General features: G+C 46.9%; 5 protein-coding genes across 7 annotated transcripts; 2 read left to right on the top strand and 3 right to left on the bottom strand.

Annotated features, from left to right (window-relative positions):
• Positions 1-16,342: 16,342 nt before the first annotated feature.
• AGMAT (agmatinase (putative)) lies at positions 16,343-25,058 on the top strand. Its single transcript, XM_079900644.1, has 7 exons — positions 16,343-16,693; positions 17,681-17,883; positions 20,347-20,395; positions 21,447-21,642; positions 22,080-22,259; positions 23,405-23,489; positions 24,783-25,058. The coding sequence occupies exons 1-7, from the start codon at positions 16,395-16,397 to the stop codon at positions 24,854-24,856; spliced, it is 1,086 nt and encodes a 361-aa protein (XP_079756770.1). The 5' UTR covers positions 16,343-16,394; the 3' UTR covers positions 24,857-25,058.
• Positions 25,059-25,617: 559 nt separating this feature from the next.
• DNAJC16 (DnaJ heat shock protein family (Hsp40) member C16) lies at positions 25,618-62,834 on the bottom strand. Of its 2 annotated transcripts, XM_079946436.1 has the most exons (15): positions 62,721-62,834; positions 60,700-60,884; positions 56,030-56,096; positions 54,677-55,010; positions 45,445-45,629; positions 43,545-43,649; positions 42,686-42,844; positions 35,092-35,222; positions 33,221-33,404; positions 32,070-32,252; positions 31,852-31,928; positions 30,632-30,712; positions 30,442-30,540; positions 29,699-29,869; positions 25,618-29,199 (listed from the first exon to the last, which is right to left on the bottom strand). In XM_079946436.1, the coding sequence occupies exons 2-15, from the start codon at positions 60,864-60,866 to the stop codon at positions 28,803-28,805; spliced, it is 2,340 nt and encodes a 779-aa protein (XP_079802562.1). In that variant the 5' UTR covers positions 60,867-60,884; positions 62,721-62,834; the 3' UTR covers positions 25,618-28,802. The 2 variants fall into 2 exon arrangements, with proteins under 2 accessions (XP_079802562.1, XP_079802563.1); XM_079946437.1 differs by lacking the exons at positions 54,677-55,010; positions 56,030-56,096; positions 60,700-60,884 and having other exon boundaries at positions 62,721-62,761.
• Positions 62,835-65,034: 2,200 nt separating this feature from the next.
• CASP9 (caspase 9) lies at positions 65,035-95,353 on the top strand. Of its 2 annotated transcripts, none has more exons than XM_079918639.1 (9): positions 65,035-65,210; positions 68,913-69,309; positions 79,246-79,280; positions 80,204-80,380; positions 80,809-80,898; positions 82,086-82,233; positions 90,621-90,800; positions 91,433-91,542; positions 93,095-95,353. In XM_079918639.1, the coding sequence occupies exons 1-9, from the start codon at positions 65,079-65,081 to the stop codon at positions 93,182-93,184; spliced, it is 1,359 nt and encodes a 452-aa protein (XP_079774765.1). In that variant the 5' UTR covers positions 65,035-65,078; the 3' UTR covers positions 93,185-95,353. The 2 variants fall into 2 exon arrangements, with proteins under 2 accessions (XP_079774765.1, XP_079774766.1); XM_079918640.1 differs by lacking the exon at positions 65,035-65,210 and adding an exon at positions 65,918-66,147.
• Positions 95,354-97,486: 2,133 nt separating this feature from the next.
• On the bottom strand, positions 97,487-113,912 carry LOC307198774 (chymotrypsin-like elastase family member 2A; the record flags this gene model as incomplete). The annotated part of the gene is given in 9 exon segments (XM_079945971.1): positions 97,487-97,594; positions 97,596-97,700; positions 98,681-98,826; positions 103,471-103,531; positions 103,533-103,611; positions 106,929-107,057; positions 108,194-108,291; positions 113,495-113,583; positions 113,849-113,912. Coding segments are annotated over 9 exon segments (879 nt in total).
• Positions 113,913-124,375: 10,463 nt separating this feature from the next.
• On the bottom strand, positions 124,376-130,527 carry CTRC (chymotrypsin C; the record flags this gene model as incomplete). Its single annotated transcript, XM_079945958.1, has 8 exons — positions 130,480-130,527; positions 129,126-129,217; positions 128,932-129,029; positions 127,914-128,039; positions 126,889-127,025; positions 125,936-126,081; positions 124,928-125,080; positions 124,376-124,390 (listed from the first exon to the last, which is right to left on the bottom strand). Exons 1-8 carry the CDS (start codon positions 130,517-130,519, stop codon positions 124,376-124,378), a joined length of 807 nt encoding a protein of 268 aa, XP_079802084.1. The 5' UTR covers positions 130,520-130,527.
• Positions 130,528-131,657: the final 1,130 nt, after the last annotated feature.

Below are 131,657 nucleotides of genomic sequence, written 5' to 3'. Positions count from 1 at the left end.
CCCTCCAAGTGTAACCAGTATCCTGACATTTAATAGCATAGATACATTTTGTTTTTCTACCACATATAAGTGGACTCACACAGCATGTAGTCTTGTGTCTGCCTTCTTTCACTCGACATTAAGTGGGTTTTGTCCATATCGATGTATGTAATTATAACTTGTACATTCTCGTTGTATTTTGTTTGGGAAATACACCATAATTCAACCATTCTGTGGCTGATGGGCATTTGAGTGGATACATTTTTCCTTGAACCATTTTGACTTATGGTTTTCAAAATTTGCAACCAAAAGAATCCTAACTAATATAAGCCCGCAGCTTTCTACCAATCAGACCCTTTCCTCTTGGGCCTCACGCCTTTTGGACTCTGATCAGTTGCCTCCTGTGATCTGGCTCACAGTAGCTCCTCCCACTTCTCTCTCACCACTCTATGAGATGGACTTTGCACCTCTATTACTTGTGACCACAAATAGCTTCAGACATCTCTGGTCCTTAATTCGAAGTCAGGATGGGGTGGGTTGGACAAGGCCTGGACAAGCAGGGCTACCAAGAAGTTCCATGATCATTGCTGTTTGTCAAGAACCTTGCAAATGATCGCTAACTTTGCAATGCTCACTTCTTGCCAGGCACTCCTCCATGAATGTCATGCGTGTTGAGTCATTTAATCCTCACAACAATCCTGTGAGGTATTATCTCCATTTTACCGATGAAGAAACTGAAGCATAGAGAGGGGTCAGTCACTTGCCCAAGGACACACAAATGGAAGCTCGAATTCCAGTCAGGCAATCTGACTTGAGTCTAGGGATTTCCCTGGCAGTCCAGTGGTTAGGACTCCATGTTTCTACTGCTGGGGTGTGTGTGGGGGGTGGGCGGACAGGGGGGCGGGGGGGGCGGGTTCGACCCCTGGTCGGGGAACTAAGATCTCGCAAGTGGCAGGGCATGGCCAATAAATAAATAAATAAAACTCACGTCCACAGTCTTAACCATTATTTTACACTGCTGAATGTGAGACCTCATTTTATCCTTCTAAAAGCCCTCAGAGATAGGAACGTTTAGTATTCATTCCCATTTCATGGATAAGGAAACAGGTGTGGGGATTTTAATTAACTTACCCAAGTTCGCTCAGCTAGTGAGTGGCAGATTCTCCAAACTGGAAGAAACTCGAAGAGTGAAAACATCAATTTGCCTAGAACACAAATGCTCTGCCTGCACTTTAAATGTGGGGAAATCTTGCTGTGCTCCAAAACCCTGACTTTCCTCACCATTTGGTCGCCACCAGCAAAGTTGCTGTCTACTTTGAGATTCTTGCCTAATTCTTCTGTATATTAAAAAGAGCAGGGCTTCCCTGGTGGCGCAGTGGTTGAGAGTCCGCCTGCTGATGCAGGGGACACGGGTTCGTGCCCCGGTCCGGGAAGTCCCACATGCCGCGGAGCGGCTGGGCCCGTGAGCCATGGCCGCTGAGCCTGCGCGTCCGGAGCCTGTGCTCCGCAACGGGAGAGGCCCCAACAGTGAGAGGCCCACATACCACACACACAAAAAAAAGAGCAAATCAGTAAAGATATCTACCCTAGTTGATTTAAAAAATTCCACACAATAGGAATTAAATCTCCCAAATACTGTAAGTATTTGTTTGATATTTGTGCCTGCTTTTTCTTTGTGGGGGGTGGGGTCAGCACTTAACAGTAAACCATTTAATTCTCATAGCTCTGAAGGTTGGGAAGTCCAAGATCAAGGTGCTGACAAATTTGGTGTCTGGTGAGGTTGCCTTTCTTTTTTTTTAAAGCAGGTATTGATATATATTGCTCTTTAAAACTTTACTTCCTCATCAGCTCCTGGTTGCTCAAAGAGGCCTATCTCTCCTCATTTTTCCTGGCACGTCAACTGATAGCAGATGATGCTCCATTTTTCTCATTTTACCTTAACACAAAAACTCTTTGGGTTTCCTATTTCTTAGGCTGGGATCATGTGCATATGTATAATGCAATGCCTCCTTCCTTTCCTGCTTATCTTTCCTAAAATCTGATAGCGTTTCAGTCCCACTAAATTCTAGGTCAACGCTTCCTCATTTCAGATGCACCTTGTACTCATTGGGCTATCAAAACATTTCAGGTAAATATGGCTGTAATTTCAAGCGCCATAATCTCCTACTCAGAAGTTTGGAGCTAGAGATCAATATATACTTTGATTATTAGAGTCAGCCCTGGGCAAAACTACAAAATAAGCCAAAGTTTGTCCTTGGCAAGCTCCTTCCTTGGCTTCTGAACTTTCTCTCCACCTGTTTCTCTTACTTCTCATGCGCTCCTACTTTCTTCACTTGCCTTTTCAAAACTTGCTCTCAAGAAAGGATTTGGACTAATTCACACTAAGGTACTAGTGACAGCGGAAACTCAATATGATCTCTCTTAGGGTATTTGCATTTTAACAGGGTATAAGTCATCAGCTGGGCTTCCCTGGTGGCTCAGTGGTTGAGAGTCCACCTGCCGATGCAGGGGACACGGGTTCGTGCCCTGGTCTGGGAAGATCCCACATGCCGCAGAGCGGCTGGGCCCGTGAGCCATGGCCGCTGAGCCTGCGCGTCCGGAGCCTGTGCTCCGCAACGGGAGAGGCCACAACAGTGAGAGGCCCGCATAGCACAAAAGAGAAAAAAAAAAAAAGATACAAAGTGGATACAAAGCATTCTGAGAGTGGGCACTGCCAATGTCAGAGTCATTACAATACTGTGGATATGTTCAAAGTCCTTTAGCCACATGGAGCAACCTTGGTCCACTCACCATAATCAGCAGTAGAACTGTATGGGGCATAGACCATTTATTTATTTCTTCAACAAACCATTATTAACACCTACTGCATGCCAGACATTGTTCTAGGTACTAATGGTACAGCAGGAAACAAGGCAAAGTGCCTATCCCCATGGAGTTTATGTTCTAGGAGGGGGTGGCAGACAAAGAACATATAAAATGTGTTAGGTGGTGATAAGTGTTATATAGAAAAAAAAAACAAACAAGCAGCAAGCAAGTGTTCGGGAGGAGTGGGGAATTAGGGCACACAGTGGTTGCTACTTTACACATGGTGGTCAGAGAAAGCCTATATTACAAGGTGACACCTGAGCAAATGAATGACGTGAAGGCATGAATCATGTGGACATCTGGGGAGAATACTCAGCACAGGTAACAGCAAGTGTGAAGAACTAAATATGGAAGGATACTGGCCCTGTTGAAGAAACACCATGAAGAACAGAACTGGAGATTAATGAATGAGGAGAAGTGGATAGGAGCCCATCGGACCAGATTATGTGATAAGTAATTGAAAGGACCTTGGCTTTTACTGACTGAAATAAGAAGCTACTGGAGCATGTTGTGCAGAGAAGTAACATGAAAAAAATCACTTTGACTGACTTGTGGAGGAAGGCAAAAGTGGACTAGTTAGAAGGCTATTACAAAAACTCAGGTGAAAGATCATGGGGGAATCTAACCAGTGTGGTAGATGTGCAGGTAGAGAAAAGTGGAGATAGTCAGATTGTGAACTCATTTTGAAGGTATAGCCAATAGGACTCGTTGATGCATTGGATATGGGGTGTGAAAGAAGACCCAAGGATAGCTGCAAGGCATATGCCAGTAGTACTTTATTTTTTTGTCATACAGAACTTCCCCGACTAGGGATCGAACCCTGCAGTGGAAGCACGGAGTCTTAACCATTGGACCACCAAGAAGTCCTGCCAATAGTACTTCAAACCCCTCTGCTTGCTAGAGGGAAATTTGTTAGAATGAAAGGATTGCCAACAACCTCCTGGGCAGTTTGTAAAAAGAAGAGCTGGGCCATCCCAAGTTCTCTCTTCAAATTCCTTTCAAATTAGATTTTTGTTTTTTCTTTTTGGCCAGGCCTCACAGGCCTGTTGCAGGGTGCCCACACATCCTGGTCTGCACGCTGGGACCTAGACTTCATGAACTGACGTGTGGATAACTAGGCTCCGCCCCCTCACTCACGAGAAGCTGAATTAGTTCTCTAAATTCACAATGTAAGTTCTACCTTTTCAACAACTACTTCAGCAAGACAGTCCCTCTACCCGCCTCCGCCCCAAAAAAACTCCTCTCGTCCTAGATGCAGTATCTCTCTTTTAGCCAGCGCTGAATATACTGCCCAATTCAGTATCCTTTATATCCCTAATTTTCACCCCTTATTTGTCACGAAACTTCTTGGCATCCTAACATTTGCTCGTGTTAAACCGGTTGGTCAGAACTGTCTCTGTTTCGGAAGGCAAATTTCAGCATCTGACGAGTCTTATTCTCAGGAAATGCTCCTGCACGACCAAACTAGACTCTTGAGCCCAATTCAGCACCGTTTCGTCGCTTCGCTATAGCCGGCGCAGAAATGCCTCAACTGCCGGCTGCGTTTCTCTTCGGTCAAGCCAGCCAAAGCCAGGACTTCTTATGACTCCAGGGCGGAAACCCCAAGAAACGCCCCTCCAGCCCCATCACCACGCCCGCCGTCCCAGAGCCTTGCAGAAACTCGCCTGAGCCGCATCACGTGCCTGCTTTGTAATCTCCCAGTGGGCAGTGGCGTCTGATCACCTGACGCGCGTGACCAATGCCTTGCGTCCGCGCTGTGGGCTCCTGGTTGCTAAGTGACCCCAGCTCCCGCTAGTTTGCGCTGCTTGGCTTTATCCCGGGAGGTAGTGGTGGAAGCTTCAGACCCGGCCCAGGCTCTTGGCCAGTGGAGGGTCTTTTGCGGCTGCTGCCTTCTCTCTGGCGGAATCCCCGATGGTGGCCCCCACACCCTTGCGCCTTCAAGGCTTGAACCTGGGCTTCCGGGCATCCGCGATCAGGCGGGCTCCGGCTCCTCTGGGACTAACCCGGCGGCTGGGGTGCCGCAGGGCCGCACTGGGCGGACCCGGTCCACACTGCCTTGGCCACCTCAGCCTAGAGAACCGGCTCAGACTCTAGTTCCGGCAAGGATGTGACTGAGGCAGTGGCTGGCTGAGAGACAAGTGCCTGTTAGTAGTCCCTGGCGTGGCTTCCTGTAGTTTCCTTCCTTGTGGCTTATGTGAAGACTTGGGCTTGATTGCTTTGGCCAGAAAAGAGACATAGGAACTCTGTGTGCTGTGCTTTCCTGAAACGACTGTGTCTTGAGTACTTGTAGACTGAAGGATAACAGATTTCGATTAAAAAAAAAAAAAAAAGATACTCCCAGAAGTCAAAAGAGTCAAATACTTAAAATTTTTTTTTTATATATTTAGCAATTTTTTAAAAAAAGCCTTGTCTTTGGGATATCTAGTAACATTGGCAGTTTTTTTGCTGTTCAGCATTTTTGTTTGTTTTTGTTTGTTTTTTGCGGTACGCGGGCCTCTCACTGTTGTGGCCTCTCCCGCTGCGGAGCACAGGCTCCGGATGTGCAGGCTCAGCGGCTATGGCTCACGGGCCCAGCCGCTCTGCGGCTTGTGGGATCTTCCCAGACCGGGGCACGAACCCGTGTCCCCTGCATCGGCAGGCGGACTCTCAACCACTGCGCCACTAGGGAAGCCCACTGTTCAACATTTTTAATCCAGAAATACCGTGTTGTGCCTGGGACTTGTGTGCACTGCTTGTTAGAAAGTTTGGTATTTCATGTGTTCCTAACTTATACTTGGATTGGGTTTCACTTATTTCATTCTGATCATCAACTTGTGAAATAAGGTGGGCAGGTTTCGCTTTTTTTTTTTTCATGCATAAGGAAACATGATCAGAGAAACTATTTGCCAGACACCAGTGCTTCTCGAAGTTGAATGTGTATAGCAACCACTTGCGGATCCTGTTAAAATGCATATTATGAGTCTTCAGGTCTGGAGCAGGGCCTGAGAGTTTCTGTGTGTCCAGGAAGCTCCCAAGTGCAGAAGAAGCTGTTGGCCTGATGCATTGCTCAAATAGCAGTCGTCCTAGGTAATTGCTATTCCTAGTTAATGGCACAAATGCCTCCTTTCTGTATCTGATTTTATGCCCAAACAACAATTTCTTAACATCTGTGAACTTTCTGTACATATGAAGGGAAAATCATAGGATGGAAATGACAAACAGCAGATAGTCTACATAGAATTTGTATCCAGTACTCATTTCAGTTATTCTGTTAGTTTGATCTTCTGAGGATTTAAAATATTTGAGAGAAAGGGCTTAAAACTATCAGCCTTTTTGTTGTTAAAAAGGCTTTTAAATAGAGAAGGTGAAATTTCCCCTGGCATTGAAGGACATATTTAACTAGGAGGACCCATATTCGGAGTTGAATCCCACTGAATCCCCGCGCATTCCCAGTCCTTTGTTTCTTTAAAAGCTTCATCAAGTTAGAACACATGTGCAGTTCTGAACACAGAGACTAAGCAGTGAAGACTAGCCAATTTATCCTCTGGTTAAAAGAGAAGAAATTTTAAATGGAATAAGAAAAATTAGATATCCAGGAACCTAGCACAATGATTTTTAAAATTAATTAATTAATCTATTTATTTATGGCTGTGTTGGGTCTTCGTTGCTGCGTGCGGACTTTCTCTAGTTGTGGCGAGCGGTGGCTACTCTTCGTGGCAGTGCGCAGGCTTCTCATTGCAGTGGCTTCTCGTTGCGGAGCATGGGCTCTAGGCTCACAGGCTTCAGTAGTTGTGGCACGCAGGCTTAGCTGCTCCATGGCATGTGGGATCTTCCTGGACCAGGGCTCAAACCCATGTCCCCTGCATTGGCAGGCAGATTCTTAACCACTGTGCCACCAGGGAAGTCCCCACAATGATTTATAGAATTGATGGTGCTTCATATATATAAAAATTAATGAAAATCATTATGTTGTCATTAATGAAAGATTTGAATGTCCCAAGTAGGCTCTTTGACTCAGGTATGGTGCTGTAGTTTTCTTAATGTTTCTTGTGCTTGGGGTTCATTGAGCTGCTTAGATCTACGGTTTTCATTAAATTTGGAAATTTAAAAAAATATTTATTTATCTATTTGGGATTTAACTAGATCCCTCATGCTGCAATCCACTAGTTGCGGCATGAGGGATCTAGTTCCCTGACCAGGGATCAAACCTTGGCCCCCTGCACTGGGAGCTCGGAGTCCTAACCACTGGACCGCCAAGGAATTCCCAGTGCTGTATATGTTTGTATTCCTATAAAACTTGAGGTTTGTTCTGGGGTGTTGTTAAATTACTTTGGAATTAGTTTGATTTTTTTGCGTCTTGCTTTTTTAAAGATTTGTTAGATAGGATGAGAGCAGTGCTGACTCTAGGACTGATTATTCCCCCTCAGGCAAGACCTCTATGAGTACTCTTCCCAATGCTCCATAAATTATGAATTTTTCTTTTTTTCTTTTGGCCGTGCCACGCAGCTTGTGGGATCTTAATTCCCCGACCAGGGATTGAACCCGGGACCCTGCAGTGAAAGCGCCAAGTCCTAACCACTGGACTGCCGGGGAATTCCCAAACTATGAATTTTTCTAATCTGGCTAGTGGGAATAGGCACTATTCCCAGCCGGGTATAAGAGTCAAGAACCTTTCCCTCCAATCCTTTCAAGTGGTTCTTTCCCCAGCCTGGGGAAGTTTTCTTGTGCACAGGTGCTAAGCAGTACCTTGGTGAATACTAGAAGAAATCTCTGGGGTTTTTTCTTTCTCTGAACTGCTCCCCCATCTCTGTCACTCCGTCCTATGAACTCTAGCTGCTTTGGTCTCCTTGGACTCAGCTCTGTATGCCGGACTCAGGGACTCCACTGAGCTCTGCCTCAGTTTTCCATCCTTGCACTGTAGCCTGGAAACTCAGGTAGTTCTGGGACAGTAACAGGGCTCGTCTCATTTGCTTCTTTCTCAAGGATTACCATCCTTTGTGGTCTGATGTCCAATGTATAAAGACCATTGTTTCATAATTTTTTGTTCCTCCTTTGGTTGTTGTAGGTGGAACAGTAAGTCTGGTCCCTGTTTCTCTATCGTGACTTCTGGAAATGGAAGTCCAAATATCACACCAATTTTACCACTTTTATCACTCAAACCCATTGAATATTGAAACTCTTAAGTTAGGTTGCATACTGTTGAACTCACATCCAGTTGATTCCAGGAGAAGACAGCTATTCTCGTTTTTATATTCCTACAGACTTAACCAATAGCCCGGCACTTGGCTGACACTCAGTAAAAGTTGGAGTGGATGAATAAACTATTTTGAGCAAACAGCTGTCGATCAGCTTGTGGTGTTTTCTTCCAACATTCGTTGATGGGCTTTTGCAATTTTCTTCTTGCCTGCCAGCAGCAAATGAAAGCTAGGCAAAGTGGAAATTTCTGGGACTTGTTATTCATGATTGTAATTATCCACAAAAATGTACCCTTTAAAAAAGTTTATCAACAGGCATGAGGGAAGTTTTTGGGGGTGATGGACGTGTTCTAGAACTGAGTTGTGGTGGAATGGTTGCACAGGTTTAGAGAAGAAATCATTGAATTGTACACTTAAAAAGAGTTGATTTTTGTGGCATATAAGTTACACCTAAATAAAGCAGTTAAAAAAAAACAAAAACGCTTATCTTGAAGATTCCCAAGGCATCTTAAGGTGAAAAAAGGAAGTTGCCAACCATTTTGTATAGGCTAAACCCAGTTTTGATATTATCTTTTAAAAAAATATTTATTTATTTATTTGGCTGCACCGGGTCTTAGTTGTGGCACTTGGGATCTTCATTGCGGCGCGTGGGATCTTTAGTTGTGGCATGCGGGATCTAGTTCCCTGACCAAGGATGGAACCCACGCCCCCTGCATTGGGAGCTCAGAGTCTTAACTGCTGGACTACCAGGGAACTCCCAGTTTTGATATTTTCAAAAATCTCATATGCATTGAAATGTAACCTTGAGCAGGTAGGGATAGACTATGGTGGACTTTCACTTTGTACCCTACACATGTATTAGTTTTGTAATCAGAAAAAAAATAAAGATTTTAAAAGGAAGATTGTATTTTTTCATTAAAGGAGAGAGAAAATCAAGTAAAAGGCAAGAAAAAAAAATGTGTATTTGACCCACCCACAAGGCAGTAGACAGATTAGAAATCAGAAAGCCTGATGATGATTCTTGTTCTGTTTTTGAACTCCAAGCTAGGACAGATTACTTAGCTGCTGGCTATTGTTCCAGAAACCAGGTTTAAGTAATGAAGTGAATATTTGTTTTTGTTTTTTTTTGTGGTACGCGGGCCTCTCACTGTTGTGGCCTCTCCCGTTGCGGAGCACAGGCTCCGGACGCGCAGGCTCAGCAGCCATGGCTCACGGGCCCAGCCACTCCGCGGCATGTGGGATCTTCCCGGACCGGGGCACGAACCCGTGTCCCCTGCATCGGCAGGCGGACTCTCAACCACTGCGCCACCAGGGAAGCCCTGAAGTGCATATTTGGAGTCTGAATCTTAAGTGTCAAAAGTGGAGCTCTGAAATGAGTTTGAAAGTAGCTATGGGAATAATGTCAATGCAGGGGAATCCTTTTATCCTCTTAGCTATCCAATAAATTATGAGATTCCCTCCCTCCCAACCACTCTGACCAGAGCCTTTGACAGGTAAAATAATCTCCAATTAGGGATTCTAGGGAGGAAGTTGCTTTGTAATATGCAGTAACATCACTGGCTTAGCACTTCAGTTTCCTTGTTAAATATAAATAATATGTCATATTTATTTTATAGGATAATTGGAAGGACAAATGAGATAAAATATAGCAAGTGTTGAATTCAGAAGGAAATTGGAATGTAAAAACAAGTCATCATGAAACAGAACAAATACTGATTTTATTATACTACAGGAAATAATGTATCACACATGCTGTATTTGTATGAGATCTCTATCTGTACTTCAAGCATTGATCTTTATCCTCCAAACACGTATATGAAGATGTTCTGGGTCTTCCCTGGTGGTCCAGTGGGTAAGACTCCGCACTCCCAATGCAGGGGGCCCGGGTTCCATCCCGGGTCGGAGAACTAGATCCCACATGCATGCCGCAACTAAGAGTTCGCATGCGGCAACTAAGAGTCCGGGTGACACAACGAAGATCCCATGTGCCTCAGTGAAGACCCCGGGCAGCCTAAATAAATAAATATTTAAAAAAAGAGAAGAAAAGGAATGCATCGGAGACTGACTGGGGCTTTGAAAAATCTAAACCTTTTCCTCAAGAAAAACTCAAATGGTGCAAAGATTACATTAAGATAGCCTATTGTATTATCAAATTGTTGAGGTGTCAGGATGAAATCTGATTGACTAAACCATCTAAACTGTATGTCACCTGATTGAGCGATTGAATGAGAGCTCTGTCCATTTTCTGAATTCTCCTTTCTTTGTTAGATGATCAAGCAGAAGTTTTCTGTGCCCTCTCCTGGTTTGACTTTGAAACTGCATAACAGTGATCTTTAAACTTCATTGGGTGGGGCTTTTCTTCAGTAAATTCATGCTCTCCCTCCCCTTCCTCTTGCCTTCGAAGGCTCATTTTGAACTACAGAGAGACAGGGGGCCGCAAGAACTGTTCATCATTCACTCACCTACTAAACATTTATTATATTCGTTTTTTTTAAACAAAGCACTGCCCTTGGAGGTCAGCCAAAAGGAAGAAGGAGATATTGGAACTTAAAATTTACTAGAACAGAGCTTCGGAACCTTTTTCCCGTCACGGCACACATAGAAAATTACACAATTTTAAGAACGTAAATGGGAAAAGAATTTGAAAAAGGATAGATACATGTATATATATAACTGAAGCATTTTGCTGTACACCTGAAACTAACACAACATTGTTAATCAACTATATTCCAATATAAAATAAAAATTAAAAAAAAATTACACAATTTGTATGTCCCACTGAGGTAAAGGGGAAGAAGGCGGAGGAGGGATTTAGGGGCATCTATATGGGATTTGGTAAAAAAAAAAAATTCCATTTTCTACATATTGTATCATTATGATTTGAAAAATAAAATGAAAGTATTAGAGACAGCATTAAATATTGAGCTTATATAAAGTTTCCAAATAAAATATTTTCCAAATTTTCACTTTCTTCTGTGAATGTAACTATTTTTTCTCTTTTTTAATTTTATTTAAAAATTTTCTTTTGAATGTAACTTTTAAATATCAGGTTATGCTTAAAATGGTTACATGCAATAATGACCAGAACTTTTCAAGAAGGATCTCTTCAAGTTCTTTTTTTTTGTTTTTGTTTTTTATTTTATTTATTTGGCTGCGTCAGGTCTTAGTTGTGGAACTCAGGATCTTCGTTAAGGTGTGGGGTCTCTTCCTTGTTGTGCTTGGGCTTCTCTCTAGCTGTGGCGTGCAGGTTTTCTCTCTCTAGTTGTGGCACGTGGGCTCCTGGGAACATGGGCTCTGTAGTTTTGTGGCACGCGGGCTCTCTCATTGAGGCGCAAGAGCTCAGTACTTGTGGCCCGTGGGCTTAGTTGCCCCGCAGCATGTGGGATCTTAGTTCCCTGACCAGGGATCGAACCCACGTTCCCTGCATTGGCAGGTGAATTCTTTACCACTGGACCACCAGGGAAGTCTCTCTCTTCAAGTTCTTGATAGCCATGAACAATTAGAAACTCAAATAGATAATACAAATTTAAAATTTTAACATTAAAAAACATAAAAGTTAAAATATTTAAAGAGGGCTTCCCTGGTGGCTCAGTGGTTGAGAGTCCGCCTGCCAATGCAGGGGACACGGGTTTGTGCCCCGGTCCGGGAGGATCCCACATGCCGCAGAGTGGCTAAGCCCGTGAGCCATGGCCGCTGGACCTGCGTGTCCGGAGCCTGTGCTCCGCAACGGGAGAGGCCACAACAGTGAGAAGCCCGCGTACCGAAAAAAAAAAAAATTAAAGAAATGTCTATTTTCTTTCATTAACAATTGTACAATTGAAATTTCTTGTGATAACATTAATGGATCTTGAATCCAATCAAACTCTTTTGTGTCAAGCATTTAAAAATAATGACACGGGACTTCCCTGTTGGCGCAGTGGTTATGAGTCCGCCTACCAATGCAGGGGACATGGGTTCGAGCCCCGGTGCGGGAAGATCCCACATGCCGCGGAGCAACTAAGCCCGGAGCAACTAACCACAACTACTGAGCCCGCGCGCCTAGAGCCCGTGCTCCGCAACAAGAGAAGCCATCGCAGTGAGAAGTCCACGCACCACAATGAAGAGTAGCCCCCGCTCGCCACAACTAGAGGAAGCCCACGCACAGCAACGAAGACCCAACACAGCCATAAATAAATAAATAACAACAACAACAAAAATAATGACAGCTCTGACTTAAAGCACATTCCTTCAGGGGTGATATCCACCTGGTATTCACTGTTAATGGCCAGCTGGCATATGTTCTTTTTTTTTTTGGCTGCATTGGGTCTTCGTTGCTGCACACGGGCTTTCTCTAGTTGTGGTGAGTAGAGGCTACTCTTCGTTGTGGTGCGCGGGCTTCTCATCGCGGTGGCTTCTCTTGTTGCAGAGCACGGGCTCTAGGCGCGCGGGCTTTAGTAGTTGTGGCATGCAGGCTCAGTAGTTGTGGCTCGCGGGCTCTAGAGCGCAGGCTCAGCAGTTGCGGTGCACGGGCTTAGTTGCTCTGCGGCATGTGGCATCTTCCCGGACCAGGGCTCGAACCTGTGTCCCCTGCGCTGGCAGGCAGATTCTTAACAACCGTGCCACCAGGAGAGCCCCTGGCATCTGTTCTGATTGGTCAATATCTGTTCCATCTCAGATGTTAAATGTTTTTAATGTCACCCTGCCCATAAGCATTGTTAAAGCAGTCACACCCTGAAGTTAGCTTGGACACCAGCCAAAAATGGACAGAAATATCTGATACTATGTGAAGACAGATTTGGGTCAGCCATCTGGGGCTGCTCTGGCCAGAGCCCTCCAACCAGTGTCCTCGCCCCTCCAGCCCTGACCAGCTGCATCTCGGGTTGCTGCTGCTCCCCCTTGGCCCCTGGAACTCACTTCCTCTAGCAGGGCCCTGGACGCTTGTCTGTAACGTGCAGCGGTGCACTCTGCAGCTGGCCTCTGAAGTTGATGGCCAGGTGGTAACACATGGCAAGCAGCAAATGCTGCTGATCCTTCTGCCTACTTGTAGAGATTGAGAGGCAGGATGACAGACTCTGTTCTGCTTGGATCATATCCGCAGGAGCTCCCCATGGGCTGCATGCACCCAGAGGTGTTTAGTCTAGCTGGCAGCCCCAAGGGCCATGGGATCTTTATGTTGTATCCAACCTGTAACCCAGTTGCAATATACCAGTGTACTATGACCATGGTGAGGAAACTCTGCAGTAGAGGAAATAAAACATGCAATGATAACGCTACCTATTATTTATCAATGGATGGTTTACAGTGCTTTCACAGTGGACCTCATTTAACCCCCAGAAGAACCACCAGTAAAGATTATCATCCCATTTTACAGAGTAGGAAATAGGTTCAAAAGGGTGGGTTGCTCAGATTGACATGTTAGGTCCACCCTTCCCTGACTGGGGTGCCTTAAGGATGTACACATTGGTGGGCTAGGTTAAATGATGAGTTATTGGAGTGACAGATTTACTTGAAAGTTTTTGGGTAAGCTGTTTTTTTTTTTTTGGGCTGTGCCACACAGCTTACAGGATCTCAGTTCCCTGACTACTAAGCCACCAGGGAACTCCCTAGGGAAATTTTTTTTTTTTTTGCGGTACGCAGGCCTCTCGCTGCTGTGACCTCTCCCTTTGCGGAGCACAGGCTCCGGACGCACAGGCTCAGCGGCCATGGCTCACAGGCCCAGCCGCTCCGTGGCATGTGGGATCCTCCCGGACCGGGGCACGAACACGTGTCCCCTACATCGGCAGGCGGACTCTCAACCACTGCGCCACCAGAGAAACCCCCCTAGGGAAATTTTAACTGGTAAATTATATAGGTGTTTCTTTGTTTTTGTCTTGTTTTGTTTTGTTTTGGCCGGCGTTGCACGGGATGCGGGATCTCAGTTCCCCGACCAGGGATTGAACCCATACCCCCTGTAGTGGAAGCTCGGAGTCCTAACCACTGGACCGCCAGGGAATCCCTTAACTGGTAAATAATATAAAATATTTGGAAATTCTGCCAACAATGATTGAGATTCACTGATAGTGGACCCAAGATTTAAGTTGTTTCTTTAAAAAAAAAAAATTATTATTTATTTATTTTGGCTGCTCTGCGTCTTAGTTGCCACACACGGGATCTTTGTTGCAGCATGCAGACTTCTTAGTTGCGTCATGCATGCGGGATCTATCTCCCCGACCAGGGAACAAGCCCGGGCCTCCTGCACTGGGAGCGTGGAGTCTTACCCACTGGCCCACCAGGGAAGTCCCAAGATTTAAGTTGTTTCTGATTCCAGATCCCAATTTATCCCAGGTAGAAAAGTGTTAAGGTTTTATGAGAGTTACAGAGAGAGTCGTGTAAGCACGGGTTTCAGCTGAACATTGGGCATGTGGAGATGGGAGCTAGGGAGAGAGCATTCCAGCAAAGGAAAGGAGGCAAGAAAGTGGGGCTGTGTAAGGTGAACAATGGCTGGAGAGATAAGGGCGTGAAGATGCATAACTGGAAATACGATTAGAAAGTGGATTGGCTTCAGGAAGCTTTATCTGGCAGGAAAGTCTATGTGACACTAGCTGTGGTGAGACAAATTGGAAAGCTAGAGGTGGGAAGGCTTGAACCAGAGTAGCCGTGGAGAGCTTTCACATGGGAAACCATCACGACTTACCAAAGGATGGTGGGGGAGAGGGGCAGGATCAAAGAGAGGGACGTGGGAAGTTGCTGGCTGAACTTGTAGCCCACCTGAGGTGTTGTCAAAACATCCAGGTAGGGCTTCCCTGGTGGCGCAGTGGTTGAGAGTCTGCCTGCCGACGCAGGGGACACAGGTTCATGTCCCGGTCCGGGAGGATCCCACATGCCACGGAGCGGCTGGGCCCGTGGGCCATGGCCGCTGGGCCTGCGCGTCCGGAGCCTGTGCTCCGCAACGGGAGGGGCCGCGGCGGTGAGAGGCCCGTGTACCGCAAAAACAAAAAAAACATCCAGGTAGGGAGTTAGCAAATGGGTGACTGGAGCCCAGGGCTCGGATATGGGTTGTGAGTTATCTGCCTCTAGGTGAAAATAGTTACCTTGCTATTGGAAGAGAGAGACTGCCATCAGAGAAGGGGCCATCGGAGAGCAGGGGCACAGCTGGTCAAAGAAGCCACCTGCGGAAAATTGAAAGGAAGGGCGTGTTCGGCAGCAGCGAATGATGAAGAGGAAGGTTGGAGCTGCTGTCACATAGTGCCTGGCACATAATAGGCACGCAAATACCTGTGAGAAGAATGAAAGGAAAAAAAGACAGTAAGAAAATGATACATTCAGGACAAACCATATGAAAGAAGTAGTGGTAGAATCTGGGCATAAGGGTGTTAAACTAGTAAGGACCTACCGTATAACACAGAAAACTCTACTCACTCGTCTGTAATGATCTATATGGGAAAAGAAGATAAAAAAGAGTGGATAGATGTATAGGTATAACTGATTCACTTTGCTGTACACCTGAAACGAACACAACGTTGTACATTAACTAGACTCCAATAAAAATTAATTAAAAACTAAAAAGGTGTGAAGGGAATAACCAAGAGATTCTTGCATTTGCTCCAGAAAATGGCAGGGACCTGCTCGGCAGCCTGTGGCCACACTGAGTACCTGTTATTGATCTTTAGGAGACTTTGCCTCACCCTGCAGGGTGGTGTGAGTTCATGTGTGATTTTATATAAAGGGACAAATTTAATGCAAACTCGGGCCTTTCCCATTCAATCTCAAGTTCTAGAGATTAAAAAATATATAATACCACAAAATGGCTCCCATAACTGCATTACAGATCACTTCTCCCCCCCCCCCCGCCCCGCCCCTTAGGGATAAAGAGGACTGCACATGTGGGCTCGCTTCTAAGTCCTTTTTAAAAAAGGTTAGTTTAGAAAGACTCTGCTTCCTGAGACTCCCGCCCAGATATTTCTTGGTACATTATTTTTTAAAAAGTGCTCCAATTTCTCTCGCTTAGAGAAAGGTCTTTCCTCTTCAACTCTTTCAGGTTTTTGTGGGATCTCAGTTCCCCAACCAGGGATCGAACACGTGTCCCCTGCAGTGGAAGCCTAAAGTCTTAACCACTGGACGCCAGGGCAGTTGCATTAGGTGTTACTCTGGGAGAAGAAGCTACAAGGGCCTGATTTCGGTGCGGAGGGACCCACCTGGGCCAGTGCGGTGGACGTCGGTAGGGAGTCCCGGGCCTGGCTCTAGTTACGAAAGGAACTAGAGGCCGAAGTCCAGGAAGGTGTGCAGGGAGAGAGCGGCCCGATCCCTGGGCCCCTCCCCCGCCTGTGATCTCCAGGCGCCCCTGCCCTTTGAGCCCGGGGCGTCTCGGGCGCTGGCACACTTGCCCCGGCCGCTGCGGGGACCAGCGGGGCGGGCGGGATGCTGCGGCTGCTGGCGTCCGGCTGCGCCCGGGGCCCGGGGGGCGGCGGGAGCGCGCGGGGGCTGGTTCTCGGGGGTCGCGTGCGTCCTGCGGCGGGGCTCTGCGATCCCGGCAGCAGCCAGAGCCGCCAGGCCTCCGACGCCCCCCGGAACCAACCTCCCAGCTCCGAGTTCGTGGCTCGGTCGGTGGGCATCTGCTCCATGATGCGGCTGCCCGTGCAGGCCTCCCCCGAGGGGCTGGATGCCGCCTTCATCGGGGTGCCGCTGGACATTGGGACCTCCAACCGGCCCGGGGCGAGGTAAGCCCCGAAGGACTCGGGGACACGTGTTGGGACAGCTTGGCGGCCACTGCGCACACAAAACTCATGGAGAGGCGCTTTCCCTCAGCCAGGGTCGAGTTGGAAGCCAGTGCCTGGCTCCAAAGTGCCCCCAATCCTTTGAGAGACAGCTGGTTTCCCTTAAGCAACCCTGAGGGCTCAGCCGTGTCATCCATTGGTAAAGAAAGGGGGTTTAAGGACTGAGCCTTCTCCCTGCCCCGTTCCCTGGCCTAGCTGGATGGTGGCTGTGGGTACCCCAGTTTACAGAAGCAGGGGACATTAAGTTTGAGAACAGAAGCTGGTTGCCCTTCCCCAAACCTCTAGATGTCACGTGACTCAAGAATTTGCTCCAAATAAGGCAATTTTTTCTTCTTTTTTTGGTCGCGCAGCCTGCGGGGATCTTAGTTCCCCCACCAGGGATCACCGCATGCCCCCTGCAGTGGAGATGCGGAGTCTTAACCACTAAACCGCCAGGGAAGTCCCCAAAATAAGGCAGTTTTCCTAAGATCAAGTTAGAGGAAGTAAAATCGATTTTTCTAATTATTGAACATCAGCTATTTACGATTCCGCAGCAACAGTTTAGGAAATTGAGGCTCAGGGAGATTAAGAAATCATCTAATGCCATTTAGTAAATTGGTGATTGGTGGGCTTCTAAGTCTGTACCTTTAATCTCTACACTATATAGGCTAGATCAGTGGTCCTCAACGTGTGTGGGACATTGTCCCCCCAGGGGACATTTGGCAGAGTCTGGAGGCATTTTTGGTTATCACAACGTGGGGGAAGGGCTGCTACTGGCATCTAGTGGGGAAAGACCAGGGTTGCTGCTAAACGTCCTGCAATGTATAGGATGACCCCTACCCTCTGCAGCAAAGATTCAGCCAGCCCCAGCGCAGAGCCTGGGAAGCCCTGGCCTAGGCAGAGCCTCTAAACCTTTAGGGATGGCTCACAGGCTGATTCTTTCTCCTCCAGATTTGGACCCCGAAGGATCCGTGAAGAATCAGTGCTGCTTCGGACAGCCAACCCTAGCACAGGAGCCCTCCCCTTCCAGTCCCTCATGGTTGCAGACCTAGGCGATGTGAATGTCAATCTTTACAACCTTCAGGACAGCTGCCGCCTAATTCGAGAGGCCTATCAGAAGATTGTAGCAGCTGGCTGTATTCCTCTGACCTTGGGTAATGTCATCTGCAAGGGAGAGGGTAGTTCTCTGAGCTCAGGGTCTATTTATCATGAGCTGGAGTACGGTTACTTCTCCAGGGGGAGCCACTGGCAATATGGAGACAGTAGGAAAGGGAACATTTTTAGTTCATTTATTTTAACCCCTGGGGAGAGGATATTTACATTTTTGGACTAACGTGACTGACAGGGATGGACCAGGGTGAAGCAAGTGAGGCTCTCACCTTGGTGCAAAATTTAAGGGGTGCCAAAAAGTCAGCAATACATATTACTGATTTCCCTTTCTTTTTGCCTCAGGTTCCAGTATGGCTCAGAACAGCACAGTTGCTGATCCTTTCTTTATTTAGAGTTTATCATGGGGGACTTCCCTGGTAGCGCAGTGGTTAAGAATCCGCCTGCCAATGCAGGGGACGTGGGTTCAAGCCCTGGTCCTGGAAGATCCCACATGCTGTGGAGCAACTAAGCCCATGTGCCACAACTACTGAGCCCGCGTGCCTAGAGCCCATGCTCTGCAACAAGAGAAGCCACTGCAGTGAGAAGCCTGCGCGCTGCAAGGAAGAGTAGCCCCCGCTCACCGCAGCTAGAGAAAGCCCGTGCATAGCAATGAAGACCCAACGCAGCCAAAAATAAAAATAAAAAAAAGGGACTTCCCTGGTGGCGCAGTTCCCTGGGACTACCCAACGCAGCCAAAAATAAAATAAAATAAATTTATAAAAAAGAAAAATAAATAAATAAAATAAAGTAGCGTGGGCTTCTCATTGCGGTGGCTTCTCTTGTGGAGCACAGGCTCTAGGCACACGGGCTCAGTAGTTGCAGCATGCGGCCTCTGAGGCACACGGGCTTCAGTAGTTGTGGCTCTCGGGCCTAGTTGCTCTGTGGCATGTGGGATCTTCCCAGACCAGGGCTCGAACATGTGTCCCCTGCATTGGCAGGCGGATTCTTAACCACTGCACCACCAGGGAAGTTCCTATCATGGATCCTTTTTTTTTTTGCATTGATTTTGATTTTTTAAAATATTACATTAAAATAATATTGATCTTGATTACTTAGTTTTTTTGTTTGTTTGTTTTGGCCACACAGCTTGCAGGATCTTCGTTCGTCCCCTGGCCAGGGATGGGACCCAGGTCCCCTGCAGTGTAAGCGCAGAGTCCTAATCGCTGGACCGCCAGGGAATTCCCCAATCACTGAGTTTTTTTTTTTTTTTTTTTGGTGTCCCTTCAATTTTGCATCCGGCAAGTGCCTCTATCCACCTCACCTTGTCCCAGCCCTTGATGCCAGGCCCGAGGAGGCTGCCAGCAGGGGCTTAGTTGTGATGTCTTAAGTATTCAAGGACGTTGTTTCAATGACTTTATTTGAGAGAACTGCAAGGGGGTCTTTTCCTCTCGTCAGGGTCTATGTCAATCTATAGAGCAGCTTTCCTCTTACCCTCCCCCACCCTGCCCCACTCTCACTGTAGCAGTTCTTTCTCTTCCTGTTCAGCAATAGTCAAAATAGTACCTTTTTCTAAATATCCAAATTTATTTTTGCCAAGTGAGAGGGCCCAGCCTGCAGAGCATAGTGGTAAGGAGTGGGGTTTCTGGCTGACGTGGTTTGAAATCTCAGCTCCACCTCTCACTAGCTTTTTTTTTTTTTTTTTTTTTTTTTTTCGGTACGCGGGCCTCTCGCTGCTGTGGCCTCTCCCGTTGCGGAGCACAGGCTCCGGACGCACAGGCTCAGCGGCCACGGCTCACGGGCCCAGCTGCTCCGCGGCACGCGGGATCCTCCCGGACCGGGGCACGAACCCGCGTCCCCCGCATCGGCAGGCGGACTCTCAACCACTGCGCCACCAGGGAAGCCCTCTCACTAGCTCTTGAGGCTTCATTTCCTTATCTGTAATATGGGAATAAAAATACCACCACCTACCTTCTTATATTGTGTCAGGGGCATATAACAAAAGTGCATATAAAGTGCCCAACTTTGTGACTGGCATGTTTTAAGCTTCCATAAATATAGCTGTGGTTGTTATTAATAATTATCAATGGTAATACTTTTCTAGGCCTGTGCTGTCCATTATGGTAGCCCCTAGCCACATGTGGCTATTTAAATGAATTACAATTAAATAAAATAAAAAATGCAATTCTTCAGTTGCGTGAGCCACATTTCAATAGCCAATGGCTAGTGACCACCATGTTGGCCAGTGCAGATACAGAACATGCGTGTCACTGCAGGAAGTTCAACTGGACAGAGCATTTTCCCTATAAGCCTTAATTTAATTTCCTCTTTTAAATGACAATATAATGTCAAACATTTAGTGGCCATTTCTCCACCACTGAACAAGATCATATTTTAGCTGGGGTTATAGTTCTTCCAGTCTAATCGAAAGGGTGGCAGAATTGGGCAGATTAAAGATCGTTCTAGGTGATACATGGTCTTCGAATCTTATCCACGTTCCAGATGTTTTCTTCTTTTTTGTCTCCTTGAAGGTGGAGATCACACAATCACCTATCCTATATTGCAAGCGATGGCAGAAAAGTAAGTCCCAAAGGCCGGAGCTGGGGAATGAGTTGCTTTCTGCTAGATGGCGTCAGGTGACCTCTGCTGCCTCAGGTTATTGGGGACGATAGGAAATTCCCCACTGAGTTGCTTCTATGGATCAAAATTAAGGTCAAGCTCCAGGTGTGTCTGTCAGTCACCAGATGGGAGCCAAGACAATTTATTATTAACACCCTGGCCACCCGCCCTTGCCCTAGATCTGCCCTGGTATGCAGGCTCAGCATTTGCCTCTGTTTTTGGAAGATGAGCCCCTAGTGAAATACACAACCCCAGTTAACTTCAGTTTCTGTTTTGCTTCAGAGGCCAAATACAAATACTGACAGGCACAATGGTGTTGCTTGCTGAGGAGAGGCCCTGTTTTTTCCTGAAAGGGCCCCTTTCCCAGAGGATGAGAAGATGGATTTTTCCAGTAGTGAAAATCTAGCAGGGATTGACTAATTTTGGTTAGTTAGTCTGAGAAATAGACAGATGGGCCAAGGTGGTGAGCTCCAGAATTCATATAGAGGAAAGCTATGTGGGTGGCATTCTGGTTGGAGGTGGGTGGGTGGGTACAAGGCTTTTCTGGAAGCTCTGTTTGCCTGGCACTGATTTGGATTGTCTGTTTTTTTGGGGCGGCTGGCAGGGTTGATGGGGATTATAGAGAGAGAGCTGAGTAGAAGCTGCTTCTTGGTTACCGCAGTTGGAGGAAGGGTGGTGCTGATTAGTTGAGCCTTCAGACGAGCTCACCTGAGCCGCCACCCTTTACTTTCATCCTCCCAGCCCTCTCCATCTGTAAGTGAAGAAAATTCTGGGTGATAGGTAGGGAGTGTCAGCTGAAGCACGTGACTATCTTCTGCGTGACTTCTCTGAGCTTATTGTCCTTCTGAGAAGCGAAGTGGTTTGAAGACAGAAACCAGTTGCAAGGCTGGTAACTGATGCCAGGTCCCCCCTCCACGGCTATGAATCGTCATCAAGTTTTGGCGGCCTGGAGGGTGGTGGTGTTCAGGCCCCACCGGGAGGCCTGGCTTCTGAGCCGCCCTGTTGTCATCAGGCATGGGCCTATGGGGCTGGTGCACGTGGATGCACACATGGACGTGGCGGACAAGGCCCTGGGTGAGAAGCTCTATCACGGGACGCCCTTCCGCCGTTGTGTGGACGAGGGACTCCTGGACTGTAAGCGCGTGGTACAGATCGGCATCCGGGGCTCTTCCATGACCTTGGATACCTACAGATACAGCCGGAGCCAGGTGACAGGCCGAAAGCCCCTCCCTCTGTCCCCGGCCCCAAAGTGCCTTCCTCTCCATTGCCCACTCAGTGGAGGCTATGGATTCAAAGGGACTTTGCTAATCAAGCTCAAAGTGGGGACAGAAGGGTGAGTTTGCGTCATGTGGAGCAGATAGGAGCGGGGATGATAGTTCACGACGCAAAGGAGGCCTCTTATTGCTGGGGAGGGGGACAAGCAGAAACAAACCAGGCCCTTGGATGCTGCTGGCTTGGAAAAGAGTGGAGGAGGTCCAGACCCAAGGCGATGGGTCTGATATGGGGATGATAGTTCCCTCCTCGTGGATATTGGGGGTCAACTTTGAGGTGCAGATAAGCTGAGCACGGGGTAGGCCTATAGGAAATGCCCAGTAAATGCTGCCAGGCCCAAGTGTCAACTTTCTGCTCTTCAATTCTTTCTCAGGGCTTCAAGGTGGTCCTGGCTGAAGACTGCTGGATGAAGTCGCTGGTTCCTCTGATGGGAAAAGTGAGGCAGCAGATGGGAGTCAGACCCATTTATATAAGCTTTGATATTGACGGCTTGGACCCCGCCTATGCCCCAGGGACAGGGACACCCGAAATTGCTGGTCTCACCCCTAGTCAGGTAAGGAGGCTCCACCAGTGACACTTCCTGTGGGTGAGGACACTTAGCTCCCCACTTTCCTGGGACCTGAACTGAGTCTCTAGACATCAGGATGGGCTTTTAAAATCAGGGCACCTGGGCCTTTATTGTGCTCAGGGCCGATCACAGGTTTGGATTCTCCCTTATTGATGAGTGACTGATTTTGGCAAGGGCCCTCATTTCCTATCTGGGATATGAGTCCGTTATTTGGTCTTTCTGCCTCTGGTCCACCTGTTCATGGGGACAATACTGTAGTGCCCCCTGTTCAGACACCAAACTTACCTTTTTGGGGTTAAATTTTAAAGGTATGCACAGTGGGATTAACATCTCCTAGGGTAGTTCAAGAGTTTTAGAAACCCCCAAAGAAAGCTCCCATGGTATGCTGAGCATAGCACAGGGAGGCAGAACTGGAGGGTGGCTCTACCTAGAAGGAAAGCTCCAGGGGTGGACCTTTGTTCTGTTCACTACTCTCCGAGCCGAGGAGAGTGTCTGACATATAAGTAGGAGGTACTCACAGATACTGGAGTAAATGAATGAAGACTGCTTGAACTAATCAACTATCTTCTATCCTCTCAGAAAGGAGGATGGTCATAACAGCCTCTCTAAAGCCTTTCCCAGTTCCCGTCAGTTTTCTAGAACACGCTCCTCATTCCTCGGCTTCGCATCCTTCCTGCTTTTCACCTGCAGAACGGAAGCAAAGTGATGCTCTTCCTGCCACGCCCCTCACTCATCCTATCTCCGGCCACGTCTGACTACTAGTACTTCTTCCGTCTTGGCGCCTTGGCATGTGTCTTTCCCTCTCCCTGGGCTGCCCTCTCCCTACTCCTCTGCTTGGTCAGTTCCTTGAGCTAAGTGTTTCCACCTTGGAGGAGCCTTCCCCAGCCTCTTCAGGCTGCGACACGTGCTCAGACTATTCCTGAAGCCCTTCATGCTGGCATTGAAGCGATTGGTTTGTCTCTGTGATCCCACCAGGGTGCCTGGTGGTCAATGAATGTTTATTGAGGGAAAGCGACAGTTCCAAGTCGAAGGGCAGGACCGTGTTGGGAGAAATCCATGGAGGCCTCTACTGGTTGCTTTCTGTTGTCAATGGTTACCTCTCTGGACAACTCAAGCTTCATCTTGGACAGGCTCTGGAGATCATCCGGGGTTGTCAAGGACTGAACGTGGTGGGTTGTGATCTTGTGGAGGTTTCACCGCCGTACGATCCTTCTGGTGAGTAAGGGAGACAAATGTGATCCGTAGGCAGCGGCTAGTTTATTTATTTGTTTATTATATTTTTTATTTTTGGCTGCGTTGGGTCTTCGTTGCATGCGGGCTTTCTCTGGTTGCGGCGAGCGGGGGCTACTCTTCGTTGCGGTGCGCGGGCTTCTCACTGCAGTGGCTTCTCTTGTTGCGGAGCACTGGCTCTAGGCGCGTGGGCTTCAGTAGTTGCAGCACATGGGCTCAGTAGTTGTGGCTCACGGGCTTAGTTGCTCCGCGGCATGTGGGATCTTCCCGGACCAGGGCTTGAACCCGTGTCTCCTGCCTTGGCAGGCGGATTCTTTTTTTTTTTTTTTTTTTTTGCGGTACGCGGGCCTCTCACTGTCGCAGCCTCTCCCGTTGCGGAGCACAGGCTCCGGACACGCAGGCTCAGCGGCCATGGCTCACGGGCTCAGCCGCTCCGCGGCATGTGGGATCCTCCCGGACCGGGGCACGAACCCGTGTCCCCTGCATCGGCAGGCGGACTCCCAACCACTGCACCACCAGGGAAGCCCGGCAGGCGGATTCTTAACCACTGCGCCACCAGGGAAGTCCCAGCGGCTAGTTTAAATTGTATTAATCTAGTTAATAAGTAGATGGATGGGTCCCTTTATGTAACTCGGGAACCGGCTGAGTACGTCCTACAGTGAAGAAAATAAACCTATTACTGTACACCATACAGATGTGAGCTAATGAACCCTAACAAAACCCCTGGGAGGCGGCTAAGGATTGATAGCTGGCCCACCCGTCAGCAGAAGAGAGAGAAACCAGCGTGCAGTTCAGCGATAGGGCTGCCCAGTGCCATCTGCCTTGGATATTTCATTGAAAAGTGAATTCTCAAGGCATAAATGGTATTTATTAATATGGATAAAGTGGGGGAGTTAGCTGGTTTAGGAGAGAGATTCAAAGCCAATGCCATCCCAATAATTTTAATCTAGAAAAACTTACAGGGTTAGGCCCGTTAGCCTTAGAGGATAGATAGTAAATACGATACACACCAATATGATAGGTTTTCCTTTGGGGGAAATCTGTTCTCAGAGTAAACAGAGAGCCTTCTGAATTTTAAAATACCTTTTCTGAATGATGCTTGATAGAGAGAACGCCGGGGAAAGCATGTCCACGGGGCGGTGGGGAACCGCAGAGGAGCGCACAAGGCAGGACTCTGGGAAAGGAAGCACAAAGGGACAAAGGCTGAGGAGCCCGAGGGGCTCGCCTCAGGAGGCGGTCTGTGTGGTGTTCACGCTTGGGTTTTTCACTGCTTTGTAGGAAACACGGCCCTGGTGGCGGCTAACCTGCTGTTTGAGATGCTGTGTGTTCTCCCCAAAGCGACAGTCGCCTGAATGTTGTGCTACGATGTTCAAGATAAAACAAGAGCTTGCCTGGATGACAAATTCTCCAGAACTTATGTGCAAGCAATCTGAGTACTAAAGAGTTTATGCCAATAAAACGTTCTGCTAAAAGTGTCATTAGTGGCTCTACAATCGGGTCTTATGGTAGAACTCTAATCCAAACAGCTAATATTCCTAAGGTGTTTGAATTAACTTAAAAAAAAATGCACTTGTGCTTTTTTAATTTTTTCCTTTGATGAATGGTGATGGAGGATAAAGGGGAAAGGGATGGAGAATTTAGTTTATCTATAATCTGGAGGAATGAAATGAAAAAACCCTAGGAAATAATACTGTAGAAAAACATTCCATATTTCTATAGTATCTTCCTTTAAAATACAGCCCCTACGCTGAGGAGCATCTTGGTTTTAGGACCATCGTGAACATAGAAAAAGTTTGAAAGAAAAAATAACAGGCAGATCCTAATAAAGAAACTTCCCACTCAAAAGCCCAGGAAGATGCAGGAATGTCTTCAAAACCAGGTGACATCAGCTGGCTCTTAGTGGCCTTGCCTTAACCCCGCTCCCTCTGAGCCTGTTTTGCATTATCTTCTCTTCAAGCTGACCCACCCTCTATGACAGCAATTCCCCAAATCTGCAGTGGAGGCGTGATGACCTTAAGCATGTGTTGAGTTACATGCGAATTCAGTTTTGTTGATAATGTGTCCATGGTCAAATCATCATCTCGTGACATAAGAGCTACCCATAATCATCACACATTAAAATAGTTTATTTCTGTTTCCAGTCTGTAATATTCTTAAAACAAAATAACATCAGCTTCAGTGCCTGTTCACAATACAAAACAAAAACAACATAAAAAAGACACCATTTGCCAAATAAGTTATTTGTTCCTAAGAGTATCAAAAGTGCAAAATATTCACCTTCTTTTCAGGTCTGTCTCGAAAGCATCATCATCCTCCTTGACAAACTGAACAGATTCGGCAGCAGACACGCTGCGTTTGTTTCAAGGGACAATGTCAGGTATTTGGACATGACCAGCGTTTCAGCTGTAAAGAATGTTTTGCATCAGCTTTTCAAGAATTTTACTTAGAAAAAAATGTTTGAGTGTTTGCTCCTAATCCCTTTCCCCAAACAATGCAAATCACTTAAAACACATTCAGATCCCACTTCTTTGTATAGCAGGAAAACATTTACGTACTGAATAAGGAGGGAATCAACCTATTATTTGAAACCACAACCAAGTTTTCATGGTCAATAAGCGATGGCAGCAAGCCTGTGGTGCCCAGTGGGAGTTAGGGCAGGCCTGCTCGCTGACATGTTGCCTAGCTGGAGGTGATGAACTCGGTGGTAGACAGATTGTGCCACCGACACCTGGGCTGATAAAAAATTTTAAAAAAAACGGGTGCGTATATCTACAAAGGCTTGTTTTAGGCCAGTTGTTGTCCTCATCTGCTAAACATGATGCAGAGTCTGTATCAATCAGAAAAACCTACCTCTGAAAACATCAATGTTGTCAGTTTCAAGACACTCCAAGACTAGGAAGTTAACTTAGAGCCAAAATTGGGTCTGTGGGATTACATATGTAAGATAAATGGTAGCACTGGCTGACCAGGACAGTGGCTCATACATTTGACACAAAAGTAAACAAATTCATGGAAATGACATTCAGGAGGAAAGGCTTGGGTGGTCAAGGGTAAAGGTCAGTTTAAAAGCTTCCCAGTTTCCTCTTGGGGGGCATAGATAGCTACCAGCCCCCAAACGGATCTGTAGGTGATGTTTTTTGGATTCAAATATTTCCTAGGAACGTTTTCACTATTATCACTTTCCTTTCTTTATACAAATGAAAGGTGCAGCTGTCTGAAGGTGCTTTTTATTTTAATGATACAATTTTTTTTTTTTTTTTTTGCGGTACGCGGGCCTCTCACTGCTGTGGCCTCTCCCGTTGCGGAGCACAGGCTCCGGACGCGCAGGCTCAGCGGCTATGGCTCACGGGCCCAGCCGCTCCGCGGCATGTGGGATCTTCCCGGACCGGGGCACGAACCCGCGTCCCCTGCATCAGCAGGCGGACTCTCAACCACTGCACCACCAGGGAAGCCCACAATTTTTTAAAGTGAACGAATCTGGGGTGTTTTTGGTTTTCAGAAATTAAGGTCAGGAATCCCATTAGTACCAGAAATTAAAAAAAATAAAAACCTACCACTGAACCAAAACACGACTGTATAAGCAACTTGGCCACAAGAGATGCAGAAAATAATCTTGAGGACTTGGTGCATCACAGAGCCAAAAATGAATTCCTTGATCAGTTCTACCTGGGCCAGATGCCATGAGATATGGCAATAAGAATAAACACCCACTTTTAGAGGATCATGTGGAAAAATAAAGCCTGGCAGTGATTTATTTTTTTAAATAAAGCAATAGATTCCATGAAAACTAGGGATTTCTGGGCTCAAATAATTTGTTACTTGCCACTGTAGCTCAATCCAAATGGCTTAGTTTAAAGCAATTACGATTAAAGACAATATTAACCTATTTTGTCCCATCACTGATTTTGACCCTTCACTTTACAAAAAGGCAACTTGTTTTGACATTTGAACTCTTTGAGGTTGTCCAAACTCCACTGGTGGTGTGCTCTAAAAAGAAAAGGTAAGCTCTCTTAACTGGCTGGTAGGGCCCCGCCTGGGGTCCATCGTTCACTGGAGCTCAGCGAGCTGGGGTGCTGATGACAGGTCTGACCCTGTTACTGGTGAAGCAGTTGTAACTTAAGAGTGAAAACAATTAAGATGAGACATCAAAATATGGGCCAGAAGCTCAAAGTGAGCAAAACGGAAGCCTAGAACGTGTCTTGGCTCACTTGTCACCAAAGAGGACTTGAAGATACAGCACTTTTGGGGTAACAGTATTCAAAATACAATTGCTGAGAAATTTTAAGTTCCTTGATACAAAGATATGTCTGATAGTTTACTAAAGAGACATCACTGTAGGGAAGAGGTTCCTTGAGCCTGACTCACGGCAGGAATGACGTGTCGTCAGTTTAACATCTACTGGCTTATAGCAGCTTACCTCTACGTTCAGAGAGCAAGATTACAAGTTATGGCTCCTAATATCCACACCCTAAAACTGACAGAGGCAGAAAGGCATCTGAAAACATACAGGTAAATGGCTCAAGGTCATTACAGTACTTCTTGCCACGTGGATCCCTCCCCGGCTACTCTTAGTGTTTGGGAGGGGGCTGATGGGATGCTCAAGAAGGCATCGCTCAGGCACTGCCCAGCCCTCCCTTCTCTAGTCTCGGGAAGAAAACCAAACAGACGTGCAGAAACCCCCACGCAGTCCTAACCTTTTAAAACCGTGGCTGACAAGCTGTTGTAGGATACCCCCCAAATATACTTTTAGCCATTTACTACCAAAAAAACCACTAATGTAAGATCGCTTGGAACTAGGCCTCTTTTGAGACACAGGGCCCAGAAGCTGCGGTGGCTTGTCCCACCGTTACAGCATGCACCGCGGCAGAAGCACGGCCGAGGCGGGGCAGGGGACAGATGGCCCGACTGGCACACCAGGCTCGCGAGGTCCCCCCAGGCTCTGCTGCAGGGTCCAGCCCTGTGCTTGTCCCACAGCACAGAGACAGGACAGGGGAGGTGGGGGGCGAGCACGGGGCGGGGCGACAAAGGAAGAGGTAATGAGCAGTCTATTTTAAATAGTGTGGCATCCAAATGAGGAAAAAAGACCTAAAGGAAAGTATTCAGATCTGGGGAATTCAGCGTTTGGTGTTTTTCACTCCTAGGTTAGAACAGGACAAAGGAAAGATTCTTCTAGCCACTGTTCTGGAAGAATAATCTAAAATCTATACTCTGCCCATTGTGATAGTTTGAGTCCTGAAAATACCTGTTCACAGGGGCCTGTTAAAAAGTCTGAAGAGTTCGAGCCTCTTTTAGAAATTCTCAGTCTAGTTCAGGCCATGACGGGATATAAAACCTCTGTAAGGAGCCTTCCAGCAGCCGTTCCATCCATAAGGACAACTTGCTCAATTTTCCTTTGATGGGCCTGGATCCAAGGCCAGAAGATTTCCCTCGAGATTCACCCAGATGGAGGGAAGAGTCAAGGTCACTGCACGACCCCATGGCTTCCTCCTCTTCGACTGTTTTTTGGGGCTTGAAGAGGCAGAAGTATTTCTTGTGGCCATTCAGAGCCAGTACATAGCCCGTGTAGTCGCGTTCCATGAAATGCTTGTCGTATTGGTTTGGGATCGGGGCCACATCTTGAGCAAATTCTAGTAAGTATTCCAGCCATTCTCTGTGTTTATCTAGACTCAGGAAGGAAAAGTGCAGGCAGCTGCTCCTGTAGGAAGGACAGAAGGAGGATTTAGGGTGTTTCCCGACACATTTAGTCGCAGGGAACACAAGGACCTCAGTCAGATTTTAAATAATAGGAAAAGGCTTTGTGCTGGGTGGGGCCTGAATACAGAAGAAACGAAGGATTTCTGCGGGACCCGGAGGGCTTCTGCAATGGCGGCAAGAGCCCCTCATCCATTTCCTGCCCCTTGCTGGGCGTCACTCACATCACTCTCGGTGTCTGGCTTCAGGAAAAGGCACAAGAGCTGGAGAAGAGAGTTTCCTGAAAGGGCTCAGGGAAGACTGAGTTCAAGCTCTTCTGTTCAGAACCAACAGTCAAGCGGAAGAAAGGTCCCCACACGATGGCTTAGAGGTCTGGGTCGGAAAGGTCACAGCCAACATGCACGGAAAAAGCCCCTGCAGCTCCCTCCTTACCCAAGTGTGCAGGCTCTCCCCCTCCTGCTTCCACAGCCCCTGCCCTCTCTCACGTGCACCCAGGAGCTCACCCAGTGAACGTGTAGACCTCCAAAGCGAACTTCTGCAGCAGGCTGGTCTTGGTGGAATTTGACAGGATGAGGACCACGTTCATGTGGCCTGGCCTCAGGCGTACCAAGTTACTGGTGTACGTTACGTCTGTGAGCTCGGTCACCTCCACAAAGCCTTTTTTAGGAATCTTGCTGTGGAGAAAAACTGAGGAATTAAGATCTTGTAGGATAAGGGAATGCCACGACTTTTAAAAGGAACAAGTGGAAGAAAATGATATGTTCTAACCAGACTAGATATGTTATTTACTAGTCTCGAGCCTGGCGCATGGGCAGGGCGGGACTGACCCCCGTCTGGTTATCCCGGGACCGTAAGGAGCCTTGCCGGGGCCGCCGTGCAGCTGGTGCAGAAGCGGCTTTAGGACAGGATGAAGGCCGTCAACACAGTTACGGTGACGCGCCGTTCTCTGCTTCTGGCTCATCTAGCATCTCCCTGACACGCTTCTTTGCTTGCTTCCCGCCTTCATGATTAAATCTGGGATTGAGAAACTCAGGGTACTGAGGAGAAGATAACTAGTCCTGCGTCTGAACGCCTAGGCAGTCTCAGTCAGTGCTCGTCAGCTGCGACTCTTGCCTAAATCCACATCTCTCACAAGGGGGGGAGCCAGGGCTCTGAGCTGTACTAGCCCCTTGGACGCTGCTTATCAGACCCCGCGGCGCGCGGGGCTGCTGCTGAGGGCGAGGTGCTGGTGTTTGGTTAGGACGACCTGCTGGGCTCCTTGGTGAAGCTTGGCTCTGTCCTCCCGGTCTTCTCGTGGGCTTCCTCTTTGTCTGGAGGGCTTGACTCTCGCTCCTCATTTGAGTCACTGAAGTAAGAGAAAGGACTTTTCCAGAAGGTTTGTACGGTCCGGGGCTCACCCTTCAGACACGGCACTGAGCAGACACGGAGGCTCTTACCTGAAAGCCTGGATGATGACGGTGCCGAAGAGGATGAAGAGAGCAGAGAAGACCAGGGACAGAAGGGGCATCATTTCCCGCCTACAATGAAGTTCACAAGCTCTGGTCAGCTCTATGTGGGCTGCTGTGACATGCCAATGAATGGTTTTAGGTTTCTCCTCTCTGGCTTAAGAGAAAAACCCTAAACAGCCCCAAACCGAAAAGCTTTCACATCAACAAACACCTTTTTTTTTTTTTGGCTGCGCCGTGCAGCTTGTGGGATCTTAGTTACCCAATCAGGGATCGAACCCGTAACCCCTGCATTGGGAGTGCAGAGTCTTAACCACTGGACCGCCAGGGAAGTCTGACACTTTCTAATCTCATACAAACAGAGGTTTTTTTGGGAGGTGGTGGTGGTGAAAGCAGAGGTTTTTCCCTCACTGTTCTAATGCACAGATCACTTATTCAAAAAGTTTTTGTGTCTCAGGCTTGGTGACTAAATTCTGCAGAAGGAAACAATGAGATGGGTAACAAACGATTTAAGTTGTAAACATGGAGGAACATTCTAATGTCAAGGGTAGTATCAGGTGACTAAAAAGGTCTGTGGAATTATTTCCTTTATTTTGATTGATTTATTTATTTTTTCTGGCCAGAATAATTCAGATGTGGCCCAGAGGGGAGGAGAAGGGAGGCAAAGTTGACTTCTCAAGATCTCCACTAGGTGTTCTGAAATTTTATTCACCCACAAACACCCATCAAAGGCCTGCTGTTTTTCAGGAGCTGGGTTGGGGGCCAGGAAGCACGAACATGAGTGGGACATGGTCTGTCCTCAGGAGCTCATGGTCTCATTGGGGTGGGAATGGTATAGCCCTCCCTTCTCCAATTAATTCACTGATTCATTTGTGCATCTATTCACTGGACTCCATGTGTGTCAGGCCCTGTGCTGGACACCAGAGGTGCTCTGATGAAGAGGATGGTCCCAGGCTCTGCTAGCTGGAGGGGCAGCCAGGGGTGATCCTTTCTTTCCCCACCAGTGGGAAAGGGTCAATCAGCAAATATAAAAAAAGGGAAGTCACTGAAAGAAAGAAAAAGGGGAACAGTTGTTGAAAATATGTAAACACTCTTCCACCTGCCTATGGAGTCCACACTGAAATCAAAGAAGAGTGGACTCTTCTCAAAAAAAAACAGCGGTCCTGGTAGTTAACAGAGAGAAAGAAATTCAAACTTGGCAATACTCCTACCAGTTGCTGTGAAATATGCCGTCCCAAGAGTCTGAGATGTAGTCAGAAGCAGAATAGAGCCAACGAAGGAGAAAAATCTGTTGAGGGAGAAAATGGGTGACGGTCAGGCCCGGACCCCTGAGCCCTGGAGGGAGAAGACCCCTGCCTCCAACATGGCACTGTTGCTCTGGGGGCTCAGGAGCCCTGCCCGGTGCCCGTCCTCCTGGCTATGTGCTTACAGGGGCAAGTTCATCGGTCAAGTCGGGGAGCACAGCTTCCGAGGACAGAAGAGCTGGGTCTTTCCGCAGTTGGTCAAGATAACCCAAAAGGATGAATTTATCGCTCTCACTCCCGGTCCAGGGATCCTCCAGGGTTTTATACACCACCCTCCCTGCTGTGTTGCGCCTTTCTAAGATAGACACCTGGGAGAAAAAGAGAGCAAAAACCATGAGAATTCTCAAAAGAATGCGAAGTTACTCTTGCTTGGGTTTTTTCCAGGGAGGATGGAAAAAACGGGTCTAGCGAAGCTCAAACACAGGTATGGATGAGTGTACAATATCTGCAAGAGACTGACATTTTTCTAACAAAAGAAATTAGTTTTGTGGTGACTTTCCAGAGCTTTTGCTAAAGTTAAAGCTCCTTCTTCTCAATAGACTTTGTTCTATAACTTCTGACTTAATGTCATAAAGAAGGAAACCTTTGTTTTTTCGAGAGATTTTTTTTCCATAATTACCAAGATGATGAAAAAGACAGAGAAGAATTTCATGCTTCTGCAGAGAGTGATGATGAAGGACGGGAAAGGAAGGTGAAATCAATTAGGATGAAGTAAAAGAGGCAGAAGCACAGAAGGGAGACATTTGGAAAGCCTATTACTGGTAGCCTAAGGAAGATTCTACAAACTAGGTACTGTAAGACTAGACCTGCCAAGGGGAAAGGCTGGTGAAAGGGGCTGATGCTCTTTAATCTTTACCCAGAGGGAAGATGCTTTCTGTGAAGGTCCAAGGCTGAAAATCTAGGAGGTGAAATCAGCATAGTTTAGGAGTGCTTTCAAAACAGGCTTTGGACAGCACAGCGAACTATACTCAATATCCTGTGATAAACCGTAATGGAAGAGAATATAAAAAAGAATGTATATATAACTGAATCAATCTGCTGTACAGCGGAAATTAACACAACATTGTAAATCAACTATACTTTAATTAAAAAAAAAAAAGTCAAATGGCTTCCAAGCGCTCGGAAAACATAAGGCAAAACAAAACGGAACAAACAGGCTTCAGAGATTCCTGGACTTCCTGGAATCTATACTGAAAACTCCTGAGGAAGGAGGACACAGAACTAAGCGTCACGTGCTTGTGAAGAGCTCGAGACCAGGACAGCATCCACGACTCACCGCTGATTTTCCTTGAAAGGCGTCGCTGTCTGGCAGTAAGGTGTTGGCAAACTCCTGCTGCCGATTGCTGTAGACGTGCACGAACCTCACTGTGTCCTGCGTGTTTGCCAGAGCAAAGGACAGGAAAGCCTCGAAGGGTTTACTCAGCTTGGTAGCTTCCGCGGTCAGTAGAACCACACAGTACCTGCAGGTCAACAAAAGACAAGACTTTAATCCCTGAGGCCACGGCTAGAACCTGAATGGCACGTGAAGGTGAAAGAGAGGAGACGCTCATTTACAAAGTGAACGAGCATGTTTTAGGAATGAAAGCTTCATGGGGGAGCCTCTAATGAGAGAAAATGTCCAAGGCATTAAGGACCCGCTTCTTTCTAGACTGGTGATGCTCTCCCCAAACCAAACTTCACGACATTTAGAGATGCCTTTGAAGGCAATGGTCACTGAACCCTTGATGCAGAAGGGCCTTGCAGAAGGCACCTGTTCTAGTTCTCCCACCGCAGGCAGGGCTGGTTGAGCCTATCTGAGGCCAGGGCCACTGGGCCTCATTCTGAAGGGCTTCCTTTGTAGTGGTGCCAAGGGAAAGTTCATCTAATCATTCATTCATGCATTCATTCTCTCAAATACTACTGAGCACTCAATAGATGCCAGGTAAGACAGACAACGCTCTTGCCCTCATGGAGCTGATATTCCAGTGTGGAAGGCAGATAACAAATAGATAGATGGACAGATCGTGACAAGTAGTGACAAGGGTCATGAAAAAAAAAAAGAAGTGAAGGGGAGAGAGTCAAGGGTGGGCTGGGAGTCACGATCCATCAGGCTGGCTGCGCAGAGGTGTGAAGGAGATGCCATGAGGGGAAGTGGGGTCTGAGCACTCCAGGCAGAGAGCAGCGCAAGTGCAAAGACCCTGAGACTGGGGCACTCGAGCCAATTCACAGTGCTAGGAGGATCGCTGGCTGACATGAACTGGCTGAGGGTGGGAGAGTGGAGCGGAGGCAGAGGTTAGGAGGCTAACACGGCGGCCTCGATGAGAGGTGACAGTGACCTGGCGAGGGTGGCGGTGCTAACAAAGGGAGGAGTGCGTGGACCGGGGATACTTTCTGAAGGCGGTATAAATACCAATCCTTAAAGCCCAGGATCACCTGCCTTACGGTTAATTAAAGTCTTTCTTCTCTTAGTCTATAAAGGAAACTGAAAAGCCTGGAAACACAGGGAAGTTTTCCTATTTTAAACAATATTTTAGTTGTATTTTCACATAACGTGATCAAAATGTTTCCCTTTCATATCCAGACCGCTTTCACTCATATCCAGACAGCTTTCACAGATGAAACAGCCCTAAATTTAAAGGCACTGATGCATTAATCTGAAAGAGGTATAATAAGTATTTTCCTTGTATTTCCAGACTTTAGACACTCTGTATGAATAAGTATGCCTCAGCCTTACTATTCCCATTTAATTATTTTACCATTTCCTCAGTACTCTCACTTCTCTACTGTTTAGTCATTAACCTGGCTCCTCTCCAAGACCCCCAGAGGCTCACCCTGTGTGGAATACTCTGGTAGGAACAGTAACTCTCTCCTACTCCATGCTGCTCTACAGTGACCCAGGCTCTCCTTGACACCCGGCAAAATCTCCTCATCCTTCAGGGCTCAGCTAAAGTGTTACCTCTTAGGGGGATCTTCTCTGGCACACCCAATAATTTGGTCCTAAGGTGCCCTGGACTATTATACCCCTCGCTGTCATAGTTGTTCATCAATATCTGTTACATGAAGAATAAATTCTGATTGTCTCAGGGTCGACGTTTAACTGCCTTGTAGTAAAATGCAACATGCCCCTCTGCTGCACTGATGAGCAGGGGCAAAGCCTTCAGTCCTTACTTCCTCTGTCGGTGAGACCGTTTCACGGGGCAGAGTTCATGGAACAACTTCTGGCTGGTGAGCCTGGCTGCCAACAGATACTTGTTTTGGGTGATAAAGTCATCAATGACCTGTTTCTTCATACCTCGGGCCTGGAGAAAAACCAAGAGACAGTGGATTCCGATTCAGTTTTCTCACTGAAAATGGGCTTTACTTACAGCTTAATAAACATGTAGCTGAGGGAATTCCCTGGCGGTCCAGTGGTTAAGACTCCGTGTTCCCAATGTGGGGGGCACAGGTTCGATCTCTGGTCAGGGAACTGAGATCCCGCATGCCGTGCAGCGCGGCCAAAAAATAAAAAACCAAAAAAAACAAGTGCCTGATCCTGGCTAAAGTAATAAAACCACTTACGTCAGACTCATTTGAGCAGATAAACATGTGGTGATCTTTTTAAAAAACGCAGGGCTGGGACTTCCCTGGTGGCGCAGTGGTTAAGAATCCGTCTGCCAATGCAGGGGACCAGGTTCTAGCTCTGGTCCGGGAAGATCCCACATGCCGCAGAGCAACTAAGCCCGTGCGTCACAACTACTGAGCATGCACTCTAGAGCCCATGAGCCACAACTACTGAGCCTGCATGCCACAACTACTGAAGCCCACGTGCTTAGAGCCCATGCTCTGCAACAAGAGAAGCCACTGCAATGAGAAGTCCGCGCACCGCAACGAAGAGTAGGCCCCTCTCGCCACAACTACAGAAAGCCTGCAGGCGGCAACAAAGATCCAACGCAGACAAAAAAAAAGAAAAGAAAAGAAAAAAAAAAGCAGGGCTGAGAGCAATGACGTAGCTATCTCAGGTCAAAGGAAAAATCAAGTGCTCTTTTCACTGGACAACTTTTATATACTGTTGTACGGTAGCAGATTTAAAAAGTCAATAATTTGGAATTTTTAGGCAAATTTACTTCAAGATTTATAGGAAACTGAACAATTGAAAATAAACTCCCTGGGACTTCCTGGCAGTCTGATGGTTAAGACTCTGTGCTTCCACTGCAGGGGGCACGGGTTCAATCCCTGGGGAACCAAGGTCCCGCATGCCTTGCTGCATGTGGCCAAAAAAACAAAAAGAAAGAAACAAAACCCCCCACAAAACTCCAAAGTAACAATGTTACTGAGTATAAAAGGTGGACAACAAAACTGTAATATGACCACTTTGTTATTACTGACTTTCATATATTTCAAAGGACTGAAATTTTATATATAGTAGCTTCTCTGACCACAATTAAACAAGAAATCAATATAAGATAGAAACCAGAAAATCCCTTTTTGTTTAGAAATTAAGAAACTCTGAATAACTTATTGACCTAAGAAGAAAGCATATCAGATATAAGAAAATATTTTGAATTTGAAGTGATTAATGAAAATACTATTTATCAAAACTTTGGGACTCAGATAAAGTATCAGTAGTACTTGGAGAGTAATGTTAAAATGAATATAATAGAAAAGAAATGAATGAACTAGACATCCATATCAAGAAGTTACAGCAAAAATACAACCGTAGTGGGCTTCCCTGGTGGCGCAGTGGTTGAGAGTCCACCTGCCGGTGCAGGGGATGTGGGTTCGTGCCCCGGTCCGGGAAGATCCCACATGCTGCGGAGCGGCTGGGCCCGTGAGCCATGGCCGCTGAGGCTGCGCGTCCGGAGCCTGTGCTCCGCAACGGGAGGAGCCACGGCAGTGGGAGGCCAGCGTACCGCAAAAACAAACAAACAAACAAAAACAAACCGTAGAGAAAAGGAAATAGTAAAGATGAATATAGAAATCAATAAAACAAAATAAATATATAAGAAGAAGAATTAACAAAAACAAAATTGGTTCTTTGGAAGAGCTAATAAAATTGACAAACCTCTGGTAAAACCAATCATGAAAATAAGAGAGAAGGCACAAATGACCATTATCAAGGATGACGAGGGACTTCTCTGGTGGTCCAGTGGCTAAGGCTCTGCGCTCCCAATGCAGGGGGACCCAGTTTGATCCCTGGTCAGGGAACTAGATCCCACATGCCACAACTAAGAGCTTGCATGCCGCTACTAAAGATCCTGCATGCCACAAGGAAGATCCTGCACGTGGCAACGAAGATCCCAAGTGCCGCAACTAAGACCGGGCACAGCCAAATAAATAAATATTAAAAAAAGAAAAAAAGGGACCTGCTTGCTGGCACAGTGGATAAGACTCCATGCTCCCAATGAGGGTTCGATCCCTAGTCAGGGAACTAGATCCCACATGCGTGCCGAAACTAAGAGTTCACATGCCACAACTAAGGAGCCTGAGTGCTGCAACTAAGAAGCTGGGGAGCCACAACTAAGGAGCTCTGGAGCTGCAACTAAGGAGCCTGCTGCAACTAAGACCTGGAGCAACCAAAAAAATAAATATTAAAAAAAAAAAAGGATGACGAGGAGGAATCACTCCCTATGTTGTAGAAACTAAAAATATATACGTATACATACATATATATATATACACATATACATTTAAATTTGAAAATTTAGATGAAACAGAAAAATTTCTAGAAAAATAAAACAACATCTGAAAAAGAGAAGAGTTAACTAGTTCTATAACCATTAAAGAAGATGAGTCAGTAGTCAAAAATCTCTCCTTGAACACAAACTCAGGCTGAGATGGCTTTACGTAGGTGGTTTTGACCCAGTTTTCAAGGAGGACAATCTAATCTTATACAAAGTCTTCCCGAGAAGAGAAAAAGGGAGAACACACCCCATCTCGTTTCATGATTCAAATCCTCACATGGGCATCTTGAGAAAGAGAAGTTAGAAGTCAATCTCATTTCTGAACATAAATGTGAAAGTCCTAAACAAAATGTCAGCAAACTGAATACAGCAATATACTGAAAACAAAATATAAATAATGATCCTGTTGGATTTATCTCATGAATGCAAGTTAGGTTTAACACTAGAAAATGATTAATATGATTTAGCACATTACAGAACATGAAAGAAGAAAACTCTGGATAATCATAATGGATGTGTAAAAAGTATCTGATAAAAATCAACACCATTCATATCAGAAAAATTAAATTGGTCTAGTGTTGGCAAGGATATGGAGCAATGGAACACTCACACGTGATTGGTGGAAATGTACTTAGGAAAACACATTAGCTAGTAAAGTTAAAGATATATATATATATTTAATCATTAAAAAAAATAAAGCCATATATGTTAACATAAATAACTTTTTTTAAACATTAAAAAAAATAATTTCCAAAACCAAAAAATGTTTAGTGAGAAGATTAACACTGCTTTACATTTTTACAAATCTTTTTAATGTCTGGTTTCATAGGAGAGATAGGTGGATTCTCATATCTGCTTCTATATACAATCGGGGGTCACATATTGTTTTGGCTGAAAACCCAGCCTCACACAGATATATGGTTAGAAAAGGGAGGTTTATTTTAATAGCTTTTCAGATAACTGTGGATATCCTTCTTTGCCACTACACCGAAACTGGACAAATGGTAGTTTCTTAAAAGTTAGTTGCTATGTGGATTCAATGAACTTTTTTTGTTTTTTTTTGGCTGCACTGCATGGGGGATCTTAGTTCCCCAACCAGGGATCGAACCTGTGCCCCTGCAGTGGAAGCGCAGAGTCCTAACCACTGGACCGCGGGGGAATTCCCATCCATGAACTTTTAGTACTCTGTTAAATTAAAATTCACTGATCAAAAATAAAGAAGGTAAAATTCACTGATCGCTGTGCACTTAGAATGGATCTTTTGCTCATGCATGGTCATTCGAAAAATACTGGTTCACTGATCTCCCAGATGCTGACAAATTTTCTTATTCATATGAAAAATGCATCACATCGATGAACCAATCTCGTAAGCAAGTTTGAGAAGCTATCAAGGTCACGATGGCTGATACAAATTTTTCAAAATTAAAATTTCCTTGGAAGCCTGGATTCTATCGTCAGCAACAGATGCTGTGAGTTGTTTCCCTTAAAGTGCCAGGCTCACTTCATTCATTTTAAAGAAAATGTCTGCCCTAACTCTGAGTAACCATAGTTGTCCGTCAATTATTCTTTCAAGTAAAAAATGATGTTCCATCAAAAAAAAAAAAAAAAGAAAAGTTGCCAGTTCCAAACTCCTGAGTTAGGCAACCACACAGACATTTGTCCCCAGGACACCCTCTCAACTTGGCCTGCAGCAGAGCTTTCTGAACACTTCCTATTTTGTCACAGAGAACATTAAAGATACCAGAAAGACGTGGACTTGAGTGTCAATTTACCTATTAATAAAATTCATACTTCTTACTGCTTCATCAAGGCTATTCAGTGAAATGGGAGTTGACCCTCTGTGTTGTTACGGTGAGTGCTTAGGCGTGAAGAACACACGGCCACCGGCAGCCTGGTGCCCGGGCCTTGGTGTGTGCACTTGGTGGTTATGCACTGGAAAGTTTACCCACCATTGCTTTTGCACCATCGGTGCAAGCGTCAACACAGAGAAAAGACAAATTATGTCTTAGCGGTTCCTGTGAAGACAGCTTTGATCTCACAGACTCTCTTAAAGGGTCTTTTGGACCCCCGCCCCCCGCCCCCAGGGGTCTGTGAACCACATTTTTAAAACTGCCGTCCTGTAGTAACTTGTGATTGGGTACACCGGGATACATGGGATGTCCACAGCATCACTGGTCCTAAAGCCCCGAAATGTCCATCAACAGAAGAATGAATAAACCCATTATCATGTGGCCATAGCCACTGTACAGCAGATGAAAACAAGTTAACTAGAGCTAAGAGAAACCACTAGTGCTACTAGTGTTTGCTAAGCCCCTTGCCATTGGGAGGACTCAGTTTATGTTAAGAATGCAGTTTTACATTCATAAAGAGCAAACTGGTAAAGCATCCATTGTACCAGCAATTTTGTTAATGTATCTGATTAACGATTTTCCCCAGGGAATAAATAAATAACAATTCCCAAGAGTACAAGCTATCACTAAAAAGCAATTTAGGAAATCTTACAGATTAATCTTGGATTGAGATGACCTTTCCTCTCTTCCACAACTGGCATTTGTTTGCTTCCTGACCCTCTCTTGGCTCCTTCTTAGTCGCCATCAGGCATCCCTTCTTTTTTTTTTTTTTTTTTTTTTGCAGTCCGCGGGCCTCTCACTGTTGCAGCCTCGGCTCACGGGCCCAGCCGCCCCGTGGCATGTGGGATCTTCCCGGACTGGGGCACGAACCCGTGCCCCCTGCATCGGCAGGCGGACTCTCAACCCCTGCGCCATCAGGGAAGCCCTCCCCTCTTTTTATTTGCTGGTGATTGTCCAGAGTTTTGTCCTTGGCTGCCTTTTCTCCTTACTTTACATACGATGCCTGCGAGATCTCCCCACACTAAAGATTTCACCCTCTAACCAGTCACTGACGATTCACAAATCTCTATTCCAGCCCCTCCGCCCTTCCTTGGATCTAGAGCCCTGCCTGATGGGCATCTCCCCTTGGGTTTCCTGAAGGCAGTTCTAATTCTTATGTCCACAACTGAACTCATTACCTTCTTCTTAAACCTGCTCTCCCTTCCTTACTATCCACTTTCCCCATCTGGTTCTGTCACACACAACACCCTAGTCCCATAGTCTCAGGACCCCTTCTACATCCACAGGGCACCCCGGAGGAACCCTCCATCTTAGTGAGACACCTACTACAGTGGACGGTCTTTTTCCTCTCCTGACTGTGAGTCAAAGGAGGACGAAGACTAAACTGGATGTCGGAGCTGTTCTGTATTTAGTGTTCAGCAGGCAGGCAGTGAATGTACTGAATAAAGGATTTTAGAGAATTTCTCCTTCTTCTCGTTCTAGCCTCCTATAAGAGAAAGTATCAAAGGGTTCTTGACCATTTAAAAAAAAATAACATTAAAAATATTAAAAAATACATGTCCATTATAGGGATTTTTGAAAACCTAAATATTGAAATAATACCTAATTCCGCCATCAAAAGATAACCATTAATGTTTTGATGTATTTATTTCTAGTTTTTTCCTGTGTGTACACATGCACACATGCACTCACTTTACAAAATTGAGGTCAGTGAATAAACTGCATATACAATTCTGCATCCTGCTTTCTCTGTAACATCATGTTAGGAAAATTATACCCATCATTAAGTATTCTCGAGTTGCCATTTTAAATGGCTATATAATAGTCTCTGGGATGTACCAATAATTATCCTGCCGTTGGATGTTTATATTTCCACCTCATTTTTGGTATTATGAATGATACTTAACATCTCTGTATGTACTTCTTTGCCCGCGTTCCTATTCCTTTAGGATAGAGCCCTAAAAGGTAATCTCACCTCCCTCAGGTCTTTCCTCGTGTCACCTTAATGAGGCCCTTCCTGGCTGCTCCACCTTAAAAATGTGAACCCTCTCCCATAATACCCTCTTCCCTGTTTTATTTTTCTCCGTGGCACGTATCACTATATAAATACCACGACAGAGTATGTTATGCTGATTGTCTGTCGTCCCCACTAGAACACAGGACGGGGAATTCTGTCAATCTTGTCCAGGGCTACACCCTCAGCACAGAAAGCGGTGTTTGGCACACAGCAGGTACTCAGGAGTGCTCTTCTGCTAGGCAGTTGATGTTTCATCACCCAATCGCTTTTCGGAAAACTTTTGAGGCTTCTTCCAGCAAGGCAGGAAAGACAAGTCCCTGTTTCTCTGTAGTCTCAACTCTACTGAGGATTTTTCCTTCAAAAATCTTTAACAATTTGATGAGAGAAGAAAATGTTTATTTTGCTTTTCTCTGATAATTACTGAGATTTATTTTTTTAAAGGTGTTTATTAGTCACTTGAATCTCTTCTCAGGATTTTGTTCACTTCGTTTTGGGGGGAAGTTTTAAAAATTTTTTAAAAAATGGAGGTAAAATTCACATAACATGAAATTAACCATTTTAGTGTACAATTCAGTGGCACTTAGTACATTCAGTGTTGTGCAGCCCTCATCTCTATCTAGTTCCAAAACATTTTCATCACCCTAAAACTCTGTACTCATTAAGTGGTCATTCTGTACTCATTAAGTGGTCATTCTCAAGAAGTTTTGGGTTGATTTCCTTGATTAGAAGAAGCTCATTAGAAATTAAAGATAATGATCCCTTTTATATTGGTTGTAATTACTTCCCTTATTGTTTAATCAAAAATTCTTAAGCATTTATATAAAAATTTAAAACTTATAATCAAGTTATTAAGATTTTCCAACAAGATTTTCCCCAATGTTTTTAGCCCTTCCCTATCTTAAGATCAGATAAATATTCAGCGTATGTTCTTTAACTTAGTTTATGGGTTTTTTTCTTTTTTTCCAGTGATGTTATTTAGTTAATTAATTAATTAATTAATTTTTTGGCTGTGCAGCGAGGCATGTGGGATCTTAGTTCCTGACCAGGGATCAAATCCGCACCCCTGCAGTGGAAGTGCGGAGTCTTAACCACTGGACCGTCAGGGAAGTCCCTAAAGGAAGAGATTAAAACTAGTTTCTTCTCCTCTCCTGCTGTGCTCAATTTTGCTGTTTATTTATATGACACCTTGAGATAAAATGGGAGGGCCATCTTGAAACAAGGTGACACTCACATACCTGGATAACATCTGCAGGCTTGTGTATGTGTTCTTTAAAGATCAGGATGGTGGGGGTATAGACGTTGACGTTGTATTGCCTCGTCATCTCTTCCGCCCCTCTCAAACCGACGTACACGTATCCAAATGACAAATAATCTTTATACGCGAAAGCAGTCAGCTGTTAGGGCGTAACAGAGAGGAAGAAATGAAATTGATAGCACAGCATCTACATTAAGTGTGACTTGTTCTCATCAGTGGGTGCAGATGAACGCTAGCTTATACAGCCCCACTCAGGCTGCTACACCCTCGTTCCCTGGTAGGAATGCTATGGTGCTCCATGAACAAAAACTGTACCAACAAAGCTAAACAACAACTAATTCTTTTTTTCAGACAGAGCAAGATATTCATCTTACTGAGATCTGTACTGGGTGGGAGGTTTGAGGAGTTAACTGTACCCTAATTAGGTAAGATGGCAGTGACCATGCCAACGGTTTAGCACTTTCCTCTCCCATCTCATGTCACAGTGATAACCAGAGGTGTGCTAGACAGAAGTATAGTATATATTCAGAGGGCAGGTTCGGAATCAGACAGGCTACAAGGGAATCGATATTCAACATGGGAGACCTTGGGCAGGTTACACAACCACTCTAAGCTTCAGTAAAAGTAGGGATAATAATCTGTATCACTGGGTTCTTCTGAAGATTAAATGCTATTATGTGTGTGGAAAGTACTAGCACAGTAATAGCATCAGTAGGTCCTCAATGTATGGTGGTTAAAGCAAATTTCTGGTCTTCAAGCATTTCTCTTGGGATGAGCTATTACTCACAGAAAAGAAAATCACCAAAATAAGAGAAAACATTACCCAGCACCTAAAGTACCTTGTAGAGCAGTGGTACAACGGGCATTTGGTCAAACAGAAGGACATGCGGTTTATTCTCTTGCTGCCAGCCAGAGAGGAATCTGACATAATTTTTACTTGTAACCTTAAATTGAATAAAGGATGTTAGTTTCAACATTTAATTCTTAACAACTGCATTATAATCCAGTCAGGAGATAATTAAACAAAATCAAATATGTGCAAAAGATTGTTTTGTAAAAAATAAAAAATGCAGACAACTAATTTTTTGCCTTTATGTGACTAAAATTCATTAAAAGAACAGAGATATTGATTTCATATTTTCATGTGATCCAACCCTTACAGACTGAAATCATTATCTTTTCTGAAACAAGTACTGACCATACTATAAGAAAAATGAGCTTTCAAAGTTGGTTCTTGCTCAATTATAGACTGCACTTGTTAATCTATTAGAAGATAATGCAACAACTGTTCTTTTAAAACGGCTTGAATAAAAATAAGTGGGCCCACCCCACCTATACATTACATAAGTTCATTCACTGCCATCTGAATTGCTACTTTTGTGTTTCCCTGTTTATGCCTTAAAATAATCCCAAGAAAACAAATTAAAAACTTGAATAAATTAAATTTCTATCTAGAAAATGTTCATAGTAGTTCAAAAAAGTTTATCTTTCCACTTTGCTTCCAGAATGATCTATATAAAGCTACAATCTCATCATTTCACCCCACTGCTCAGCCCCTTTCAATGGCTCCATCACCTGCAGGCCAAGTCCAAGTTCCTTAAAGGAGACCCTCACAGTGAGATTCCCATTAACCCCTTTAATCCTGTCTTCTCCCACTCACTAATGACTACTTCATACAAAGCAGGCTACCTCTGTATGCCTGGAACTCATTCCCTTCTTCTCTCTCCTCACCTGGCAAACTCAGTACAGGGGTCATTTCTGCCAGGAAGCCTTTCTCAAATCTCTAGGATGGGCACTCTACATATAGGATGGAAACAATCACCTACTAGGACTGTGAGCTCCTTGGAAAGTGTCCTCAGCACTTATCATAATGTCTGACATACAACAGGCATTTTAAAAAGGTTTGAGGACCTGTCAGGACAACCTATCATCATTTTAGGAGGCTACAATGCTCTCTGACAATTTCAAGGTAACTCCAACAAATATTTCTTCTGTGGGTAATGATCCTGGTGGGACAGGCTGTGTAGAAATAGGATGGAAGTATCTGTATGTTCACTCTCCTTGGTATTATTAAAAGAATGAATCATTTTCATTTAAAGCAACATAAGAATCTTCTTCTAGTTCCTGTGATCTCTAACCTCAGATACTGAGGGAAAAATGCTTCTTAAATATAAAAATCATAGTTTATAGTTTGTGGGAATTTCTGTGCCTGGTTTCTCTAGCTCAATCTTTTGTTTGTGAAGTTTATTCACACTGTTGCATCGCTATATGTTTTGAAACTTCCAAAAATAATATGGTTTCATGGAATCTGGTGTTTTCAATAGATATGATCATTAAATATATAACCAAATATAACTTAATTTGAATACTCTCATAAGAAAAGTATCTTTAAACGAACACATGCATGAGTTGGAAAGACCTCCTTCATCCCATGTTGTGATCTAATTTTTTGTTGAGAAAAGAAGAGGCACTCTCATTTTAGGCTCAGATTCCTGTGACAGTGTAAGTCTTCCCAGCAGTTTTCACAAGGATGGTTCTTTCAGTCTCTCTACTTCATCTGTTTCAATTTTCAGTCTCTGGCAGACTTCATTTAAATGATTTAGTTAGAGTAATTAATTAATTAATATGTGTCTTGCCCTGCCCCAAATGAAACTCAGGTCTGAGGATGACCACAGGTAGAGTTCAGGGCAGCCAGCAGTCCCAGGAGCCTCTTGAACTACTTCTCAGCCAGGTACTTACTTTCTCCACCAAGTTCCCTGGAAGAAGACTCTCTACAAACTGTCGCAGGTTCTCACGGACAACTGCATTATGGAAGAAGGAGATTTTCCCATTTATGATTCCTAGGATAGCTGGTGTGCTGTGTGCTCCCAGGTGATGGGCCAGGCGTCTCTCGTAGCCAGCGTGGACCACGCCGATTCCTACACCTGAAAAATATGGAAGACCTCCATGAAGACTTTTTATGCCCTCATGGCAGGTGAAGAAATGCTGCTAAGTAATTTTCTGGTGTGAAAATGAAATCCCGACTTAGTAGGAGGGGATATCTTTCCTGATAGACTGTCTAGCATTCTATCACTGCTGGAATGCTAAATTGGTTCAGTTTTTCTGCATAGCCATCTAGCAATGTTTAAGAAGGGCCACAAATCTTTCTATCTTTCAGTCCATGGTTTCTAATTTTGGGAGTAGATCATGAAGAAATACTTCAAAAGAAAAGAACAATCTGTCCACAGTGTTCCTATTCATAAAGAACACCACCTGTAAGCAATTCAAGGGTTCATCAACTCTGCAATGGTTGAAAAAACCTAGAATCTAACGATGGGCTGGAATCATAATCTTCTCACTTTTCAGAGCATGTCTCCCTTTTACATAAACTATTTTATAGAGATTTTGTACAGATTCTCAGAAAGAGAAAGAGATTAGGTTAAAATTACTTGGTCATATCCCACATAACTATTGTTAACATTTTGGTATCTATCTGTGCCTTTTCTTACGCAAATATGTGTGTGTGTGTATGTATACACACAGGTATAAATAAAATAAAACGGGATCATCTGACACTTATTTCACTTAGTATTTGAATAACTTTTCTTGTCTTTCATTCAACCACTGTATTTGGAGGGCTAGCTCCTCTGCTAAACATTGGAGATACAGTAAATGTTAATAGACAGTAAATATGCTTTTTCTCTTGGGTGTCTAACAGACCTCTAAGTATAAAGTTTTCAAAAACAAACTCCTGATCTCCTCCTCAAACCTGTTCTACCCTGGCTTTCACCATTTCCATTGACGGCGGCTCCCTCCTTCCCGTTACTCAGGACGAAAGTCTTAAGGGTGATCTTTGACCCCTCTCGTCTCTCACACCCTCCATCCGATCCATCAGCAAGTCCTGTTGGTCCTGTCTTCAAAATACAGCAGGAATCCAACTGTTTTTCTCCACTTCCATTGTACCCCGTCTCTTATGCATCTTCATCTCTCTCCCCTGAGTTGCTGCAATAACCTCCTCAATGGTGTCGTGTTTCTCCTTGTCCCCCTACTGTCTGTCCTCAACACGGTAGCCAGACTGTTCCTTCTAAAACATAAATAACGGACCATGTCGCTCCTCCGCCCAAATCTGGCAAAGCCTCCCCTTTCAACTCAGAATAAAACCGCAATCTTCACAAAGGCCGACAAGACCTCTGGGATTTGGCCCCTGGCCCCCTTCCTCTCCCATTCCTCAGGCTCACTTGCTCTAGCCCCCAGCATCCCTGTTCTTTAAACACACTGGCACGTTCCTTCCTGTCTTTGGGCCTCGGTGCTGGCTGGTGCACCTCCTGACATCTGTGCAGCTGGCTCCTTCACCAACCGCAGGTCCTTCTCAATGAGGACAACCCGACTCCTGTATTTAAAACTGCCCTCCCCACACTCAGGATCCCCTTCAAGTCCCTCACTTTCCCTTTTCCATAGCACTTACCATCTTCTAACACACCGCCCAAGTTCCTCATTCTGTGGATTTTTTTATTGTCTGTCTTCCCCTGTTAGAATGTAAGCCGTTTGAAGGCAGGGGTCTTTGTTTAGTTCTCTGATGTACTCCAAGCACCAGAACAGAGCTTGGCACACAGTAGGAGCTCATCACTGAAACTGGACCATCAATCTATTTAACCCATTCTTTATTGTTGCACATTGAAATGGCTTCTGGCTTTCACTATTATAAGGTATGTTTCGACAGACATCCTTGTACATCTCTGTACACACATCTTTGTGTACTTGTGTGATAACTTAATTGAAAAATCCCCCAAATGGAATCGCTGAGTAAACGGCAGCGACTGCAAACTTAATACTTTAAAATTGCTGAGTAGGCTAAACAAATCTATCTGCTGGCCACCTGACTGTGAGTATCTCAAGGGCAGGAAAGGAGGCACCTCAGACATCACATAGTCCACTCCCCTCATTTTACAGATAAAGAGACTCGGAGAGGTGAACTGACTTATCCCAGTTTGCAGAGGTGATAAAATTGCAGAAAAAGAATCCCAACTTGATGTTCTAGAGTCAAGTCTAGTACACTATTCTATCACACTAGAGGTATTAAAAATAACCACTGAACAATGTCAGTAAATGAAAGTGCACCTAAGATTGTGTGAGCAGGAGAAAGAACGAGAACATAGCAGGCACATACCTGAGAGACCCAGTCTCATGTAAAGCGAGAAGAGATGTCACCTAGCAAGGTCAAGTGGCCACACAGCAAAGGTCCAAGGGGGGAATCAACGTGTCTTGAGCCCTTTCTAAGACAGGTACCATGCCTACAGCTTTATATCCGTTATCACTTTTCACACCCACAAACCCCGAGTGGTTAAGTATTGTCATCTTCATGGATGAGGAAGCTGGTGCTTGGAGAGGCTGAGCCAACCTAGCCGGCATCCCAGTTAGTGTGCAGTAGGACCAAGATTTGAACCCAGGCCCAGCCGACTGCAAAGCCTGGCTCCTTCCTGTCTCCAGTACCCTCTTCCACCCTAGGCTCTGAACGCTGGAGGGATCAATTTCTTAGAGACGGACCCACCATCAATGACTACATAGGCCAGAAGCCACCTTATTTAACTGATCCTGGGGAATATGCCTTCCCAGTAACTGCATCATTCAGCGGTGCCGTCTACCAGACTTTGGGACTAGAATCCGTAATTAGAATGGTGGCTGGTGGGCCCAGAATCAGGACAAGGGATGCAGGAGTCTTGGGAGAGCAAAGGAAACTGAAGAGATCTTTTGCGCTTGCTGTTCCCCCCCATTCTTCCCTGATATTCCGGAAGCTCGTTCTCTCGCCCCCTATGGGCCACCTGCTCAGGGAGCCCTTCCTCATCTGCCTGATTTAAAACTGAAGCCTCTCACCCCGGCATTCCCTAGCACCTGGTCTTTTTTATCACACTCTACCACCATCTGGCGGGCTGTATATTTTGTTTGTTTGTCTCTCTTCACTAGAATATAGAAGCTCTATGAATGTAGGGGTTTGGGGCTATTTTGTTTACTGCTGTATCCTTAATATCTAGAATAGTTCCTGGCACTCAGTTTTTTAAAAACAAGTAAATGAATAAAGTATTCAAAGTCAGATCCAGATTCAAATTCCAGCTCTGCTACCCATTAGCTGTGCAACCTTAGGCAAGTCATTTAACCTCAGCTTCCTTATTTGTAAAATGGAGATAAATTGTTGTGAGGACTAAATGACATAATATAAAAATGAGCCTAGCCCAGAGCCTGGAATATAGTGGGTGCCTAATTAATTACAACTCTTATCATTAAGTATTATTTCATCCAGACCGTGTGAAGTCTGATCTAGAGACTTGTCTCTTATGTGAGTGGAATTTTAACCTCCATGAGTCTCTCTCCCTTCCTTGTGTGGAGTGGGATAAACAATGTTACACTCTCACTCTTTATGTCATCCTCCCCCCACCTTTCCTATGCTCCCATCAATATAGCTTTTTTCTAGTTAAAACAGAATACAAGTGATTGGTTTCATTTATTTTACTTAAAATTACCATTGAGTCCTTGGAATTACCTACATCACCTTCATCAAACATAAGCATTTCTCAGTCTATAAAAGGCTATTCCTTGGATCATCTCTACAAAGGACTTCGATTCTTAATATTATACCGATTTCTAAACTCTGAAGGAATGTTACTTCTTTCCTATAGACTGACTATCACACGAATTAGAATAGCATAAAGAATGATACATATTTGGTGTTTAAATTTGTGGTATTCTTCCTCTTGAAAAGATACTTAAGATTATAATAAGAATACGGAAATTCCTTAAAGTCCAGACCTAACTAATCCCTTCCTCTCCCTCCATCCAAGCTGGGAAGGAAGAGTCAGAAAAGTCGACAGCACTGTTTTCTCCCTAAGACTCAGGCTGGGAAATGACCACTATGACTGGTGGTGACTTAGGGTCTCTGAGTTACAGTGGCCAACACAATTTCTATCGTCTCCTTCTCTGCCTTGAAACTCTCTACACTCCAAAGTTCCAGGTTCATAAAGCGAGTTCAGCAAGTACAGTTCTCCTATGCTTATCCTGATTCAGCATAACCTGGCTGGATAACAAGGACACACCAGAATCCACACGAACTTGAGTAGCAAATTTAAAAGAAAGGCAAAGTGTGTTACCGTTTTCAGAAACATTTGATTTTTCTACGGATCAATGTTTCGGGCTAATTTGCAGATCCCGGGGAATTAAAAATACAAATACCTTCTCCTCTTTTTGAGTTTGTAAGAGGGTGTTCTTTCTGTAAAGTACTAAAGATCTCTCTTTTGAGGTGTCAAATTATATTTGCTTTCATTATGCAATCCTAAACGTGTATCACGTCTTTTAGGGAAATTCTTTCATTTTCCCCTCTGTCGCATACACATATTCATCTTTCTTTCAACTTTTCCATATGCCTTAAGGGATGGTACAGAGCCAACTCAAAGAACATGGCACTGTCAAATCTGGCTAAATACAAATCTGTTAATAAACAAACTACTAAGGTGCAAAATGATGTGAAACAACACAAAATCAAGAACACAGAGCTTCAGGAGGAAAAAAAAATAACTAGTATCTAGGCAGACCGTTTTCCTACACAGTATGAAGTTGTTACACACTTAGCTATTTTTAGGAATAATTCCTTGAAAGAGAGGAATTATTCTTTCTTTTAAAATAAGAAGTCATGGTGGATAAACACTACATGATCATCCAAATTGGGTTTCTCTAAAATGATATCTGATTTCAAGACACGCAACCTCCTTGACGCCCTGGTAACTGTCTGCAGCTCCCAGCGAGCACTGAGTGCGCTGTGATGATTCAGGTGTGTCTCTTGGTTGAGTTTCCTGCGTGCGAGGACCAAGTTTTACTTATTTCTGAGCAGTGCAGCACAGTGGTTAAGACTGAACTCTGGAGTTAGACTTCTGGGTCCATATCCCAACACTGCTGCTTATCAACAGTGTGACCTCAGTTGTTCCTTAACCTTCCTGGGCCTCAGTTTCCTCAACTGTAAAATAGGGATAATAATAGTCTCTCCCTCGTTGGGTTACTTTGGGGATAAGGACAATCCATACAAAGCATTTAAGACAATGAAAAATAAGTAAAATGCTAAAAAAAAAGTTATAATATTTACTTTAGTGTTTAATCTGGTACTTGGTCCATTAAGAAAAAAGTTCTTTTTTTTCCTGGCCATGCCATGCAGCTTGCGGGATCTTAGTTCCCGGACCAGAGATTGAACCCAGGCCATGGGAGTGAAAGCACTGAGTCCTAACCACTGGACTGCCAGGGAACTCCCAAGAAAAAAGTTTTAAATAAGAACATGCAATGAATTCCTTACCATCTTCTACTTATTCCTGTAGTACTATATTATTCTGTACTTGCGAATGTGAGGTTGGTGTGAATTTTCCAGGTACCTATTTTCTCTTCGATTAACAGTAAGCTCCTCAAGGTCAGGGGCAGTGCTGACTATTTCTGGACCCTCCTCCACTGCATGGTTGTCTATAAATGCTGGACGCTTTTGCACACTAGTTATTACCAAACTGCATGACCGTAGATTCCATCTAAATAGCTACATTTCTCCTCTGGGTGGAACTGTTCCATTTCCTTCATTTACTGCAATTCAGCATTTTATGTTATTCTGAGATAATGTCCAGGCTTCCCCAGACCACCCAGCTAATCTTTAAGATTGTCCGCTCTTTCTGTCAACTCAGAATAGAAACATTTTCTGCAGTAACTCTCTTAAAGGATAATGCTGCCTTGCTCGGACAGGGAGCGGCCATGGATACTGGCCATGGATACATGGATATCTCATCTCAATGTCATCTAACATTCCAAGTGGAACCTGACTGTCAGGAATCTTCAACAAATCCGAATGTTCCAAAGAGGAAAACCAAACTAATTTAATACATTTAGTCAAAACCTGCTTTCGAGGAGACTTGGGGGGTGAGGTGGGGGAACAGACTAAATTCCTATAAACATTGCTTCTATGGATCTAAATCCATCTTCTTCCATCCTTGTCATTTTGAGTCCTGACTTATTAGGATTATACAGCACAGCAACCCCAAAGGATGGCAAGACCTTCAATCATCACAGATTTAAGGACCCCGAAAGGCAGCAGGGCATCGTGTTCTCCACATGGATTATAGAGCCAGACTCCCTGGGTTTGAATCCCAGCTCTGCCGAATACCAACTGTGGGACCTTGGACAAGGTACCAATATGAGCCAAGTCTCTATAAAAGCAGGATGACAACAGCAGCTGCCTCAAGGAGTTGTTTGAGTTGATACTCACATTAGTGCTTGGCATACGGTAACCTGTCAATAAATATGCTATTATTATTATGCTTATGTTATTATTGTCATGTCATTGCACTTGGTATGTCCAAACCACAGTCATTATTTAGAATCACTTCTCCCCAATTCAACTCTTCTCTGTATTTCCTGCCCATCCAGTTGCTCAAGTCAGAATGCAGAGTCAACCTTGACTCCCTCTCTTTTCCTCATTTCTCACATTTAAATGGTCCTCAGGTGCCAGGTCCCTTCGTGATCCTACCCCTGAAATATCGGACACTTGGCCCCTCTCTGCTCCTACTGCCCAAGCTCAGGCCAATGGTTGCTGTCTTGCCAGGACTGGTAACCTCCCTGCCTCTATTCTCACCTTCTTCAATTTGTCCTTCACGCAGCTTGAACAGTTAGCTTTCTAAAGCACAGACCTGATTAGATCACTCTTGGCTTTACTACGTACTATACAATAAAGTCCAGCTTGCTTAGCCTGGACTTCAAGGATCCTTACCACCTGGCTCCCAGCATGCTCTTCCTGCTTCCTCCACTCTCACCTGCACTCAAGTCACACCTTGCTGCTGGCTCTTCTGAGGATGATCTTTGTTGCCCTGCCTGCACTGTTCCCTCTTGCCTGAATGTTACTCCTCCATTTCCTGTCCAGCCAGCTTCTAATCATCTAATCATCTTTAGCTAAAAATAAGGCAAAGGTCAGTGCTTGACAGTCTATGAGCTGAAGAAAACTAACATTTGAGAAAGATTTTTAAGAGGAATTTACAAAATAGGTGCTTTCAAAAATTTTAGTTTGGTAAACCAGAAAACCCCGTTAACCAGAAATTCTCTAAGGTTCATTTATTAAGTACTTCATATATATCAGGCACTTAAAACACATTTTTTTCTCATTTAATATTCATAACAATCCTGTTGGTTTGACATCATAACCCCATTTTAGAGCTGAAGAAACTTAGGCTAAGTAATTTGTCCAAGGACACAAAGTAGTAAATGACACAGCTGAGATCTGAAAACTGGTCTATATGACTCCAAGGCATGTGTTCATAACAGCTGACCACTGTGCTATGTTGCCTCACGTCATGTATGTTTGCCTGTTGGCTCTGATCTGACCTTGGTGTAAATGCATTACTGTTCTAAATTATGCACTGGGTCAATGTTTACGTTCTGCTATGGGGTTGTTTGTTTGTTTTTTTTTTTTGGCGGTATGCAGGCCTCTCACCGTTGTGGCCTCTCCTGTTGCGGAGCACAGGCTCCGGACGCGCAGGCTCAGCGGCCATGGCTCACGGGCCCAGCCGCTCCGTAGCATGTGGGATCTTCCCGGACCGGGGCATGAACCTGTGTCCCCTGCATCGGCAGGCGGACTCTCAACCACTGCGCCACCAGGGAAGCCCTGCTATGGGGTTTTAATGTCAGCTCCTAGACTGAAGAGGTTAAATGATTTTCAGCACACCACCTGGCATGGCACAAAGTGCAGCTGTGCTGTGTGATGAACCCGGTGGCTTCCGCCTGACCTCGGCCTCTCATTCGTTCATCAGACGCCACAGAAAGCATCTGCTGACCGCCCGCCACACGTGAGACAATGTGCTAAACTTACTCCCTTGTCTTCCAAGAACTTGATTACATCTTAGGAAAGCATTCTGGCAAATCTGACTACCTGAGTGCCTCTGGACAACAGGTTGAAATGTCTGCTTTAGAATAAATGAACTGATGGCTTTCAGGGGTGCACGCTCTCCAGAGAAATCCAGGCCCCTCAGCCCCTATGGTTGAGTTTGTCCCTTTTTAGTTACTCAATAGGTCTGCTAAGGCCTATAAAACACATACATATACACGCACACACAATTAATTCAGTAATTCCAACTTTTAGGAGTTATTAAAATAAATATCCTTCCTGGATCAGTAAAATTTTCCTGGCGCTAAGTGGTGCCTATGAACAAAGGAAAGGCTAATCTGTGATTGAGAGTGGTAACCTATAACCATTAGCATACTATGGGTTATAGGCTGAATTGTATGCCCCCCAAAGGCATAGGTTGAAGCTCTAATCCCCAGTACTTCAGAGTGTGATTATATTTGGAGATAGGGCCTTTAAAGAGGTAATTAAGTTAAAATGGGGTTGTTGGGGTCACAGAAAGAGTGTGATACACCAGACCCAGACACATGCATAGAGAAGACCATGTGAACACACAGGGAGAAGGTGGCCATCTGCAAGCCAAGGAGAGAAGCTTCACAAGAAACCAAACCTGTCAACACCTTGATCTTGGACTTCTAACCTTGAGAACTATGAGAAGATAAATTTCTGCTGTTTAAGCCTCCCTGTCTGTGGTATTTTGTTATGGCTGCCCTAGCAAATTAATACACAGAGTGAAATCACAAACACCATAAGGATAACCTGCAGATCCTACCAGCATTAAAACTGGTGCTCGAGGGCTGCTTTGTTCAACCAATAATTTTTAAGTTTTTCCTCTATATTAGGCCCTCAACTAGATGTTAGCAGACTATATAGATAAAGCTTCCAGTTAGTAACGCTAACTTGATGAAAGTGGCTTACACATTTCCCCTCTCTGAAAATGTGTCCCCAGGAAAACACCAGTCACCATGAATTTGTGAAGAGAAGTCACAGTAACTGTTCCTTCTCCCAAATATCCCATAAAATTCAAGAGATGTAAAAGTCACCTTCTCCTATACCAACATCTTCCAAGGAATAAAATGATCTTACCCAACCCTTCCAGTTCTTGCACTACTTCCTTCCAAACAGGCTCAATATGGATACAGCTAAAGCACCAATCTGAGGTGATCTTAATGAGGTAGGGTTTCTTGAAGCTATCTGGAACCACTTCGTTCACATAATGTGAAAAGTGCAATAAATACTTTTCATCAATTGAGTCTCGCCGTTCAGAATTAAAAGGGAAGTGAAAAAATGGTTCATCAAAATAAAAATTCTCATGGAAATGGCGGAAGCGATACTCTCGCTGCGGCTTCTGGTGGCCCTGGTTCTCCCCGGCATCTCCATAGTGGTCATAATGTGATCTCTTTTCTTCATTGGAAAGAATCTATAAAGAAAGGGGAAAAAAAAATAAGAAATCCGGGAAACGAAGAAAAAAAAAAGAGATCATCTAAAGGACTTTCCTGTAAGCAGCTTGGAAGACATAGGAAAGAAATAAATGTAAAGATACAACACAATTAGATGTTTTAAACACAATCACTCAATATACCATGAAACGCTTCTCTTAATAGAAAAATTAAGTATTTCAGAAACAAAATACTTCAGTTGTGTAGCTACTCATGATCATCTTGGCTTTAAAGATTCTCAGCTATCACACTACTAAACACGTCAATAAAGCAAAGAAAACTTAATATAACTTTGATCGCTAGGGCTCAACCTCGAGAACGTTGACTCAGTCATACCATCTAGGTTGGAGTCATTCAAACGAAGGTATGGAAAGCTGAAAACACCAAAAAGTAGCCACAGGATTGAATTCTGTGACTGTATGTTAGCTGACTCTGTCTTACTTAGAAGTCACTTTGACGTCTAAAATTCAAGAACCTGCTTTAGGATGAAGCATCATTCTATAAGCCAAGCACTGTCTGTGGAGGAACATTACCCTACACAAATCAGGAAGCCATGGGCTTATCTTTCTTGCATATTCCAGACCAACTTACTTAACCTGATACGTTGGAAAACCGTTAAAAACGTTGTGTTTAAATGTATTTGTAACCTTAATTCACTTTAATAAATATAGGCAAATTGTTCTGTGATTCTTTAATGTAAGTTTCTAGTATATGTGCTGCCAAAGTGAGCATGTAACATAAGGAAGTAGAGACATACGTTCAGGGTGACTCTAAAATTCCATTTAAAGCCTTTACAATAGGCCAGTTTTCCTAAGAGCTGAGTGTTCAGGTACTAGTTTCAACATATTGGCTGTGGCCAAATATGTTGTCTCTATCATCACCTAGAAACGGGGTCAAGGGCATGGGGAACATGCCCTCTCCGAGAGGACTTTACCAAACTGATCACCTAAGATATATTTTACAAGAGCTAAAAGATACATCACAAAGTTTGCCACGATACCTCGTAAGCTTTGCTAATCTGAATGAACTTGTCTTCTGCTCCAGGATCTTTGTTTTTGTCAGGATGCCTGAAACACAAAGGGGCAGGCAGTGAGGACGGATTTACTGTTCTCTACATGGTCAATTGACATCTTCGTACACACAGAGGCAAAGGGAAGGGCATTCTGTTAGGACAGTTTCTTAAAAATGGGAGAAGCAATTAGTTGCTTCACGTGACTACAGTAAATAAACTGTGAACAGGCAATTTCTTCCCGAAGCGCTTCAGCTGGGCACATGTTCAAAGCACCAGATAGCGCTCCAGGCTCTCACTGAGGAAGGGTGGGATGTGTATCTGTCTTTACACTGCTCCCAAACACTGCTGGAGCTCAAGGGTCAAGTCACTTATCTGTAAGAACCAACTTCTTTTCCCAGGATGGCAGCATTTCATCCCAATGTTAGAATGGTATCAATGTAGGTATTTCTTCTGACAACTCAGGTAGACAAAGCAAACAGTTTTTAGGATATTCCATGAATTTGTTTAGTAACAACCATGTTCCAAATGGTATCTTGCTGCTGATGTTCAAATTAGAACATTTTAGTTTTCACTATTCCCTTGGTTATCCCACCTGCCTGATTGCCTACTTACAAATGGATAATAATTACAAGGCCACATGTTTTAAAATGTGAGAAAAATCTAGTTTGTACAAAGTGATTTCAACTAATACTGGAACTAATATTTGCTATTATACACAGTTGGCAATTAACTGTATCCATCTTGCTGCCATATATTATTCTGTAATCTTCTTGTATTGGTACCAATTTCAGCTTTGGGGATTCTAAAGTTTTGGAAAGTAGGGGCTGGGTTTTATTTCCTTAGAACCGCTTAAGATCTAAATCATGTTTTATACCAACTGATTTTTCAATGTTCATTTTATTAAGAGATTCTATTACAGAGCTTATTTTTTTGTAATCACTCCTGCTAACTTCTAGTACATTTCCTCTAGCAAAGGTTCTGGAAAGAAACAATCCACTGGGAAGCAAATGACTACTAAAAACAGCACCAAGTATATCGGAATAAAAAAAATTTACAACTTGACCAACTTATTCTAGCAGGAACATGTTTGAATGAATTACACCAATATTCTGGCTTCTCTAAAAATAAAGAACCTTCAAATTATTGGCTGTTGAATTTAGACATCATTCCTCCCTTAAATATTTAATCCTGTTACGAATATTAGTAGGGAAAAAATCTCAGCTAGATGTCAATGAAAATAATGACTTAAGGAAACAAGATGGTGGTTCCAAAGTATGTTTCCGGATGACTGGAAAAAAAAAAAGTGCTTTCAATGTTCCAACTTAGGCCAAAGGTTGAGAAGATAAAAATTATGCAATTGCACAAATGAAGATTTAACATACAGAACTCTGTAGGGGAAGAAGGGAAGGGGTAGGAAGGAGCTTTTAAGGAGACTGAACCAAAGACAGACTATTGAGACCTGGGTTAAAACCACAGATCCTGAAACAGAGGAATCCAAGGCCCAAGAACAAGGAGGATACCATAAGACGGTTTTAGCTTATAAGGAATATTTTCCTTATTACAGGAAGATACCACAAAGTTGAAAACATTTAGAAAAGGATAAATTCAGCTCTAGGAAAGTACCATCTAATGCTATTTTCAGTGTACATGAAACATTTCACAGACTACAATATTATACACACCCTTTAAATTTCAAAGTGAAGAAAATACTGTACTTGGTATCTACGGGCTGTCTAACGCTACCTTTAAGGGAAAAAAAACAAAGGTAGAAAAAGTAATATAGGAAAGTATCAGACCAATCAATTACTGTTGGGGTGAATGACTACATTATACCCATTTGCTTCAAATCAAATTTTATGATGCCTTTTTCTTGGGGTGGGAGGAGTTATTCTGCCGGTGTAGATGACAAAAGAAAAGTACCGATAATAAAACTTAATTATTGGGAGAGAAACAGTTTTTCTGAGATAAAAAGTAATTTAATATGGTTTCTGGACTACCTGCCCTTTGTTGCAAAACCTCTATATATCCTAGCTCCCCCCATCGCCTCCTCGGAGCAGTTCTCTCAGGATTACTTGAGATGCTGCCTCTCGGGCTTGAAGCCCTAAAAATTCTTGCCAAATAAAACTCTCAAAAAAAACCCAAAAAACCCACCAGAGGTTTCACCAAGCAAAGGGAAAGCTCTTGAGCAATGTAAGAAATACTATTAAGTGGTGAAACAGCAGAGGAAGGTTACAAATCCAATTCAATAATGAACCATTCCCCACTGTGACAGCTCATTCTGAAAAGACAAACTGGGAAACTGCTATTTTCAGTGTACAGCTGACCCTCGAACAACATGGGGCTCAATGGAACTGCACAGTTCAAACCCATGTTGTTCAAGGGCCGACTGTATATGAAACCATTATGAAATGAAACAAACTGTTTCATTGATAAAATGCTGCCATGGCCAAAACAGCAGAAAATAATAGTACAGTGAAAATACAAAGGTGAAGTCAAATTTTAGACTTTCATTGGATCAAATTTTAGACTTTCTATGGTGACATAGTATGCCTAGAGAGACTCTAATTAAGGAGGAGAAGCATATGATTTATTTAATTAATATCATAACACCTTTTTTAGCTCTGGAAGATAGAAAAGTCACAGCTGTACATTTTAATAGATCCCACATAACCAAGCTATCATTTCTGCTTTCAAATTGTGTCAAAGGCCATATCCTGTCCAAAAGAATATTGCTACCTTGTGAATTAATTCAAAGGCCACACTGTGTCTAAAAGAATGTTGTTACCTTATGAATTGCAGATTTATGTATTTTGCTTTAAATACAAAGAGGCAAGCGTCTGAAATGATGTAGGAAAAAAAGCAACTTTGCTGTAGAGTCCCTGGAAAGAGGCCATGCATAATCAGAGATTGTGTTTTTAGTATCCAATTCTGGGTTCCTCATGATATGACTATATGGTCTAAGATAGTTACATATTCAAAACATTCAAAAGTATATTTTAAACTATCTTTCACCTTTACTGCAACCAACTGAATACTCAGACGCATCTCTCACTGAAGAAAAATGGTGTCAGGCAGAGTCATGCACAGCCTGCAGTGTCATCTGCACGTGGCAGCTTTGCTCCTGCATAACTTCCTACCCACCCAGACACTAACCCACTTACTCTCGCTTCTGCCCAGATGGGTAAGTGATTAAAAAAGAAAGAGCAGGGCTTCCCTGGTGGCTCAGTGGTTGAGAGTCCGCCTGCCGATGCAGGGGACATGGGTTCGTGCCCCGGTCCGGGAAGATCTCACATGCCACAGAGTGGGTGGGCCCGTGAGCCATGGCCGCTGAGCCTGTGCGTCCGGAGCCTGTGCTCCGCAACGGGAGAGGCCACGACAGTGAGAGGCCCGCGTACCGCAAAAAAAAAAAAAAAAAAAGAAAACAGCAATAAACTACCTGCTGGTGAGGAAGGTCAACCTATGGAACCCACAGGTAATACAGACTTACCAACCGTGAGCCTAGTTCCTCCCCGGAAAAACAGGCACAGCAATATCCGCCCTCAAAGGGTAATTATAAGGTTTAAATGAGATAAACAGCGTAGAACCTGGAGCCTAGCACGCAGTAGGTACTTGATGATGGCTCCCATCCCAGACTTCCTCTCCTTACTTCTGGTTGGTCCACCCAGCTTTAGCCGCCTGTGTCCTCACCATCCCTTCCTCCTCCTGCTGCTCCCCTCCAGCTATATAATCTACCGCTTCTACTGTGTCATGTCCAAGGCATCGGTGGAAGAAACTGATGTTTGTCCAAAATGAGGTTTAAATTTAGTGCTAGCCTGCTAAATCACAAACACTTGCTTATTCCCCAATGTCTACAGGTAAAATTAAGAGTTTTCTATGTGATAATTTTTTAAAGTAATGTACTCAGTTCCTGAATATTCTTACTAAATTGAGGGCAAAAAGCTCTTACTATAAAATTTTTTTGAAAGCTTAAAAATTAATAACCTAGGCAATAGGACTGGATAGTGTTCCGTTTAGCAATGGCACTCATAAAGAGCTACTTTACGGGGCTTCCCTGGTGGCGCAGCGGTTGAGAGTCCGCCTGCCAACGCAGGGGACACGGGTTCGTGCGCCGGTCCGGGAAGATCCCACATGCCGCGGAGCGGCTGGGCCCGTGAGCCATGGCCGCTGAGCCTGCGCGTCCGGAGCCTGTGCTCCGCAATGGGAGAGGCCACAACAGTAACAGGCGTATCGCAAAAAAAAAAAAAAAAAAGAGTTACTTTATGAATCACGGGAAGGGCAGCTTATCCACTCTTGACTATATATATATTATATATATATATATATATAAAATTTATAATATATATTAAAAATATATTTATTAAAGTTTCCTCCTACTTACTTTAACATTAAATAAGGGAACAGTATCAAGGCAATTCTTTAAGCCAAAGAATTCCTAACAGGGGGTTTCATAGTTAACAGAGGCTTTGGATCTCATCACTAAAAATTCTAGAATCACACGAATACAAGTCCTTCCACATAAAATACGTTAGACAAATATATATTATATATTTAATGAACACAGAAACAGAGACAAATAAAAGCTAACCATAATTTAGGCTTCATTCTCCTGCTAAAACTGCTTAGCTTATTTTAAACTGCTATTTCTTTGTTTCACCTACCATTCCCGGGCGAGCTTCTTATAAGCCTTTTTAATATCAGCCTGACTGGCTGTTCGGCTGACCCCTAGGACTCTGTATGGGTCAAAATCCAACGCAGACAGAATTTGCAGGATCAGAACCAGAACTATCAAGAACTGCCAGGAAATGCTCAACTTTTTCACTTCCATTTCTCTTCCTTTCCAGAGCTGAAATGATTGAAGAGGCAGTAAGTTTTAGTGGTAGAAATCTGGAGAGTCTTGCTTTCTAGGTAAAGGTATAAGATATACAGATGAAAAACAAAACAAAAGATACTTTGCAGGAAAAGTGCCAAGCTGTTTGACCACATCTTCTTAAATGAACAATCTTGCTACTGTTTTTGAATATCACAAATAAGAACTATTATAGATGAAGAGATGAGCAATAAGAATAGCAACTCTCCAAAATCCTTGTATCAGAAAAGCTTCAGAAATGACTGAAAACGAATGAGAAGAAGAAATAATAAGCAAACGTGGGAAAACATACACAGGGAAATCAAGGCAACTACATCTCAAATACACTATTTCACTTATTCTGACAATAATAGTTTAAACTTAAAATACGTAGTTAGAGAATACCTCACTGAGCACATGCTAAACAAATTCATGAAATCTTAAGATTTACCATGTGCAAAACTACAAAATGAGATAGTTGTGATGCTCTTGGGAGTTAAATAAGTATAAGAATGAAAGTGAAATACTCTAAAAAAAAAACTGCAGTTACAACTTTGTGTGCCCCAATTCTATTCTTTCTCACCATGCCCATTCAAACAAGAAAATAAGAAGCTGTTCTTTAATCACTAGCAATACTGTCATTACAAATGGAGATCTCAGATGAAAAAAAAGTGGTGAGAAAAATTTTAGTTTGCCACGTGAAGGGGGATTAATGGCAAAGGTCGTAGACCAGGCATGGTCTTCAAATGTTAAAGCTCCAGCTCTGGTGAGTGTAGTGACTGAATTCACTGTGGATTTTGGAAATAATCCCGGATGGTAAATGAACAAGGTAGTGCTGTACTGCAGGGACATTTACACTCCAGGAGTATGATCTTTGTGATATCACACAATGATTTTTCAAGGGCCATATCTTGGTTTCTCACAAATCACTAAAATTTTAAGGATCAAGTATCTAATATGACACCTTACTTAAGGGAGGCAAAGCTGTAACATTGTGGATTTTGACAAGTGGGAGTCTAAATCCTCAAGAAATTGACTAATCTGATGGCCACTGTTTAGGACTGCAAGCATGCTGAATAAAATCCTAAAACAAACCCGTTTCTTTTCTGTAAAGGCAATCTATAACCTATTCTCTCACAAAACACATACAGCACGCTAAAAACTGAGAAGGTGATGTAGCTACTAATTAAGCACATGGACTCTGGAATCAGACTAACATTGGGGTCTGTCCTCTACCACTTTATGACCTTGGACAAATTACTTAACACTTGCTAAGCCTCATGTCCTCCTTCATAAAATGGGGGTAAATAATACCACCTTGAAAGGATCAAAATGGGAGTTAAACGTATGTAAAGGATTTACTGAGCACAGGGTCAGCAGCCAATAAGCGGTATTTACTGCCATTATTTTTTGTACCATGCAGTGCAACCAGTGCCTTATTCAACTGTGTCAGTCGCCTCCACTTAGAGGGCCCAAGTGCCGGGGGGCTGTGTTCTTTTGCTGACAGCTCGACGGTGCCGGCCTCAAGGCAGGAAACAACCTGCCCAACAGGTAGGCTATCGCCCTCGGGCAGTATACCCCGGACCAGGCAGCCGGTCCCAAAGACATGGTTAGCTCTGAGCCCCGCCTCGAGCTCCCCCCGGAGGTCGCAACCCTCCAGGAGACAGCCGCATCCCTCGCCGCCCCCGAGAACCCTGGGCCAGGCCCTATCGGCTCCGGGTTCCCCCCGGGCCCAGCGGGGACCGGGAACGAGGAGGAACTGACGGGAGATCCCTGAGCCCGCCCGGCCCCGCCGCGTCTGCGGCTCCGCGCGTCACGCCGGGAAGTAGTTACCTGGAAAGGGCACCGTCCTAACCGGCTGCAACGTCCGTGCTCCACTTACTCCGCGGGGCCGAGAGCCTCCGGTCCACACCAGCGCTCGCCGGGGCCTGGGGAGGGGAAAGAGGAGGGACGAGCCGGAGGGCAGTCACGTGGCACTTAAAGGCCCGGCGCACCAAAGGCGCGGACTGAACAGTTCTAGGGCTTCAACTTTGAAAATCTGTTTTGACCCTTGCCACCCGCCGTCTGCGCGTGGACCTGGCGCGGTTGTCATAGGAACGAGGCTCGCGCTCCGGCTGGATCCAAAAGGATGGTGGCGACCAAAGAGGCTAAAACGTCCTTCCTAGCGAGGCGAAGTCGCGATGCATGATGGGATGCCAAAACACCTCCCCTTCCCAGGGAGGAGTTTCCACTTCTACCAGGAGATGGCCCTTGTCTAACAACAGTTGCTGGGGTGGGGAAGCAGTCGCTGGTCCCTATATTCTCTTTAACCCTATTCATAGAATCCTAGAGCGTCAGAGTTGGAAGGGACCTTAGGGATCGTTTCTAGTCCAACTCCACCGTATCCTGATGGGGGAGATTGAGACCCAGAGACGGGCAGGGACTTGCCCAAGGCTTAGAATCCAGGACTCCTAATCCTATATAACCAAAAGCGATCTCCACTCTAGAATGTACCAGGTCCTGTCCTAAGCACGGGAAAGGGATATGTGTATGGTGATGCTGGTGGGGGCGGTGGAGGAGGGGCACAAGTGAGTGAGGTAAACTTTCATTGAGCCAATGACATAGGTTCCTTGGGGATGTAAAGAAAGAGATTTCATGTCCTCCTGCCCTGCTTATTTAGTCTTTATCTCCTTTGCATTTATCACTATCTAACATACTGTATCTTTTATTTATTTACATTGTTTATAATCTGTCTCCTCCCACTGGAATGTAAGCACCTAAAAGCAGGGCTTTTTGGACTTCCCTGGTGGCGCAGTGGTTAAGAATCCACCTGCCAATGCAGGGGACACAGGTTTGATCCCTGGCGTGGGAAGATCCCACACGACGCGGAAGAACTAAGTCCATGCGCCACAACTACCGAGCCTGCGCGCTAGAGCCCATGAGCCACAACTACTGAGCCCACGCGCTACAACTGCTGAAGCCCATGAGCCCTAGAGCCCGCACGCCTAGAGCCTGTGCTCCGCAACAAGAGAATCCACCAAAATGAGAAGCCTGCGCACTTCAGCAAAGAGTAGCCCCTGCTTGCTGCAACTAGAGAAAGCCCGCGCGCAGCAACGAAGACCTGACACAGCCCAAAATAAATAAATAAAAGCAGGCCTTTTAAAGTCTGTTTTGTTCGTCTCTATATTCTTGGTGCCTCTACAGACCTTGGCACAGATAGGATCTCAACAAATATTCGGGAATAAATGGATGAATGGGGCTGAGGTTTCACTGCTCAAGAGAATACATTCTAAAGTGGATTCCCGGTTGTGTGTGGACCTTGAGCTGGGCTCGGGTTTAAATCCCACCCGCCTCTGCCACTTACTACCTCTGTGATCTTGAACAGTGACTTCACTTCCTACAGCCCCAGCGTCCACATCTGGGAAATGGAGGAAAAGACTATCACCCTGGTAGGATTGTAGTCAGGGAGAAATGAGGTAATACAATGTAAAGTGGCTAGCACAATGTTTTTTTAATTGAAATATAGTTGACATAGGAGCAATTTTTGAAATGAGGAAATGAGCCGTACAAACGGATCAGAGGACATGATTTCTGCCGGTTTTTTTCTTTGTGGGAGGTGCTAGGGTGGGAGGGAGGGAAGAGGGGAATGGGAGACCTATAAGGTGGACTTGGTTGCATGAGACAAGTTTGGCAAAGTAAACCAGGATATCTGGGCACGGGGCGGAGACTTATGGTTTCATTGGGGGCAGGGCAGGGGGCTAGAGGGGAATCATGCCCAGGAGAGGGTCGAATGGGGCGGGACAGACCATCGCTCCAGGCATGACAGTCTCTTACTAGAAGAGTAACCCACTCCGAGTCTGCGAAAGCGAAGTGGTAATGAATTCCCGCAGGGGCCCTTGACGGAGCTGCGCGGGTGTGCCCTGGGGGCGGGTCGCACCCTGCGGGCGGGTCGCACCCTGCGGGCGTGGCAGGGCGCGGGGCCGGAGCCGAGGGGCTAGAGGTAGTGAGGTGGCGGGGCCGGAGGGCGGTGCAGTAACGCTGGGGTGGGTTTCGAGGGCGGTGCCTGGGGGCGGGACCCAGGGGCGTGGGGAGATGGGGGCGGGGCGGAACGCGGTGGCAGGTCCCGGGGCAGGTCCTGAGGAGAGGGCGGGGCTCGGCGGCCGAAACCCGGAAGCGCTCAGAGGCGGCCGGGGCCTCTGCCGTCTGTCCGACATGGACGAGGCTGACCGGCGGCTCCTGCGGCAGTCCCGGTTGCGGCTGGTCGGCGAGCTGCAGGTGGCCGCGCTCTGGGACGCTCTGCTGAATCGCGAGCTCTTCACCCCCGACATGATCGAGGACATCCAGGTGCGGCCCACCACCCCCCCAGCCGGCGCCCCCAGCTTCCCGCGCCGCGCACACTTCAGGTCACAGATGGGGACAGCGAGGCCGCGCGGAGAGGGTTGCTGAAGCCACACCGTGACTTAATGGCCGAGCTCCCGCCCTCTCCTCTCGCGTCTGTGCCATGCAGTACCCGCTCCATTTGGGGAACCATTGTCAGGGAACCCCGTTTTCCCGGAGGGCGTCGAGCCCACTAAATTGCCCAGAGGAACCAAACAACCCCAAACGCCTTTTCGAGGGTTTGCTAAAGCGATTCCATCAGAGTACACCGTTAGCTGCTGCAGCGGTGTACTGTTTTTTCCTCTTCTAACGTGGAGGTTCAGGAAACCCATTTGGGCGGTCAGACTGCCTGACACTGTATCCTCTTCGATCTGCAGTGTCCTGGGCTGTGAAGTGGGGACAACAGCAGTACTGTCCTGAGGGCTAAAAGAGATAACGGGTGTGAAACAGTAAAGTTTCAGGCACAGAGTGAGGGCACATCATATGGTAGCTGGCTGTGCCCTGTCCTCCTTGGCCAGCCCCTCATGAGTTACGATTATGTTTTGTAAGGGGTTTGGAGATGAGGGGCCTACTGCAGCTAATGAAGAAAATAATAAAGTCAAACATTTGAGGTTCTCTTTAAAAGCACTGTCATGTCGTTGGCTTATTTGACTCTCCCCACAGGCCTGTGAGGTCAGGAGGGAACAGGAGGTTTTTTTTTTTTTTGCGGCACGCGGGCCTCTCACTGTTGTGGCCTCTCCCGTTGCGGAGCACAGGTTCCGGACGCGCAGGCTCAGCGGCCATGGCTCACGGGCCCAGCCGCTCTGCGGCATGTGGGATCTTCCCGGGCCGGGGCACGAACCTGTGTCCCCTGCATCGGCAGGCGGACTCTCAACCACTGCGCCACCAGGGAAGCCCACAGGAGGTATTTTTTTACCACAAGATACAGTGGGAATGTGTGGCTTCCTAGAGGCCCTTGCACAGTGCCCTGTGGGCTGCTTGCAGGCCAGTTTCTGCATCATCCAGGAACTTGGCCTGATCCAGTGAGGAAGTCTTTAACAGGATAAATATCATATGGAAAATTGCCAATGAATAATAATATTACAAGAAGTCTTATGAGCATCTGCTGTGTACTGAGGAGTGGAAGTGATTTGAGGCCATACCCTTGCCATCAGGTACATTCACAGGAGTCATAAACTCGAATGTCATTGGAGGCCCAATGGGTGGGCACTAGAGCGGGCAGCCTCTGCCCTGCCCCCCAGCTCCAGATGAGTATGGTTATACCAGAATGTTGGCCCAGTGTTGCCAGGTTAGGGTTTTTTTTTTTTTGGCTACGCTGTGTGGCTTGTGGAATCTTAGTTCCCTGATCAGGGATCAAACCCAGGCCCTTGGCAATGAAAGCGCAGTCTTAACCACTGGACCACCAGGGAATTCCCGAGAAGCTGGAAATCTTGACTTCGATGTCGAGTTCCCTGATTTTAAATGTTAGCAAAAATAGCACAGGGAGCTCTTCTCAATATTCTGTAATAACCTAAAGGGGAAAAGAATTTGAAAAAGAATAGATACTTGTATGTGTATAGCAGAATCACCTTGCTGTATACCTGAAACTAACACAATATTGTTAATCAACTATACTCCAATATAAAAAAAATGTTAGCAACAAATTTGGAATTTTTAAAGAATGTCTTATGAACAATGGGCCACCATTTTGCCACCCCTAGTATGGCGGAACCACATGGATCTGGGCTGTCATCTGGCTTTGTTACATAGTAGCAAGTTGCAGCACCTTTCTTAGACTCAGTTTCTCTCACCCATAAGGTGGGGATAATTGTAATTTAACCCCTTAAGTTTGTTGAGGAGGACTAAATGAAATGATGCATTTAACACAGTGTCTGTGAGTGTTCAGTAAATGTTGAGAGAAACCAAAACACCATGATTTACTTGCAGAGAAGTAAGCATGCAGCTAATTTTGCTAATGAGAATTACCTTCTCAATGATAGTATAGGTCTGTGCTATTCAATATAGGAGCCATTAACCACATGTGGCTATTTCAATGTAAATATGAAGTAATTAAAACTGAACAAAAAATGCAGCTCCTCACTCATATGACCCAAGTTCTCAGTAGCCACGTGTGGCTGATGGCTGCCATATTGGACAGCACAGATAACATTTCCATTATCCTGGAAAGTTCTCTTGGACCACGGTGCTGTAGGATATTTGAGGACAGGGTGATGTCTTATCCCTGTGGAGCTTGCCCAGAGCTGGGCCTCAAAGGACAACCAGCAGATAACCTGATCGCCGTCTCGTTGTCTGGTACCACCATCCTGACACCTGTCAACCTGGACCATTCCTGCAACTTCACAGTCCACCCGATCAATGCCCAAGTCTTGTCAATTTCCGCTCCTTATTTCTCTGGTATGTCCTCTCGCTTTTCTCCATTCCAGCTGCAAAGTCTCTGCCACCACCTGACTTGGCTATGGCCCACTCCCTGCCATTGTCCACCCTACCCCCAGGATGATTTTTAAATTTTTATTATTTTTAATTTTTAAATAAATTTATTTATTTATTTTTGTCTGTGACAGGTCTTTGTTGCTGTGCACGGGCTTTCTCTAGTTGCGGCGAGTGGGGACTACTCTTCATTGCAGTGCACGGGTTTCTCATTGTGGTGGCTTCTCTCGTTGCGGAGCACGGGCTCTATGCATGCGGGCTTCAGTAGTTGTGGCACGCGGGCTCAGTAGTTGTTGCTCGTGGGCTCTAGAGCGCAGGCTCAGTAGTTGTGGCACTTGGGCTTAGTTGCTCCGCGGCATGTGGGATCTTCCCGGACCAGGGATTGAACCCGTGTCCCCTGCATGGGCAGGTGGATTCTTAACCACTGTGCCACCAGGGAAGTCCCAAGATGATTTTTTAAAAGGCATCTGACACTGTCACTCCCTTCTTTTTATTTGTTTATTTATTTGGCTGCGCCGGGTCTTAGTTTCATCACTCGGGATCTTCGTTGCAGCTTGCGGGAACTTTTAATTGCGGCATGCGAACTCCTAGTTGCGGCATGCGGGATCTAGTTCCCTGGCCAGAGATCGAACCTGGGCCCCCTTCATTGGGAGCGCAGAGCCTTAGCCACTGGCCTATCAGGGAAGTCCCCGTTACTCCCTTCTTAAAACTCTTCAGTGGCTTCCACAGCTTTCTTGACACAACAGTGCAAAAGTCTCCTCTCTCACTTTGTCTCCCCCCTTATGTCTCTCATTTCTCTGAATTCACTACTCACTTCCTAATGTTCCCTGGGGTCTCAGCTAAGATAGCCCCTCCTGGAGGCTTCCCTGACGCCCCAAGGCTGAGTTGAGTGCCCCTGTACCCTTCCAGCCCCATGTGCTTTCCCTTCTGTCACTTCTCTCTTTGCTGTGTCGTTGATGTGTCTGTTCACATCCCCCGCTAGACGTTTGGTCCCTGAAGACTGTGACGCTTTGCTGCTGCATTTTCAGCACTTGGCACGGTGCTGGGCACACCGCAAACACCTCCAACATACTGATTGAAGAGATAAAGACTGGCAGGTGGCACACGCTCAGTGCAACTGCAGGCTCAATGTTTGCGGAGGTGCCTGATTGTTTAGACTTAGGTAGATGGGGAATGGGGGGACAGGGTGAGAGTCACAGGAAGGCACGTGGATAATAGCGCCATGTCTTTCTTTCCAAACAGCGGGCAGGCTCTGGGTCTCGGCGAGATCAGGCCAGGCAGCTGATCACAGATCTAGAGACCCGAGGGAGTCAGGCCCTTCCTTTGTTCATCTCCTGCTTAGAGGACACAGGCCAGGAGACTCTGGCTTCGTTCCTGAGAACCAGCAGACAAGCAGCAAAGCAGGATCCAGAGGCCATCAGACCCCTGAACCTCAAGCCTGTGGTGCTTGGACCAGTGAGCCTCAAGCCAAAGGAGCTGAGAGGGGCGGAGCAGGATCCGTCGAGGCCGAGCCAAGGAAAACTCGCTCCGGTGGTGCTGGGGCCTGAGGAGCTCTGGCCAGCCAAGCTCAGCCCCGAGGTTCTCAGACCAGAGGCCCCCAGGCCAGTGGACATTGGTTCTGGAGGATTCAGTGAAATCCGTGAGTACCAAGAGTGGGTGGTGGGTGGGTGTGCTGAGCGGTCATTGAGGAGTGACCAGTGGTACAGCTGGGTAGGGCGAGGTTTAATTTAATTTTGGTGTTGTCTTTCTGAGTACTCGTAGGGGATGGGTGGACTGTTCTGGTAGGTCTTCAGGAGAGCCCCTGCTCTGAAAAGCAAGTGTTGAAGTCTGTTTTGGATGTTGGAGGTTTTGATCAGTATTTCCAGATCAAGCTATTGTTTAGGATTTTGCCTTTGGTTCCAGGTGGGTGGTGTGGACTAACCCAGGCCTGGGGGCAGGAGGGAGGCAGCTGCCTGTTAAGTGTCTGCCCCAAGCAGGCACCGTACATACCCTTACCTCCCTCCCTCACAACAGCCCTGCAAGGCACGGGAAACTGAGGCTCAGGGAAGTTAAGTCATCACCCAGGGTCACAAAGCTGCATCCGGTAAAATGCAGAAATCCAAAGAGTGCAGCTGGGTGATTTTTACCTATGGGTACACACAGATAACCAAACCCCAGATCATGAAGACACAGAACGTTCTATGGGGGTGGTGGGGGGTTGTGGTGGTGAGATGAATTGGGAGATGGAGGTTGACATATATACACTAATATGTGTAAAATAGATAACTAATAAGAACCTGCTGTATTAAAAAAGTAAAGTTAAATTAAAAAAATTGCATTTTCTACTTAAGGAATTTAAACAAAACAAAACAAAAAACAGACATAGAACATTCTGATGTCCTATCACACTCTCTTGTACCTCTTTCCAGTCTATTCCCACTCTTACCCCATTCAAGGGAATCACTATTCTGAGCTCCGTTGTCATAGATCCCTTTTGCTTGTCCTTGAACTTCAATATAAATGAAATCCTATGTAAACTTTGAGTCTGGATTCTCTTGCCATCATTATGTTTGTGAAATTCATTCATGTGGTTGTGCATATCAGTAGTTAGTTCTTTTTCATTACAAGGTAGTTCTTATTCTGAATCATCCACAATTTATTTAACCATCTCTTGTTGATGGACATGTGGTTTTTTGTTAGGGCTTCGTTTCCATGGCAGCACATGGAGATCCAGCACATCCTTTTTCATGGATGCCTAGTGGGCCATTGCATGGATGCTAATAATAATAATAGTAGTAATGGTTAACCTTACTGAGTGCTTACTTCTTGCAAGGCACTGTCTGGAGTGCTCAATAAATGATTTATTATATTTATTTATTTATTTATTTTTGGCTGCGTTGGGTCTTCGTTGCTGCACGTGGGCTTTCTCTAGTTGCGGCGGGCGGGGACTACTCTTCATTGCGGTGCTCGGGCTTCTCATTGTGATGTGTCCCCGTGTTGGGGAGCACGGGCTCTAGGCTTGCGGGCTTCAGTAGTTGTGGCACGTGGGCTCAGTAGTTGTGGTTCGCAGGCTCTAGAGCGCAGACTGAGTAGTTGCGGCGCACGGGCTTAGCTGCTCTGCAGCACGTGGGATCTTCCTGGACCAGGGCTTGATCTCGTGTCCCCTGCATTGGCAGGCGGATTCTTAACCACTGCGCCACCAGGGAAGTCCCCTCAATAAATGATTTAATTTAATCTTACCAACTCTCTTGTAAGGTAGGTGCTACAGTTTTCCCAATTTACTGTTTTTTTGTTTGTTTGTTTGTTTTGTTTATGTTTTTTGGCCGTGTTGCTCGGCTTGCAGGATCTTAGTTCCCCCACCAGGGATTGAACCCAGGCCACGGCAGTGAAAGTGCAGAGCCCTAGCACTGGACTGCCAGGGAACTCCCCAGTTTACTGTTGAGCAAAGTGAGTGACAGATTGAGAAATGACTTGCCCCAAATCACGTAGTTAGTGAGATGTGGAAATAGGACTGCAGTCCAGGCTTCCCCACTGTCTGCTCTGCTGTATGGTCTCACATGTACTTTGCACTGTATTTCATTTATCCAACTTCTGTTAATGGACATTTGTGTTGTTTCTGCAGTGGCCTTGCATGTTCATCTATCTCCGACTGGGGATACATTTCTAGAAATGGAATTACTGGGTTAAAGTGTACATGTTCCCATCTGATAGATGCTGCCAACTTGGACTTCAAAAACATGCCATTTTATAATCACACCAACCATAAGTGAAGGAGACCATTTTCCCACACGCTTGCCAACAATGAGTATTAACATTTTTTCCTATGTGATGGGCAAAAAGTGGTGTCTGTTTTCTGTGCTGGATAACTGCATGATTTTGGATGACTCGTTAACGCAGAGAAACAAACATACATACTGAGGGTCTGGGGAAGAAGACCAGTCCTGGAATTATTCTACCATTAGGGAGGGAGGGAAAATACAAAGTCCAACTGTTGCTATCTTGTTCGGGGAAATGTCAGTGTGAGTCATTTAGGGCCAACAGTCTTGACTTAAAGCTTCCTGGTCTTGTGTGAGTTATTTTATTTCCTGTTTGTTGTGAATATTTTTTCCCAGTGGAAGCTTAAATCTGAAGGGTAAATGATAATAACAATAATAAGATCACTTTAAAATGTATATATTGATACACAGTGCTTTTCAGGTCATCAGAACAACCCTGTGGTAGACAGGGCAAGCTCCTCTGTTATCATATCCCATTTACAGGGGAGGAAGCTGGGCTCTGAGAACAACTCAGTCACAAAGCAAGTTCAAGGTCAGAGCTAGGACTTGGGCCTTGGTCTCCTGGCTTAATAGAGCGACTGCCCCATCCACCCATGATCTGCTGAAGGATGTCCCTTTTAGGAGCTGGGCTGGAGGCTCCTAAGTACTGCACAGGAATGTTTCCCAAGGTCGATTTCATGGTGACCCACAAAGGAAGAGTTCTGTAGTCATACCAGTGGATGAGTAGGATTAGGGCCATCAGCTGGACTTCTCAGAGCCTTTAATAAGTTAATATGGGAAAGTGTGCTCTAGGTCAAGGTTTCTCAAGGGGGAGGGGCAATCTCCCCTCCCCACAAGAGACATTTGGCAATGTCTAGAGACATACTTTGTCGTTACGACTGAGGGTGGGTGAGTGCTGTTGGCCTCTAGTGGGTAGAGGCCAGCGTTGCTGCTAAACCTCCTACAATGCACAGGACAGCCGCATAACAAAGAATAATCTGGCTTAAAATGTCAAGAGTGCTGGGGTTGTATATACATACTGCTCTGGAGTATGAGTGTTAATAATAATCATAGCTAAGCTCACTTTTATTAAGTTGTCAAATGTGTCGGGTTTTATGTACCTCACATGTACTAATGAACTGAGGCATCACCGCAGCCCTATGAGGTTGGTAGTTGCTCCTCTTATCCAGTAATACAGATGGGAACTGTAGCAGCCCCGAGACTGAATAACTTGTCCAATGTCACGCAGCTGGTAAGTGGTAGAGTAGGGATTTGAACCCAGGGACTCTGGCTCCAAAGTCCAGATCCACTCCATCTACTGCCTCATAAAGAACTAATTCTCTCATTCTCTTTCTTGTTCCTGTTTTTGTGCCATTTACTCATTAGTTCACTCAGATATTTACTGAGTACTTGCTGAGACCCAGGCATCAGCCTGGTGTTGGGGACGCAGCATTAAACAAAGCTGCAGAGTCCATGCCTTCACATGGGAGGGTCAGACATTCAATCCATGCCTGCATAGCTGGGTCTTTAATCACCGCTGTGGTTAGTGCCTCAAAGAAATTGAATACAGTGCTTTGGGGGACTTACCAGAGTGGGTGGCTTTGTCTTTTGATGTTCGGTGGGAAATGCCTTTTCCTTCAGAATGGAATTAACTTTCTTAGTTTTGGACATGATGCCTTGTCACTGCTTGTCTCAGCCAGGACCGCTTGCAGGGGGCGGGCTGGGAGAGCTGTTGGTGGCGGCATGAGTCAGGGTTCTCCAGAGAAACAGAATATAGATATAGGGATGTATAAAGAGATTTATTATAAGGAGTTGGCTCACGTGATTGTGGAGGCTGAAAGGTCCACAGTCTGCTCTCCTAGAGACCCAGGAAAGCCCACGGTATATTTGTGGTCCAAGTCCAGAAGCCGGAGAACCAGAGAGCTGTTGCTGTACATTCCAGTCTGGGGGCGGAAGACCCATGACCAGCTCAAAGTCAGGCAGAGAGTGAGTGAATTCTCCCTTCCTCCACCTTTTTGTTCCATTCAGGCCCTCAACGGATTGGACGGTGCCACCCACCGTGGGGAGGGTGATCTGTTTACTCATTCTGGAGATTGAAATGCTCATCTCATCCAGAAACATCCTCCCAGACATACGCAGAAATAATGTTTAAGCAAATATCTGGGCATCCTGTAGTCCAGTCAGGCTGACACATAAACATAAATTGGCCATCATGGTGGCCTGCTTACCTGGGCTAAAACTTTCTTGAAAGTTGGCTTTTTAGCCCTACCTGGTCTCCTGGCCCCTTCACCGTGGAGCTGGTGAGTGTGTTCACCTTCTATTAACAGTCAAGCTCTCTGAGTCTCCAGTTCCCCTCTGGCAGCTGGGGATAAATGACAGTCCTTCGCAGCTGCAAGGCCTGCTCCGAGGAGTCAGTGAAGCCATTCTTGGAAAAGACTTCACGTGGGGCCTTGCCTCGGGCGAGCACTCAGGCTGGTTGGCTTTCTTCTGTGATTTCTGAGTTGGCAAGGGCCAGCGCTAGGACATCTACCACTCCTTCCCTTGGGCAGCAGAGGGGATGTGCTTCCCCCCTCCTCCTTGTGCTGGAGACATGGGCATATGCCCAGTAATGCTCAGGCTATGACTGATTCTGCACACACACTTGTCCATATGTGCTTCTTGTCCCCACGGGAGCTGTCATTTTGGGAAAAACGGCTTTCACGCATGGTACATCTGACCATGTCGTCCTCCGTGAGGGTCCGCAAGCGTGCCGTGCTCTTGTACCCCTCCCTGCCTTTGTTAGTGCTGTGACTGCTGCCTCGAGCCTTCCCTACCTCTTTATTTTGGTACCTTTGTCCGTTTACTCCTTCTACATGTCCCTGTAGCCTATGGACCTCTCAAGAGCAACCATTTTGCTTTGTGTACCTTTGAAAAATTTTTATTTATTTCTATTTTTTTTTTTTTTATTTTTGTAATTTTTACTTTTTTTTTTGGCCGCGCCATGCAGCACGCAGGATCTTAGTTCCCCGACCAGGGATCGAACCCCTGCCCCCTGCAGTGGAAGCGTGGAGTCTTAACCACTGAACTGCCAGGGAAACCCCCCCCACTTTTTTTAAGTAAAAAGTAAAAAAAAAATTCAAGTTTTATTTAGGTATAATTGACGTATAACATTGTGTAAGCTTAAGGTGATGATTTGATACATGGATATACTATGGAACGATTACCACGATAAGGCTAGTTAACGCATCCATCAACTCACATAATTAACACTTTTTGTGTATGTGTCATGAGAGCATTTAAGATTTACTTGCTTAGCAACTTCCAACTATGTAATACAGTACTGTTAAATATAGTCACTATGCTCTACGTTAGATCCTCAGAATGTATCCATCTTAAAATTGGAAGTTGGTACCCTTTGGCCAACATTTCCCCACTTCCCCAGCTAGCCACCACTATTCTACTCTCTGTTTCTATGAGTTTGGCTCTTTTAGATTCCACATGTAAGCGAGATCATATAGTATTTGTCTTTCTCTGTTTGACTTATTTCATTTAGCATAATGCCCTCAGGGTCCATCCATGTTATCGCAAGAGGCAGAATTTCCTTCTTTTTTGTGGCCTAATAATATTCCATTGTATATATACCACATTTTTTATCCATTCATCCTTCTGGGGACACTTGGGTTGTTTCCATGTCTTGCCTATTGTGAATAATGCTGCAGTGAACATGAGGGTGCAGATAGCTCTTCAAGATCCTGGTTTCATTTATTTTGGATATATACCCAGGAGTGGAATTGCTGGATCATATAGTATTACTATTTTTGATTTTCTGAGGAACCTCCATACTGTTTTCCATAGTGGCTGTACCAATATACATTTCCACTAACAGTGCACAAGGGGTCCCTTTTCTCCACATCCTTGCCAACATTTGTTATCTCTTGTCTTTTTAAATAGCCATTCTAACAGCTATGAGGTATATCTCACTGTGGTTTTGATTTGCATTTCTCTGATTAGTGATGTTGAGCAACTTTCACGTACCTGTTGGCCATTTGTATGTCTTCTTTGGAAAAATGTCTATTCAGTTCCTCTGCCTATTTTTTAACTGGATTATTTGGGTTTTTTGCTATTGAGTTATATGAGTTTTTAATATATTTTGGATATCGATCCGTATCAGATATACAGTTTGCAAATATTTTCTCCCCTTTTGTAGGTTGCCTTTTCATTTTGTTGATTTTTTCTTCTGCTGTGTAGAAGCTTTGTAGTTTGATGTAGTTCCGCTTGTTGATTTTTGCTTTTGTTGCTTGTAATTTGGTGTCATATCCCAAAAAATCGTTGCCAAGACTAGTGTTAAGGTCTTGTGTTTTCTTCAAGGAGTTTTATGGTTTCAGGTCTCACATTTAAGTCTTTAATCCATTTTGAGTGATTTTTGTGAATGGTGTAAGGTAGGGGTCCAATTTTATTCTTTTGCATGTGAATATCCAGTTTTCCCAACACTATTTATTGAGGAGACTCTCCTTTCTCAATTGTATGTTCTTTGCTCCTTTGTCATAAATTAATTGTCCATATATATGTGGGTTTATTTCTTGGCTCTCAGTTCTGGTCCATTGATCTGTGTGTTTTTCTGTCAATACCATGCTGTTTTGATTACTATAGCTTTGTAGTATAATTTTAAATCAGGGAATGTGATACCTCCAGGTTTGCTCTTTTTTCTCAAGATTGCTTTAGCTGTTTGGGGTCTTTTGTGGTTCCATATAAATTTTAGGATTATTTTCTATTTCTGTGAAAAATGTTGTTGGGATTTTGATAGGGGTTGCATTGAATCTGTCGATCCCAATTTTATGTTTTTGATGTCACAATTTATATCTTTTATATTGTGTATCCATTAACAAATTATTATAGCAATAGTTATATATAATATTTTTGTCCTTTAACCTTTATACTAGAGTTAAGTGATTAACACTCCACCACCACAGTATTAGAGTATCTGATTTTGACTAGGTACCAGTGTGTTCTATATTTTCATGTGTTTCCACGTTACTAATTAGCATCTTTCATTTCAGCCTGAAGACTTTCTTTCTGCATTTCTTGTAAGGCAGGTCTAGCAGTGATGAACTCCCTCAGCTTTTGTCTGCCTGGAAAAGTCTTTCCATTCCTGAAGGACAGCTTGGCTGGGTAAAGTATTCTTGGCAGGCAATTTTTTTCTTTGAGCACATTGCATATATCATCCCATTCTCTTCTTGCCAGCAAGGTTTCTGCTGAGAAGTCTGCTGATAGCTGTAAGGTGGTTCCCTCGTATGTGAGGAATTTTTTTCTTTTGTTGCTTTTAAAATTCTCTCTCTGTCTTTGATTTTAGACAGTTTTATTGTAATGTGTCTTGGAGAAGATCTTTTTGGGTTGAAATTGTTTGGGGATCTGTGAGCTTCTTGAACTTGGATTTCCAAATCCCTCCCCATATTTGGGAAGTTCTAAGCCATTATTTCTTTAAATAAGCTTTCTGTCCCTTTGTCCCTCTCTTCTTCTGAGACTCCAATAATGCATAGATTGTTTCTTTGAATGATATCCTACAGGCTTTACATACATAGGCTTACTTTGTTCTATTTCATTTTTTTCCCTATGTTTTCTTCTGAATGGGTAATTTCAAATGACTTGTCTTCTATACAGATTCTTTCTTCTGCTTGGTCACGTCTGATGTTGATGCTTTCTATTGCATAGTTCATTTCATTCATTGTATTTTTCTGAGCCACAGTTTTTGTGTGTGTATGTGTTTAAGATTTTCATCTCTCTGTTAAACTCCTCATTTTGTTTGTGTATAGGTTTCTTGATTTTGTTGAATTGCCTTTCTGTCTTTTCTTATAGCTCACTGAGCTTCCTTAAAACAATTTTGAATTCTTTATTGGGCAAATCATAGATTTCCATTTCTTTGGGGTCAGTTACTGTGGAAAACTATTGTATTCTTTTGGTGGAATCTTGTTTCCTTGATTCTTCAGGTTCTTCAAAGTCTTATGTCACTGTCTTTGCATTTGAAGAAGGCGTAACCTCCTCCAGTCTTTACTCTTCAATGTGTCCTATATAGTTGGATTTTTGCGCCAATCGTGTACTGGAACTTCTCTGCTGGACTCCTGGACTTCCACAAAGGCACTCTTGTCTGTGGGTGATTGTGAAAATTGGTGTTCTTTGGGAGGAGGAAGGCGGTAGAAAACTCTTATTCTGCCATTTTGATGATGTTACTCTCACTTTAGGGATCATTACTGCTAATTCAGGAAATGAATACATTTTTCAGTTGTAGATAATGGTATATTTTTGGGGTGTAGTGGAATTTTGGAAATGAGCAGTTGTTAAAGATTTAAGTCTGTGGCCTAATAGGAGTCTTCAGGCTAGGTAAAACCATTTCCAATTTAAAAGATGGAATGTAAATGCATTTCTGGCATGACTTTTATTTTTTTATTATTATTTTTTTTTGTGGTACGCGGGCCTCTCACTGTTGTGGCCTCTCCCGTTGCGGAGCACAGGCTCCGGACGCGCAGGCTCAGTGGCCATGGCTCACGGGCCCAGCCGCTCCACGGCATGTGGGACCTTTCCGGACCGGGGCACGAACCCGTGTCCCCTGCATCGGCAGGCGGACTCTCAACAACTGCGCCACCAGGGAAGCCCCTGGCATGACTTTTAAACTGGCAAAAGAATAGTTCCCAACAAGGTCCAGGCCCACTCTGAGCAATGAATGGCACCATAGTTGGATCATGAGAATAGTCTCCAGTGTGACTTGGAGATGGTTAATGTGTTCTATTTGTTTAAAAAAGAAAAAGTCCTGTAACCTTGTAGGCTGGTGGCCAGTTGACTTCTTGCTAGTTGAAATGAAAACTCTTTTGATACTGAAGGAAAAATGACCATCTTTACTTATTTATTCATTCTTCAACTATTTCCTGAGGACCTACTGTATGCTGGGCTCCATGGATTCCACAGAGAGGGAGCAGACCTGGAGCTTCCTTATGTCTTTCTGTTCTAGAATTTCACATAAATGGAATCCCACCATATATACTCTGCTGGCTTTTTTTTCCCTGGCCTGGGTTTTTGCGGTTATCCGTGGTGTTGGCATGTAACTCATTCCTTTTTAGGCTCTGTGGTATCCCTTTGTATGGCTGTATCACAGTTTGCTTACCCATCAATTTGTTGTTTTTATTTTTTAGTCTTTTAACAACTTTTATTTGTGACATACAGCAGCATTAATCATCTTTATCATGTTGTACATTACATCCCTAGTACTTACTTAGCATTTTAAATTAATTAATTAATTTATTTATTGATTTTGGCTGTGCCGGGTCTTAGTTGTGGCACACAGGATCTTCATTGCGGCATGCAGGATCTTTAGTTGTGGCACACAGGCTTCTTAGTTGCGGCACGTGGACTTCTTAGTTGTGGCATGCATGCAGTATCTACTTCCCCGAACAGGGATTGAACCCGGGCCCCCTGCATTGGTAGTATGGAGTCTTACCCACTGGACCACCAGGGAAGTCCCCCCATCAACTTGTTGATGGACGTTTGGGTTGTTTCTGGGTTGGGGATTATGAATAAGTCTTCGGTGATCATTCACGGGCAAGTCTTTTTGTGCCCATTGTGCTCATTTCTCTTGGGTATATATATACCTGGGAGTGGAGTTGCTGGTCAGAGAGTAGGTGTGTGTTTAACTTTATTGGAAACTTCTAAGCAGTTCCCCAAGGTGGCTGTGCCACTTGGCTCTCACCAGCAGTTCCTGAGGGTTCCTGAGTTCCTGCTTCTCTGTGCTTCTGTGGGAGCTGTCCTCACAGTGTCCCTTGCCCTTCCCCTGTTGGACCCCGACATTCACATTTTCCTTCTTTCTCTCTCTCCAGGTGCTCAGGACAGAGCCAAGGGAAATGCCGACTTGGTGAGTCTTCATGTGATTCGGGGCCAGTTGTGTTGGCTTTGGGTTCTTCAGCTCTCCACTTCCCAGATCCTTCCTGCAGCTGTGTCAGGAGCCCAGGGAACTCAACCCAGCTGGAGAGAGGGTCCCAGTCCCAGGCCTTCTACAGCACCCTGGCCCTGGTGCAGCTCTTCCTGCGGCAGATAGTCTAACTCTGCTCTTTCCTCGTCTGTGAAGTTTAGATCTGACGAGGGGTGGGCATCAGAATCGGCTGCAGCAGCCTCCCCAGACCAAGTCAGTCTCTGTCTTAGTCACAGCATTTATCGTGTGACTCCTGTGTGTCAGCCCTGGGCTTTGTGCTAGGACACCTGGGAACAGACCACTCGAGTTTCTAGCCCTCGTGGAGCCACCAGCCTAGCAGAGGCTAGTCACACAAAGAAATATATAAGTATAAATACTGTTAAGTACCATAAGCAAAAAGAACAGGCTGCTGTGAGAGAGAATTACTAGGGAAACGTTGAACCTCTGGAGGAAGTGGCCTCAGACTCTCCGAGGGTGGCCCGGGTGAGAGTCTGCTGGCAGATCTGACCACACGATTCTCAGGTGCTCCCCTGGACTGGGCGACCTCTAGGTCCTTTTGGGGTGAATGTCTAGGGGAGTTGGATTTCTAAGCTAGCAGCTCCTATCCCTGAATACTGCGATGGGAGCTAATCTTTGGTCCCACGTTTAGCTGTTCATCTGTCACACAGCTAGTGCGCACCCTAGTCTGCTTCGCAGTCTGGAATGCTGGGTGTAGATCCCAGACCCCTCCTTCAGAGGGAGGCAGACTGCATGCTCTGTCCCGTCTCTCTAAACTGTCTACCCCATGAGTGAAACCCAGGGGGTCGCCTTCTCTCCCGAGGAGTGCAACGAGACCCCGGTTTACGCTGGTCCCCGTGCTTGGGCAGGCATACGTCCTGAACGCAGACCCCTGTGGACACTGCCTCATTATCAACAATGTGAACTTCTGCCACGAGTCGGGGCTCAGGACCCGCACGGGCTCCAGTATTGACTGTGAGAGGATGCAGCAACGCTTCCACTTGCTGCATTTCGTGGTGGAGGTGAAGTGTAACCTGACTGCCAAGGTATGGTCCCTGTGCACAGAGAGAGATGGGGGGCGGGTGGGGTAGTGTCCTGCGAGGGACCCTGGAAACAAATGACTCCCCAAGATGAGCCCTTCGGTCTGTAGGACTGTGAGAGGCAGTATGGTTCAGTGGTTACCAGTGCAAGCTTCAGACTCAGAGACCCGGGTTGAGGACTGGCTCTCCCACTCCCTGTGTGACTCCCAAGCCTTAGCTTCTTTGTCTAGACAGCGAGAACCATGCTCACCTCCTAGGGTCATTGTAGGAGTAAATAAAGAGTGCCTAGCCCAGCATCCCTTCCCCAAGGATGGTGGCTATTGTGATTGCTGTGACTGTCATTACTTCACTATTGGCCCTGGGAGCAGGGGGCAGGCCCGGGACAAGGACCTGATCCGTCAGCGGTCTGGCCCACCTTCCGCCCTCTCTTGTAGCAAATGGTCCAGGCTTTGGTGGAGCTGGCGCGGCGGGACCACAGTGCTCTGGACTGCTGCGTGGTGGTCATCCTCTCTCATGGCTGTCAGGTAGGCGACCTCACCTCCTTGGGCAGGTGCCTGGGAAGCCTGCCCTGAGAGGCTGTGCAGAGCCCCGTCCTTTCCTGTGTCCAAGACACCCTGGCCCTGTAGGAAGAGCCGCGGGGCCCTGTCCACCTCTTGTTGTTTTCTCGGGAGCCATTTGCCCTCTGAGGGGTTGATGCTCCTCCTGGGTGGCACGGTGTCCCTTGGAGAAGCTGTCTGGGAGAGGCTGGAAAAGACAAGCTGGATTTTGTTCAGAGCTGGACATTGCTCTGCTCATGTCAGCTCATAAGAGCTCCCAGTTCCTGCCTCGGTCCTGCTTGGTTTTGTTCCGGGCCGTTTGCTGCTGGCTGGGAGTCGGGACACTGGGACCCACTCTGGGCTTGGCCACTAATGTGCTGGGTCATTGTGGCCACGCCCCTCCCCCTTCCTGGGCCTCAGTTTCCCCATCTTTTGAGTTGAGGGGTTGGACAGAACAGAGGTAACAACCCCTATGGGTTGCACAGTGTTTTCAAAACTGGCAGCTTTAGCACTAATATCAGGATTTCCGGCTTCTCTTGAAAAGCCCCAAAGGTCTGACCTCAGGCCAGCATCGTCATGGAGCAAAGCTCTGGCCTTTGGCAGGCAGGGGCTGCCCGTTTGGTTCTTTCATTCACAGTGTGGTTCCTAGACCGGCAGCCTGGGCATCACCTGGCAGCTCTCGAGAATGCGGACCCTCATTCAGAGCCTGCACCTTAACGAGATCCCTCTGCACATAAAGTTTGAGATGAATTCGTCTAGAATAGCAGTTCTCAACGTTCCACTGCAAGAGAGGTGCCTGAAGGACCAGACTGCTGGTCCCACTACAAGGGATTCTGATTTAGGAAGTCTGGGTGGGGCCCAGGAATTTGTATGTCGTACAAGTTCCCAGGTGATGTTGATGCTGCTGCTTCAGGGACCACACTTTGAGAGCAGCCGATCTGGAGGTAGCTGCCCAGTGTCCTCGAGTTAGGCTATCTGGTGCTTATAGGCATGTGAGTTTCAGACCCCTGCAGTAGAGGTGGACAAGGGGCTGCCCGGAACCGACCTGCTGTAACTCAGCCTTGTGCCCCTGGGTGGGACCTTCTAAATGCTTGGCCGCCACAAAGCCTCTGAACAGGCTGTTGGATTCCTACCCTGACTTCTTGGGTTTGTCACCAGGATTCATGGTTTTCTAGGCTAGCCACCTCCAGTTCCCGGGCGCTGTTTATGGCATGGATGGATGTCCCGTGTCTGTCGAGAGAATTGTGAACATCTTCAATGGAACTGGCTGCCCCAGCTTGGGAGGGAAGCCCAAGCTCTTCTTCATCCAGGCCTGTGGCGGAGGTAGGCCGGTCCTCAGCCTCCCTGCCCCTGTGAGTCTAGTGGGGAAGCAGCCACCGCCTACTTCCTTCTCCATCGCTCCTCTCGATGTCCCAGGGGTTGATCCAGGCAGCCGGGGGCGTCCCAAACATGGTCACTGCTCTCCGAATGTGGCATCTCCATCTAGCTGGAGTAGCTTCAGCTCTGTCCAGCCTTTAGAGGTTTGCGTCTTCCGTCTCACAGTGCCATAGCATCAGGGGATCATTCAGCTGTGGCCACTTCAACCCCAGAGACTTGGCAAAAACAAACAATGCAGAGGAGAGAGAAAACCTCTTTCATTTTCCTTATCATCATTCCCCTGACCTCCATCAACCAGGCTCCCTTCCCCCTTTCGCAGAGAAAGGGAGGCCATTGCTGAATTAACTACTGGAATTCCCAAAGGCTTAGGTTCTGGGGATTCAGTAATTTTTAAGGATTATTTAGATTGTTTGTAGTTTTGCTATATGTCCTGATTTTAAACCTGAGCCCTACTTCAACGTTACCAGGTTTTCTTATAAAATAAAACAAGAGGGAAGAGAGAACAACATTATGTGTCCTGGATTATGGGACATGATGGCATCTCCAGGGGCAGGGATGTCTGAAAGGCATATCACTTCCTTGTCCCTTGGCCTGATCTGCCAGAGAAGCGGGCATTGTTATACCATAGAGCTGTCAGCTTGCATGCCAAGTGTGCACACCAGTGACCTGTAACGTGGGCACCTGAGGCATATTCTTCTGCACACGGTGATTTGTCCCATACTATTCCACATTGGCGGGGGAGTCATGGGAGAGATTGTCTAGGAGGGTAGGCTCTGGTCATATGATTCATCCAGTAAGTTTATTGACCACCGGCTGTATACACCAGGCTGTAGAGATGCAGAGGTGGGGTCTCTGTCCCCTGGAACTTATAATTTGACGGGAACTGTGTTAAGTCACTATCATGACCCAGGCCTATAACTTGGCCACGAGTGATGGAGAACACTGGGTTAAATCCTGCGTTAGCTACTCCCTGCACAGCCACGGGCCAGTTAATCTCTAGAAGTCTTGGCAAATAGGGATAGCAACAGAGCCTGGCTCTTAGTGTTACTATCTCTCACATACTAATCAGTGTGGCTCCTTTTTTTTAAAATAAATTTATTATTTATTTATTTGTTTATTTATTTTTGGCTGCGTTGGGTCTTTGTCGCTGTGTGTGGGCTTTCTCTAGTTGCGGCGAGAGGGAGCTGCTCTTCATTGCGGTGCGCAGGCTTCTCATTGCTGTGGCTTCTCTTGTTGTGGAGCACGGGCTCTAGGCACGGGGGCTTCAGTAGTCGTGGAACACGGGCTCAGTAGTTGTGGCTCGCGGGCTCTAGAGCTCAGGCACAGTAGTTGGGGTGCACGGGCTTTAGTTGCTCCGCGGCATGTGGGATCTTCCTGGACCAGGGCATGAACCTGTATCCCCTGCATTGGCAGGCGGATTCTTAACCACTGCACCACCAGGGAAGCCCTAGTGTGTCTCTTAACACACTTAACACATTGCCTGGTTCATTTTCCTAACTGGAAACATGGCCTCCCTCCTCCTGCTGACCCCAGAGGACTCAGGGTCACATAAGAGCCCCACCCCTGTCACCAGTGCAGTTATCTCAGAGTGATGATGACAGGTAGATGGAGAGGCTGCTGTTCTTGGGTTGAAATCCTTTGTAACTTGTCTTTCTTCTTATGATCCAGGATGTGTGGTCAAGTGATGTGCTTACTCAGAAGTGTGTGGTCCCTCTTTCTTTTGTGAATCAAAGGAAGAACAGACTGAAGGGTGAGCCGGGGTGCCAGCTTTCTGGGGAAGATAGCCGGTCTTCTGGGCCAGGGCCCACCCCACTGTCCATTCTCAGCAGCGAAGGAGGATCTTTGTGGTGTTACTCTTTGGACTCCTTAGCAGGGCCGCTGGGCCCTTGATCTGGGCCCGACCTCTTTGCCTCCCCCACCTGGCATGCTGTGCCCACCCCAGGGCACAGCCTTCCCAGGACACCAGGGTCTGGCTTACTCCTCAGGCTTTCTATGTGCCATTCCTCTGCCTTGTCTCCTGGCCACCTCTTAATCATCCATCCTTCTGGTTACAGCTTATTGTCACCGCTTCCAGGAAGCCTTCCCCGAACACCTCCTTCCTTGCAGAAAGTCAGGGTTCACGCCGGCTGTTGTGCTCCTGCAGCCCCCGTTCTTTCCTTGTCTTAGCACTTTCTCCTTGCGTTCAGATGGCCTCGTCCCCTGGTCAGCTCTCTGAGGGCAGAGCCAATCACATCCGCCCTGCAGCTGGGTCCCCAGCCTGGCACAAAGCCCACAGTATGCTTGCATCTTATGTGCATTCTAATTGTTTGAATTTGAAATAGAACCATACAAAAATATGGTTTGAAGTAACGTGGACTCCTGCCATTAAAAACAAAACCAAACAATTCACTGACAACAGCAGGATTCCAAAGCTGGAACGCAGTGATTAAGGTGCCACTTTCGGAGCGGCAGTCTCTGCTTAGCTCCCTGCTGCGGGATCTTGTGTTTAACGCTGTTGCCACATGGTGGCGCCACCATCAGCTGAGGACAGAAATACCCAAATGTCAGTGACAGTTGTTTGGTGTCTGGTGACTGGTGTCGTGTTGTTTACAGGTCTCTGAACTGGTGTCGTGTTGTTTACAGGTCTCTGAATGTCTGCCCTGGATTTTGGTGACCCTTGTGTTGCTATTTTAAGATTCACTGTTGTTACAATTTAAATCAATTAAAAAATCTTCTAAATGTCATCCGCCCCTTCGTTAAGAGGTAGTGCGGGCACCAACACGGAAGAGCGTACCTCAAAGTCAGTAACTTTGGTGTGAAACTTCAGTGTTAGCATGATGAACTCAGCCAGAGCTGAGTGGCCTAAATTTTGGGGTGACCCCTCCAGAACTTTAGAGATCATGCTGAGAAGCTGGAAAGGAAGAATAATGTACGACAGTGGTTGTGGATTTTATGTGCTGAGGGAACGGCTCCTCTTCCCACTGTGAATTCTTATGGGGTGTTATTCTTCCTTGTAGGGAGTTTTGAATCAATAAGCCTGCTTAAGAAGAAAGCAATGGCTTAAATGCATAACCCATAGGCGAGGCCTTCCCAGCAGATTTGTAGGAGGATGACACGTGGATGGAGACACGGCCAGCATCCCCTGTCTGACCCCTTCTTCCTCTGACCCCGATCCTCCCCTCTCAGATCCCATCGTCCCATTTTCACAGGCAGCCCCCACCCGTCTCCTTAGGCCCTTCCTACGGCATCCCCCACTGAAGCGCTCCCTCCCCCACGGCACCCTGCTTCCCCGGGCAGACCCAGCGGCAGCCCCAGATTCCCCTCTCAGGTCCCCTCCCCCGTCCGACTTCCCCTAGGACAGATTCGAGAATCTCGACCAAGCAAACAACCGGAAGCAGTGACCTGAGGCAGCTATGCCAGCGTCCAGCTCTCACAGATCTAAGAGGCCCCCTTGGCAGGCTTGGGAAGCAGCAGGTTGAGAGGCGCAGAGGCCTGGTCCCCTGCGCCTTAGGTGTGAGACCACAGACAAATTACCGAGTTTTCTGAGCTTTAGTTGTATGGGGTGAGAGGTCAATAGATTTTTTATTTTAAAGGTTTTATTTATTTATTTATTTATTGGCCACACTGCACGGCAAATGGGATCTTAGTTCCTCGACCAGGGATCGAACCTGTGCCCCCTGCAGTGGAAGCACGGAGTCTTAACTGCTGGACCGCCAGGGAAGTCCGATCAGTAGATGTTGGGGTTATTATTATGGGGTTTCCAGAAGCATCTTTGTCCTGTCTCTGTCCCCTGTGGATGGGACCCCAGCTTCCCTGGGTGAACTGTGACCTCCCTCCCTCCTTGCTATTACCCACCGTGGATCTAGCCACACAAACCCTCCAGCTCTCCTGCCCAGAGACCTGCCCGACAGGTGCTGTTTCTCCCACCAGGATTGCTCTCCCTTCTCACATGGGAGCCTGGGTCACAACTGCCTGCTCCAGAAACCCTCCCCTGCGGAACCCCGGGCCCCTCGGCCCTCTGCCTGTCTTTGCGGAAGCTCTTTTCAGCTGCTTCCTTTCTGAAGTAACACTTTGTACTCTGCAGTGAGCTCTGCTTTGGAGGAACTCATCCCAGGACATGTCCTGCAGCGTCACCGCCCCAGTGACTCTGTGGCTGCGCTGTGTGTGGCCCGAGTCCTGCCCTGACTCCTAACCCTCTGTTTTCCAGGCCTGCCACTGCTCTGGGGCAGTTTGGGTTTTAAAACAGAAAAGACAGAAAATATGGCAACTTAAAGAAAGAAACATCCAGAATCCTACGAGCCCGACGTGGCAGCCTCATTTTGCCTTTTACCTCTGGATCTTGGCCGAGGGGCGTGGTCTGCGTTTCTCATTGAACCTTATCCCTGAAGCATCACCCCACGTCTCCACAGTCTCCACTGTCACCGTTCAAATGGCTTATAATCTTGCATTGTAGTGATACGCACTCACTTACTAAACCAATCCCTAGTGTTGGCCATTTCGGTGGTATCCAATTTTTGGCTCACATGACCACCAATGTCTTTGTATTGAGGGCTTTTGGCTTCACTTGAATTGTTTCCTTAGGAAATTACTGAATCAGGGGTGTAAACATCTCCATGGATCCCATTACCTGTGACTTAATGCCTTCTTTGGTTTCCATAAAAGGGTTTGAGGTAACTTAAGGAAGTACAAGTGATGTAGCAGAACAAAATACAGAGAAAAAGAAAATAAGGAGGAAATAGAAATGCAAGGAAAGAAGAGGAGTAAGTTTGGCATCTAGAAGTGCATCTCGTGAGGTTCTGCGTGCTTGCTAGAGGTGGCCCGCAGATCGGCTTTGTGCTTTCCAGCCTCTGAGGCACGATAGGGTGAGGTAGAATTGCTCATAAGATCCACCTTATTTGGTATTCGTAAGACAGAATTGCCAAGAATGACAGTTTTTCTCCCCTGGGTTGTCTTAATAGGGGACACTGTAAGATAGTGGACAGTTGCCTCAACTGTATACCTACCAAAAAATAAAAGAGATCAGTTTTATATCTTTTGTTTTTAAAAAATTTTATCTATTTGGCCGTTCTGCACAGCATGCAGGATCTTAGTTCCCCAGCCAGGGATCGAACCCGTGTTCTCTGCATTGGGAGCACGGAGTCTTAACCACTGGAATGCCAGGGAAGTCCTTTTTTTAAATTAAAAAAAAAAAATCCAAGTCTCAATGTAAATTGAGGGCAGAGTTTTTTCAGTTTGGGTGTTTAGCTCCCCAGACAGGATCCCATCTTCTTCTTTTTTTTTTTAGCTGCACTGCTTGGCTTGCAAGATCTTAATTCCCTAACCAGGGATTGAACCTGGGCCCTCGCCAGTGGAGGTGCGGAGTCCTAACCACTGGCCCACCAGGGAATTCCCCCATCTTCTTATTTTCTGTCTTCTTCGGTGCCCATGTTGGTGCTCTGTACCCCAGGGGTAGTCCGTGTGTATGTGTCTCTGCCATCTGTGTCATAAACCATGATTTTAAAGAAGCCTTTATCGTAACCTGAGGAAAATCCTCATGATGCCCTGATAAGGGAATAAAGCATGATTAGTTGAACCTGCAAATAAGCAGGTAAAAACAAAACACAAAAGATTGGAAGGAGGTGCAGCAAACCATTAGCCATGGTTGTCTTTGGCTGCTGCCAACATGGCCAGGCTTTGTTTTGTTTTGAATCATAATGTTGAGATTTAATGTGTGTTTGGGGAAGAAGCCACAAATATGGTTACAAAAAAATCAACAAGGACAAAATGATCAAAGTGCATAATAATTGGTCGGTAAACTCATGAGATCAAAAGTAGTTCATGCTGGGCTTCCCTGGTGGTGCAGTGGTTAAGAATCTGCCTGCCAGTGCAGGGGACACGGGTTCGAGCCCTGGTCTGGGAAGACCCCACATGCCACGTAGCAACTAAGCCCGTGTACCACAACTACTGAGCCTGCGCTCTACAGCCTGCAAGCCACAACTACTGAGCCCGTGTGCCACAACTACTGAAGCCCGCGCGCCTAGAGCCTGTGCTGTGCAACAAGAGAAGCCACCACAATGAGAAGCCTGTGCAGCGCAATGAAGAGTAGCCCCCACTGGGGCTTCCCTGGTGGCGCAGTGGTTGAGAGTCCGCCTGCCAATGCAGGGGACACGGGTGTGTGCCCCGGTCCGGGAGGATCCCACATGCCGCGGAGCGACTGGGCCCGTGAGCCATGGCCGCTGAGCCTGCGCGTCCGGAGCCTGTGCTCCGCAGTGGGAGAGGCCACAACAGTGAGAGAGGCCCATGTACCGCAAAAAAAAAAAAAAGAGTAGCTCCCGCTCGCTGCAACTAGAGAAAGCCTGTGCGCAGCAACGAAGACCCAATGCAGCCAAAAAAAAAATAAATAAAATAAATAAATAAATAAATTTATTAAAAAAAAAAAGTTCATGCTCATTAAAAAACAAACAAAATCAAAGTCCTCAGAGGTGTATAAAGGTGAAAAGTCAAAGTCCTGGGCCCATCCCTACTCCCATTCTTGTTCTTCAGAAGAGCCACTGTTAACAATTGGTGTTTCCTTCCAGACTTTTCTCTTTCTCTCCTGTCCATTTATCCATCATATCTATGCCAGACAGGTCATACGTTATATACTGTTCTGTGACCTTTTGGGGGGTAATTTCTTCTAATTTAAACACTTTGTGATAAAATGCACGTCACATTTACCATGGGAAGCAGTCTTAGGTGTATAGCTCTGCAGGGGTATTAAGTACATTCCCGCTGGTGTGCAGCCATCACCACCGTCCATGTCCAAAACTCTTTTCATTTTGCTAAACTGAAACTCTGTACCCATTAAGCACTAATCCCCATTCCCCGTTCCTCCAGCCCCTAGTAACCAGTATTCTGTTTTCTGTTTCTATGAATTGGGTTACTCGAGGCACCTCATGTAAGCAGAATCATGCAGTATTTGTCTTTCTGTGACCGGCTTATTTCACTCAGCATAATGTCCTCGGGGTTTATCCATGTTGTAATGTGTCAGAATTTCCTTCCTTTATAAGGCTGTATAACGTGACTTTTTTTTTTAATCTATATGCTGTTTTAATTAATCTATTTATGGCTGCGTTGGGTCTCTGTTGCTGCGCGTGGGCTTTCTCTAGTTGCGGCAAGCGGGGGCTACTCTTCGTTGCGGTGTGTGGTCTTCTCATTGTGTGGCTTCTCTTGTTGCAGAGCACGGGCTCTAGGCGCGTGGGCTTCAGTAGTTGTGACCCGTGGGCTCAGTAGTTGTGGCGCATGGGCTCAGTTGCTCCACAGCATGTGGGATCTTCCCGGACCAGGGATTGAACCCATGTCCCCTGCATTGGCAGGCGGATTCCCAACCACTGCACCACTAGGGAAGTCCCAGTGTGACTTTTTTTTTTTTTTTTTTTGCGGTAGGGCCTCTCACTGTTGTGGCCTCTCCCATCGCAGAGCACAGGCTCCGGACGCGCAGGCTCAGCGGCCATGGCTCACGGGCCCAGCCGCTCCGCGGCATGTGGGATCTTCCCGGACCGGGGCACGAACCCGTGTCCCCTGCGTCGGCAGGCGGACTCTCAACCACTGCGCCAGCAGGGAAGCCCCCAGTGTGACTTTTTAATGACATAAAATTTAGCATTTTAAACTATTTTAAATTGTACAATTCGGTGACGTTAAGTACATTCACAATGTGTGTGACCATCATCACCATCTAATTCTAGAACATTTCATCTTTCCCCAAAAGAAACTCCTTACCCGTTAGCAGTCACTCCATTCCCAGCCCCTGGCAACCAATCAGCTTTCTCCTCTCTGGATTCGCCTCTTCTGGACATTTCATATAAATAGGATCATATTCTGTGGCCTTTGGTGTCTGGCTTCTTTCACTTAGCATGTTTTCAAGGCCCATCCACATTGTTTTCTGTATCAGTACTTCATTCCTTTCTAAGCCTGAACAATATTCCATTGGATGTTTATACGACATTTTGTTTATCCATTCACCTGTCCCTGGACACGTGGGTGGTTTCTAGCTTTTGCCTGTTGTGAATAATGTAATGAACGTTGCTGCACAAGTTCTTGCTTGAGCACCTGGTTCCCATTCTTTTGGGTGTATACCTTGTAACTTATTTTTATAGCTGTTTTAAACATTTCTGCATTCTTGCTCTCACCCCCAGCTTGACTTAATGAATGTGGAAAACTCTTGTTATAGTAAAAGTAAAGCTCCTGTTTTGATTTCCTGCCCATGTTTGTCCAGCACTAGGCCCCTGGCTCGAGAGGAAACCAGGCCTCTCAGGCTGGTGGCACCTCTCAGGCTGGTGGGAGCTCTGGTCTGGGTGTTTTCACTGGCAAGTGTTGTCTGTTTCTGTTTCCTGCAGAGCAGAAAGACCAGGGGTTTGAGGTGGCCTCCACTTCCCCTGAAGACAGGACCCCTGACAGCGACCCTGAGCCAGATGCTACCCCGTTCCAGGAAGGCCCAGTCACCGTCGACCAGCCGGATGCCGTGTCTAGTTTGCCCACACCTAGCGACATCTTGGTGTCCTACTCCACCTTCCCAGGTGAGTGGATCGTGTGAGAGCTTGTCCTTCCAGCCAGCAGGTCCCCCCATCTGCCCTAGAAGCAGCTGTGTTGTGAAGAAAAGACCTGCCTGTGAGACTTCGTTCTGCCTCTCGTGACCCTGAGTAAGTTACTTCACCTCTCTGAGCCTCAGCTCAGGGCGAGGCAGTCAGGGTGCCTAGAATGCAAAATGTAAGGAGGCATGCATTCTTGCGTTGGTGTGCCTCAGGCGCTTCACCCTCATCCTGGCCCCGCCTCAGTCTTCTCATCTTTAAAATGGGTATATCCATTGTACCTTAGGGATCGTCATGGTGATTTTAACAAGGTGGCTGCTCCCCCACTGAGCACAGCGCCTGGCACATAGCAGGTGTGACAAGTGTTAGTTTCTTTCCTTTCTTATCCCTCGGGAGAGTCACTTGACTTCTCCGAGCCTTGGTTGCCTTGTCAGGAAAATGGGAACCGTGACCAAAGTCACAGGGTAGTGGTGAGGATGAAATAAGATCACGATGGGACAGAGCACAGAGATGTGGGCTGCTGCTGGCTGTGTACATCAGTCAAAGTGTGGAGGTGGGCCCGTCTGCATACGTGGGGAGGGGCAGCTTCCCAATGAAGTTCAGCCTTTCTCCTTCGGCAGGTTTTGTCTCCTGGAGGGATACCAAGAGTGGCTCCTGGTACATCGAGACCCTGGACAGCATTTTTGAGCAGTGGGCTCACTGCGAGGACCTTCAGACACTCTTGCTCAGGGTGAGGCTGGTGGGAGGGCCAGTGTATCCTCCCCAGGGCAGGTGGTGGGGCTGAGCAGGGCCCCAAGCCCAAGCCAGAGGTTTCTTCTGCACCGGGCTTGCCCTGAGAGTTGATGCTTTTGCTCCTTCTAATGCGAGAAATTACTGCCTGCAGTGACATTTGCCCATCATGCAAAAGACTGCTTTCCCCAGCCTCTGAGGTCCCAGGCTGACACCTCTGTCCGCCCACTGATGGAGCCAGTCCTCAGTGCCAGGGTGGGATGGCCCAGTGCCTGGGCGTGGCCCTGAAGGCAGGTCGCGGGGCCTACACCGTTTCCCCACTGCACGGCCTTCTACTCTTGACCCTCGAGAATCATGAATCCTTTTAGTGTCTCCCCTTCTGGAAGGCCGCAGTGACAACAGGGAAGGACAGCCGGATAGGGCCCCACTCAGAGCAGTTACTTTCTCCAAGCGTCTCAGAGCACGCATGGGCCCCTCCTGCTCTGCTCAGGTATTTTGTGCCGTGAGAAGGAGCTATAAGGGCTGGGACCTCCTCCTGGGGAGGCTCCCCCCCCCCGCCCCGGGCTCTGAGCTTTGCTGAGCAGAGGAGAGAAGAAAAGCAGGTGCAGGGCCACCACGCAGCTCGACTCTGGGGGCGCCATGAGCCATGGCCACGGATGAGCGGGTCTCAGAGGCAGCTGGGGGCCCATCAGGGCTAAGCAGTGCACTCGGCTTGTGGGCCCAGTCTCTTCTCTCAACTTTCCTTCATGCAAACCTTTCAGTCTGATTTGAACTTTGTGAATTTCTGAGCTTTGAAATTCTGAATTTTGAGTTTTCTAAACTTATAGTTGAGATGCTTGTTCTCTAACCCCTCCCCTATCCCCCCGCCCAGCGTGCACGTGTGCACACACACACACACACACACACTCAAGGAGGCTGCAGCTAGAGTTTTTTTTTTTTAATTAATTAATTAATTAACTTATGGCTGCATTGGGTCTTTGTTGCCGCGCCCGGCTTTCTCTAGTTGCGGCGAGTGGGGGCTACTCTTCGTTGCGGTGCGTGGGCTTCTCATTGCGGTGGCTTCTCTTGTCGCAGAGCATGGGCTCTAGGTGCGTGGGCTTCAGTAGTTGTGGCACGTGGGCTCAGTAGTTGTGGCGCATGGGCTCTAGAGCACAGGCTCAGTAGCTATGGTACACGGGCTTAGTTGCTCCGCGGCATGTGGGATCTTCCTGGACGAGGGATCGAACTCATGTCCCCTGCATTGGCAGGTGGATTCTTAACCACTGCGCCACCAGGGAGGTCCCTAGAGTTGTTTATAAAGTTCTGACTCGGTGGGGACTTCCCTGGTGGTCCAATGGTTAAGACTCCGTGCTCCCAATGCAGTGGGCCCGGGTTCGATCACTGTTCAGGGACCTAGATCCCGCATTCCGCAATTAAGACCTGCACAGCCAAATAAATAAATAAAAATAAATAAAATAAAATTCTGACTTGGTGGACGCTCCCCCAGCCCTTCTTTGGAATTCTTACTTCAGTCAAGAGAACTCACAGGCCTCCCTGTGGTCGTGTTTTCACAGGTTGCTAATGCTGTTTCAGTGAAAGGAGTTTACAAACAGATTCCTGGCTGTTTTAATTTCCTCCGGAAAAAACTTTTCTTTAAAACGTAATGAGGCTGGGGCCTCTCACCCTGCCTTACCTTTCACCCCCAAACCTTCCTGCTCCAGCCCTGGTGGCGGCTGAGGCCTGGACTTTCCTACAACTGTGGCTGACACCCATTGAAGGATTCTGTAGCCTGTAGAGGTCTGCTCTTTCCCCCGCTGGGCTGCAGACAGGCTCCTAGCAGCTTTCAAACTGGAGCCAAATGACCGGCGATGGAGGAAGGAGAGCAGAACGCCGTGGACACCACGGGGCTCTTCGCCAGTGGCCCGTTCCTGCCTAGTGGCTGTGGCCTGTGACCCCTGTGTTTTCTCCACATCAGGGCTTCTCAACCTCAGCACAGCTGACATTTGGGGCCAGAGAGTCCTTAGTTGTGGGGCCCTCCTGTGCACTGTGGGCTGTTTAGCAGCATCCCTGGCCTCTCCCCACTAGGTGCGAGCAGCACCCCTTCCCTGAGTCGTGACAACGAAAACTGTCTTCAGACGTTGCCAAATCTCCCTGGTGGGCCCCCGCTGGAGAACCACTGAGCTACAGGACATTTTGGTGACAAACAGACCAGCATCTCTTAGATCAGCAGTTTGGGCTGCTAGAGTCTGAAGAGTTAGAATCTGTGAATCCTAAATGAAGTTTTAAAAATTATCAAGTTTTGTCTATACTGCAGTGTTCTTAAAAACAAAACAAAACAAAACCTTAGGTGAATGTGGACTTTCTTTCACCTATTGCCCCCCCCCCAACATTTTGCTCTAACTCTTTATTCTTCCTTATATAAAGGCGACTTCGGAGTTTTGGGAAACATTTCCCCAGCTCTTATTTCTTTCGACTTTCCCCCCTACCCCATCACAGGAAGGTGACTGGGGTGGGAGCCGTGTGTTCGGGGAGGTTAAGTCACCTGTCCAGGGAACACAATTAACCAGTGGAGAGACCTGGCCAGGCCCAGGTCTTCTTGAGTCTAGCCCATCCCTCCAGGTGCCTTCCTGGCTGCAGGACCCGCACCCTTACCCCCACCGCCAAGGCCTTTAAGCTGCCTCGACCCCAGCCTGTTTCTTGCTTTCAGGGCCCTAGATATGAGGACGATTTGCTAATAAGACTCTCACCAAGATGTGATTCATGTAGTTGTCATTTTATTATTATTTTCCTCTTGTGACCTTTCCAAGTCCGAAACAGTCCCGGGGACTTCTGGTGGTTAGTTATTTTCAATCACCTGCAGGACACACACAAGAAAATAATCCGGTTAACCCAGCAGAGCAGAGCCTTGCTTGCAGGTTCCCGGCTTTCTCCCTCCCGGCTCCGCGCTCCCCGTGTGAATCAGGCGGCCCGCGTTGAAGCAGCTCTCCCTAGGGGCTCTAATGATGCTCCAGAGAAAAGATGTCCTCACAGCTTTACACTGACCTGTTGGGGCTTCCTGTAAAAAGGAGTCTTAGCCTGGAGTGCAGTTTGGACTTCAGGGCGGGGGGCCTGGGAACTCTTAAAAAATTATACGCCGAACGTATGGACGGGCATGTTTGTAGATCTCGTTTGTTTCTCAAAAGGTTTGAGAGCCCCTAAATTGTTAACAATCCCTGCTGTTGTCAAGGCACCATCCCGTGCTGGGAGTGGGGCTGTAACCCGTTTTCAGAGGCGGTTTGGCATCTACTAAACATCCTAACGTGCCGACTCCGTGATCCAGTGACGCTGCTGGATCTGTGTAGCATAGATGCTCTCATCAGTGTGCAAGGATATACGTCCAAGGATGTTCACTGCAGCCATGTGAGAGTGGAAAATAGGAAACAGATGAAACCTTCATTCATTATATTCATACTATGGAATTTTATTTAGCTGTTCAAAAGAATGACATAGATATATGGGCTCACATGTAAAGTATGATATGGTGTTAAGTGAAACGACTAAGCTGCAGAACAGTAATGGAGAGTCAAATCCTATTTTTGGTTAGAAGACAGTATGTTTATATGTACGTATATAGATATTTTATAGATGCACCGAAATAAATCCAGAAGACCACACACCAAGCCACTGGCTATGATTATCTCTGGGGGGTAGAACTGCAGATGTCATACAAGGGGGATGTCTACTTTTTTACTTGATATACTTTTAATACACTTGATATGCTTTTAATATTTTTACCAAGAGTATGTATTACCTTCTAAAATAAAAATAAAAATAAAGCTGGTGAATGCTGAAGATTCATGTGCTGCTGTCATTCAGTGAACATCTGTTGAAAGGATGAATGCCCTTGGCCACCTGTCTCCTATCGCTTCCCAGCCCCTGACCTTGGCTCGTCACTTGTCTGGGTTTGGAACTCCAAGCTACACACGGTGTGCCCCTGGGCTGGGACCACTGCAAGGCTTCACTGGCCCCTCTGCAGTTGCCGGGGCGGCCTCTACCAGAGGACAGCTGGCAGCTTGGCTCTGCTGCTCCTGGAACCTGTCACAGGCACATGAGCCTGCCCTGGCTGCTGTCCCGGGAGCCTAGGGCCTCTGCCCGGCTGCCTCGAAAGGCTTGCTTTCCCCATTGATCCCCTCTGACATCTGCCCAGGCTTTCGGCTGAGTCCTGCTCTGTTGTGCTTGTGTCTGTGGCTGGGAACAGCTGATGCTGGGACCAAAAGATAGGACAATTGCTCCTGGCCCTGCTCGGGGTCCCCAAGGTGCTGCCAGGGCCAGCCGCGTGGTGACTCACGCGGCAGCTGGGGCTGGAAAGGACCCTCGGCTTTGGCTGGGAAAAGGCCCTAAGCATCCTCCCATCTAATCCGTCTCAGGCTCTTTTGAAATGCTGGTGCACCTCCAAAGCTGGACTCAGGTTTTCCTCTGGCAAAAGGGGACCAGAGCTTTCCCCCAATGGACAGAGAGAACCTGGTAAGTTAATGGCCACTCTCTTCTTGATTTTACCTTTCTCCAACAAACTTTCCTGGCACTTCTGGTGCCTGTAACCACTTGTTGGTAGAGAAATGCCAGCAGACAGACAAATGAACAAGGAGCCCTCAAGTATTAATGGGAAAACCCGGAGGCAGCCACCTGCTTATTTTGACAGTGCCCATTTGACAGTGTTGTTTTCGTCCTGGGACTGCAAGCTCACGGCTGTGACATCATATTTGATTTTATAATGGAGTGTCGGTTTGATTTAATTAAACAGCTCTCTGTAAATTCAACTTGAAATAATGAAACCAGATGCCAGCTTTCCCTTCTTTGGGGGCTCTGTCACAAACACCACAACCCCGACTTGTTCTGCCTCCTAAAAAAGTGGATGAGTCCTGGTCTAGTTCAAGTCTCATTTTACAGAAGAGCAAACCCAGGGGGTGGCACTGCTGGGAGGTGGGTAAAAAAGTGCCCCCGATCGGTATGGTGCCCTGCTTTTCCCCTCCAGCATCCATTACCAGGCACGATGCCTCCTCCGCCCTCCCCCAGGTCCCCCCCACCAAGGCCTGCCCTTCTGTGACAACTCTCCCTGTATCCATGGCTGCTCCCAAGATTGGTGCCAGTTTTTGGGTTTTTTTTAAATAAAATTTTTTTCTGATTTTCATTATAAATGAATGTTTATTCACTGTTTTTTTTTTTTTTTTTTTTCGGTACACGGGCCTCTCACTGTTGTGGCCTCTTCCATTGCGGAGCACAGGCTCCGGACGCGCAGGCTCAGCGGCCATGGCTCACGGGCCCAGCCGCTCCGCGGCATGTGGGATCTTCCCGGACCGGGGCATGAACCTGCGTCCCCTGCATCGGCAGGCCAACTCTCAACCACTGCGCCACCGGGGAAGCCCTATTCACTGTTTTTTAAAAATAGGAATTGAGCTGGTGTGGAAGTTTGTGAGGCACTGGTTTTGAGCTCACAGGCTAAAGCTCTCACAGTCATAGTGGGATCAGCTCAGCCCCATTTACCTGGACTGCCTTGGTCTGAAACAGAAAGTCCTGCATCCCAGGCAACTTCCCAGTCCAGCGCAAACTGAGATGATTGGTCACCCTACAGAACAGCTGGGGGACCCTTTAGAATGACTAATTTCCAATAATTAAGGCTGTGAGGATCTCAAACGACCAGGTTTTGGGCTTTGCAGATAAATATAGCATTGGGCAGTGGGGTCTGGGCCTACATGTAGATAAGCAAAACCAAAATACCCCATGAATCCTAGGGAACCTGCTATTAATGCTGGAGGAGTAACCTTTATTTTCAACCTCTTTGGACAAGACCACCCTCTATGTGCCTTTTCACTCAACTCACACAGAAATGTTGGGGCTTATGGGGGATCCTGCAGGGGTTGCCCAGGTCTGCAGCCTCCTAGCTCTCAAGAGGAGGGAGGGGGTCCTCAGAACTCAGGTGGGCATGGCCCTCATGGGGCCAGGGCCAGGGCAGGGCCTGGGGGGCACAGGGCTGGTCCGGTTCTTACCGAATTGATCTGGTCAACGTAGCTGGAGACCCGTGTGAAGACGGAGGGCTGGCTTGTGGTAGTCGTTGCAACCAAGGGAGGACCCGAAGCTGACCACGCCGTGCACTTGCCCCTGGCCGTTAGCCGCCTGGCAGTTCAGTGGTCCGCCGGAGTCCCCCTGGGGAAGGCCGGTGTTCTGTCAGGAGGGGCCTTTGAGCTTGGGTGGGGCGATGGGAGGGGAGGGGAAGGGGCCACCCTTCAGAGCCCCGTGTTTTACATGTTGGCAGTGCATTTATATTGTTCCGCGGTGGGTTGCCGTATTCTTGGAGGCCAGGCCTTGCGGTCACAGCTCAAGACGGCACCATAATACCGACAGGAGCTGTGTGTGTGCCTGGAATGGTGCTGGCACTTTATAGGCCTTATCTCGTTTAATCTTTACCAAAACCTATGAGCTAAGTGTTGCAGCATCCCCATTTCATCAAAGAGGAAGACAGAAGCCCTCAGACAGGCTGTGCAAGCAGTAAGGTGGAGGAGCTGGGACGTGAGCCAGAGTTAGAATGCCACGCGCTCAATCACCACCGGCCACTTCCTCCCATTGACGGAGTGTCCCGGGGGCCCGTCTGCCTGGGCAGAGAGTGTAGGGGCCCAGTGTGATCTGAAGGACACATGAAGCTCCTTCCCGCTCTGTCCCCACTCTGCTTCAAAGTCCACCACATAGCAAGTCCTTTTGGTTAAGACACTGTATCAGAAAGGCTCTGTGGCAGCTACCATGAAGGGATACGTTGGGTCATGAATGGGACTAATTCAACAGATAAACTTGAAATCACCTTAGAAAGGTCCTAACCCAGCAAATATGTCCCCTTGGCTCCCTTACTACACAGAGGAAAGAATAAGAGAGATGACAGTCGTGAGAGACCTCAATGAGACCCAAGGAAGGACTTCCCAGCAGTGAGAGGGTGGACACTACTACAAGGAGAATCTCAAAATATCTTTTCTGGAGACTGCAAGGACAAAGGTCAGGGTTCAAATGTGTGAAGCTGTTTCCCAGTGCTTTGCTAGCAGCTGGGAGGATGGAGTCCAGGACCCTGAGAGACTCTCCCCATCCTCAGCCTCATTTTGTCAGTGTGTGTGTGGGGTCACCTGACTTCCTGCACTCACACTGCAGCTGGAGATCACACCATCACCCCCAGCACAGATCATATTGGTCTTCACAGTCCTGCCCCACCAATCAGGTTGGGAGCATGTGGCAGAGTCCACAGCCAGCAGCTCGCCCTGCTGCAGGATGTCAGGAAGAGCTCCGCTGGCTGCATGAGACAAGAGAGAAGGTGTTACAGGGACAAAGGGACTCCTGAGAAAAAGCGAGTAGTGGATGCCAAGCCCCTTTCTTTCTGGTCCCTCTTACTTCCCTCCATCCATAGGGTTGCCATGAGAGCAGCCATGTTTGCCCATACTGTATCCTCACAGTTGATTGGGTAGTGTTCTGGCCACAGCTGATTGGTTCAGGGGTGAACACCTGACCCCAGCTAAGCCAATGAGCTCCTTCTCCTGAGAATTTGGGGGTGGGACTAAGAAATCCCAGCCAGAGAGGATATAAATCTGGGAGCTGTTGGTAGTGGCTGCCATTTTCTTCTGGGGAGAGAAGGATGGAGTAGATCCACGAAGAAAAGAAATTCTGAGAGAGGGTTTCCTGAGGTTCTCATAGTCTTTCAGCCCCTGATTCTCTCCCGTTCCTGAAGCCTGGCTGTCTCTGGCCATGGCTGAGTCTCTTAAACCCTTATAACAAACTCTCCATTTTGTTGTGCTGGCTCCATGGTTTCTACCACTTACCTTAAATATGACGGTGAGCCTGCTGGCATCTGGAGACCCAGCTTGGGAAAAATATTTGAATGCATTGAAAGTAGAGCTTTCCTAATGGCTCCCAACGACACTGCCACCATCACTTTCATTACTATCGTCACTGCTACTCATGTCAAAGACTAATAATATTCTTCACTTGCATTTTATTAGGCCGTTCAAAATACTAAACTAATCCTCACAGTAAGTATTTATTCCTATTTTGGACATTGGGACAGATGGGACATTGAAGCCAAGAGAAATTAAGCAGCTTTCCCAAGACCATCCTAATTAAATCTAGTCTAACCTGTATTATATTTTGCAAGTGTCTAAGCATTTTCACATCTCTTTTGTCATCTCTTTTAACCTTTGCCAACCGTATTTCCATTTTACAGATGAGAAAACTGAAGCTAAGTTTACACAGCTAGTGACCAACAGAGCTGGGGATAAAGCCAAGCATTTGGACCCTTCCCTGGCTCTTGCTGCCTCCAGTGAAATACTTTCTGCCTGGGTGTTTTCTGATAAACGAACCAGTGGTTGTGCTTGTGTCTCAGTAAGCATGAGATACACTTCCCACTTCTTACTTCTGCTGAGTTTCCATGTATCCATGTTTTTGCAGATAAGCCAGGCAAGAGGGTGATACTAATTTGAGTGTATGTGTGTTGATGTACCTCTGAGAAAACGTGTCACTTATAGATTTATGTCATTATGAAAAAAAAGTAACCACTTATCTGCATGAGCCTTCCTAGACTTTTCCAACCTCTGGTGATTTTACAAGGGGAGGGCAGGTCCTCTGTTCCATCTTGGTGGCCTGCTGTCATTGGATTTCTGACCCTTAGGGCTTATGTCAAAAGGAGACCCACATGTAGCCAGGGTCTGAGCAGCAAGGTCAGGAGGCACGTGGGACAGATGAGTTTGAGATGGGGAGCAGAGAGTCTGATGAGGGCCCCAGGGACCTTTGTGGAGCTCTGGAATCCTGAGGTCACAGAGTGAATGCTATTTTGGACTCTGGCTTTGGGCCATAAAAAGGGACTTCTGGGGACTTCCCTGGCGGTCCAGTGGTTAGGACTTTGAACTTCCACTGCAGGGGGCATGGGTTCGATCCCTGGCTGGGGAAGTAAGATCCCACATCCCACATGCCGCGCGGCATGGCCAAGAAAGGGGAGAAAAAGAAAAGGGACTTCTGTGCCAGAAGTCATGTAGTCAATGTAACCCTCATTCTGTCATAGTGACAGTGACAACAATTAACACACAACACCTACTATGTGCCAGGCGCTGGGCTAAGTGCTTCCCATGGATTATTGACAACTCTGTGATACAGGTGCTGTTATTATCCCCATTTTACAGAAGAGGAAACTTCAGTGTGGAAAAGCTAATTAAGTAACGTGCCAAAGGTCACATAGCAAGTAAGTGGAGGAGCTGGATTTGAACCCAGGCAGTCTGAATTCCTTTTTTTTTTTTTACATCTTTACTGGAGTATAATTGCTTTACAATGGTGTGTTAGTTTCTGCTTTATAACAAAGTGAATCAGTTATACATATACATATATCCCCATATCTCCTCCCTCTTGCTTCTCCCTCCCTCCCACCCTACCTATCCCACCCTTCTAGGTGGTCACAGAGCACTGAGCTGATCTCCCTGTGCTATGCGGCTGCTTCCCACTAGCTATCTACCTTATGTTTGGTAGTGTATATATGTCCATGCCACTCTTTCACTTTGTCCCAGCTTACCCTTCCCCCTCCCCGTGTCCTCAAGTCCATTCTCTAGTAGGTCTGTGTCTTTATTGCCATCTTACCCCTAGGTTCTTCATGACCCTTTTTGTTTTTCTTAGATTCCATATATATGTGTTAGCATACAGTATTTTTCTTTCTCTTTCTGACTTACTTCACTCTGTATGACAGACTGTAGGTCCATCCACCTCACTACAAATAACTCAATTTTGTTTCTTTTTATGGCTGAGTAATATTGCATTGTATGTATGTGCCACATTTTCTTTATCCATTCATCCGATGATGGACACTTAGGTTGCTTCCATTTCCTGTCTATTGTAAATAGTGCTGCAATGAACATTTTGGTACATGACTCTTTTTGAATTATGGTTTCCTCAGGGTATATGCCCAGTAGTGGGATTGCTGGGTCATATGGTAGCTCTATTTGTAATTTTTTAAGGAACCTCCATACTGTTCTCCGTAGTGGCTATACCAATTCACATTCCCACCAGCAGTGCAAGAGTGTTCCCTTTTCTCCACATCCTCTCCAGCATTTATTGTTTCTGGATTTTTTGATGATGGCCATTCTGACCTGTATGAGATGATATCTCATTGTAGTTTTGATTTGCATTTATTTAATGATTAATGATGTTGAGCATTCTTTCATGTGTTTGTTGGCAATCTGTATATCTTCTTTGGAGAAATGTCTATTTAGGTCTTCTGCCCATTTTTGGATTGGCTTGTTTGTTTTTTTGTTATTGAGCTGCATGAGCTGCTTGTAAATTTTGGAGATTAATCCTTTGTCAGTTGCTTCATTTGCCAATATTTTCTCCCATTCTGAGGGTTGTCTTTTGGTCTTGTTTATGGTTTCCTTTGCTGTGCAAAATCTTTGAAGTTTCATTAGGTCCCATTTGTTTATTTTTGTTTTTATTTCCATTTCTCTAGGAGGTGGGTCAAAAAGGATCTTGCTGTGATTTATGTCATAGAGTGTTCTGCCTGTTTTCCTCTAAGAGTTTGATAGTTTCTGGCCTTACATTTAGGTCTTTAATCCATTTTGAGCTTATTTATGTGTATGGTGTAAGGGAGTGTTCTAATCTCATACTTTTACATGTACCTGTCCAGTTTTCCCAGCACCACTTATTGAAGAGGCTGTCCTTTCTCCACTGTACATTCCTGCCTCCTTTTTCAAAGATAAGGTGACCATATGTGCGAGGGTTTATCTCTGGGATTTCTATCGTGTTCTATTGAGCTATATTTCTGTTTTTGTGCCAGTACCATACTGTCTTGATTACTGTAGCTTTGTAGTATAGTCTGAAGTCCAGGAGCCCGATTCCTCCAGCTCCGTTTTTCGTTCTCAAGATTGCTTTGGCTATTCGGGGTCTTTTGTGTTTCCATATAAATTGTGAAATTTTTTGTTCTAGTTCTGTGAAAAATGCCAGTGGTAGTTTGATAGGGATTGCATTGAATCTGTAGATTGCTTTGGGTAGTAGAGTCATTTTCACAATGTTGATTCTTCCAATCCAAGAACATGGTATTTCTCTCCATCTATTTGTATCATCTTTAATTTCTTTCATCAGTGTCTTATAATTTTCTGCATACAGGTCTTTTGTCTCCTTAGGTAGGTTAATTCCTAGATATTTTATTATTTATGTTGCAATGGTAAATGGGAGTGTTTTCTTAATTTCACTTTCAGATTTTTCATCATTAGTGTATAACAATGCCAGAGATTTCTGTACATTAATTTTGTATCCTGCTACTTTACCAAATTCATTGATTAGCTCTAGTAGTTTTCTGGTGGCATCTTTAGGATTCTCTCTGTATAGTATCCTGTCATCTGCAAACAGTGGCAGTTTTACTTCTTCTTTTTCAATTTGTATTCCTTTTATTTCTTTTTCTTCTCTGATTGCTTTGACTAAAACTTCCAAAACTATGTTGAATAAGAGTGGTGAGAGTGGGCAACCTTGTCTTGTTCCTGATCTTAGTGGAAATGGTTTCAGTTTTTCACCATTGAGGACGATGTTGGCTGTGGATTTGTCATATAAGGCCTTTATTATGTTGAGGAAAGTTCCCTCTATGCCTACATTCTGGAGGGTTTTTATCATAAATGGGTGTTGAATTTTGTCGAAAGCTTTCTCTGCATCTATTGAGATGATCATATGGTTTTTCTCCTTCAATTTGTTAATATGGTGTATCACGTTGATTGATTTGCGTATATTGAAGAATCCTTGCATTCCTGGAATAAACCCCACTTGATTATCCATCTACGCTATCCTGCTTCTCCAAGGCAGCAGCCATTTTTTCCAGACTCCCTGGATGATGAGTGGGGAGAGAGCCCCTGACTGGACAGGGGTGACATTGCCTCCCTTCCCTCCCTTGGGATCCTTGGGGTTCCCAGCACCCACTTACTCTGCAGCCTTCCCCAGCCCGTGACATAGCAGATGTAGTTGTTGGGTAGAATGGCGCCAGTGGGCGGGCGGTAGGCAGCTAAGCTGGATCTTGTCAGTCAGGGCGATGGGGTTGGCCAGTTTGAGCAGGGCAATGTCGTTCCTGGGTTAGTCAAGAGGCAGAGCATAAAGAGAGGGTTGACTGGTCCTGCCCCAATTATATTTCTGATTTTAGCCCCAGCGGGGACCATCGAACCCCCTCCTCGGACAGCCTGATGGTGAATCTTCCTTCTGTTGGGGCTATGAGGGATTGGGGAGCAGCTGTGGTTAAACCCCAGGATTGCATTTTGTCCCTGGTGGAGCTTGGAGCTCTAAATTCCCCTGAGGCCTTTCAGGGGACTGTACAGAACAGGGAGGGCAAATAGGTTTGTCTTGCAATGTCCACTCTGATGGATTAGTTTGTGGCTGCCTGGCAGGCTGTGTTGACAAGGATTCTGAGGCTCTGTCCAGGGTCAGCAAGGAAATAAATCCATGACTGCTTGGTAATGTCTGTCCCAGCCATATGCTTCCTATGTTTGGTTTAGAAAACAGTAGATGTTCAGGCTGAAAGGCCTTTTTGCCTTTACTCTTTACTCACCCTTCCACCTTGAGTCCTGCTGCCAGATTTATCCATTAGTCTCATGTCCTTGTCTAGGAAACCTTTAGTGATTGGCAGATTACATTTTCCACGATGGCTGCAATGAGATTTCCTATCCCATCGGTGCTTGTTGCAATGTGATGTTGACACTCTGTCCTTTGAGAGGAGGGGACTGGGTTTCTTCCCTCTGGTTGGGGGGTGGGGGACTGTGATATAGAGGAAGTGACACCATGTGACTTCTGAGACTAGGGCATGAGAAAATGCAGCTTCTGTCTGGTCCTTCAGGATTCCTGTTCTTTGGTCCTAACCTCTATGCCGTGAAGAAGCCCAGGCCACATAGAGAGTCCACGTGTATGTGAAAAGGCCCTTCTCCACTCTCTGCCCACCCATCTCCTCCCCATCTCTTATGGCTTCCCTGGACCCATTCTGTGTCATTTTACGGCTTTCCAGCGTCTTGTCTGTGTGTATTTCATCTAGTTGACAAGTCCCTTTGGGGGCAGAGACTGACTCATGACTCACGGACACCCCACATCCTTTGTGCACCATCATCGGTGCTGGACCACAGCAGGCTGCCCGGATGAAGGATCACAGGGTGTTATGGCCACAGGGCATCCTCCCGCTCTCCCCAGGGCTGTGATGCAGAGTCTTCTGGACGATACGGCAGAGTGAACTTTCTGGGCAGCCATTCAAGAGTGGCATCTTGGGCTGCAGAAGAGCCCTTGCATGTGGATAAATTATGCAGATTTGAAGAGATGGCTGGGGCTCTTCTTTCTAAAGGCCCTTCTGGAACTGCAGATCTGCTCTTGGGGATTGGGAGAGGATGATGGATACCTCTGGGTTTCGGGAAGGTGATGGGGAAGCAGGAAAAGGGAAGACAACTTTCTGTCCCCAGAAAGTGGGGACAATCATGGCAACAATGATGATGAAAGTGTTTTGAAGATGTGCTCAGATCAGGCCTCTGCTGGGCACATCACACCTGATTTAATGCTACTTTCTGGATCTGTATCTTCAGGCAAGTTCCTTCACTTCCTAGGTCGTGGTTTCCTCATCGGTGAGTTGGGGATAATAACAGTACCTCCCGCCTGGGGCTGTTGTGAGGAATAAATATGCTAACGCTCAGGAAACACCTAGCACAGTGCCTGGCACAAGGAAAGCACTAAGTGTTCGTTGGCGTGATTGTGCAAGCTAACTCCTGGGGGTGGAAGAGAGCTCACTGGGAAGGGGGCCTAGACTGTGAGGTTCTGGAGGGTTGGCGACCCCCACCACTCCTGCCTGTCCTTGTGGAAGACCAGGCTGGCTGGGCATAGTCTCTGCTGGTCACTGGAGTGCCTATGCTTGCTTGTGTGATCAGAAAGGGGGAGTTCCCTGAGCTGCAATGAGATGCTCGGGTTTAGGCAGCCCCCTAAACCCCGCAGGACTGGGGGCCTTGTGTGTTTCACTCACTGTTGTTTCCTGGTGCCTAGAACAGGGCCTGGCATATAGTAGGTGCTCAACAGACACCTGTGGAATGAAGGCGTGAGTGAACCCATGGCTCTGAGTTTTGTTTAATACCACCTGGATCTCAGGATTAGTGATGATGAAAGAAGTCTGATGTCCCAGCAAATATTCCCTGCCCCTACATGTGCCCGCTCCCTGGGGTAGGGGGTGGAGATTCAGGGGTGAATCAGGCATGGCCCAGCCCTTGCAAACTTCCGGCTAGAAGGGGAATTAGATGTGAATTCATCTCTAATGCACCTTGAGAGTGGGCCGGGCGGGAGGAAGGGGTTGATTCCGCCAGTTTTCTGACGGGCAGAGAACCTTCCCTGCCTCTTCTTCCTCTCCCTCCTTTTTTCCACTTCCTGGGACCACTCCCCTCTACTTTGATGGCTCAGACATAGATCCCAGCACTTACACCTCTTTACTGCACCATTATTGTACTATTACTGCTAATAGCCCACACATATGGCTTCTATCATGTGCCAGGACTTTTTCTAAGCGCTTTACATACATTATCTCATTTCATCCTCGCAACAACCCTAGAGGTAGACACTATTACTGTCCTTATTTTACCAAAGAGGAAACTGAGGCACAGAAAGGCTAATGAACTCGTGCTGGGCCACGCGGTCAGTATTCGTATCTAAGCCTCCAGGCTCCAGAAGCTCGACCCCTAACCACCACCCCTCACTGCCTCCCAGCCACACTTCTGGCCGTGGGCTCCTTGAGAGCTGGCGTGGTGACCTGTGCATCTCTGTGCGTCCAGCACCCAGCACGGCATGTGGGACATGGCGGGTGAACATAGGATGGTATGTGCTTGTCTACGAGGAGTTGGGGGAAGCGGAGTTGCCATCTCCTTGCAGGTCGGGGAACAATCACTGGGGGGCTTTGCAGAGCTCTGTGCCCCTTGCCAGCTTCCTGTGTGTGTTACCCCAGGCTGTCCCAGCAGAGTATCAGGGAATCTTTGAAAAATGTCAAAGGCGTGTTGGGAGGGGACACAGAGTAGGGGACAGAAGAGGGACTGTGTCCTACTCCACTCATAGACTCCACTTATAGTGGGACCTGCAGACCTATCCCTGTGTCCCCAGGACTTGGCACAGAATAAATACACGGTCAGTGAGTGCCTGCGGTGGACAGGGGAGCTGCAGGCTTAACTGGCAGGAGATCCAGGTCGCTCTGACAGTCTATGCCTCTCCCTCCCCTAGTCACAGCCCAGCCCAGGCATCTTTGGGGCCGAGAGCTCCTCCCCACTCCCTACAGAAGGAGCAAAGGATGGGGCAGGGTTGCACCCACTGCCTTCTGGGAGACGCCCTATCCCCGCTCTGCACCCCTGCCAACCCACCCCCCAAGCGCACCCAGACAGAACACACCCTTTGGAGAGCTGGTTGGAGTTCCAGTCCTCTTGCACCACAAGCTTGGAGACCTTGACGGCCAGCGAGCCGGGCTCATGGGTGGCGAGGCAGTGCTGGCCCAGCAGCACGCTGTAGGTCCTGGAGGAACTGGGAGAGGGGGCCAAGCGGGGAAGGTAAGCTCTGGGCTGTCCTTTCCTCTCTCTGGGCCCCTATGGGCAGGGACACCCCAATCAATGCACTGTCTGGAGGCCTGGCTCTGGCCAGTGCTGGGATGGGCCCAAGTCAGTGCCTGCCCCAAGAGCTACTAGTTGGCGCTGGGACTTTTTCTTCCCTCTGGGCAATCGGTTAGTTATAATAACTATAACCAAACAGTAATTGCAACTATATTATACCAACTGTAAACTATGATATAAAATAAAAATTATAATAATATAAACTCTGTGTTACTATCGGGGAAGTGAGATGGATACAGAGATAACAGAAGTCATTTATCCTCAAGGGCATCTTTTAATTTAACCCCTCACCTTCCATTTTTAGATGGGGAACCTGAGGCTCAGGGAGGAGAAATGGTCCAGAGTTTTGCAGCTCGTTAGTGACAATTCAGAGCTAGAACCAGGACTCCTGATGCCCAGGCCTCTATTATTTCCCCCCGCCTGCCTCCTAGAATTTGTAAATCAGGTGAGGAGAAGGGACCTCTCCTGGCTATGAAAGCATCACATTGGCCCAGCGGAAACTCCAGTGAGCACCAACCGGTGTGAGATAAGCAGAGGCTGTAGGGAGGGAAAAGGACAGGTGATCAACGAATGTCACAGAGCCCTTCCTGTCCCTTGTGGGCCTTTATAATGGTGCCAGTTCACTTTTATTGAGCACTTACTAAGAGCCAGCCCCTTTAATGCATCATCACATTTAATCCACACTAAATTCTGTTACCTGATTTTTAGCAGGTGATGGTATTGAGGCTTGGAGTAGTTGTTCAAGTTGCTCAAGGGAACCCAGTTCCAGATCCTGAGACCACATCTAGTTCCCCCAAGAGGACAGGAAATGGGCCTCCTCCCTCTCCATAGTCCCCCTCAGCGCCCCGCATGGGCCCATGTCACGTATGGGCCCATCAACTGACCAACAGACGGAACTATACATTGATGAGAACTTGTTTTCGGCTGAGGAAGTGGTTATGTGCAAGGCTCCTTCACACAGGGTGGTTCAGGCCATCTGGGCTCCAACTCTGAGGGATGAGCATTGGCCAGTGGGGTGAGTGGGCTGGGAGACTGGGGAAGAGCACTCACCTGATGTAGTGGGCAGCTGTCAGGACCCAGTTTTGGCCTGTCAGAGACCCTCCGCAGGTGTGGCGCCACTGGCCTTTAGAGCTGTACTGCAGGGAGACCTGGGAAGAAGTGCAGGTGCTCTGGTCACTGAAAGGACCAGGCGCCTCTGCTCTGCAGCTTCCCAGCCCTGAGAGCGGGGCCAGGGTCAGGTGAGCAAGGCACTCCCCTCAGGTGCAAAATCTAAGGGGGCACCAAGAAACTCGGTAATCAGGATAAATAACATTTTTAATAATCTTTAGAAAATTAGCACAAAAAAATCTCTGATGAACAAAATGTCAAAAATTTAAATAAAGACAGTATTAAAAAGTAATTGTTGGGCTTCCCTGGTGGCACAGTGGTTAAGAATCCACCTGCCAATGCAGGGGGCACGGGTTCGAGCCCTGGTCCGGGAAGATCCCACATGCCGCGGAGCAACGAAGCCTGTGCGCCACAACTACTGAGCCTGCGCTCTAGAGTCCGCGAGCCACAACTACTGAGCCCACGTGCCACAACTACTGAAGCCCGCGCGCCTAGAGCCCGAGCTCCGCAACAAGGGAAGCCACGACAATGAGAAGCCCGCGCACCTCAAGGGAGAGTAGCCCCCCGCTTACCGCAACTAGAGAAAGCCTGCACGCAGCAAAGAAGACCCAACGCAGCCAAAAATAAAATAAATAAAAAGTGATTGTTTTGAACATCTTTGGGCAACCTGACTTGTTGGGTTTTTTTCCCTTCTTGGGAGCTATTTCTTTAGGACATATTCCTCCAATTTAATATGTGTAAACCAAAATTTTGATTTCCCCCCCCGCCCCAAGTCTGTGTTTTCCCATCTTGGTAAATGGCAACCCCACTGTACCTGCTGCTCAGGCCAAAACACTAGGCAGTGAATTTGCTGCTTCTCTTTCTCTCATATGCCTCATTCTAATCTACCAGCAAATCCTGCCAGCTCTACTTCCAGAATATGTAGACAGAATGCATCCCTCTTACCACCTCAACTGCTGGTCCCAACCATCTTTATTTAACTCTCACCTGGATTATTATTGTAGCTTCCTATGTATTCTCCCTGCTCTCACCCTGGCCCCTCCCTCACCCCATTTCTCAACACAGCAGCCAGAATGATCCTTTTAAAATGTAAGCATGATTATATCTCTTCTCTGCTCGAACAGCCAGTGGCTCCCCCTATTACACAGTGTGAAACCCCAAACTGAACAAGGCTCTACAAGTCTCCACATGACCTCCCTGACCTTATAGGCTCCCACTCCCTTCTGCTCCAGCCACACTGACCTCCACGAGGTTCTGGAAATGCACCAAGCCCACTTCTGCCTCAGGGCCTTTGCACTTGCTGTTCCTTCTGCCTGGACTATTCTTCTCTTATGTATCAGCATAGCATTCTCCTTCACTTCCTACGGGTCTGTGCTCAAGGTTTTCTTCTCTGTGAGGCCTTCTGTGACTTACCTAAAACAGAGTATGCATGCTCATGTGCACACGTACATCCTTACACACGTATGCACACATATGAACACACACATCCCTTTTCCTCTGGTCCTGCTTTATTCTTCATCATAGTATCTATCATCACCTGACATTATGAATTTACCCATTCAATTGTTTATTGTCTCACTCTCCCACTTTAATATAAGCTCTGTGAATTTTTTTTCCCACTGCTGTATTCCAGGTGCCTAGAACAGTACATGTCTCATGGTGGGTCCTTAATAAATTGAACAAGTGAGTGAATCAGCAAATGAATGAATGAATAAATGAATGGATGGATGAGTGAGTGAATGAATGAAAGTAGACTCACCAGGCAAGGGTCTGGTCTTTCCTGCGGAACTTGTCACCTGTTGCTCTAGTTTTTCCCTCAAGACTAAACCCACCGATAGGAATATGAACATACATAAGTGTACCTTACCCTACAGCTCCTCAACTTTTAAAAAATATTTTTGTATTTTTTAAAAATGTATTTTATTTTATTTATTTTTGGCTGCATAGGGTCTTAGTTGCTGCGCCCGGTCTTTCTCTAGTTTCGGCAAGTGGGGGCTACTCTTCATTGCGTTGCGTGGGCTTCTCATTGCGGTGGCTTCTCTTGTTGCGGACCATGGGCTCTAGGCACGCAGGCTTCAGTAGTTGCAGCATGTGGGCTCAGTAGTTGTGGTGCGTACGCTTAGCTGCTCTGCGACATATGGGATCTTCCCGGACCAGGGATCGAACCCGTGTCCCCTGCATTGGCAGGTGGATTCTTTGCCCCTGTGCCACCAGGGTAGTCCCTCATTTTTTTTTTAAACAAAAACGTGCTTCTATTTAGATTTGATAGTTTAATAGGTGTGGGTTGGAACTTTAAGGCGGTTGCACTTGGCACTGTTTGGTTCTCTGCCAAAGCTGTCCCATCTCCTTCCCCTTCCTTTCAAGTCCTTGCCAAGGCCAAGCAGAGAGGAGGGAGGTGACAGCAGAGCATTGTGTGCTCTGACCAGGGTTCCCGTGGAGGAAAAGCAGGAATGATGCCTGCTTTTCTCCAAACATCCTCATTTCTGATTATCCACGTGGCATTTTCTTGTTTGCTTGACATTTAAGGGGCCTTAGATGAACTGGCTTTTTAAACAATGCTTAAAATTAGACAAAATTAAAAAAGACACCTTAAAGGATGTCCCCACCCCCAAAATCTGAAAATAGGCTGAAACCATCCTACAGATGTGAAAATTTGAAATAATATGGAAACATAATTTGTGGGTAGCTAAGTGTGGCCATATAATTTGTGGGTAGCTAAAGAGCAAAGGTTGAACCAGATTTGAATCTCCAGTTTCCGCCAGGCTAACGGGGTGACTTTGGGCAATTATGTAACTTTTCTGAGCCCCAGTTACCTTGTCTAGAAAATGGGGATCATAATGCCATAATGCCTGTCAGGGGCTCTTGGGATGATTAACAATTACAACAGCTAACACTTTAAATGTCTAATAATTTGAACACTTACTATATACTAGACACTGTTTTGAGCTCAGAGTGTGAATCAGCTTACATCATAATCACAGCAATCCCATGAGGCACTATTATTATTCCCATTTTACAGATGAGTAAACTAAGGCAACCAATAGAAATTTGTATAATGTGGTCCACGCCATAAGGGCTGTTGTACATTTTTAATATTACCCACCGGGAAAGGTAAATTGAGTTGCTCCACTCATACAGCTACTATGTGGTAGAGCAGGGATCGTCTGGCTCCACGATCTGTCTGGAAACTTTATACATCCTACTTTAATTTTGAATCACATAGCACTTTATTTTCGAGTGTCTGGTGGGTTATGATCTAGGATCATAATCTTGGGGTGAGTGTGGAACAAAAGAGACCTCTCAGGCAACTCAGAGCAAATTATATCTGTTTAAAATTTTGATATTTTGTTTGTTATGAAAAAGTTTGATTTTTTAAAAATATTGCATTTAAATATTCATTTTGGTTACTGAGTTTTGTGATGCCTCCTTAGATTTTGCACCCAAAGTGAGTGGCTTGCTTGCCTCACCCTGGTCCCCACCCTGCTTGACCTGCCCACCAACCCCAATAAAAAAATCTCCCAGGGAAGCAGAAGCAGGAAGTGTAGAGAGACACTTCCAAGACCAACATTAATCAGTTCCCAAGGCAAGGATGCCTTTGTACCAGCAGTGTCAGCGGGTCCAGAGGATGAGGAAATATTTTGGTAGGCAGCATTGATTGGTTCTCAGCACAAGGGTGACCTCTGCTTAAGGGGGAGGTATAGGATCACTCTTCCAACTTTCCAGAAAAAATATATTATGTGAGTGTGAGAGAAGTGCCAAAAGAATTGGCAACATACACAGAGCCAAGTGTATAAATTGCGAACTATCGGTCACCATCTATTAATTGAGGGGAAGATGAACGGATGTTGCCATTCCCTCCGTGAAACATACTGATGGCTGTGTGGGGCACCCTGAACGCTCACCACTAGCACTCACCCCAATTCAACCTTTTTGTTCCCAAACCCGTGTATGCCAGCTGTGCTTGTATTGTAATTATGTAAATTGATTAAACATGTAACCGATGAAACATGAGTTCAAAAAGTGAGCTGTGATTTATATGGAAACTAAGTTAAATGCTTGGAAGAGACCAGATAACCCTGACTTTTGAAAAATTGCTGTGAAATTAGGCATCGAAGAGAAAACGGAAAAATTGAGAAAATAGGTCATAAAAATCTGGAAGAGCTCATTCCGATGGCTTCTTGAATGTCTCACAGTCATTGCTCTAAAGAAATGGAATTACAGATGATGTGTTGTGGAGGGTGGTTTACACAAGACAGACTGGTGAACAAATATATATGTACAAGTTTTAAATTAAAATAAAATGTTTAAAAAATGTATGTGTGGTTTCTAATAATTTCACTATAACCAAGCTTTCAATTACTTAGTCCCAATCACGTCAGATTAGAGAGATTTTACAATATTTATTTATGTCAATGTCAGCCTCATGTATTTTCTTCGGGAGTCCTACCACTAACAGGTCCTGGTAATTTGTGCCCGTGCCCCAACCAGAATTTTTAGTCTCCATATCACTAGGATTATTTTAAGGTAAGGAAGCATTTACTTTCATTGGTAACATCTACTTGTCTGTAGTTAAGAATTAATTTGCGGGACTTCCCTGGTGGCGCAGTGGTTAAGAATCCGCCTGCCAATGCAGGGGACACGGGTTCGAGCCCTGGTCCAGGAAGATCCCACATGCCGTGGAGCAGCCAAGCCCGTGCACCACAACTACTGAGCCTGTGCTCTAGAGCCCACGAGCCACAACTACCGAGCCTGTGCGCTGCAACTACTGAGCCCACGAGCCTGGAGCCCGTGCTCCGCCACCGCAAGGAGAAGCCCGTGCACAGCAATGAGACCCAACGCAGCCAAAAAGAAAAAAAATAAAAAATAATTAATTTGTACTAGTTGGTTCCTTAAAGCAAGGAATATTTGCATAGGGGGTGATGAATTGTTCATAGGATAACAGTACATGTGTAAGCAAGCATCTGATTGGTTAACAGAGCAAGACTGTATTTGTGAATTTGTGTGTATGGGTTGTGGGTAGGGCAGGTCTTTATCAGCGCTGGAGAAGGCACCTCTCCCTCCACCCCCAAGGTTGACCAAGGGCACAGAAATGTATTTTTCATTGGCGAATTTTCCCATCCTGCTCTCTGAGTCCCCACCAATCCTCATCTTTGCCAGCGCAGTAGACCCCGTGGTGGAGGGCAAAGGGGTGATGTGAGGTAGGTAAGGGCAGGGGGGCAGAAGTGGAGGGGTGGGGGGACTCCCCTGCCAGGGACAGCTGTTGGCTCTCACATCTTCACCTCCAACCACCCTGGGCAGGTTGGGCAGGTAAGTGGGGAGCCCACAGCTGAGAGCTGTAAAAAGAGAAAGGGTCGTGAGCCCAGGAGGCAATGACCCAAACGATGTAACCTACACTCGCTGAATTCCCAAATCCCAAATAGAGAATCCCTGTTCTGGAAGGAAATCCACACGTTGCAGAGTCCTGCCCTTTGCTCCACTTATTTGGAACTTCCCTCCAGCTTTCTTATAACCACAGGACTGAGTCCAGTGGGTACAGGGAGGTCCCATCCCCAGTCCCACCAGGAGACTGAAAATGTGCCTCTGGGTGACAGGACTTACCTCCAGCCACCAATGTAGGCAGCAGTAGGGCTCTGATCACGGTGTGTCTGTAGGAGTCCGACATGTGTGGCCCTGGCTAAGGCCCTGGTTTTATGAGTGAACTTATCGGCCAGAGATACACTAGGAATGCAAGATGGGGATTTTCTCCAAGCCCAATGGAAAAATGGCCTGTGTCCAAATATTTTTTTCCATTTCCCCCACCTGTCACCCTGGCACTACTTTGAAAAAATGCCAAAGGTGGATATTGAAATATGAGTTCTATCTGCTTTTAAGAGATTATGTTATGTGTTAGGGGAAGAAGAAAAATATTGTTGTTGGTCCTTGGAGTTGTGTTTTCATAGAAAAGATTAGGTTGGTGTGCTGAGCAAACAGCATTCTAGGCCAGTGGTTCTCAATGGAGCTGGTATTGCCTACCAAGGGGACATTTGGCAATGTCCAGAGACATTTTTGGCTGGGGATGGGGTATTACTGGTATGTAGTGGGGAGAGTCTAGAGATGATGTTAAACATCCTATAAGGCCCCCGGCAGCCCGTCATAACAAGGAATTATCCCACCCTGAACGTCAGTGGTGCCGAGGTTGAGGAAGCCTGTTCTAGGCCATGCTGTGGCTTGCTGTGTGACCCTGGACAAGCCATGGAAGTCTCTAGGCCTGGGGCCTTCCCTTCTGTGAACCAGGCAGAGAAACGTGTGCCCAGTCTGTTTTGCAACAATGTGGTGAGAATTTGAAAAACATGAACGTGCTTACCTAGGAGAAGCACAAAACAGACCCACACAGGTAGGGTTTGGCAGTCCCAGCAACAGTGAGGAGGGAGTGCTGGCCGAGGAGGGCTGTATCTATCATCTGCTCCTAAGACGACAACAGTTTGTACTTCTCCAGTAACTTCATCTGCCAAGTGGGGTCAGAGCAGGAACTTCTTAGAAAGGGAGGCTGACACTCACCAAACATATACATCAGAGGCACTCAGATGTCTTACCTAATCTAAGCCTTACAAAACCTTGCACAAGGGTCTCATATTTCAAGGGAGGAAGCTGAGGTTCAGAGAGGTAAAGTGACTTGCCCAAGAACACACAGCTTCTAAGCGGCAGAATGGGGATTCCAACATAGGTTGGTCTGATTTCCAAGCCCTTTTACTTGATGCTGCTGAAGGTGGCCTTCCGAATGTCCTCCTAGCACTGCAATAAGCCCTTTGTTTTTGGCGGGGGTGGGGGGGCGGGGAGACGGGTGGAGAAAATGAGCGAGGGTTCCTGATGGATGTTCTCGTTCTGCCTTAAACCTTCACTCTTATTGCTTGTGGTCTGAGCACGGTGCCAGGCAGGCCAGGCTCTGGTGAGACAGTCCTGCTCTGTGACCACGGATTCTACCTTTTGCCCAGCTAGAAAAGCAGAGCAGAAAGTGGACTCCATCTGTTAAGATCTGAGTTCAAGCCCTCACTGAGTCAGATCTGAGCATTATAGCTTGGAGGGACAAGTCACTTCTCTCCTGAGCCCGAGTTTCTTAAATAACAATCCAGGCCTGATTGCAGGATCATTGTATGGGTGAGAAAATGGGTGTGAGAAAATTTTGTAATCTCCCCGGGATCGTGAGGAAGGTGAAGGAGGCTGGGGTACAGAATCCCGTTGCATTAGACGTCAGAATATCTGGGCTCTAGTCCCAACTGCATTCCCTAACTCCTTTAACAGTGTGGGCTCTTGTTTACAATCTGTAGCAGTCACTACAACAACAAACTATTTCTGAAGTTTCCTATTTTATCTTGAATTAATGTGACTATGCCGTTCTGTTTCACGTATCTGCGTTTGTTTTACTATAAGATTTTCCCTGTATGAGGTCACTGGACAAATACCAGTTTTGTGCATGCCATGGGCTTGCTGTGTGATCACACAGGTCCTCTGGCCTGGGGCTGCCCATGAATGAAAACAGTGAGAGGAACATATGCCTGGCCTATTTCACCATATTGCTGGGAGGGTTTGAAAGTGACAGAAAACGTCATCAAACAGGCTTAAGCCAAAGAGTCATTCATTGGGACACAAGATGGAAAAGTCCAGGATCAGGGCTCACTTCAGGCACAGCTGGATCCAGGGCTCTGGTGATGTCCCTAGGACTCGACTTCTCTCCATCTTCTGGCTCTGCTTTCCACTGTGAGCGTCCACTCTCAGGTTCCATTAACTGGCCTGTAGGAGCTCCAGGTGGTCCTATGGGGACACGAGGGCTACAGAATCCCTGACCCAGGGTTTCTCATCCATGGCACTGTTGACCTTTTGGGTGATGGTTCTTTGCTATGAGAGCCCTCCTGTGCATTGTAGGGTACTTAGCAGCAATCCTGGTCCCCGCCCACTAGATGCCAGTAGTCCCTGCCCTCCTCCCTTAAGTTGTGACAACCAGAAATGTCCCTACACATTGCCGAAGGTACCCTGGAGAGCAAAACCATCCCCTCTTCCTCTTTCCCCCATTTTGCTGTTCTAGCCTCGCATCCCTCATCCTCAAACACATCAGGGAATGAGTGAGAGCTTCCTGGTAGTTCCCGCAGAAGTCCTGCAACTCTCTCTGATTGGATCCGCCTCAGGTCGCGTGCCCATCCCTGAACCAATTGTTGTGGTGGAGGAGGGGCTGCTAGGGTGGATTGGCCAGGCCTGGAGCACAAGTCCCACCTCTAGATCTGGGCTCCAGGCTCCTGATGGAGGTGCGGGGGAGGGACAGCACCAAATAACCATGGAGGCTTCCGGAGGGGGAACGGAGGCTGGGAGAGAGAGTGGGTTTTACAGCCCACTTCCCCCTCTGGGGCTCAGTCCCCCGTTGATCTGTTGTGGGACAACAAGGCAATCTGTAAAGTTCTAGCCTCGGCTGGGTCTTTGAGGTCTCAGCGGGGCCAGGGAGATGCAGATGCGAATTTCTCACGGGGCGTATGACTCATTCATAAGGGTTCCTCTGAGACGCCATACGCTCTGTGCTTAGAGGCTTGGGTTTGCACCCCTGTGCCTCCTGGTAGGGACTCTGGTCTGGTTCGTTGCTACTCACAGAGTGGTCTGGACCAGCCTAGTTTAGGATCTGGTTAGAAATGGAGACTCGGGGGGACTTCCCTGGAGGTCCAGTGGCTAAGACTTCACCTTCCAATGCAGGGGCTGTGGGTTTGATCCCTGGTTGGGGAGCTAAGATCCCACATGACTTGCGACCAAAAAACATAAAACAGAAGCAGTATTGTAACAAATTCAATAAAGACTTTAAAAATGGTCCACATCAAAAAAAATCTTAAAAAAAAAAAAAAAAGAAATGCAGACTCAGGACTTCCCCGTGGTCCAGTTGTTAAGACTCTGCGCTCCCAGTGCAGGGGGCCGGGGTTCCATCCCTGGTCAGGGAACTAGATCCCACATGCCGCAACTAAGAGCCCGCATGCCACAACGAAGATCCCGTATGCTGCAACTAAGACCCGGGGCAGTCAAATATATATATGTGTGTGTATATATAAGTATAAAAGAAATGCAGACTCTCCCACCCAGGCCTACTGATTCAGCATCTGCAGTTTAACAAGATACCTAGGTGATTCTTCTGCACGTTAACATTTGAGGCGACCTGGGCTAGAACAAGTTTCATCTCTTTAACTCAATTTCTTCACCTACCAAATGCAACAGTAACAATCCCATCTATCTCTTAGGATTGTTGTTAGAATTAAGCAACGGTTTATTCACTTAAAACACTGAGAATCATAAATGTTCAATAAAATGTTCCCTCTTCAAGCCTTCGACCTGTAGGCCTCAGCTATCAGAATAGCACAGAATTCTTCCAACTTTGCCATCAAAGAATCCTAGGAGATCAGGGGTTGGCAAATTGTTTCTGTAAAGGACCAGATAATAAATAGTTTAGAATTGCGGGCCATACGGTCTCTGTTGCAACTACCCAACCTTGCTGTCACAGTGCAAAAGTAGCCCGATAGGCATAGCTGTTTTCCAATAAAGCTTTATTTACAAAATAGATTTGGTTTGCAGGCTCCGGTTTTCAGTAGATTAACGATGTGGGGTCTAGCATGTAGCAGTCACCACAAGAGCAAAATGTCTCCGGAGTCTCATTCTTCCTCTTGAAAGCTTGATCTGAATTTTGCAGCTTATTTCATAGCACAGCTGGGTTTATTTTAATGTGCATTTTTTTCTTCCCACACAATCTTCATAGGAAATCAGTGCTTTGGGAAGGTGCTCTATGTTTATTCTCTGTCATTACCTGCTCCCCAGCCCATCATCTTGTGAAGCTTTGCAGATAGGTGCCCCCCACCTGATGAGAGTGAGCTTCAGAGGACTGAGCCCCACGGCCTGCTGGGAATGAAGCTCCCTCTCCTTAGGAATAAAAGGGAGAGGGAGGAGTTCCTAATAGGGGTCCAGGCGTGAGGTCAGTAGTAGTAATGATGCCTCCGATCACAAGCCTGTTATTTTGTTGGCTCCCAAAGGGAAGGAGGGAGGGATGGAGGGGAGGTGCCCATTTTACAGATGAGAAAACTGAGTCTCTGAGAGGTTAAGTGACTCAGCTGCTGTCATTGCCTATCAGTGGCAGAGTTCAGAGCTCCAGCATAGTGACCGCCTTCCCTTCTGCCCTGCCATAGTTTATGCTATTAATTTGTGTCCAAGATAACGGGGGGTGTGGGAGATTGCCAGGATCGCTCTGATCCTTCACCCCTCCCTGTATCCATGCCTTTTGTTATGTAACTTTGCGGTGGCCTCCTGGGAGGAGGATGAGAGCCCTGTGGAGCTGAGCTGTCCCAGCCAGACCCAGGCTTGACCCCTAGACATATGAGTGATTCCAGCCAAAATCAGCAGGGCCACCTAACTGACCCCAACTGACCCCAGGCGTGTGAGCAATAAATACTTGTCATTGGATTCCACTGAGCATTTGTGGCTGGTTTTTGCTCAACATTATTAATTATGCTGGAAGTAGCTGATACAGTGGGTAAAAGCCTTTGTGAACGTCTTTGAGCAACAATTCTCCTCTTAGGTTTCTGTCTACGTGGGCTCATTGCCAGCTTCGCTCAAGCTTGTCAGCACACGTACAGCCTCCACCCTTTCCTGGCAGGGCCACTAGAGGAATCAGTGTGTGAGGGGGGCCTTGAGATTTCGGGATTAATGGCAGAATAACATGGTTGTTAGTCACACAGGCTCTGGAGTCAGACTACCTGGGTTTAAGTCCTGGTGCCCCATTACTAGCTGTGCAATCTTGGGTGAGGGTTTCTTTTTGTTTTGTTTGGTTTGGTTTTTGAACAGAGAATGGTTTATTGCAGGGCCAAGCAAGGAGAATGGGCAGCTCATGCTCAAAAAGCCTGAACTCTCCAAAGGTTTTCGGGAAGAGTTTTTATAGGCAAAATTTGCCAGGAGGGCTCCAAGGTGTGTAACCTTCCTCTGATTGGTTGGTGGTCAGGTGACAGGGTGCTGTTCCAGGAATCTCCGTGGCTCTGACCACGTGCTTGGGCTCAGCCTGAAGTTACCGTCCTCCACCTGGGTGGGGGCCTTAGTTCCTGTAAAAGAACTCAGAGATAGGTATCAAATTGTTATTGGGTGAGTTTTTTTTTTTTTTTTTTTTTGCGGTACATGGGCCTCTCACTGTTGTGGCCTCTCCTGTTGCAGAGCACAGGCTCCGGACGCACAGGCTCAGCAGCCATGGCTCACGGGCCCAGCTGCTCCGCGGCATGTGGGATCTTCCCAGACCGGGGCACGAACCTGTGTCCCCTGCATTGGCAGGTGGACTCTCAACCACTGCGCCACCAGGGAAGCCCCTTGGGTGAGTTCTTAAACCCCTCTGAGTCTCAGGTTCCTCATCTGCAAAGGGGGATGATAATCGGGGTTGCCAGGATTATTAAATGAGATTGAGTATATAAAGCCCTTGGATGGTACCTGGCACAAAGATTACCAAGTGCTCAGTACACACTAGCCACGGTGCCTGCATTAGACACACAATGGCACTCTAGTGGGTCACTGGCATGAGGGCTGTCATGCCCCCAGGCCAGGGGAACTCCTGCCAAGGCAGAAGGTGGAGGTGGAGGGTCACTCCCTAAGTGCCCACTCTCCCTGGCTCCCAACCACTGGTTTGTGACCTCTTGGACAAAGTCTACAGATCCTTGCTCTCATCCCAGCCAGATCCCAGGGAGTCCTTCCTGACCCTTCCTTTGCCACCCTCTTACACTCCCCACCTAGTACTTTAGATTTGCTGGAAGGGAGGAGTGATGGTGTATTTAACTCCTATGCTGCTTTAACAAATTACCACAAATAAGGTGCTGAAAACATAAAAGTGTACGTTTTTACAGCTCTGGAGGTCACAAGTCCACAATCGGTGTCACTGGGCTAAAGCAGGGCTGGTTTCTTCTGGAGACTCTAGGGGAGAATCCCTTCCCTTGCCTTTTCCAGCGTCTAGAGGCTGCCTGCATTCCTTGGCTTGTGGCCCCTCCCTCCATCTACAAAGTCAGCAGCATCGCATCTTCAGATCTTCCTCTGACTCTGACCCCCTGCTTCTGTCCTCATATCTCCTTGTGACTAATCCCTCTTAAAAGGACTCTTGTTTCTTTTTATGGCTGAGTAATATTCCATTGTATATATGTGCCACATCTTCTTTATCCATTCATCTGATGATGGACACTTAGGTTGCTTCCACCTCCTGGCTATTGTAAATAGAGCTGCAATGAACATTTTGGTACATGACTCTTTTTGAATTATGGTTTTCTCAGGGTATATGCCCAGTAGTGGGATTGCTGGGTCATGTCGTAGTTCTATTTGTAGTTTTTTAAGGAACCTCCATACTGTTCTCCATAGTGGCTGTACCAATTCACACTCCCACCAGCAGTGCAAGAGTGTTCCCTTTTCTCCACACCCTCTCCAGCATTTATTGTTTGTGGATTTTTTGATGATGGCCATTCTGACTGGTGTGAGATGATATCTCATTGTAGTTTTGATTTGCATTTCTCTAATGATTAATGATGTTGAGCATTCTTTCATGTGTTTGTTGGCAGTCTGTATATCTTCTTTGGAGAAATGTCTATTTAGGTTTTCTGCCCATTTTTGGATTGGGTTATTTGTTTTTCTGTTATTGAGCTGCATGAGCTGCTTATAAATTTTGGAGATTAATCCTTTGTCAGTTGCTTCATTTGCAAATATTTTCTCCCATTCTGAGGGTTGTCTTTTGGTCTTGTTTATGGTTTCCTTTGTTGTGCAAAAGCTTTGCAGTTTCATTAGGTCCCATTTGTTTATTTTTGTTTTTATTTCCATTTCTCTAGGAGGTGGGTCAAAAAGGATCTTGCTGTGATTTATGTCATAGAGTGTCCTGCCTATGTTTCCTCTAAGAGTTTGACAGTTTCTGGCCTTACATTTAGGTCTTTAATCCACTTTGAGCTTATTTTTGTGTATGGTGTTAGGGAGTGATCTAATTACTCAGCCATAAAAAGAAACGAAATTGAGCTATTTGTAATGAGGTGGATAGACCTAGAGTCTGTCATACAGAGTGAAGTAAGTCAGAAAGAGAAAGACAAATATTGTATGCTAACACATATATATGGAATTTAAGAAAAAAAATGTCATGAAGAACCTAGGGGTAAGATGGGAATAAAGACACAGACCTACTAGAGAATGGACTTGAGGACACGGGGAGGGGGAAGGGTAAGCTGGGACAAAGCGAGAGAGAGGCATGGACATATATACACTACCAAACGTAAGGTAGATAGCTAGTGGGAAGCAGCCGCATAGCACAGGGAGATCAGCTCGGTGCTTTGTGACTGCCTGGAGGGGTGGGATAGGGAGGGTGGGAGGGCGGGAGACGCAAGAGGGAAGAGATACGGGAACATATGTATATGTATAACTGATTCACTTTGTTATAAAGCAGAAACCAACACACCATTGTAAAGAAATTATACTCCAATAAAGATGTAAAAAAAAAAAAAAAGGACTCTTGTGATTCCACTGAGCCCGTCTGGATAATCCAGGCTAATCACCCCATCCCAGGGTCCTTCAATTAATCACACCTGCAAAATCCCTTTTGCCACGTAAGGTAATGCATTCATATGTTCTGGGATCTATGGCATGGACGTCTTTGGAGGGCTAGTATTTTGTCTACCACAGATAGGCATTGACCCTTGTATGTAACAGTGGGTCTTGTCCCTGAATCTGAGAATTTTACACTCTTGTTGAACAGAGAGAACTGTGGCTTATGTTTTACCGTTTATTAGCTAATAAAAAGTAGCTTTGATCATCCAATCACGTTCCCAAAATTTATATAGATTTGGCCCTGGGGGGGATGCTGCTGTCCAACACTATACATATGCCTCTTAACTAATTACTGAGTTATTACTGAATTACTGACCTATCTCTCCTTTCCATCTGCAGCTTGATGGTTGGGGCCCCATTAATTCTGGCCTAGAACATTGCAGCAGCCTCCTCACTGGCCTCCCTGCCTCCATTCTGGCCTGCTCCAAATCACCCTCCATATAGCTGTCAGGTGAATGCTTTAGTGTGTATATCTGACCACAGAGATCACTTCTCTGTCTAAAACCACTCTACGGCTCCCTATTGCCCTCAGAATAAAGTCCCAACAACCCTCTACCATGGCTACAAGTCCTTCCAGGAAGGGCCTTTCTCACTCTCTAGCCACATCTCTTGCCCCTCCCCGTTAGGGTGACTGACCTTCCCAGTTTGCCTGGGACAGCACTGAAAGTACCACTTCCTAGAAAACTACTCAGTGCCAGGACCACTGGTCACCCAATCCCTGCCCTGTGCCTTATGCTCTAGCAATACCTTCTGCTTGGAGATTCTTCCAAGCAGTTACCATGACTTTGCTTATGGCCTTCCCTCAGTCAGGAAAGTGACCCCTTATGTTATCCCCCAGGGTATCACTTAGGACTGTGCTGAGCTGCAAGTAACTGAAAACTGGACTACAGTGGTTAAAACAAATGCAGGTTTATTTAGTTTTTACATAATTAGACATTCAGAGAACGGTTGCTGGCATCAGATCTGCAGCTCGATGATGTCTGAGCTCGTGTCTCTGTAATTCTCTTTGCCACAAGAAGGCTGCCTTAGTTCCAGGCATCATATCCATATTCATCACAGGGCAGTAGAGCATGGTGGTCAAGAGCATGGGCTCTGGGGCCAGATTAACAAAGTCTGGATCCCAGCTCCATCACCTCCCAGGTAAATCACCTTGGGGAGTCACTAACCATCTCTAGCCTCAGTTTTCTCATTTGTGAAATGGGGATGATGTTAATAACCTACGTCTTAGGACTGTTTTGGAGATTAAGTGAGGTAATACACGTAAAACCTGTAGAACGGTGCCTGGCACAGAGTAAGTGTTCAGTAAGTGTTAGCTATCACTTTGATATTATAACTGCAAGGGACCTGGGGACAGCAAGAAGTTAGCATTTTTAGCCTCCAGTATAGAGACAACTACAAAAGGAGGAGGCTGGGAATGAAGTTTGGGTCAAGCAACCAGCAGCATCTTCTGTATTTTGGTACCTTCTGCTCAAATGTAAAGAATACATTCCACTGGGCATCACCACCTCTAGGAAGCCGTCCTGGACTCTTCCTGCCTACTCTCACTGGTTTAAGTGTCCCTTCGCCATGCTCCTGGACTGTATTCCTACCTTCACACTTACACCAGGGAACTCAGTGATCTGTTTATGGGTCTGTCTCCTGCAGAGCAGGAATCTTGTCTGGACCATCCCTAGATTCCTATGGCTGAGCTGGTGCTGGGCTCCTTGTAGGTCCCATTGCTGGTTGAGAAAATAAAGTATTTTTTGAGAATGAGCTGGACATCGTGGGAGGCCACGGTCCCCATCTCCAGGAACCAAAGTCTGATGGGGAAACTGGACAACTCATGGACCAACCAGAGGCAGCCATAGTTGATGGCTTTCCTAGGAGGACTTCAGCGGCCGGGTTGGGGATACCTCCCTCCATAGAGCAGCACATCCCCAGGAGCGCCCTGGACCAGAGACCCTATGGTCAGGGGTCGGGGGTCCCGCTTGGATGTACCTCACTGGACACTGGGTTCCTCTCTTTTCTGGACCCCTTGCCCTCTAGTCGGCCTCAGGACCAGAGGGCCCTGCCCTGAGCCTCTTGCCTGTGCATGACTGGACGTCTGCTCCTGTGATCTGGCCCAGCTCTTTCCTTCTCTGGGCCTGAGCTGCCCTGCCTGTCTAGTGCAGTGCAAGCTTTCCCACCTCTGACCTGCTGTGACTATGTGTGGAAGCCATTGCGGTCTGATCAGGGCCCGGTGGTTCACGGCTTATGAGATGTGCGGGGATGGGGCAGGTGTCTGGTGTGTCCTTAACTCATATTCCCTCAGGCACCAGGTGGCTTCCTGGGGGTGCCCCCTCCACCAGCATCCCCAGCAGCTCCTTCCAAGGCCTAACCAGGCTGGCTGAGGGGGATCTCTCATTGCACCCCTGGTATGGAAACGGGCAGCCCCTAGAGAGCCCGGGAACCCGCAGGGGACGCGCAAATCAAGAACACAGGTCGCTTGAGGGGAAAGGAGGTTTATTGTGGTTGCCGGGATTTGCGGCCTTGGCTCCCAGGGATGAATCACAGCTGTAGTTTCTGGAGAAGCAGAGAACAGAGTGAGGGACTCTGCCGGGTGTGAGGCTCTGCCGGGAGGGTAGGAACATGGCCGGCAGCCCCGGGCCTTGACAAGACAGGCTTGCCTCTGCCCGAGGGGTCTGGCCCTCTCGGGCACTTCCGACCACTGTGCAGGTGAGCTCAGGATACCTCCTGCTCCCAGGGTGGAAGCCCCCAGCCCAGGGTGACTCTCTGTCCCCGCACCCTCAAAATATAGACGGCCATCCATGCTGCCCCCTCTCCTGTGCTGGGGCCACGCTTCACATTTGGGGGCACTGGTGGGAGCCTGGGCTTGGGACGGAAGTATTTGCTGATGGATGAAAGGGTGGGGAAATGAATGGCCGTTTGCTTCACTGCCCCTGACTCAAGGCTGCCTGCAATAAGCACGAGATCAAAACTTCTGGAAGGAGTGAGTGAGTAAATGGAGTGAGTGAAAGAGTGAGTAGGGGAGTCAGTGAAGGAAGGGCGAGGGAGGGTGAGGGGCGGGTGGAGAGGAGGGGGCAGGGGAGGCGCACCCACCTCGTCGATCCAGTTGTTGTAGGCGGACACGCGGGTGAAGACCGTGGGCTTCTTGAGGGTGTTGCAGCTCAGCCCGGAGCCGAAGCTGACGATGCCCCGCACCTCCCAAGAGCCGTCCTTGGCCTGGCAGTTCAGTGGGCCGCCCGAGTCCCCCTGTGCCAGACGGGGCGGGCGTCAGAGGGAGGCTCGGGAAGCAGGAAGGTCAGGGCGGGGCATATGGGTAGCCCCTGTTTTGGCCTCAGCGTGTCCATAGTGAGGGAGGCAGAGAAAATGTGGTTTGTGGGTAACTTGGCCTTATTCTGGGGGGCCCTGGGGTGTCAGACTAGGTCTTGCTTTGCTGTGTGATCTTGAGGTGTTGAGAACCCTCTCTGTGCCTTGGTTTCCCTAGCTGTTCAGGTCACCGCACCTAAGACTCTGAGCTGCCCAGAGGGATGAGCATGCTGGGAGCCGTGTAGGAGACCCGAGAAAAGGGAAGAAAATGCAAGTGGGGAGAGGCTCATGTGTTTGAAAACGGGACAGTCCCCGATTGTCCTAGATGTTTCTTCGTTCTGTGTCAGACTCCCTGAGGCTTCTGTCTCCCTGGACCAACGGAGCTGATGGTATGAAGGAACGTGTGCCCGGACTTCACCGAAGTCTCTTCTACCTGTGTTAGACTCACTTAGTCCTCATAGCAGCCCTGTGCTTACTACCGCTCCATTTTATGCATGGGAAAACCGAGGTTCAGATAAATCAAACAGCCTGCCCAAGGTTACACAGCTATGAAGTGGGGGGCTGGGACTCGGACTCAGACTCACATTCAACTTTCATGCTCTGGCCACAGTGCTGGTGGGGGAGGGGAAGGGGGACAGCGGCAAGTTTCTCCTGAGCCTCTTAGGCCCAGCCAGGGCTCAGTCTCCCCCCAGGGAGAGGGGGTGGCGTCTCCCCACTTCTCACTCCTTTGCCCGCCTCACTGCCCCCTTCCATCTGGCCACCTGCAGTAGGGACGTGGGGCAGCGCCTCGACACTTACGTTGCAGGCTGAGATGACACCATCACCCCCGGCGCAGACCATGGTGGTCTTCACATTGTTGCCCCACCAGTCTTTCTGGGAGCATGTGGCGTGATCCACCACGGGCTGCAGGCCCTGCTGCAGCTCGTCAGCGATGGGGCCGTTGGCTGGAGAGAGAATGGGTGGTGACCGGGCGGTCAGCCCAGGCAGCCTCAGCGCCAGCCCAGGCCCAGGCCTTCAGGGAACAGAGGGCTGGATGGGGCTGGGCCATGACCGGGCGAGTTCTGGAGAGACTTTGAGGGACCCACACACAGGCCCTTAATTGAGAGGCGAGACTCTGAGCCAATGGTCCTGAACTGTTTGGGTTAGAGACCCCTCCAAGGGCAGGGAAGGCAGAACCAACCCATAGAAAACCCTTAAGAAATAACCACTGAGTTATCTTTAATTTGGGTTCTGGGGTTTTAATTGCCAATGGTTTCCCTGTAGTTCTCTGCCTTTGGTGTCACACACTGAAAGGTCTTTCTCACCCCCAAACTTTCCAAATTGTAGAGGATCTGCATTTTCATCTAAGTATTCTGTAGTTTCATTTATTTGCATTTAACCTTTTAATTCAGTTGGAATTTACTTGGGCGTGTGGTATAACATAAGGTCATAAGATCTAATCCCCGCCCCAAGATGGTTAGTTTCATTTATTTACTAGTCACTGACATGACACTTAGTATGTGCCTAGCCCTGTTCTAAGCCCTTGACAAATTCTAGTCCATTTAATCCTTATAACACCCTTTATATGCACTTGTTAGAGTGTCTGCCGCATGGTATATGCTTAATAAATATTAACCATTATTACAAAATTAAAAAAGATGTGAAGATGTTAAGGCAAAAAGGAAAGCGGTGGGCAAATGTGGGTGGTGTGCTTATCACGGGAGCTGCTTCCTCCAATAAGACACTCGTGTTTGGCCAGGGGCTATACTCACTCCAGAGACGGCCCCAGCCAGTGACGTAGCAGGGGTAGTCCTGAGGCAGCAAGGAACCCTCCTCTGGCAGGCAGGCTGGCTGGATGGTGTCACTCAGTTCCACGGGCTCCGCCAGTTTGATAAGGGCAATGTCATTGCTGGAATCCAAAGTGGAGGTGGTGAATGGCAGGAGGGCCTGCTCCCCCAAGCCAATGCTAAGAGGCCCAGGCTGTGAGTTGGGAGTCGGGCCAAGGGTGAGCAGGGGTCCTCCATAAATATCCTGGACCTCCAGCTTCTTACTGGCAGACAGAGATGCCGGAGGACCAATGATCTGCCTTCTAACCCCATCACCCGCTCCTGTAGGTGTAGCTTCTTCCCCTTCCCCCCCACCCTGCGCCACCTTGTGTCTTCACATCATGAAAGGCTTAACAGAGGGGAGACAAGAGCAGAAGCCTTCTGAACCACTGCAAGGTTATGTATCAACTGAAATTCAGCTAAGCAAATTGGAAATTATAACGATAAAAACACTTGCGGATGCAATTTTTAATGTTTTCGTGTCGCCAGAATGAAAATGGACAACCCTAGAGAGAGCCTGGTTTGATTTCTAGTTCTGCCATGTACTGGGCTGTGTGACCTGGGACACATTCCTTAACCTCTCTGATCCTCGGTTTGATCCTCGGTTCCTTGTCTAGGGCTGTTGTGAGGATTAAATAAGAGATGGCATGTAAGCTGCTTATTACAATGCGAGCATGCATCAGTAAAGGTGACTGCTGGCTCATCCTCGGGCTGAGAGACTTCAGGTAATATACTGGGTGAGCCTCAGGATCCTTATTCCCTGTGTACTTTCCAGAGACCCTTGGCCAGTGATGGGTATTGGAGGGGTGTCCACCTCCACTTAGCATTTTGCCATTTTGCGTAAAGTCATCATCTGTTGGCTGTTCAGGCTAAGGATGGGGTCCAGGGACAGGCTCCGGCCGCATCTCAGGGACGCCTCCTTCTTCTGAGCTGCTCCTAGGGGGCTGTGGGATGGCCAGCTGGGCACTCACCGAATTAGGAAGGAGCTCCACTTCTCGTGGACAAAGATGGTGTCCACGCCCATGAACACGGAGCCTTCCTCATTCTCCACCTCCAGGTTGTTCTTCCCCAGGGCCACGCGGTAAGTCAGGGTATTGCTGGACAGAGCAAGGGGACCGGGTCAGGGTGGCCTCCTGTCCCCACTGGCCGGTGGGGTAGAGGGGGACGTTGGGTCTTTAGTGACCCAGCTTTGGGGCCACCGTGGGACTTGTTCGGGGGAAGGGAGTGTTCATCCCATTGACCCTTCCCAGGGCACGGGGTAAGGACCCTGGTCTTGGAGTCAAGTCCACTTTGACTGCTAGGTGGGTAGGCTCGGCTTCAGTTCTCTCACCTGGAAGGTGGAGATAATCTTGGAACTCACCTGCCAGGGCTGCTGTGAAGATGAGCTAGTCCACATGCTGCTGGCCTGCATTCTCTCTCCTGCATTCCTCTCTAACTGCCTCTTCCTCTCCTCTCACACAAAATGCCCCGCCACACCAGCTTCCACTTTATTTCTCAAACCTACCAAGTGGGCTCCCTCCTCCGGGCCTTTGCATCAGCTGTTCCCTCCACCTGGAACACCTTACCCCCAGACCAATGACGTCTTCCCTTATTTCCTTCAGGTCTTTGCTCAAACAACTCCTTTCAAGAGAGATCTTCCCCCGGCCACGTCATTTAAAATAGAACTCCTCATACTTTTTATTCTCTTTCTGCTTTATTTTTCTTCATTGCCACTTGCTTTGTTATATATTTACTTGTTGAATGGTCTGTCACTCTGTCTTCCACTAGAATATAAGCTCCCTGAGAGCACAGACTGTGTCCTCACTGCCGTGTTCCCTGGCGTATAGTAGGCGCACAGTAAATACTTGTGGAATGAATAAATTAACAACTGAGTTACTGGATGGGAGTAGCTTATTCAGCCCAGTGTCTGGAGTGTGTGCTCAAGAAAAGCAGCTTATCAGGCTCCTGTCCCCGGGCGAGGGTGGGGTGTCTGGGCAGCATCCCGTTCACCTGATGCAGTGGGCAGCTGTGAGGACGTGACTGGGGGTGATCAAGGTGCCACCGCAGGTGTGCCTCCACACGCCATTCTTGAGGTACTGGAGGGAGATCTGGGGGAGGATGGGGAAGGACCACGTGTCAGCCCCCAGGGACCTGCTCCCCACCCACCTCCACCTCGCCTTCCCCACCTGCTGCAGTGCGCTTACCTGCCAGGGCCAGCTGTGGGGAACGGCGTTGTCTCCGCCCACCACCCGGGCTGATAGGTTGGGCCGGAAGATGGGGACCCCGCAGCTGGAGGCTGGGGATACAGGAGAGGAAGAGCACAGGTGAGCCAGGCCGGCATCGCTTTGGGGAAGGGGCAGGTGGAAAGAGCGCACATTTGGGGGCTGGGCAGACATGGGTTTGACTTTTCCTGCATGGCTTTGGGGAAGCCATCGAGTTTGCTGGGCCTCAACTTCCCTTTCTGTGAAACGGGAAGACTAGCGCTAACCTGGTAAGTTCGTCCTGAGAATTTAAAAAACATGACATAAATAAATGACAACTAAGAAAAATTAGATGACGCAGGTAAAGAATTGAGCAAAAGACCTGGTATAGAGTGAATGTCGAATCATTGAAGGAAACCCAAAGTGGCTGGCTTGTGTGTGAGTGCCCAGGTACACCTGTGTCCTTCAACCTTACCCTGCTGTCCCTTTTCAGGCCACAGCACAGTGTGGGTGTGTGAGCACTGAATCTACAGAATTCCAGACTGTCATAGCTGGGGAGCTGTGTGGCACAGTCAAGAGCGAGTGCTGTGCAGTGAGGAAGACCCAGACTCAAATTCTGGCTCTACCACTAACCAGCCATGTGATCTTAGATACCAAGATATGGAGCATCACTGAGCCTCGGGGTCCTCATCTGTAAAATGGGCATATTAACAGACCCCGCCTCTCAAGGTTGTTGTAGGATCAAATTGGCTCCTGATCGTCAAGGGCTTAGCACAGTGCTCGACACAGAGCAAACATGGGGTACACAGGAGCAGCTATTGTTATCATCACTGTTGTTATTAGCTGGAGGACTCTTAATCAAGTGCTCTCACTTGCCAGAAGAGCCAGTGAGCTTTAGAGAGGGGAAGTGGCTTGTCCAGGTCCCGCCAAGAGAGAGGGACATTCGAGCCAAGTTCCTGGATTCCCAATCTGGGAGGTCACCAGCATGGCGGGGGGAGCAAAGAATCCCCAAATGAGAGATGCTGATGCTGGGAAAGGTAGGCCCTGAGGCCCCCCGGGGTCACCCGGGATGAGGCGCCTTCTGCGTCCCTGGTGCTTTCCATACCTCATGGCTCATCCTCACCCTGGGGTGAGGAACATGAATCCTATTTTGCAGATATGGAAGCAGAGTCGCCAAGCAGGCCAGTGGCTCATCCGACACACAGCTGGTCAGTAGTAGCTGAACCCACGTGGGACCCCAAAGCTCCTTTCCTGAAGCCCTGGAGAGCAGAGGGTCCCTGACCCCAGCCTTGTCCCCGGGAGGCCAGCCCAAGCTCACAGCCCGCTGGCTGCCGCTGGTCCCCAAGCCACAGCTTACCGTAGGCCAGGAGCACTGTGAAGACGCTGACGCCCAGCATGTCGTGAGTGCCCGGGATCGAGTGGCCGTCGCGGCGACCAGGTCCCCACTTATAGGCAGGAGGAGGGTGGGCCCACCTCGTCAAGGCTGAGCCACCCCTTGGGAGGAACCTGTTCTGTCAAGGCCCTTTCCCTGACCTTGGCTGGTTACTGTTTAATTTGCGCAGGAGATGGAGCTGGCGTGGAGGCAGGAGTTTCCCAAATATCCTGAGACAGAGCAAATCTGACGTTTACAGGTTTGGGGGGCCCTGCCACGCTGCTTGGCCTGACTCATTCTTCTTAGTTGTCATTTATTGTGCCGGGTGCCGTGCCCAATACCTCTTGCAGTCACTTAATTCTCCCAACACCACGCGGTAGACACTCTTGTTCGCTCATTAAACTTCACGAAGCTGAGACTCAGAGGGTCGGGGGCAATCCGGGGTCACACAGCTGGGCAACAACAGACCCAAGATTTGAAGTCAGCGCTTCTAACGTCAGTCTGGGGCCGCAAACTCCCGTGACGCACCGCTTCCTTCTCTGTCTTTATAGCTCTTTGGTTGCTTCCTGTCCTTTTCTTTCTCCCTTATTCAACGAATACTGTCTGGTCTTGGGGTACCCCCTGCTCTCCAGCACCTCCTCCCTAGGCTTTGGATGGAGGCTGAGGCGTGGGCTAAGCTCCTACCTGGAGCCAGCTCAGGTGTCTCCCAGCAAGGTCTTCAGTCTCCCCGTCTCTAAAATGGGCAGGTAGGACCAGATGGACTCTCAGGCTCCTTTCAGTCCTAAAATTCCATGACTTGGATGTCAAGGTCGAGTGCAGATCTGGACTTGTGATGTGTGCCCAGAAGTTCCAGCCAGAGCCCCAGCAGTTTGGGCTCAGCCTGGCTCTCGGAGCATCTGGTTTAACCCACTTGTCCTGAGGCCCGACTTCTCCCCTTTGTCCTCTTTTGACTCATTCTCGTGCTCCTAGGAAGTTGTTTTCTGAGCTGGGCCCACTGGTCCCATTAGGAATTATTTCCTAATAAAGAAATGCAGAACGCTACACACCCTGCCAGTCGTGGTGGTGAGCTGGGGGTAGAGGAGGACTCTTAACTCACACGTTTTTACAGCTTAAATCCTTTTTAAAAACAAGTGTGTGTTACTTCGGTCATATTAAAAATCAAT

This window comes from Stenella coeruleoalba, assembly GCF_951394435.1.
Source record: "Stenella coeruleoalba genome assembly, chromosome: 1".
Taxonomy (NCBI): Eukaryota; Metazoa; Chordata; class Mammalia; order Artiodactyla; family Delphinidae; genus Stenella; species Stenella coeruleoalba.
The sequence above is the reverse complement of the archived record's forward strand: the minus strand, read 5'-3'. Positions and strand labels throughout refer to the sequence as shown.

Bases quoted from the DNA above. Each gene is read 5' to 3' on its own strand.
- AGMAT (XM_079900644.1), top strand. From the start codon at position 16,395: ATGCTGCGGCTGCTGGCGTCCGGCTGCGCCCGGGGCCCGGGGGGCGGC. The intron at 20,396-21,446 runs GTAAGTCCCAAA...TGTTGTCATCAG, and splicing joins TTGCAAGCGATGGCAGAAAA to GCATGGGCCTATGGGGCTGG. The intron at 23,490-24,782 runs GTGAGTAAGGGA...ACTGCTTTGTAG, and splicing joins ACCGCCGTACGATCCTTCTG to GAAACACGGCCCTGGTGGCG.
- DNAJC16 (XM_079946436.1), bottom strand. From the start codon at position 60,866: ATGGAAGTGAAAAAGTTGAGCATTTCCTGGCAGTTCTTGATAGTTCTG. The intron at 32,253-33,220 runs GTGAGTCGTGGA...TTTTTCTCCCAG, and splicing joins CCTTTCAAGGAAAATCAGCG to GTGTCTATCTTAGAAAGGCG. The intron at 30,713-31,851 runs GTAGGAGTATTG...ACTTCATTGTAG, and splicing joins GGCATATTTCACAGCAACTG to GCGGGAAATGATGCCCCTTC.
- CASP9 (XM_079918639.1), top strand. From the start codon at position 65,079: ATGGACGAGGCTGACCGGCGGCTCCTGCGGCAGTCCCGGTTGCGGCTG. The intron at 82,234-90,620 runs GTAGGCCGGTCC...TGTTTCCTGCAG, and splicing joins CATCCAGGCCTGTGGCGGAG to AGCAGAAAGACCAGGGGTTT. The intron at 90,801-91,432 runs GTGAGTGGATCG...CTCCTTCGGCAG, and splicing joins GTCCTACTCCACCTTCCCAG to GTTTTGTCTCCTGGAGGGAT.